Source organism: Thamnophis elegans, chromosome 13, assembly GCF_009769535.1.
Source record: "Thamnophis elegans isolate rThaEle1 chromosome 13, rThaEle1.pri, whole genome shotgun sequence".
Taxonomy (NCBI): domain Eukaryota; kingdom Metazoa; phylum Chordata; class Lepidosauria; order Squamata; family Colubridae; genus Thamnophis; species Thamnophis elegans.
Window position 1 is genome coordinate 29,519,537 of NC_045553.1, and position 144,179 is coordinate 29,663,715.

Here is a 144,179-nt window from a genome sequence, read left to right on the forward strand (position 1 = left end):
CAAGTTGTTCCACTGATTAATTGTCAGAAAATTTCTCCTAAGTTGCTTCTCTCCTTGATTAATTTCCATCCATTGCTTCTTGTCCTTCCCTCAGGTGCTTTGGAGAATAGCTTAGTTTCCTCTTCTTTATGGCAGCCCCTGAGATATCGGAAGACTGTTATCATGTCTCCCCTAGTTCTTCTTTTCATTAAATTAGACATACCCCATTCCTGCAACTGTTCCTTATGTTTTAGCCTCCAGTCCTCTAATCCTCTTTGTGGCTCTTCTCTGCACTCTTTCTAGAGCCTCCACATCTTTTTTACATCGTGGTGATCAAAATGATGCAGTATTCCAAGTGTGGCCTTACTAAGACATTATAAAGTGGTATTAACATTTCATGTGATCTTGATTCTCTCCCTCTGTTTATGCAGCCTAAAACTGTGTTGGCTTTTTTGGCAGCTGCTGCACAAGGCTGCCTCCTATTTAAATGGTTGTCCACTAGGACTTTGTATAAAAGTGCCCAACTAAAAAGGAGCATCTGCTGATAAAAAGTCAAGATGACATCTGCAACCACACAGTAGAAACTCTGCCACTTTTTTTCTTGTTAAAAGGAGATATGGATTCAACCATGCAATAGTGATCATCACCCCCCCCCCCTTTTTAATTGCTGGCTCTATTTAAACTACTATTTAAATAATAGTAGTTTTAGGAGTACAGCTTCAGAATGTCCTTCAAAAGCCAACTGTTATGTCCACAACATTTCGCTGGTCTACGAATTTAGTTATTTATATACAGTGAATATTTTAGTTATTTAAATACAGTGTAATATTTATATATTTAATACTTATATAATACTAATTTAGTGATTTGGAAGTTTGCTCTCTGCTGTTCCTATTCGTGTCCTGACAGAACCCTCTTGCCAATCCTACATCTCTCTCTCCTTCTCCCTCCCTCCCTCCCTCCCTCCCTCCCTCCCCCTCTTTCTTTTCCTAGGCAATTAATTGTATTTCCACCCAAAGCTTCAAGCCCCTATTCAGTTGTGTTAATGCACCGATAATAACATACCCTTTAAATGTTAACATAAAGATTCAGAGGAAAGCAAAATACAAGCTTATATTATGCCATGATACACACCCTGTGCCTTAGACACTTATGTCTGATGTCAGAATGCAAGTAGGGTTTGCATCAAGATTTCATGGTGCATGATTCATGATTTTGTTTCATCACTTGCTTTTTAGTTGATGTGTACTAAGCCACATTTTTTCCCAGGTTGGCCATGTTTTTGCCATTTCTTTTTATTTTGTTAGTATTTTTAAGGTCTTGGACGTCTAAAAGATATGAAATATTATGCATTCAACTTCTCAGTATAATGAATAGTAATGGAATCTGCCCTCTGACATAAAGGCACATAAACACACCTGAAAAAATAGGAAAATTCAATGTTGATTTTGATTGAGTGGTGTGTTATATTATTTTCTATGGTATAATTCATTTTTTTTAAAAACCCAGCTCCTTGGCTTTTCATAGAAGGACAGGTTATTCTAGAGTGAGGAGGTTAAAAAAAGTAGTATGTGTAGTTTACTTCTGTGTGTAGTGGAGGAATCTGTCCCATTGAATATACTGTATTTTTCAGAGTATAAGACACAGCGGAGTATAAGACACAGCAAGGTTTTGAAGAGGAAAATTAAAAAGAAAAGTTTTTGCATTCTGCAAACCTCCCCAAAATGGCCAGTTTTTCATGAAAACGGGCCCTTTTTTAATAAAAAAATGGCATGAATAGCTATTAGCTATTACTTGTAGAGTGTTCCTAAGGGTGTTTGTGTGTGGGGGGGGCAAAATGAGCAAAATATGACCCATTTTTTGCAAAAAGGGGGCCATTTTTTGCAAAAAGGGGGCAATTTTTTGTCAAAAAACGGAATGGATAGCCTTTAGGAAGCTTATAGAGTGCTGCTGGGGGATGAGGGGGCAAAAAACGGCCTGTTTTTTGCTCATTTCTGCCTTCCCCAGCCCCCAGGAGCTCTCTGAAAGCCTCCTAAAATCTATGCATGGCCATTTTGGTGAAGGGGGTGGGGCTTCAGGAGGCAAAAAATTGCTGTATTCAGTGTATGAGACGTACCCAGATTTTCAGCCTCTTTTTTGAGGCTCATCTTATACTCCGAAAAATACGTTAAATAGTTTTCAACTTACAACCGTTCATTTAGTGACTATTCAAAGTTACAGCGGCAGTGAAAAATGTGACTTATGACAGTTTTTCACATTTACAACCTTTGCAGCATCCCCATGATCATGTGATCAAAATTAGCAAATGATATTTATGACCTTTGCTGTGTCCCAAGCTCATGTGCTCCCCTTTTGTGACCTCAAAGTCAATGAGGAAACCAGATTCACTTAACAACCATGTTACTAACTTATCAACTGCCATGGTTGACTTAATAACTGGCAAGTTATAAAGTGGTGCAAAACTCACTTAGCCAATATCTCACTTAACAACAGACATTTTGGGCTTAATTGTGGTCATAAGTCAAGGACTACCTATAGTTTCTGAATTAAACTGAAGGCTTAGCTAGTTGGGCACATAGTTCTATTTTATTTACTCTACAAAATAAATTACCAAAATAATTTGTGGGTGGTCTAACACTGAAGGTTTTTGGAGAAGGGATTGGACAACCATTTATCTGAAATGATATAGGATCTCCTGCTTGAGCAGGTTGGACTAGAAGACATTCAAGGTCCCTTCCAACACTGTTTAATTTATTAAGGCAGCCCACTCCATAGGACTCTGAGTAGTTTCCCCCAGAAAATACAAAATCTGAACGAGATATTTTTCATCTATATTGTACGTGACCCGTCAAAACCGCGCTCGACTAAGCTGCGCCCGATTAAACCCTGTCGCTGACGTCATCAACAGGGCGACAACAGCCAGCGTGGAGAAAGAAGGGTGCTTTAAATAGCGCTTTGAAAGCAAGCCGATTCAACTTAAGGGAAGGGTTAGCTTTAGGGTTAGCTTTAGGGTTAGGTTTAGGGTTAGGTTTAGGGTTAGGTTAAGGGTTAGGGTTAGGGTTAGGTTAAGGGTTAGGATTAGGTTTAGGGTTAGGTTAAGGGTTAGGGTTAGGGTTAGGGTTAGGGTTAGGGTTAGGGTTAGGGTTAGGGTTAGGGTTAGGGTTAGGGTTAGGGTTAGGGTTAGGGTTAGGGTTAGGGTTAGGGTTAGGGTTAGGTTAAGGGTTAGGGTTAGGTTTAGGGTTAGGTTAAGGGTTAGGATTAGGTTTAGGGTTAGGTTAAGGGTTAGGATTAGGTTAAGGTTTAGGGTTAGGTTAAGGGTTAGGGTTAGGGTTAGGTTAAGGGTTAGGATTAGGTTTAGGGTTAGGTTAAGGGTTAGGGTTAGGGTTAGGGTTAGGGTTAGGGTTAGGTTAAGGGTTAGGGTTAGGTTTAGGGTTAGGTTAAGGGTTAGGATTAGGTTTAGGGTTAGGTTAAGGGTTAGGATTAGGTTTAGGTTTAGGGTTAAGTTAAGGGTTAGGTTTAGGATTAGGTTTAGGATTAGGTTTAGGGGGGTTAGGTTTAGGTTTAAGGGTTAATTTTAGGTTTAGGGTTTACAGTGTGCTTCTGTCTCCACGCTGTTGTCGCCCTGTTGATGACGTCAGCAACGCGGTTTAGTCGGGTGCGGTTTAGTCGAGCGCGGTTTTGTGGTGGAACCATATTGTATTGGGTCGACATGTATTATTTTCATTTAAGACCTACTAGAATCAGTAACATTTTATGGAATCCTGACTAATTCAATGGGGCACTGTTTTGTTTAGGCTACAATCCTGTACCGATCCATCAATTTTCCCAGCATAGAATCTGATCCAGCAAATAAGAATCTTGAAGGAAATGCTTGGTTACCTTCACAAGAATAGAGTAAGATGCTGCAGCCTTATAATTCATGGGAGTTATATTTCTGAATCACTTAAGGTCTGTATCATTCTTACTATTGCTGGTAAAACTGTTCTCTTATTGTTTAATCTATGAGGTTCTCCTTCCTGAGGTTGCTCAGAATCTAGCATGTGCAAACTATCTGTGGCCCTTAGTGTGCTTGTGTTCCTCTTAGAGCTTTCCTAAACATTGCATTGGAGAATATGACAATAGGAAATAAATGGATACCCAAGGTATTATATTCATATTAATTAAAATTAACTCACTCCGTTACGCGGCAGTAGGGATTCAAACCACTCAACTGATTGACAAGCTCAGCATCTTAGCCACTGGGCCACCGAGTCACGTTCAATCTTGAAAACCAAAAAGTATTTCAGACTACAGAAGCAGAAGAGGGTGTAGGAAGCATTTCAGAAGGGACCCATGCTACTTTTCAGAAAAGTAAAAATAAAGGAAAAGGAAATGCTTTTGCAAGATTCTGTTAATCTTACAATAAAGATAGAATCAAGATCACGTGAAGTGTTAATACCGCTTTATAAGGCCTTGGTAAGGCCACACTTGGAATACTGCATCCAGTTTGGGTTACCATGATATGAAAAAGATGTGGAGACTCTAGAAAGAGTGCAGGGAAGAGCAACAAAGATGATTAGGGGACTGGAGGCTAAAACATATGAGGAACAGTTGCAGGAACTGGGTATGTCTAGTTTAATGAAAAGAAGGACTAGGGGTGACATGATAGCAGTCTTCCAATATCTCAGGGGCTGCCACAAAGAAGAAGGAGTCAAACTATTCTCCAAAGCACCTGAACGTAGAACAAGAAGCAACGGGTGGAAACTAATCAAGTAGAGAAGCAATTTAGACCTAAGGAGAAATTTCCTGACAGTTAGAACAATTAATCAGTGGAACAACTTGCCTCTAGAAGTTGTGAATGCTCCAACACTGGAAGTTTTTAAGAAGATGATGGATAACCATTTGTCTGAAGTGGTATAGGGTTTCCTTCCTGAGCAGGGGGTTGGACTAGAAGACCTCCAAGGTCCCTTCCAACTCTGTTATTCTATTCTATTCTATTCTATTCTATTCCATTCCATTCCATTCCATTCCATCCCATCCATCCCACCCTACCCTACCCTACCCTACCCTACCCTACCCTACCCTACCCTATCCTATCTTATCCTATTCAGATTGGAAATCTTGATTCCACTTAAGGAAAATCACAGAAAAAACTAACCGATTGACTTTTCTACTTAGGATATTTTCTTAGTGGGTAATGAATTTTAATCCAAAGGCCAAATTTAGCTACTGATCCTGTCTCCCCAAAGGCTGGCTTTCGTGAAAGTGGATGCAAGTTGGGGAATCATAGCACGGAGGACCAATGGCTAGGAAAGGCTTCAGTGAGCACAGAGAAGAAGAGGGCCTACAGTTTGTGTGTGGGTGCGTATGTGTAATTCTACGTATGTGTGATCTTCAACTAAGGAGAGCAGGATGTGCAGTTTACAAGCAACAGAAAATTACCCATATTTTCTGGGCACATGGCTGTATTGTCTATCTGACAGAAGGAGGGGTTGCTAGCATCACCATTTACTTAGGTGCCGATGAAAAGTGTGAGGCTGTAGACCATATGCACTGCAATAGCACATCGGAATTGCTTGTCTTGCTGATGGCATGATTGGGAAAATGTGTAGCTTCTTCTCTGTTTACAGCAACACTGTTAACTGACTGCAAGCCAAACACTTCAGATTCTGCCTTTCTTGGGGATTGGCGAAGAGATGCCAAGAGACGTTTTCTTATTTGGTTTCTTCAATATCTCATAACATTATTTCTGTAGGTGTCGTGCAGGGTACTTAAGGAGGAAAAAAAGGCAGGGGAGAAGTAATAGCAATCCAATCCAACCCCTTTTTTAAAAAAAAATGGAGAAAAGATCCCAAATACTGGACTGTAATAAGAGGACCTGATTTTGCATGACAGATTTTAATTACATAAATACTAGCTGATAACCCGATGTTGCCGAGGGATTTATTTATCTTAATCTTGTATTAGACAGGAAAAGCCCTGATTTCGTCAACAATTAAATTAGTTACTAATGTTTTCCCTGTGCCCTCAGAAGCATCAAGGAAAGGGATACCACCTTGTTGTTTTGCTAGCTGATCCATGATCATTTGGTATGCTTAATAATCAAAGCTTTGTTGAAAATGTCCAGACCAAACATAATTTCTAATGTTAGGTTCCCCCCACCCCCCTTATCAGAGAGAACCCCCTTGTGGAATTCTGTGAAGCCGTTACCATGGCAACTCCACTGCACTGTACAGTAGAAGCCATTTTAAGGCACAACAGTCTGTATCTTAACAGAACATACACACCGAGGGGTATTAGGGGTGTCTTATCCCCACAGTATTTGTTTCCAGAGGGTAAGTCATCTGTGCACCAAGTTTGGTTGAAATAACTTCCGGAATTATGCTGAGACATACCGACATGGATTATTATTCACAAGGATAAAATAGTAAAAAGGCCGGGGGGGGGGGGGATGAAAATGTTTCTTCTCTTGGAACCCAAAAAACCTAGCAAAAGGTTGTTTGTTTTGTTTTTTTAAAAAAGCAGATTAAAATGATGGGTGGCAGGGAGGATTCTGTTGGGAAATCATTTTGGTACTGTATGCCCCCACAAAGAAAGCATCTCTCTATCTCTCCATAACCCTTTTGAACATCAGAAGAGCAAAGCATTTCAGTACCGGTTCTTAAGATTCTGGCAGATACATATGGGAGAAAGAAGTTCACACATTCAAGACTAACACATAAACTGGGTTAAATCAATGAGAAATCACAGCTTAGAAATTACAGCTTAGAAATCACAGCTATACAGAATAGCATGAGTGGGTTTCAGATGAAACTGGGTTTAATTGTGTTTGTGGAACAGAACCCAAAATAGGCTAGAAAAGAAGAGGTAGTCTTAAAATTAACACAGAATGGTGACTATGGCACTGGAATGACTAAAATTGTTAATCTAGGCTGTTGCATCTATGATTTAACAGCTTTGCTTCACTAAAGCCATACTGGGTAATGGAGGCTAATATTTATGGGCCCATCTTGAAATTATCATGATATATGGAACATTTATTTATTTTTATAAATAACTTAAAGTAGTGATATAAAGAACACAAATTGATAATAAAATGAATGAAAGAAAATAAATATGTTATATGCTTATGAAGTTTAAAAAATCTGGGACGAGTGTAATACATTTAAATAAAGGTGGTAAGATATTGTGGGGAGAGTTAATGGATGCATATAAGAAAGTGAAAATATAAGTTCAGTTCGGAATAGATGTATATTAAAAAGTACAAATTGGTGTCATCTACTGTAGATTATGGTGAATATGTCTGAAAATAGGAATTCATAGCTTGATGCTAGTTCAGAGGTGGGCTCCTACCGGTTCAGACTGGTTTGGCTGAACCGGTAGTAACTTGGCGGCCTAGGTTGCTGGAACCAGCAGTGCCCCAGGCCTGCCATGCCCCCGAACCAGTTCTCCTCCGGGGGCGCCATCTTGATTTTCAGTTCTGCGCATGTGCGGAACAATTTTCATTGCAGAAATGTAATCCCCCCCTTTTAAATATTTTGCGCATGTGCAGAGCCTTTTAGGTGCAAATGTGCATGCACATTTTTTTTGCGCGCTAAACCAGCAGTAATGCCGGCAGCAATCCACCCCTGCAGTAGTTGCATGCAATGCTCTAATGAATGGTGATAACTAGGAGAACTAGGTTATTTTGAGAGAAAAATTGCACAATATTTTTAAAAGGTAATCTCACAAAAAATATTGGGTTATATGACATGAGATGAGAGTACAGAAACAACTTATGGAACATCCAAAAACCCAAGAAAGAATGAAATGAGGATTCTTTCATGAGCATTTGCTTAGAAAATGTTGTGTTTGTTTTAAGCACAGTTTAAGCATAAATCCACGCATGTTCACAACAGAAGATTGAATACAAGTCTAAAACACAATTTGTCTCTTTCTGATAAACAGTGACAGGTTACAAAAGGATGCAAGGTTAATGCAAAATTCTGAATGTGAGACAGAGGGTTTTTTTTTAATAGTTTCAAAAGTAGAACTTTTGAAAAAATGGACATGGAAAAAAAGAATAAAGTGAAACTAAAACGATAACAAGGCTTGTACAAGGCTTATAGGGGGGAAAAATGAAGATATTTTAATTTCCCTATTGGATAACTGGAAAGGGGACCTGAGGAAAGAGGATGGAGTACAGTAATTACAGAATGCCACCAAAGAGTAGGCACTAAGCTAATGAGAAGTCTGAATAAGAGTGCATGGTGGGAGGATGAATTGAACAAGGCCATGGATGAGAAAAAATGAATATAGAAAAGTACCAATAGAAGAAAATATTTGTACTGATGATGTTACCTAGTTGAATAATGAAATACATCAAGCCGGCCTCCCTCAGCAACCAAGAAAGAAACCACTTAACTCCATTTTGCAGAATTAAGAGTACTTTTACTGGTTATGAAAATAGCAGCTAAGCAAAGCAAGGTCTGACACAAAAGAGCATGAAATCACGTGGCACGATAAAACCGCGCTCATCAAAATAGTGGTGATTAAACTGCGTCGCTAAAGCCGCGACGTCATCACCGCGCGTCATCACCGCTGCAACAACAGCGCGGTGACAGAAGGGCGCTTTAAAGCCGATTTAAATTATGGTAAGTGTTAGGATCCAAATCCAGATACATGCTTCATTCTTTGCCTCTGTACCTCCAAAGGTAGCCCTCCTCCTCCAGCTGCTCCTGCTGCTCCAACAGGGGCGCCCTGTGTGGGCTGACAGCGGCAGCGGGCACAGGGCAAAGCAGGCTGCCCAGCAGCAGCAGCAGCCCGCGGGAAGGGTCCAGCTCAGCAGCAGACGGGGCACGGGCTAGGTTTAGGGTTAGGTTTAGGGTTAGGTTTAGGGTGCTTCGGTAGGCGCGGATTTGCCCTCCGCGGTTATGTCATCGCGGTAGGGTCATGTTTTTCTTAGCGCTTCGGACATCGCGGATTTGCCTCCACACTTATGTCGGCGCGGATAAGGGCTTCGCGGTTTTGTGGTGGAACCCGAAATCATACATATCAATATGTGACCCCCTCCCCTCCCCCCGGTAACCCCCAACCCATTGTCCAATCTGCAAATCCCTCAGGTGTCATGTGGGTTTCATCTCCAAGGGGCATCATCAGGTTGGTATGCAGGACGGTTGGCCTTGACCAACTCTAAACACCAGCATGCGCAGTAGTTGGTAAGAACAAAACTCCCTTTTAACAATCTCTCCCATACCAAATCTTTCCCTCCCAAATACCAGCCCCCCCTCCCCATTTCAATGGCAGCCGAAAGCAAATAACGAAGCAGAGGCTGAGAAAATGTCTGCAAGGAAACCACCAAGCTCAGAGAAAACCATGCTCCCCGCAAAATGGAAGAATGTTGCAGAAACGAGGCTGAAAGAGATCTTGTTTAGAAAAAAAAAACCAAAAGCTTCCAAGAATATCACGAATAAGAAGAGGGAACTTTTAAGGTTAAAAAAGCCAGAGGGGAAAAAATAATTTTCATTTATTTATTTTTTGGATGGAAATACAAAGATATTTTGGGACTGTGAGAAGAAATCACCCGCTGAATGAGTGGAATTAAAAATCAGAGGGATGAAATCATGTAGGAAGAAGCTGACAGGAGACAAAGTTGGAAGGAATTTTTTGGGGAGATTTATATGGGAGTGATTGTGTATGCTAAAGAGAGGAACAGAAAGAAATGCTTATAAATGCAGTCATCCAGAACAATATGAAGGATACAAAATCATAAATGCTGTGAGAAAGTTGACAAATGGTAGGTTTTCAAGGAACAGATGATGTAACCGGAAAACGATTCAAATATGTATGTGGTTTCCTTATAGCAGGGGTGTCCAAACTTGGGAACTTTAAGATATGGTTGGCTGGGGAATTCTGGGAGTTGAAGTCCACAAGTTTTAAAGTTCCCAAGTTTGAACACCCCTGCCTTATGGCTGCACGACTTGTTCAACATTACGACATATTATGCCTGACAGTTGGAAAAATGCTGTTATTGTTGCACTATATCAAGAAAAAGATAGCAAGAGTGAAGACAAAATACGAGGCGGCTATCTTCGTAAAAGAACTTGGGAATGCTTTTGACAGAATTTTGATTAAAAGGCTCAAGATGACAGTAATAAAACTTTGGGACATGGTTTTATGCAGGGGTGGAATCCTACCAGTTTAACATCCGGTTCGCTGAGCTTGTCCGTGTGCTGTTTATAGAAAATTTAACTTTGGCATTACTACTGGCAAGGAAATCCACTCTGCCGCACTGATCAGCTGGGCTTCGGAAAAGGAAATATAGGTGAATTAAGCACAGGGGCGGGCAGGCGTGCCCACTTCAAAGTCAGAGAGAACCTGTTCGCTCCCAGCTGATTGTTGGAGCTACCAGTTCGCCCAAACTGGTCTGAACTGGTAGAATACCAGCCCTGGTTTTATGTGAAGCAGGAGATGCATATCTGATTTTTGATCTTCAGTAATCCATTGAGAAACACACAGATATAATAACACTTATTGTATATTTGTTAATTTAGAAAAAAGCAGATGGTAAGTATGGAATTAAAAGCAGGTTACTGAATGCAACATATGTGGTATATACCGCAAAGGAAATAGAGCATGTGTGAGCATGAATTAAATGCTGAACAAATGATGCAAAAGTAAGCAGGGACTAAGACAAGGATGTGTGATACTCTCTTTGTTATTTAATACATTCATAGATAAATGTGTCAGGAATAGCTGTGGTTATTTATTGCTTGTTTCTTTATTTCTTTATTAAATTTGTTTGCTGGGCTTCTCGCCATGAGATGACTCTGGATCTTAGAGGTAAGAGATGTATGTTGTTTGGGGATGTGAATGTGTTTGTATGTTGACAGGCAGACAATGCCATGATGTCAACTGAGATGCAAAATGAGTTTTGGTCAGTATTGCACATGCAGTGAAGAATATGCATCATTTGTGTGTGTGTGTGTGTGTATACATGTATACATGTATACATACATACATAGATACAAACATACATACATATGTATCTCATATATATCTCATATACAAACGAGCCCCACCCATCACCCAGGCCGTTACAACACAAAACAGCAACGGACACACAGCCAGCACCAATCAGCATCAATCTACCAATCATGATACGTCCACTTCAGTAAGTGGACTGGCTAATCAGTCCACTTACTGAAACAAAGCCAGCACGCCACATATCCCCACCAAGATTTATAGAAAGACAGCAGCTCCGACCACGCTTTAAGCTGAAAACACCAGCCTGAAGAACGTTGCCAAGACAATCTCAATCTTACACGATAAAAAACCCGAATACAACAAGACTAGCACATATATATATATATATATATATATATATATATATATATATATATATGTGTGTGTGTGTGTGTGTGTGTGTGTGTTTTATTTGTGCTGATAAATAAATAAAGGCAGACTAGTATAGATCAGTTAGCTTCCTTCCATAATTGGGGCTTACCAGGGGTTGTAAAAAATCTAATATATATATATATATATATATATATATATATATATATATATATATATGTATGTATGTATGTATGTATGTATGTATGTATGTATGTACGTACGTACGTATATGTGTGTCCATGTGTGTATACACACACACATACACTGTATATATACACCATATTTATGTGTATGTATGTATGTGTATGTGTGTGTATGTATAGATAGATAGATAGATAGATAGATAGATAGATAGATAGATAGATAGATAGATAGATAGATAGATAGATAGATAGAGCTGTAGTGAATGTTGATTGGGTAATTGCATACAGAAAATGATGAAAACTTAGAAGGAGAAGAAAATGGGGAAATGGAATAAGTTAAGGCATGCCAATGTTGATAAAAAGGTACTTACATATTCTGCAATGAGGCATGACTGTTTGCCAAAATCATTAAGTGAGAATGAATGAAGATCAAATTGAAAAACAATCTTTTTATTTTTGAGTTATTCTATATATAATCAGATTATATATATAATTGATTATAATTCTATCTGTGTTTGTATGTATGTATGTATGTATGTATGTATGTATGTATGTACCTACCTACCTACCTACCTACCTACCTACCTACCTACCTACCTACCTACCTATCATCTATCTCTATCATCTATCATCATCTATTGAGTGATGGTTCATCTTTTTGAGCATGACAATGTTACTATGCCCAATGCAAAAATAAATCTCCTCTATTTAAAATGGTTCAGAAGTTCCATTTCATCAACAGGAAAAATGTTTTCTGCAGAATGGATTGCCCACAACATCAGGTTGTGTCATTTCACCTTTCTGCTCTCCTGTTCCCTTTTCTTCTTCTTTAGCAAGGCGTGAGACTGGAGTGGAACTCAACCAACTCTTAGGATTGTCACTACTTCAGAAAAGTGTTGTTGTTGCATGCCTTTTGCATTATTGCAACTGACGAGTCGTAGACACTGTCTGATGTTAATTCTGCGCCTGGCTGCCAATTATAATCAGAGCTAGTCAAAATAAACAAATTAAACAAATAAACATGTCAAAACAGCTCAGACGTAGCTAAGAAAGAAGCCAAGACTGCAATCGGTGTGGCAGGAGAAACGTTAGGGCTGCATAGTGTAAAATGATCTGTTGCATTCTTCACCTTTGTCAGAAAAAGGGAAGGAAAGTGATCCCGAGTAGAGCTGAGTTTCTTTCTTTTTCTGCTCCTTTACCTCATAGGTATATTATATTACCAAAGATGGAACAAAGATGATATATCTACAAATAGAAGAATGGATCTTGAAACTAATTGATTAGCAGAGATGGCAAAATGGACTGCTTTGCATAGAGACAATAACTAATAGCTATTTTTTTTGCAACTTCGTGATTATTGTTGGATTTGGAGACAAATTTCTTGTGTATCTAATCACATCAAATAAATTCCATTCCATTCCATTCTCTGTTGTCGTATTCTATTCTATTCTATTCTATTCTATTCTATTCTATTCTATTCTATTCTATCTCTATTTTACTCTACTCTACTCTACTCTGCTCTACTCTACTCTACTCTATTTTGTGGTTTTTTAAAAAATATATGGTTATTTATATTTGTCCATTTATCATGTGTTAGGTTAAAATTAAGAGAAGAATATAATGTGAATATTGAGTTTTAAGAATGTTATTGTTTTAAGATAGTTGAAATACTTATCATTTAAATTTGAAAGAGTTGAATATATTGTATTACGATCTCTGTATTGAAATAAGTTAAAGGTCACTTTTGTTGTATATTTGTTTAGTGATTCTATTCTATTCTATTATATTCTGTGCTGTGCTGTGCTATTCTTAGAATTAATAAGTGGGAGCTACACCTAGCCCTAATCTTGTGTTGGTGAACACTCTTGGAACAGAATGCTGGATTCATAGAATACAGAACATAGAATAATAGGGATCAAGCAGGAGACCCTATGTGATTCTGGACCAATTGGGAAGTCTCTTCTTGAAAACCTCTAGTGATGGACCATCCACAACTTCCGTAGATAAGCCATTCTACTGAAACAGTAAATCTTTGGCTTATTAATACTAATTAATATTAATAGTCATAAGTAACAAATACAAATAAAATAAACTAAATAAATAAATTAATAAACAATTATAAGCCAAATAAGTATTTGGTTTATTTCACTGATTCAGTGAAGACTTTGGTTGAAAGAGCACAGTATTTATCTCCTTGCTTTCAGTTAAAAAAAACAAAAGCAAAAATCTTACATTTTGCCAACTCTGGAGAGCCAGGGATGGAGGCCATGCCTCCATCCTGGTTCTCCTTGATCTCTCGGCGGCTTTCGATACCATCGACCATGGTATCCTTCTGCGAAGACTGCGGGAGGTGGGGTGGGAGGCACTGTTTTGCAGTGGTTCTCCTCCTACCTCTCGGACAGGTCGCAGTCGGTGTTAGTTGGGGGGCAGAGATCGTCCCCTAGGCCCCTAACATATGGGGTGCCGCAGGGTTCGGTCTTATCCCCCCTACTATTTAACATCTACATGAAACCGCTGGGTGAGATCATTCGGAGGCACGGGATAAGATACCACCAATACGCGGACGATACCCAGTTGTATCTGTCCGCCCCGTGCCAACTCAATGAAGCGGTGGACGTGATGAGCCGGGGTCTTGAAGCCGTTAGGGACTGGATGAGGGCTAACAAGCTTGTACTCAACCCGGAGAAGACTGAGTGGCTGTTGTGTTTCCCTCCCAATAATTTGGCTAGTGCTCCATCACTCAGGCTGGGGGGCCAAACTTTATACCCCTCAGACAGGGTTCGCAACTTGGGAGTCCTCCTGGACCCACAGCTGACCTTCGACCACCATCTGACGGCTGTGACCAGGGGGGCATTTGCCCAGGTTCGCCTGGTGTGCCAGTTGCGACCCTACCTGAACCGGGAGGCTCTCACAACAGTCACTCGGGCCCTTGTGACCTCTAGGCTGGAATACTGCAACGTGCTCTACATGGGGCTGCCCTTGAAGAGCACCCGGCGACTTCAGCTAGTCCAGAATGCGGCCGCGCGAGTGATCGTGGGTGCACCTCGGTTCGCCCACATAACACCTATCCTCCGCGAGCTGCACTGGCTACCTGTTGATCTCCGGGTGCGCTTCAAGGTGCTACTTACCACCCATAAAGCCCTTCATGGTAGTGGATCTGCGTACTTGAGAGACCGCCTCCTGCCAATTACCTCCTTGCGACCTATTAGATCGCACAGATTAGGCCTCCTCCGAGTTCCATCCGCCAGTCAGTGTCGACTGGCAACTACACGGAGGAGAGCCTTTTCAGTAGTAGCTCCGACCCTTTGGAACGATCTCCCCATGGAGATTCGTACCCTCACCACCGTCCAGACCTTCCGCACAGCCCTTAAGACCTGGCTATCCCGTCAGGCCTGGGGATAAAGATCGTAATCCGTCCCCACCCGAATGATGAATGTTGTGTACTATTTTTACTTATGTATTGTTTTATGTCTTACTGTCTTGTACTCCCCTCCCTATATATTGTAAGCCGCCCTGAGTCCCCTCAGGGAAAAGGGCGGCCTATAAATAATAAAACCATAAAACCATAAACCATAAAACTCCTTGACTTCATTGTCTGTCCAAAATGAGATAAGGACAATATTGTATCCTGCTTGTCCCTATTATTTTGGGCCTCTCACCCACCTACTGCACGATCAGGATGTCCAATCCATCGTAATCCAGTCCACCCTATCAGGATGAAGAGTTTGATAGCTAGTGTGAAAAGTCTTGATATGACTTGAACCTCTGCCCCAAATGAAGGCAACTGAAACATTATACAGTCTCATCTGATCAAGGAAATAGAAATCTATACAAAATAGACTACCAATAAGGGTTTAGGATTATTTGAAACAGGCAGAACACTCGGGTGGGGGCAATCTTAATTGTTACTGTTAAAAACTGGGGAAGGGAAACCCCGCTTCCCTCCTGCTTTTTTTTTAAGTGGTAAATTAATTTTAAAAATATGTTCCGAAGTTAAAGGAACAAGCTGTCATTTTAGACAGGTGGTTCTTGTAAAGAGGCAATCCTTTACAGTGGAATCTCAAAATGTCAAAAACTGCATGTCTCACTGGAGATAAAGCTATAACGCAGGTTCATTGCACCATTTCTTCTGTTCTTTTTCAGAGACTTTCAAACTTTCCAGTCCAAGGGTAGGATTTAGAAGGACTGAAAGATTAAGGGGTCCAGGCCATCCTTAAGTATTATTTCACAGAGCTAGAATGCCTGTGCAAGCTCAGTTTTACAAAGGTGCCTTTTTCCTATGGAAAAATTGTGTAGAATTCAACATAAAGGTTGTGCATCATACCAATCCAAGACTCCACGTCTGTCCAAGAACAAGACTCCTGAACATTTTTATTTTAAATTTTCCCAAAGCTTTAATCTTGCTCTCTGAGATCAATTTTTCATAGTTGAAGTTAAGGGATTTAACTTTCCATTTAAAAAAGAAATGAATATCTGCAGTTAATGACATATTGTGGTTAAGAATATTTTTTATTGTGTAGAAGGACCTCAATGGGTCTAAGCAAGTCTATATATGACTAACATATGCACAAGTAAATCATGGATTAGGAATGTAACTGTAGGAGATGACCAGGCTGAGCTCGAAGGATGGGGGTCAAGCATGTCATCAGTCATAAGTCCCTTTGTGCCCACAAGATATCTAAGTCCAGCCCATCTTGAATTCTTTTCACTCTTATCTACCACCAATTTCCCTTTACTGTTAGTAGTTCAGATTCTTGTAGAGAGTTTAAGCTTGCTATAAATATTTCTACTCATTTGAACTACCTGGATTTTCTGATTTTCATGAACACATGAAACTGCCTTCTCTAATATTTGGTTGGGGTCCCAGATTGTCCATTTTGATAGCCAACATCTTTTCCAAGATTGCTGTCTATTTAATTCAAAGAACAATGATCTTTGGGGGCTAATGAATTTTTGGAATTCTAGGAATTTGACTTAGAATAGCTACTATACATCTAGCAAAAAACAGAAGGTGTACTTCCTAGATGTCAAACTGAGGACTTTCTTCTTCCCTCTCTCTAGCCCAGATTCTGTTCTTGCTTTTATCCCAATGTCTTTTCTCCTTCTGAAGAAATGTTTTACGATCACTATTATTTTTTTAAAGTCACCTCATTAACTCTTTCAATTAGTTAGTTGGAACGTTCCTCAACCTTGGTGGTGATCAAGATGAGAACTGAAGATCAATGGGGGGGGGGGGGAAGAGAAGCTACAGTGAGTGTCCAACATTAATTTTAGCAACACATTTTGATTTCACCACTGTCTGAAACTGTAACACCCTAAACCCAATGGCAGTGCCCATTGGGCAGCCACGGCTGAAAGAATGCAGTAATTCCACAATGTTGTAAGTAGGTAAGTACCCAATTTATCTGCACTTGTTTTTCTGGCCTCATTTAAACCTATCAGTCCTTATCCCTCCATGAAAGGTGCTGTAACTGAACCTGAGAAGTTTTCTGGTTGAGTCCCCCAACATGACAACAGGAGAGAGGTAAAAACTCCTTCAAGTCAAGCTTGATTCCTGGTAACTACACATCCATGTAATCCATCCATCTTGGCAACAATACACTTTCTTCTGGGAAGGTTTTCCAATTTCCCAATCTAATTTATAATCCAAGTTTTCTTGGCAGTCTCCCATTCATGTGCTAATCCTAACCTCATTTTAAAAAAAGATTGTCACAATGTCACATGCTGCCATCTGCTGTGATCTTATAAATAAAGATGATGCTAATAGCAAATGAGTTTCCTCTACCTACTTTGTAAGTTACAGTCAGACACAGAGGATAGCCTGGCAAATGGTAACAAAGATATTCTGGTTGCTTATCTGTTTCTAATTGGAAATATCTAGATATAACCCAAAATCTATCACTGTACAGAAATGATGTCCCAGAACTTAATTTCACAGGTGCCATTTTTTAAAAAAGGATTTTGGCAATTGATTTGAATTCTTGGTTAAAAGACCTTGAAACTATGGCTATTTTTTGTTCTTGTTCTAGTCCTTTGCAGTTTAAATTATTTTCTCAGAATAGACTTTGAGCTGGAAACACACAGGCAGCGGTTATGTGTATTGTTACCTTGATTTTCAGATGGAAGTTGCAAAGGACAATGTCTGGATAATACCGTCAGTTCTTCTATTCCTTGCAGTTCTGTGGTTGATCAGAAAATCCTGTGAAAACATTTGGTGTGAATTAGCCCCAGCCTGCTATTGATTTATGTCAGGCCTTGTTTTACAATTTGCCTTGGGAAGGTGATGCTGAGCTCCACCTACCGAGACCCTCTTGGATTATTACTATTGTTGATGCCTTTCCAAATAGAGATCGCTGAGAAATGAGCCAGGGAAATCTTTCAACCAACTTACAGCCTCTTCTGGTTACAAATTACATTTCCTCCAAAAGAATACTTGAAGCCAACCTCTTAGTTCAAGTAGTTTTAATCAATTAGTCCATCCTAATCAATTAATTGTAGGAGGTTTTCTTAAATCTGCATAAATTGGTCATGAGAGAAACACGTTCTAATCAGTTGTTGTAAAAGGTTTGCAATCAGTGTCTTCAACCATTTTTTCCCCAGTTCCCAGAAAAAGCTTGATAAATTTTTGACACAGGCATTCCCGTGAGAAAGACTTCTTTGTGTGCAGTTCTTTCTACGTATTTTCCCACAATCTCTCCTAATACATACATTTTTGCATATATTTGTAATAGGTACTCTACTTTGCAAAATTCACAAAAATATGGATTTCATCATACAGTTGTATTTCAATTCAGCTCTAGGGTTTTGGAAGTGAGAATGGTTGCAATACCAGGGTAATGTAACCAGGAACTGGCAATATGTTGACTCTATAAACTGCTTAGAAAGTACTGTGAAGCAGTATATAAGTCTAAGTACTATTGCTATATTGGTCAATGATGTATTTATTCTTCTTGTGATCCTTTGTCATTGCTTATTTTAGTGTTCTATTATTTTATTTTTGTTTACATGCCTTTCATTTTTCTTTTTATTATTGTAAAATGCCTAGAATAACCCAATCGTGAGATTGACGGCAAATAAATTTAACAAATAAATAGATGATAGATAGGTACTGTATGTATGTATGTATGTATGTATGTATGTATGTATGTAGGTAGGTAGGTAGGTAGGTAGGTAGGTAGGTATATATGTGTGTGTGTGTGTGTGTGTGTAGGTAGATAGATTAGAGATAGAGATAGAGATAGAGATAGAGATAGAGATAGAGATAGAGATAGAGATAGAGATAGAGATAGAGATAGAGATAGATAGAGATAGAGATAGAGATAGAGATAAATAAGAGTAAGACAGTTATCATTATTACCTTGTTAAATCCCTATAATCACACACACTCGTCTCCGTCTCTCTCTCCCTCTCCTTCTTTCTCTCTTTCTCTTTCTCTTTTTCTCTCTCCCTCTTCCTCTCTCTCCCCCTCTTATTTTTCCCACCCACCCCATTCCTCTCTCCCACTCCCCACTCTTTCTCTCTCTCTGTCTGTCTCTCCCTCTCCTTCCCTGTCTCTAAATTTAAAAAACTTCTAAAAACAGAAGGAGGGACTTGTAAGGCATAGTAGCAGAAGGAGGGAGGCAGGTGACCTAATTCCATTGAGTCTTGTTTTGGCTCACCCACCATCAGTTCCAATGTGTCACTCTACCAAAATGAAGTTCCTAGAACATTATCCATTGATTGATTTATCTAGGCTATTTCTTATTAGTTGGGTTTTACTGGGACTGATTTATGTCAGAGGGTTTAATTGGGCAAAGTTTTAGGACCACTCAGATGTTTTTCCTGACCTAACTGCCTTTCTTGGGATGTCAAAAATTGATTTTTCATGTAAAATATAATATTTACAAGACTCCGTATTCGTTGCATGTGTGGTAAACCATGCCATTGAGAACTTGAGGGTGATGCATGTGATAAACGAAACTTGAATTTCAGAAGTGCTATTCCTGACATGCCTTACACATAAACTGCCACATAAGAGAGAAGTTGTGAAAGTGGAATCATTCTTGATTTCACTTTAAATGTACTTGGTTTTTTCAAAGTGATTTAAAATGTTGCTCTGCATTAACTTGACACTGCAAGTTGAATCAATGACAATGATACAAATCAGATTGGTAATATAATAATATGCACATCCTTGCTGCAAAATCTTCTCTCTGCATTCTGTGTTTCAAATAGGTGTGTTCTTGTATAAATAATTAACTTCGTCATTCCAACCCCATTGGCAATGTCCAAATTGTCCAAAGTGGAAGACTACGAGAAATCACTGTTTAGGTACAGTACTTGTCAATTACAAAATGAAATCAATAACTGATAGATTTTGTTCCCATTTCTGACAGCTGAAACACCTGTCAAGATTCCTTGTAGTTTGAGATTTTAATGACCACCTGGTCCTCCAATACATTTATGAGGGCTAGAAACTTTAGAACAAGGAATTCTTTTTTTGCTCGGGAATATAAGAGCTCCAAGCCCATGAGGCCTACTAGACAAAGGATTGTTTGTGTTTTATCTCAGTGCATACCCACCTCCTCGAAAATATATAGAATTCTTAAATAAAGCTCCATCTTCCTCCCTTGTTTCTCCATTGATATACATACGAGCTTGGGGAGAAAAGAAAGAATTGCAGTTTTGCTGAACACTGTCTATATAATCTACATTATTAACAGGGTCTCACAAGACAATTATTTTTGGTGCAGCCTCTGCGGAGGGAAACTCTTCGAATCAAGCTCATTTATTCTGTGTTTCACTGTCCTGCCATTTCCTGCAGGGAGACAGGAAAAGTGAAACCACATGTTTGGAGGAACAATATAGGAAATCCCACCGAAGACAAACGGCTGCTCCTTTCCCCTGGCAATTAGTCAAACCTGGGCTGGATGCCAGCCCAGGTGTTTCTGACTGCGTATAAATTTGCCCAGAAACAATGAAAATAGCAGTTGATTGTACCGACAGACTCTTGGGTCAATTTCCGGGTGTTTGGCATTGTTTGGTGACTTCCTCACAAATTGCCATTTCGGGCCCACTCCGAGACCTTGAAACTGAGCAGCTTGACCTGGAAGTCAAGGCACTGGGTGTATGCGCCAGTGTGTGGGTGTGCATATAAATGTGCGTGTGTCTGTCCTGTCCACTTCTGCAACGTGCTTCCATCCCTAAAGCCCAGAATCCCAGATGTTCAAACTGCAAAATTCATATTTTAATGAGCCAGAATTGGAAAACTATTTGCACCTGCATCGGCTAAAGTTTCTTGGCAATGCATAGAACAAGATTATTATTGTTGTTTGCCAGAATGCACGCTCATACATACTTGGTCTGCAAACCCTGGAACTTGGAGACTTTTCCTCACATATCTTTTCCTGTCTTTGGAATTGAATCTGGCCAACTGGCTGCTTGTAGAGAGCATCTGGAGTTTCTCTCTCTTTCCCCTTTTCTTTTTCTCTCTGTGCTTCCAAACCCATCCCTGTGTAAAATGTCAGACTGGCTACGAAACTCCAAAAGCTTATAAGTACAGGGCACACAAGAAATGAGGTTCAATGTTCATTTTAATGCAATTTTACAACATTTCATACCACATTTGTAGCAGTGCAGAAACAGCTGCTTTTAAAATGTAGACTTTCCCAAATATTTTGAAGGATGTTTGAGGCAAAACCCACCTACATAAATGTAACAATGAGGGGAGAATGTGGATGGATGGATGAAGCATAAACGGCGCAGTGGTTAGGGTGCAGTACTGCAGGCCACTTCAGCTGACTGTTATCTGCAGTTCAGCGGTTCTAATCTCACCGGCTCAAGGTTGACTCAGCCTTCCATCCTTCCGAGGTAGGTGAAATGAGGACCCAGACTGTGGGGGCAATATGCTGACTCTGTAAACCACTTAGAGAGGGCTGAAAGCCCTATGAAGCGGTATATAAGTCTAACTGCTATTGCTATGGAGATTCTCAGTCACCCAGTTCATGGTTGTACCAAAGGTGCTTTTTTCAAGAGGCAACTGGATTTTTGGTTTTTCTTTGAAAACCTTTCGCTTCTCATCCAAGAACCATCTTCAAAGTAAAATCAGAAAGTCCAGTTGCCTCTTGAAAAAAAGCACCTTTGGTGCATAAACAAATTCCAAACACAAATGCAGTTCCCTAATGCAAGCAGGTTAATCAAGCCAGTTAAAGTGCATATAAGTTTAATGGATGAATATAGAAAGTCAACTGGATAAACAGCTGCAGTTTTAATGGGTGGTTGATAAAACCAGAGGGGAAATATCTAAGGGTAAGTATTAAAAATGTGCATAATCCTAAAAATAATCTACAAATTTGTGAGAGAATTGAAAGAATATGCTGAACAAAGTGATGCGTTGTATATTATGAGCTGAGTAGACATGTGCACCTCAATTTTCTTACAAACTGTAAAATACATATTCTCTGATTCGGGCGGTGGGAGGAGAGGAAGCAAATTTTAAAAACCTCAGCGGGTGGGAAGAGAAATTTGATACTGACCAATTCATCTTTTACTGCTGGCAAACTCTTACTTTCACTTGGAAAACTCAAGTTTTCTCAAATGTTTTCTGATTTATTCTTTTAAATTCCCAACAGTCAGTAAGGAGGTTAGAAGCAGATTTTCCTTTGCTGATTTCTAATCTGTTGATTGTTGTTTTGTCTTCATTTTGATAGCATAATACCTCCTTCCTAAAAAATAACTTTTTAATCCAGTTAACCCTAAAATACACAAAAATGCATGCTATCTATTTAATATGCAACTTGACAGATCTTCTTACTTCAAAGCATAGCCATCATAGATGCCAATAGCAGAGCTGTCCACGACCAGTGTGTTACTATGTCAAGCACCAAGGAAATCATAAGATCCAGGCAGTTCCGATGAGTATAAAGATTTATTGCAAGTTTAAGCTCTCTATGAGAATCTGAACTACTAATGGTCCAAGCAAATTAGCTGTAGGTAAGAGTCAAAGGTGTTCAAGGTGAGCTGGACTTAGATCTTTTGTGGGCATGAAGAGACTCATGACTGATGATGTGTTTGACCCTTCCCTTGGCCTCAGCCTGGTTATCTCCTACATCACCATGAAAATAATGAGACTCATAGTTACATCAGACATCATGGCATAATTGCATAATTACACAATGACGCCAGGATATATACATTGCTTTTCACGTGACATTATGGCTTCTTATGGACTGCTATGGCCATCAATTGGACACTTTAAGAAAGCCATTTGCAAGTCACAAAGGCAAAAACACGTTCAAGTCAAACTTGATTCCTGGTGATTAAATTCATCTTCCAACCCTGGAATTTCTATCAGATCCTCCATCTGAATCCTAGCTGGACCTGATCTAAGACTTGACATGGTTAGATAGATGTGCCCACCTGCTGAATAGTCCTTCCATTGCTTCTCGGAAACTGACAGTCCAATCCTCACACATCCTCTTACTGAGACAGATTGTTCTACTTCTTTCCTTATCATTGTTTTTCCTTGTTACCTTTTTGGGGGGACTTTTTTTCTTCCTACTTTCCATTTTCGCACCTCCTGATTATCATGGCAACATCTGGTAATGTGATTTGCATACAGGTTTTTTTTTTATAGTTTAAAAAAACTGAACGAGGTGCATTCAGTTTCCGAGAAACTTAATATCTCTATTTTATTTCTTTAAGAAAAGAAAGAAAAAGGGCAAAACTTTTTTAGTTTTCCTTCATGTGGTAACTTTGGTGCATCACTGTTACAGCTCCTAAAATCTTTGGAGGTAATTAAGAAAACTGCTTCCCTTGAAAATTGCTGCCAATTCCTGATTTATTATCCCCTTTTTCTTTAAGGGTATCTGTAGTGGTACACTTGGTTCTTCCCATTGTATTGTGCAAACCAGTAAATGGTTCAAAATCAGTTAAAGTGTGTGGTGAAACTATTGTCAATTTGTAGCAATGAATTATTGTAATCAATTGTGCATTATTTGAATAAGTCCTTCCTTCCTTCCTTCCTTCCTTCCTTCCTTCCTTCCTTCCTTCCTTCTTTCCTCCTCTCTTGACATTTGCACTTAAAACAAAACTTGAATTAAATATAATATATATACGGGTGTAGGTATGCTGGTCTTGTTGTATTCGGGTCTTTTCCCATGTAAGATTGAGATTGTCTTGGCAACGTTTCGGTGAGGTTTCACTCGCCATCTTCAGGCTGGTGTTTTGGGCTTAAAGCGTGATCGGAGCTGCCGTCCCTCTACAAACCTTGGTGGGGGTGTGTGGAGTGCTGGCCCCATTTCAGCAAGTGGATTGATTGGATGTGTGGCTGTAGCATGATTAGTAGATTGGTGCTTATTGGTGCTGGCTGTGTGTCCATTGTTGTTTTGTGTTGTAATGGCCTGGGTGGTTGGTGGGGCTCGTTTGTTGACTAGGGCTGGTTTCCAGATGTCTGGTAGGCAGGAGATATTGTCAATGTTTGTTCATACACACACACACACACACACACACACACACAATTAAACTGGAAACAAATGCAAGTTTTCTTTGCCGGATGTGTTTTAAAGGCCTATTTAAACAATTGATCTAAATGTTAATCTCCTCAACTCAGCAAGAAATTTATATCCATACTGGCTTTCAACTGTCCGATAATCAGTTCCACTGAATGAAGTGGGAACCCAGGAGAAACAAGCATACTGTCAGGCTACCTTCCTTGCCATTTAGATCAGAAAGAGTTAAGCTAAGCAATCAGGTTTCTGATTACTTGTATTTATTAGTAGGAAGGTTAAGGTTGCAACACAAGAATTCCAGCAAGTGCCCTACCTTCAAATGAGACACGTTTATATAAGCAATTTATGGAGGGAAAACTCTTGTCTGTTTTCTCCCACGTTTTCTATGAAGAGGGCTGGGAACTTGTCTCTTTTGTGAAGGAGGGCAGTCTACATCAGTTCACTGTTTTGATAACTGTTATTTCAATCAAGGTGAACGGCAAGTCTCCCACCAACATTTTCAATTTACTTTCTCCAGAGAATGCATAATTTCATAAACTGCTGTCTGTGGTAGACAGCTCTTGCTTCCTGGAGGTCTTCAAGCTGTGGTTGGCTGGACAGTGATTAGGTCTACTCTAGGTCTACTCTAATTCTGGATTTTCTGCATCAAGAAGGAGAAATAGCTTTTCAGGATCCTTTCGTTTCTGGAATTCTATACCTGCTGTCAAATTATCATGAAGGAAAGGCGGAACCCAAGCTAAATAGGTAAAAAGCAAATTGCAGGATCCAATCTGAGTCAGTCAACAGGATCAGAGTTTTAGTTTACCGAGCTTTTGCACTCAGGCTTGAGGCCATCCTCGGGAAAATTCTCTGTCATGAAGATGGCATTTTTTGTTTTATATCCAACTAGCTGATAACCTGGCATTGCCCGGGTATTTATTTATAGTGGAAAATTGTCCCGACCAAATGTAACTTCTAATGTTGGACTTTCCCCCTTAGCAAAGGGAACCCCCTTGTGAAGTACTGTGAAGCCGCTACCATGGAAACTCCACTGCACTGTACAGTAGAAGCCATTTTATAGAAGTACAGTAGAAATCATTTTAAACAGAACACACAACCCAAGGAGTATTAGATGTGTCTTACCCCCCCATTATTTTTTTCCAAAAAGTAAGTCATCTGTGTACCAAGTTTGGTTGAAATTGCTTGAGGCGTTCCAGAGTTATGCTGAAACAACATACACACACATACAGCAATGTATACATACATACATACATACATACATACATACATACATACATACATACATAAATACAGCTGCCGTCTTTCTGTAAATCTTGGTGGGTGGGTGTGGAGTGCTGGCTTTGTTTCAATAAGTGGAGTGATTGGTTGTGTGGTGTTGTATCATGATTGGTAGAGTGGTGCTGATTGGTGCTACCAATCAGCCAATCATGATACAACCACACATCAATCACTCCACTTATGGAAACAAAGCCAGCACTCCATACCCCCACAAGATTTATAGAAAGACGGCAGCTCCGATCACACTTTAAGCCCCAAACCCAGCCTGAAGATGGCGAGTGAGACCTCGCTGAAATGTTGCCAAGACAATCTCAATCTTACACAGAAAAAGACCCGAATACAACAAGACCAACATACCTACCCCTGTGAAAATCTAAGTGTGTGTGTGTGTGTGTGTGTGTGTGTGTGTGTGTGTGTATAATTTTTACAACCCCTGGTAAGCCCCAATTATGGTGGGAGGAAGCTAACAGCTTCCATCATCTGTCAATCGGCTCGTCACAAATCGTTCAAATCCCAGTAAGGGTATGGCTAGCTGATGAGAGCTAAATAGCTTGAAATAGATCTATACTAGTCTCCCTTTATTTATTTATCAGCACAATTACAACACACACACACACACACACACACACACTTATATTTTATAGCCAGTCTTCCATTCTTCTCTAAATTACCACCCTATTTAAAGGTGTAAGGCAGAGGAAAAGATGGCCAGAATTGGAATGAAGGCACTTGTCCTGCATTTATACATCGATAAAATATGGCAACTGTTCATTTAGAAAAAAAAATGAACAGATTTTTCCCTGAAATGTGTGTTCTTGCAAGCAATTCCCGCCCCCCCCCCCCTGCCTTCTGTAACTTGAAGCAGATGTGTGTAGGAGGCATTCTACTAAAAATGTTCATGCATTTTTCTGTCCTTTCTCCTTTTGGAGGTAGGCAAGACACAAACAAGTTCATGGGCCAATGATCAAAATCTCAGGTAGGTCAACCCAGTATTATGGATTTCTAGAAATTTAAGAGATTATTCATGGATCATCAAGAACATGAGACCCCTTTCTGCAATTTAAATAGCTCAAGATGCTATTACTGCAGCACAGAGCGATAGTAACAGAGTTTTGTGTGTGCTGCTTTGAAAGAGAATCCAACCAATTGATGAAGCTTCCAATAAAAGCTTGGGAACCGCCCTTGTTAATTGAAAAGTTGTCATTAATCTGGGACATAACACCATATTAGAGTGGTGAGAAATCACTTCCCCTGATTTTCCAGTTGGCAACTGGATGAATTACTCTGTATGAAAAAACAAGAAAGAGAAAACGTTAATAAAAATTACGGTGAAGAATTCAGAAGCAAGGGAGTTGTGCTACTTCAACAAAGAACTTCTTAAATTCTAACCTTTGTTGGAGAAGACCATCTCCTTGATAGTTTCCACAGGTTTAGTGTAAACTTAGACATTGATTGGATAGCAGGTTTCACAACACATTAAAGATAAAGGTTTCCTTGTCAGTCATGCCTGATTCTAGGTATTCACAGTATTCATTTCCATTTCTTGGCTGAGAAAGACAGCACTGTCCAAAGTCATTTCTGGTCATGTGGCCAGCATAACTATATGGTGAGACACATGGAATGCTGTTTACCTTCCCTCCAATATGGTACCTATTTATCGACTCACATTTGCATCAGGGGTGATATCCCGCAGGTTCTGATATGTTCTGGAGAACTGGTAGCGGAAACTTTGAGTAGGTTGGAGAATTGGCAAATGCCATCTCTGGCTGGCCCCAGAGTAGTGTGGGAATAGAGATTTTGCAGTATCTTTCCTCTGCCACATCCACCAAGCCACACCCACCAAGCCACACCACACCCACCAAGCCATGCCCACAGAACCGGTAGTAAAAAAAATTGAATTTCACCACTGATTTGCATGCTTTCAAACTGCTAGATGGACAGGAGCAGAGGTAAGTAATGGGAGCTCACCCTATTTTTTGGCGCTCTCCAGCTGACAAACTCAGTGTCTTTAACCATCATTCCCCATAACCTGCTATCTTGATCTCAACACATTATTGGCTGATAAATAGCCATTCATGTAACTGTAAATGTTCGTATTAATAATAGCCATGCAAACTCTCAACTCCATTATTAGCGCATTACTTATAGCTCAACCTTCTATAGTCATTTCCTTTATAAAAGAGACAAGGGATTCCAGGCCCTCCAGATGTTGCTGCATTTTCAACCCCTAACATCCTTCAACACTGGCCATGCTGGCTGGAGATTGCTGGAAATGTCAGGTCAACTCCAACATTTGGAGCACTAAGTGTTCCACACCACTGCTTGAAAAACAACAATTTTGGGTCGATTGGTTGATAAATAATGCATTAGAACATCTTGTTTATTTTTTTCTCAGCAGGACTGTGGTCCTTCATCAGGAAGAACTGTGATAGATTATCTCTGAATATATACCATTACTGCAGCATCATACAGGTTGGTTCATGATGCTTAAGGTTTCTCCATGCTTTTAGACAGTTGGGCAATAGACACAAAGTGCAACCATTATTAACCCTAATTTTTCATTTCTAAAAGCCCTGGGGAGATGCTGGATACTGAACATTCATTCATGACTACAGCGTATTAACAAAATGTATTGCAAAAGGCAAACCCAGAAACAAAACAATAATTTTAAAATACATTTTGTTAAGGTAAGGTGCTTGGAATACAGAATAAAAAGTCTAGACTTGGAAGCAGGGGTGGGTTTCAATTTTTTTTTACTACTGGTTCAATGGGCATGGCTGGATTGGGGGGGGGCATGTAACTGAGTGGGTGTGGCCAACTTGACATCACTCATGCACACTCAGTCACGTGACCCCCTCACCAAGCCATGCCCACCGAAACGGAGGCGAAAAGTTTTGATGGGGAGGGGGGCTCCAGCCTTGCCAGAGCTAAGGGCCTGAAAACCTACTGCAAACAGTAAGAAAAAAAGTTTTTGTCTTCCCTGGCCCCAGAAACACTATGCAGGCTTCACCAGGGCTGGGGGGAGGAAAAAACACCTCAATTTTTGTGAAAAATAGGCAGAAAATGGGCCATTGTTCGCAAAAAAATGGAGGCATTTTCCCCTTCCCCCAGCTTTGCTGAAGCCTGCAGAATGCTTCTAGAGGCTGGGATAAGGCAAAATCTCCTCCTTTTTTGTGAAAAACAGCCTTTTTTTTGCAAAAATGGAGGCATTTTCCCTTTCCCCCAGCCCTGCTAAAGCCTGCAAAGTGCTTCTGGAGGCTGAGGGAAGGTAAAAACGCCTCAGTTTTTGCGAAAAATGGCCTATCTCTGGGACCTCTCTGGGACTGGCATGTGTGCACACCGTTAAAAAGGGGGGGTGTTACATTTTTTAAAATGAAGATTGTTCTGCACATGTGCAGAACAGAAAATAAAGATGGCGGCACCCAGGATAGAACCGGTATGGTCACCTGTCTGGCCGAGTTACTACCTATTTGGCCGAACTGGTCCAAACCATTAGGAACCTACCTCTGCTTGGAAAGAACCTTAGAATCATCTAGTCCAACCCTCTGCTTAAGTAGGAGACTCTATACCATTCAGACAAGTGGCATCCAATCTCTTCTTAAATACCTCCAGTGATAGAGCACCCCCTACTACTGAAGGTCAGCCATTCCACTGATTAATTCTTCTCACTGTTAGGGAATTTTTGATTGGATCACTCTTGGGTTTCCAGCTGTTACTTGTTGTCTGTCTTTGGATGCTTTAGAGAAGTTGTCTCTCTTTTCTCTTTGAGAGACCCTCAAATATTGAAGAGTGCTTAGATTAGGACTTTTATTCTCTGTGATCATGCAGGACATTAAAAAAAGAAAACAGAACTTCCGGTCTGGCGTCACGCTGGAACGGGCTGCTGACAGACTCTCTGTTCGGTTCGCCCGGTCTTTCCACGAGCGTGGCCGTAATAGGCAAGGTCCCTTCGAGGTGCGAGGACCTTTGGAGAGGGGAAACCTCTGTGCAGTGGAGGGTGAAAGGCGATCTCCTCCCACGAAGCAAGAGGCTCCCTCAGAGTTCGTGCAAAAGAGGTCGGCTGATTAATGGCCGACCAGAAGGCGTGACTGCCAGCCACTAATAAGGAAGGGAGAGACAGCTGCAGGGAATATATAGCGGACCAAATGACGGTAATCACAAGATCTGACTTAAAAGCCTAAACCTAAAAGATAAACAACTTTACTGCAATAAATACAGATACGTGTGTGGGCGCATTTATCTGCAGCGGCTATTAAATACAAACAGTGAACTTTTGTGAAAGCTGATTGACGTTGTGAATAGAAGAAGACAGGCTTTGGACTAGTTAAATTTGAGGATTAACAGAGGACGAGACGAAGAAGAGAAGCTGGATTTGCCTGCCTGGGAAAAAGGAAAGAAGTTTAATCACAAGGGTTTGAAGTACCAGGTGTCATATTACAGCCAGAGACAGCAGAAGGAAAACACTACACTGACAACAGGAAGAGATTGATGGGTGAGTTCTAAATACTTTCTGGCCTCTCCTGCACCCTGTCGTATCACGCTGAAACGTTTCTCTTCCTGACTCTCCCAGATACTATAGAATTAACTGAGCCTATATTTCACAGCCCTGCTCCAGCTTAATTACCCTGTATGTACCCCGGGCTCTGTATAACTACTTAAGCAGCACTCAGAAGGTACTAGACTTACACCTTATAGGGGAAGAGCTGAATTAAAGCAAATGGCAACGAAAACAGTAACCTTAATTAAAGGGAGTAAAAAGCAAACTCCCCTATCTACCCCGGTGAGGGAAAAGTCCCCTGAGGGCAGGCAAACGGGAGATAAGGCAGCCCCAACCCTGCAAGACCAGGAAGTAACAATGGACTCCCTACAAGAGACAATATTGAAGATGGGGGAAAGTGTCGCCAAAGGCCTGGAGGGAGTAAAGAATGAAATGCGTGAAGTAAGAAACAATATGGGAAAAATTGAGGAACGTATAGGAGTAATACAAACAGCGCTGCTGAAAAATGAGCAGGAAATTCAAAATGTTAAGGGGAGAACGGAAATAGTGGAAAAAAGGATAGACAAAGTGGAGGACAATCTGGAATCTATAAACTCAAGCCTGGAGGAGGCCATCCTCCAGCTAGAATTAGAGCGATCAGCATATTATTTAAGACTACAAAACGTGGAGGAAGCAAAAGATGAAAACCTCCGGGAGCTGATTGGAGAAATCCTGGGATTAGTCCTCGGCAGGCCGAAAAAAGAGGTTATTAATGATCTGGACGAAGCCTATAGAGTCAATACAGGCTTCGCGAGACGCCACCGGCTTCCGAGGGAGATCCATGTGAGGGTGTTGAGAAGACAGCTGAGAGAGGACATTCTAAGTACAATAAGAGGGGACTCTCTAACATACAAAGGTAAAGAAATTCTCATCTTAAAACAGACTCCACGGAGAGTCAGAGAGAAGAGAAGGAAATACAACTTCCTCTCCACACGTTTAAACAGAGACAGAATTCAGTTCAGATGGCTCCTTCCAGAAGGAATGTTGATAACATGGAGGGAAAAGAAATACCGAATAGATACCTTGGCGAAAGCTCAAGAATTCCAGGAACTTTTACTAGCAGACGATGAGAGATTTAATAAAGAAGGACTTTTAAGACAGGGGGACACTATAATTGAAACTCAACCAGAGGGGCGGGGGCCAGGAGAGGCCAGAGAACGAGAGAGATATGGCAGAGAAGATTCGAGAGCAAGGTCACCCATCGAGACTCGATCCAAAGGTGCCCTCAAAGCGAATAACGTGTAAGGGAATTGAAGAATGGGAAACGAATGTACTATCAGCTAATGTAAATGGTCTTAACATAACTTCCAAAAGAAAACGAGTACTGTTGGATCTAGTGAAACAAAAGTTAGATGTAATCTGTCTTCAGGAAACCCACATTAAAGAAAAATACAATAACCTGTTGGTCTGTCCAAAACTAGGTAAAACATTCTGCTCGTCAGCACAAACCAGAAAAAGAGGAATTGTGATGTATATAAAAGAATGGTTGAACCCCAAATTAATATATGCAGACAAAGGTGGTAGGGTATTAATGGTGGAGATAATTAATGGTGGGAAAAAATTTTACTAGTTGGAATCTATGCCCCAAATCAAAAACAAGAGAGATTTTATATTAATCTATATAAGAGGATAAATGAAATAGAGTGGCAAAATATATGTATTCTAGGGGATTTCAACGCTATAGCAGATGGTAAGATGGACTATAAGGGTACCCACAAGAAAAGCACAAGAAGGAAACTACCGTCTGCCTATGTAAATATGGTGAAGGATTTAGATCTTTATGATGTCTGGCGAGCAATGAATGACAAGATGCAACAGTACACGTTTTACTCCCATCCACATAATTCATGGTCCCGTATCGACATGGTTTGGTCAAACTCGGAGCTACTCATGGATACTGTAAATATTGAAATAATAACCAACAAGTGGGCCGATCATCACCCAGTCTTATGGCAATGGAAAGGGAAGGCAAGGATAAAAGCTAGGTGGACATTAAACCAGAACATACTACAAGAGAAACAATTTGTACAACAAATAGAAAAGGAACTGGGCTACTTCTTTAAAGAAAACGGTAAAGAGCAGACCTCAATACAAAATGTTTGGGACACGATGAAGGCAGTTGTGAGGGGAATTTCCATAGCCTATATAATAAGAAGAAACAAAATGCACAGGGAAAAACTTAATACACTGAACAAAGAACTAAGAGAGACGGAACTGCTGACCCAGAAAGAGCCAGAAAATAGTAGACACAGGGAAAAAGGAGAGTTAATTAAACACCAAATAAATTTGATCTCCCAAGAGGAAATAGCACAAAACATTAAGAAAATGAAGCAGAATTATTTTGAACATGCAAATAAAACTGGGAGATGGTTGGCCCACAAAATAAGAAAGGAGAAGGTCAAAAGAATTATTAAACAACTGTATGACGAGGAGGGGAATCTGAAACAAGAAATAGGAGAAAAGAAAAAGATAGTACAGAACTATTATAGGAAACTATATAAACAAGACGAAATTAATGAACAGGACATTAGAAAATACCTTATAAAGCAGAAGCTTCCAGTCTTGTCGGAGGAGATGAGAGAGATGCTCGATAAAGAAATCACACAAGAAGAACTGAAAAAGGCCATTCAAAAACAAAAAAACAATAAAACACCTGGGCCGGATGGGCTCCCGTCGGAAATATATAAAAAACTTCAAAATACCATAGAAGACAAATTATTAGAACTATGTAATGATACATTGCAAAATGGTAGGGTCCCAAAATCATGGGGGGAAGCCTACATTACCCTAATACCAAAGGAAGAGGCGGACAGTAGCAAGGTCCAAAATTATAGACCCATATCCCTGTTAAATGCAGATTACAAAATCTTTGTATCAATATTGGCGGAAAGACTAAAAATAATATTAAATCAGAGTATCCATTCGGATCAAAACGGCTTTCTCCCAAAAAGACATATTAGAAACAATACAAGAATAATAATTGATACCCTGGAATTCTATCAAACAAGATCCGAGAAACAACTCGCATTAATCTTTGTCGACGCTCAGAAAGCCTTTGATAACCTAGATTGGAACTTTCTAACCACTCAACTAAAAATGATGAAATTTGGCGATAAATTTATTAGGATTATAGAATCTATATATTCACGGCAATCTGCAAATATTATAGTCAATGGGGAACTAACGGAGAGGATACAAATTGGAAAGGGTGTTAGACAAGGGTGCCCGCTCTCCCCACTACTATTTATTACGTCTCTAGAGGTCCTTTTAAATCGGATAAGATCAAATCAGGAAATTAGGGGCCTGACCATAAAAAAAGAACAATATAAAGTACAGGCCTTCGCGGATGACATGGTCTTTATCGTGGAAGACCCCTTACTTTCAGGACCGAATTTGATGAAGGACATTGAGAACTTTGGGTGTGTGGCCGGTTTAAAAATAAACAAGGAAAAAACAAAAATGATTATAAAAAATTTCCCCAAAAACCAGATTGGAGAACTAGAGGAAACAATGGAATTAAAGGTAACTAAAAAAATTAAGTATTTAGGGATCTGGCTGTCTGCGAAGTGCTCTTCCATAAAAGAAGACAACTATGATAAGTTGTTACAGAATACCCAAAAGGACTTAAAAACCTGGTCAAAACTACAACTATCACTGATGGGAAGAGTCGCAGTAATTAAAATGAATGTTCTCCCAAAAATCCTCTACCTATTTCAAACGGCACCGGTTAAGCTAGGGGAAAAATTTTATAATGATTTGGACAAAATGATTCGTAACTTTATATGGAATGGTAAAAAGCCCAGAATAAAATATATGCACCTGCAGGATAAAAGAACTCAAGGGGGAATGGGATTACCGGAATGGAAAACATATCATCAAGCAGCAACAACTATGTGGATAAAAGAATGGGTAATGTTAGCTAATAAAAGAATCTTAACAATAGAGGGCCACGACCTGCAATACGGGTGGCACAACTACTTATGGTGCGAGGGAAATAAAATCCACAATTATTTTAGTAGTCACCATTTAAGGGGGGTATTGATTAAGGACTGGCTCGAAATTAGAAGGAGATACTATACGCAACTACCTAAATGGATATCTCCGACGGAAGCCCTGATATACCCGAATTTGATAAACTTGGATAAAATTGTTACCTACCAACAGTTGCTAGACGACCAAAACAAACTAAACCCCAGGGAAAATTTGGCTGATAAGGGAATAAACATCGATTGGTGGCCATATCTTCAAATTCAAAACAAACATAAATTCGATCTAGCACAACCTGGCTTCCAGAACAAGAACCAGGAATTAGATAAAATTTTAATTGGACCAGATGAGAAATTAATTTCAAAAATATACAACTGCTTACTGATTCGAAAAACGGAAGCAGAAAGAGTAAAAGAAGTCATGGTAACCTGGGCCCAAAACATCGGCCACTCAATAGATCTAGACGACTGGGAAAGAGTCTGGGAATGGAATCTAAAATTGACAAAGTCGACGGCCTATAAAGAAAATATATATAAAATGTTCTATCGCTGGCATCTTCCACCGACAAGACTGGCGAAAATGTCTTCAAAAGTTTCAGCCATATGCTGGAAATGTAAAACAGTGCTGGGCACGTACTACCATATGTGGTGGACGTGTCCGGTAGCCAAAGCATATTGGAAGCAAATACTAGGATGGCTGAATGGAATCCTGTCAATTAAACTATGCTTTAAGCCGGAAACTTTCTTATTAGGAATAATAGATCAAAAAATTTGCAAATCTGACCAATACCTCCTAGTCCATATTCTGACAGCGTCAAGGATTGTTTACGCACAGTGCTGGAAGAGTGAAAATGCCCCTACCAACACTATGGTGATGAATAAAATTTTAGAACTAGCAGAAATGAACAGACTGACGATGCGAATTAATGACAAAGAAGACACAGACTTTTATACAGTCTGGGAGAAGCTATACAAATGGCTTGATGAGTCAGTGAAGACCTAGACATAAAAAGAGATAGCTAACTAACCTATCACGATTAAACCAATAACTCAAATGAACAATATACAACAACTGAGAGATAAACGAAAGGAGAAATGTATCAGGGGCGAGAACCCACCGTCGAGCAATTTTGTCACGCTACAATGCTGGGAAAACTTTAAAAAGCTGATAGGAAATTCGCTATAATTACCTGCATGAAATTAGTGATCAAACTTCATTTTAGATGAGGCGAGAAGACGTATAATCCTTGCCTCTTCAAGCAAGGAAAGGGAAAGAGAACCAGATTGTCCTCAGCAGAGGAAAATACGCAAATGTAACAAAGGTTAGAAGGGAGGGAAGGAGGATAGTAGGGAAGTCTGGATGGAGAGGAGAAAGGAGAGGAATAGGAAAGGCAGAAGAAGGGGGGAAGAAAGAGGAGGAAGAGAAAGAAGAGAAGGGAAAGAAGGTGGGAAGAAAGAAGGAGAGAAGAAAGAGAAGAAACTGGGGGAGGAAGGAGGGAGGGAAGAAGAGAGGGTAGTAAAGAGGGAAAGAGGGAGGGAAAGAAAGAGAGAAGGTGAGTTGAAAGGAAGGAGGGAAGGAGGGAGGAAAGGAGGGAGATTAAGAGAAAAGGAAGGAGGAGGGAAAGAGGCAGGGAAGGAGGGAAGGTATGTGTGAAGGAGGGGGGGAGCGAGGGAGGGAAAGGAGGGGGAAGGAAAGGAGAAAAGGAGAAAAGAAAGGAGGGAAGGTAGGGGAGAAGGAAGTAAGGGGGGAGGGAAGAAAAGAGGGAGGGAAAGATACCTAACCTTTGATGTTTATAATGATTTGATAGTATGGGAATATCTCGAAATGTAGTTGTATTGTTTTGTTACAAGTTATGGATGTTGTATTTTCTTTTTACCAATAAAATCTATAAAAAAAAAAAAAAAAAAAAAAAGAAAACATTAGCAAAGAACTTCAGAGCTGGATCCTGATGATCCCAGAAAGCTCCATATAATGTTCTTTGCACCGCCCTTGCTCTCTTGCAGACGTTCCTGTTCCCAGATTTCTTTTCCTGAAATGAGGGATTGTATAATATGATCCTGTTGGAGTTGGAGTTGACCTACATACTGTATAAATATAGGTCAGGGAGGTGAGTTGAGGGTAAGATAGGATATCTGATTTACTGATCAACTTTCTTAAGTGTCCTTAACTCAGATAAATTCTTGTGCTGAAATTGCCACCAGATGGCTGAGTTGCAGCCCTTTGAAGAGTAGCACGATCCTAGGCAGTGGTGGCATTAAAAATGTTTTACCACCAATTCTGTGCGTGTGGCGTGGCTTGGTGGGCGTTGCTTGGTGGGCATGGCAGAGGAAGGATACTGCAAATCTCCGTTCCCTCCCCACCCCACCAACCTGCTTTACAGTTCCGTTTTCCTGTGCAGGGCAACAAAAGAAGACCAGCGGATCAGATGGGGCTCCCATCAACTGGGACTCGGGAGGCAGCAAATAGATGGTGGAGCCAGCCAAAGGTGGCATTTGCTGGTTCTCTGAACTACTCAAAATTTCTGCTACCGGTTCACCAGAACCAGTCAGAACTGGCTGAATACCACCTCTGATCCTGGGGAGAAGCTTTCTCGGGGATAGACAGAAGACTACAAAATGGGCAAGATGAAGGATCTCACTCAACCTGTATTTTGTCAAAGACCATAATAAAGGTTTAACTACTTAACCTGTAAACATGATACATTGCCAAGTAGAACAAGAATTCTACAGAGATTATTGACTCAAATAGGGATTAGATCCAGAGAAAGAAATATGCCTGTGATGCATCTTGCTGACCTCAAGCTAAATATTACAACCCAGTGTGGAAAACACCAGAGTCACTTTCACATGAACAAATAATTGGAAGAACATTAAGGACAAATAAGGACAAATAAGGACAACATTAAGGACATTAAGGACAAATAATCCATAACTTCCACAAACAAGCCATTTCTACTGTAACACGCTCTACATGGGGCTGCCCTTGAAGAGTATTTGGAGACTTCAGCTTGTCCAGAATGCAGCCGCGCGAGCGATTGTGTGTGCACCTCGGTACACCCATGTTACACCTGTCCTCTGCGAGCTGCACTGGCTGCCCATTGGGCTCCGGACACACTTCAAGATGCTAGTCGTTACTTTTAAAGCCCTACATGGTATCGGACCTGGGTACTTGAGAGACCGCCTCCTGCCGATTACCTCCCTAAGACCTATCAGATCCCACAGATTAGGCCTCCTCCGAATTCCATCTGCCAGCCAGTGTCGACTGGCAACTCCTCAGGGGAGGGCCTTCTCTGTGGCTGCTCCGGCCCTCTGGAACGATCACGCTGTTGAGATCCGGACCTTCACCTCCCTTCCGGCTTTCCACAAAGCCACGAAGACCTGGTTATTCCGGCAGGCCTGAGGCTGATGAAAGCCTTGCCCCAGTGGAAGTTGTGACTGTTGTTATATTTTAATTTGTTTGTCTTTTTTTTTTCTTATTTGCATCCCCTTCTCTCCTTGGTTGTTAGCCGCCCTGAATCTCTCGGGAATAGGGCGGCATACAAATTGAATAAACTACAACTACAACTACATTTCTTCAACCCCATTCTGGAAACAAGGTGTAAGTACTGCATACAGGAGTAGGTCATGGGGCAATTTCCATAATTTATTTTGTGTATATAATTTGTGTATATTTTCTACAGAAACTCTGAAGAACTAGATGTCTCAGAAGAGAGGAATAAATTGTGCTTGGCAACATCATAATGCTGGTCCTAATTACTTTCTCACTGAAAGGATAAGGAAGAAGTCCAAACACAATTGAAATGATTTTTTTAAAAATGATATCGTATTAAAGATTAATAACCCTCCTGGACATAGAACAACAACATCTTCCATCCCTGACATAATGCTCCAGAACGAGGAGTGAGTCAAGATAGGTTGTCATCAAAAGCTGAGATGGTGATAAATATTGCAGGAACACTGGATTTGGTCCTTAAAGTGGGTCAAACATTCTCCACGCCATATAGTCTATTCAGTCTAGGCACATTGCCTAGAGACCATCTGGCCCGAGGAAGTAGAGAAATTGTATTAATAAAATAAGTTCACAAATATGTGTGAATGGGACCTTCGGGGATAATGGCTCTTGGGTTGTGTATCCTCTACCTCTTTCATCAAAACACGAAAGTCAATTAGCTTTGTAAATCAGGTGGACAAGCGGCTGCAAGACCATTAAATATAGGGTGCGAGTTAGGCACTGCAGAATTTTCAGCTACTTATCACACTGATCCTTGCATTGAAGAACCCAATGCCTCTGCATCCTTCAAGAGTGTAAGATTCTAGTAACAATATCATATCAACATTAGACATCATTATTCTCATCATGCACATACTAACAGTTTTCATCTTATTTATATCTCTAAGTGTATTGTCTACTTATTTTTTTAGCTTTCTTCATTTCCAAACTCCTTTTTCTTTTTCCAACCATCAAATCATATAATATTCAATTTGCTCTTTCTCCTTCATTGATAGTGTTAATCTGTTCATTTCTGCACATTTTAATATTTTCCTTATCACCTTCCCATCAATAGTAGAAGAAAAATGGAGAGTTTTATGAGGTTTAAATGCTCAATATATCATAATACTACACTTAGGGAAATAATGTTAATGTGAATGTGAAAGATGTGCAAAAGAGGAACAATGTTACACAGAGATGTTTGTACCCAGATGACATACTGCATAAGGAAAGATGGAATGTTTATTTTTGTAATTAAAAAATGAAAGTTTTTTTTTTTAAAAAAGTGTAAGATTTGGTGACCAGTAAAATGGCAGCTTTTGTTCTTTTTAAAAAATGCAAAAAGGGATGAATAGGTAAGCGTGAAAAGCAATGCAGCCCCTTTCCAGATGTTAGATCTGTTCACAACAAGAAAACCACAATGAATGTGATGTGAAGCCACACATGCCTTCTAGCAATCCATAGGAATCCTGTATGTTTTATTCACACAGGCTTTCACATAAGCAAAATGGCTTGAGCTGGCCTCCACCTTCTCTTCTTTTCTTTGATTGAAAACTGTATTCTCTTTCCCTCCAGGAATCTGATCCTTTTTGAAAAGTGATTTACTTTTTCAGCCAAAGGGTGATTCAGTCCAAAGTTTCATCTGTCCAAATCTTGAAATAGCAAACTTGGGGGTAAGTTTGGAGAGGGTTGTTATCCCAATTGTACCAGCACCATAAAGAGAGAGAACATTATGGCATGCTTCAGGGAGATATGAAGTTTGCAGCAGTACTGAAAATGATGCAACACACGTACAGAAAGAGAGAGAAAAGTAGAAGGATTTGGGAAAAGACTGCATAGAAAGAAGCATTGACTGAAACTGTTGATATGGTAGAGTGCTAATGTTAGAATTATAAGACTACCACATCAAAATTTCGAACAGGCACAAGAGGTCAGCAAACTTAGAGTTTCTGTTATCTCTCTGTTGCAATCTAAAGATTGTTTGTATATTTGCAGCCATGTAAGATATATATATTTTAAAGAATTGAGACTTTATTCTTTTTATCTGGAGGATAAATTTTGAATATTTTTTTTGCCTGTTTTGATACCCCCCCTCCCCCCAGTGACTGCTTAGGTAGTGATTTCATGTTTTCTTTTGACTGGAATATTAGACAGGTAATTCTTAGAAGGTGAGGCTCTGCTACGACTCCCATTTCCCTATATAATTCCTTCGGTGCAAATATATCTGAGACTTTGAACTTTCCAAAGAAGAGACTTATAGGATGCATATACAAAAGGGAAACAGTGGGCTCTCTCTACTCTCTATTCTTCTATCTCTCATTTAGCTATCTCTCATTTTTCTAACCTCCTTCTCTTCCTTTTTCTTCTTCTTTTCTTTTTCTTCTTTGCTATAACATACCCCTTCCCCCTCCAATCTTTATCTCCCATTTGGAGAGTCAGAACTCATGATCCTAATAAGAGAAACTGAAAATCAGAGAAATTCAAAGCATAAACACATCATTTAAGGGAAAAAAATCCATCTCCCAGAGCAAAAGATGAAGAAGCTTTTGTTTTTATTCATTTAAAATTCAGGAAGAGAATGGTAACTTGGGAGAGTGTACTTTAATCCCTTTTCCATTTTTTTTAAATAAACCTTTTGCCATTAAATAAAATACACCTATGGGCAACACTGCTCGGAATATTGGAAATGGAAGAAATGTCTGATGCAGGAATGATTTCCAAGTTGCTACCAGTTTCCCCACTAAGTTTTCTCATGGGAATCTGGAAGGGAACATTTGGAAATTTTCCTTTCCCCTTTCCCCTTTCCCCTTTCCCCTTTCCCCTTTCCCCTTTCCCCTTTCCCCTTTCCCCTTTCCTTTCCTTCCCTTCCCTTTCCTCCCCTCCCCTTCCTACCCCAAAATGTACCATTTTTCCCATTTAAAAGTCAAGTCAACAAGAGTTTTAGAAGTACATAGACAAGAACCTCATGACATATAGCTAAAATAAGGAAGATAGGTGGGTAAGGATTACAACTTTCAGTAATCACTTGGGATTCAGCCACATGGGAGCCGAGGAGAAATGTGGCACCTTTCTCCTTATCACCTTTTCAATTATTTATCTTTCTTCACTTCTTTCCTAAAAATGGGATGGTTTTGAAATTGATTTATTGGTCCACAGTTGCTTCGATGCCCGCAGACCTTCATATGCTTAAGATTCTTAAATCACAGTGCAAATAATTCAATAACATCTGGAAAAAAGGCATACTGAGGAACTGACTGGGTTCACTCATTATGCTGTGCCATCATATTTTGGTTTGAATATGTTGTCTGAACTCAGCATGTAATGAAGATTTATTTTGATATAATAAACAGGTCAAGTTTGTATTTGCTAAGTCCCTCAGATGATAAGAATGATGATTTCGGGATGATTTCACTTTGATTTTTGCTGTTCTGTTCACTTTTAATTCTTTTTTTAAGACATTGGTATGGGTGTAGGCAGAGTAATGATTCAGATGATCAGGGGCATCTGAGGTTAAAAAAAGGCAGGGAGGGGGTGTTGATCACTATTGCATGGTTGAATCCATACCTCCTTTTAACAAGAAAAAAGTGGCAGAGTTTCTACTGTGTGGTTGCAGATGTCATCTTGACTTTTTATCAGCAGATGCTCCTTTTTAGTTGGGCACTTTTATACAAAGTTATAGTGGACAACCATTTAAATATGAGCCAGCAGTGTGCAGCAGCTGCCAAAAATGCCAACACAGTTCTAGGCTGCATAAACAGAGGGAGAGAATCAAGATTACATGAAGTGTTAATGAAGAACGATTGCAGGAACTGAGTATGTCTAGTTTGATGAAAAGAAGGACTGGGGGAGACATGATAGCAGTGTTCCAATATCTCAGGAGCTGCCACAAAGAAGAGGGAGTCAAGCTATTCTCCAAAGCACCTGAGGGCAGGACAAGAAGCAATGGATGGAGACTAATCAAGTAGAGAAGCAACCTAGAACTAAGGAAAAATTTCCTGAAAGTCAGAACAATTAAACAGTGGAACAACTTGCCTCCAGAAGCTGTGAATGTTCCAACACTGGAAGTTTTTAAGAAGAGATCGGACAACCATTTGTCTGAAATGGTATAAGGTTTCCTGCTTAAGCAGGGGAATGGACTAGAAGACTTCCAAGATCCCAACTCTGTTATTCTATTCTAAGTCAAAAGTTTAGTGGTAGAGCATGTTTGATGCCCATGGAAATTTTGGGGTTCTATTCTCAGCCAACCTCCTGGGTTACTGTTGAGCCACAATCAGTTGACTTTGACAATGGACCCATTCAGGTTTTAGAGAAGGTGGGAAGCTGGACTTTCAGCAGCTGATTGAGGATGATGTATGTTAACATAGACCTGGTTAAGGTGGACCAGGGGACTGACACAGTGAAAGGCAGCTTTCTTTCCTTGAATTTATATCACAGCCATATGGACAGCCATAACCATTTGCATGACTGATGTCGGCAAATGACAACCATGGAAATTGCTGGGCTGTGAGTTAGATCACATGCTGCTCAAGAGACAGAGGTTATTTATAAGCTGGGGGAGGAGGGGAGAGAGAGTCAGAAATGTGGCAGAAATGGAAAACTGGTGATTAACGTCAGGCCCATGACAATAGACATAATTCTTGATCAGCTGCCAAAGCTCCAGCACCACATTGATTCTATTCTAAAACCTGAATTGGGTTAAAATGTGGCCAAGATTGGGAGTCACCAACAATTATTTCTCAGGAGTGATACAGGCAGGCCAAAGAACTTGTGGGATATTAAATGTGTGCCCCCACAATCCAGTGCTGAATCAGAATAATGCTCCGGTCCATTGCAGAATTGGCTCTGTTTAAACTGGCTTTTTGGAACTTTTGAAGACCATTTTGAATAGTTAGCTCTTGAAATGTTCCTGGATTGATAAATACTTTACAAAGCTTTTCTAGAATTTGGTGTTCCACCTTGCTTACTTGCAGAGTCTACTATAAAAACAAAATTCTGCAGCCAGTATGTTTGCAAGAAGACACATCTGGATCTGCCCTAGTTCTTTCCATAAAGATTTTTGCCTTCTTGAAAAGCGACATATTGGGGACATTTCTTAAGCACAGAAACGGGCTTACTATTTTTGGCATGGCTGTTACATTTTAAAGCTGGCGGTTTGCATGCTACTTCCCGCATAAATAAGTATATATACCAAATATTTATTTGCTATACCAGTTTAAACACAATAGATCAACTGGTCTGCTTTGGAATATGGAACCAGGCTGTTTTCATCCATTTCCATTCTGTGTGATGCTCCAAACATTTTACATAACCCGTAATTATTGGATTGAAGAAAAGTTAGAGAATTAGTTAAATGCATGATTCATGTATCAGCACCTGCTTGGGTTTTAGCTGTCAAGGTTTCAGATCAGGTTTGTTTACACAGTCTTGCAGTATAATATCAATAGAAAATTTCTCAAAGATTCTGTAGCAAGAGCTATAGATTTATATACAACTTCAGAGTGCTTTACAGCCCTCTCTAAGCAATTTACAGAGTCGGCATATTGATACCAACAATCTGAGTCCTCATTTACTGGAAGGATGGAAGGCTGAGACAACCTTGAGCCAATGAGAACTGCTGGCAGTCTGTCAAAGTTGGCAGAATTAGCCTGCAATACTGCCTTCTAACCACTGCCACCATGACTCTCATTTTATATCCTTCCCCAAATCCCTGCTATTAGTACGGATAGTTTTCTTTTTGCACCTGCTATCATCTATGGCTTTTCTGAGGGGTCCTCTTCTTCAGAGAATATCCCTGGATTAGCCTTCTGATTTAATCCCTAGATTAGATAGCCTGAGGTTTCTCCTGGAAGCACTGATATATTAAAAAGTATTTCCTTAGCTGGGCGTCCCTTTGGTTTCCCCTCTTAGAATACAAGGGGAAGAGCTGCCAAAAGGTAGAAATTCAGTAGAGAAGCAGGTGAAGGATTGTCAGTCTCAGAGCCAGAACTCTTTAGAGCAGGGGTGTCAAACTCATGTTGTCATGCCGGCATCATGTGACATATCAGGATTCCCCCCTCCTTTGCTAAACATGGGTGTGGTCAGCATGTGATGCATCAGGGCTGTGGGCCATGAGTTCAGCAGCCCTACTTTAGAGTATACACTACTCGCAAATACAAATACACCAAAGAAATCTCAGCCTACTAGCTGCATCTGGATAAACCTTGGTGAACCTGATGATAAAGTGTCTGGAGACTAAACCATATAATGGATGATTGAGGGGACTAGGCTACTGAAGAGAAGGACTATGAATGATATGAGTGCAGTTTTCCAGTACTGGAAGATCATTAAAGACAGCTCCAACCTAGAACTAAGGAGAAATTTCCTGACTGTGAAAACAATTAATTAGTGGAATGGCTCATCTCCAGAAATCATAGCTGCTCCATCACTGGGGATTTGCAAAAAGAGACTGGACAGCCATTTGTCCAGAATGGTATAGCGTCTCCTGCTTGAGCAGGAGGTTGAACTAGAAGACCTCCAATGTCCCTTCAAACAATTATTTTATGTTCTAACTCATTTCAAAACCATTTGATGTCAAAAGGTTTAGCATAAGCATATTCATTGTTCTTCTCTAATCAGTTAAGTCAGTTTTGAGGTCAGTTTCTTATTGGTTTTGTCTCTGTTCATTAACTATGGTCAAATTGATATCTAGTCAGGACAGTGTAAAACCAACCATAGTTTAGCCTAGCAAAACCAGCCTTTATTTTTAATTGTATTTTATTGAGTCAGCACTGAAAAGATAAGGAAGTCTTCCAAGATTTTCTCGGTGTTGACTTGGAAATTGCCATACTTGAATATTGACTAAGATGATTGGATGGATCATCCCATGTTCAAAGCAGTTTTAGTCAATGTGTTGATTCAGAGATGATTCACACCCTGGCCAGTGTCTCTTCGCACTTCTACCATTGGGCAGAAGACATCAAAGCATAGCCAGCTGAACAAATAGGTTTAAAAATAATTTCTATCCTTGGGCTGTCAAACTCTTAAACACAACCACAATCACTCCACGCACACGTGGAAATGTATGACTAGTTTTTCTTTTTCTTTCTTTTTCTCCCCCACCCCCAATACTTGCATAGGGGTCATTCTTTATACTATTTATGTTGTTTTTATTTGTTGTCATGGATTGCACCAGTGAGGCAAAAACCAATTTCGTTGTATACATGATGTACAATGACAATAAAGGCTATACTATAACTATAACTATAACTATAACTATAACTATAACTATAACTATAACTATAACTATAACTATAACTATAACTATAACTATAACTATAACTATAACTATAACTATAACTATAACTATAACTATAACTATAACTATAACTATAACTAACAACTAAGGATAAGCATGGATAGCAGAGAAAAAGAAGTTAGTGAAATTAAATAGTAGGGCAAAAATAGTGACGATATCTGGTGGAAGATTAAGGCCACCACTTTTTCTGCATGCAAAATGGGGAAACATCAAAACAAAAGGCGAAAGAGAGAAGAAACATGTAGTAATTAAATATGCTGACTAGTAAGTACAGGTAGTACTCTATGCATGACCACAATTGAGCCCAAAATTTCTATTGCTAAGCAAAACAATTGTTCATTGAGTTTTGCTCCATTTTACAACCTTTCTTGCCACAGTTGTTAAGAGAATCTCTCCAGTTGTTAATTTAGTAACGTGGTTGTTAAGTGAATCAGGCTTCCCCATTGACTGCTTGTCAGAAGGTTGCAAAAGGTAATCACATGATCCCGGGCATGTTGCAACTGTCATAAATACATACCAGTTGCCGAGTGCCCAGATTTTAATCACATGACCATGGGACGATGCAACAATCATGTGAAAAAGGTCACAAGTTGCCATATTTTAAAATACTGTTGTAACTTTGAATGGTCACTGAATAAAAGGTTGAAAGTCAAGGACTACCCATATATAAATGAATTCAGAAATCATGCCTATTTAAAAAAGAGAGAAATATATCTCATAAAACTAGTGAAAGTATCTCTCCAAAGATAAATGGGGATGTCCCTCTTTAAATCTCTCCTTTTCCTTTCTCTTTAGCATTTTGTCTTTAACCATAGAGTTTGGATGTGGTTTAAAATAACAGAATTTGTATGACTTGGTGTGTTTGAAACCAGCCCATTCTGGCTTAGGTAGTGTCATGATTAAACAAATCATGGCTAAGTGTTAGGTATACATTTATTCTGTTGTGTGCAGGGGTCTCGGGCTCACCTCAAACCAAGTTTAGAAGATGCTGCTTTTGTCTTTTGTCTACATAGATTGTCTGTTTTTTATATTCCCTCTGTAATATTTACGCCGTTCTAGATATTCTAGCCCAGAACAAGGAATGGATCTGCCATAAAGATTTGGTCCAGATTCTCTTCAAAGAGCAGATGCTTTCAAAAGGAGAAGATGCATGGCCACATAAAAATTATGGATTATAGGATCTCTCTGTAAACATGTTGGATTAGAATTAAGAATTTGCTATAGGAATTTCATGTGCTCAAGTGCTGCCTGTTCAGCTGGCCACATATTATTTATGACCATGTGCATCTATTATCTCAGTAATCCTTCTAATAATGGTACAATGTAGACTCAGCATTGTTATTCTAGCGTTAGGCTGTTCCAGACATCATACTGAAGGGAGTTTGAGCAGCTTCCAAACATTGTGATTTAAGGTAATTTTGAAAAGAAAGCTTTCTGGCAGGCTATCGTAGCTTTTGCCTTGTTCTCTAGTCCTTAGGAAATATATTTTGCAGATGATCCAATCCAATCCAAGAGAAATCTTGGTATGATTGTGAAGATTGCATCTCCTGGAAAACTCAAAATGCATCTGGAATAAAGGACCTGGCCTCCATGTTTAGACTGATGTTTTTAGCAGACCTATTTTTTCATTTGTTTTTTCCCCCCACCGGTTATTGTTATCCCCATATTATAATAGGAATTGTGATTGAGAGAAACTGCTGTGCCCAGTTATGCACTCTCTAACTGGACACAGTTCCCAAGATGTTTTTCTTTGCCTACAATACCTATCATTTTGACCATTTAGGTATGTGCTTTGGTACTGTGGATGCTTGGAATGTAAAATGTTCATAGGATGACAGGCTGTTGGTCAAAATTTTATTAGCATAGAACTGTTACTAATAAAATTTCTTCCCGTGATACTGCATGTGAGACATTCCAGTCTGTCAGGGTTCCAAATAACATCCAAAATTAAATCAGAGCCCAAGGCAAAGTATTGCTCAAAATTCCAATTTATTAAGAGAGTCATGTTGGCACATCTGGGAAACCCTAAATCTGAGCTTCCTGGGTTTTCCCCATCCAGTTGAGAGTTCATGATCTTGCCCCACACCCACAAGTCCATCACATGGTCCAATCTTCTACTGCCATGCTGGCAGTTCCACCCATCCAGTTCCAGTCAGGTGCAGAAGTGTAGAGACAAAGGATGACCTTGGATTATAGAAAGGAATTTTATTTTGACAACATAACATTCTACTCCTTACTATTCCCCCTCCCAATTCCCCACTAATGAAACAGCATAGTAGAATAGAATATTTGCATGGCAGACCAAAGATCCCAAAAGGAACTGGCTGCAGGCCTGACATAGTCTAGTGGTTGATGCCATGACTATGTCAAAGATGGTTTTGAATATACTGAATCTTACTGTCAGGGTTCCAAGTAACACCCCTAATGAAAGAAGTCTCTGAGGTTTAAAGTTCCTCAAAGTTCCATTTTATTAGAGATGTCATATTGGCACATCTGGGGAAACCCAAATGTGAAAGATCCCAGGTTTTCCCCACCCAAATGAAAATCCAAACCCCTGCCCAATACCCACATGTCCATCACATGGACCAATCAGGAACTGTCCTAACTGAAGATGCCTCCTAGTCATACCCCTCCAGGTGCAGGGCAAAATGTTCTTGACTCTCTGAGATAGGAATGTTATTATGACTATATGTCTCCCATACTCCATATAATCCTCCCTCCAATTTCCCTACAGCATTGAAGGCCCAATGCAAAAGATGGCTTTCAGGCCTGACACTTACTCCATTAGCAGGTTCAATTGAACCAATGCATTTCAGCAAAGTTGGTCAACAATCTTACTTTATAGAAGTAATCCTTAAGACTAATTTGCATGAGAATGGTTGCTGAAGCTGAAGGATTGATTGATTGCTTGATTGATTGAAGGTTAGTCATTGAAATCGAAAGAATGGATTCTGCCAAACTAATTTTTTTACTCCCTTTTAATATTTCTAATATCTTCTTCCCTTGTTTGTTCTTGCTAACAAGAAACATCAATAGGAAAGACTAGATTACTTGCAAATTGAAATTAGACAGAAGTTTACATTCCATAAGACTGAATTGCATGTGGTCCTAATGCGGAAGGCTGCTCACCCTTGAGTGAAACCAACCAGGAGCTGATTCACCCTAATTGAATTCCATGGGCACCAGAAAATTGTGAATTGCTGACCTTTCTGATCGACAAACTCAGCATCTTAGCCACTGAGCCTCCCTTTTCTTACACTTTAATTAAAACGTGGGAAGCCATGGGGGCTGAAGGACCTTGTAGAACATATTATATACATTGGACATAAGACAGAAAAATAGCTCACCAGAAGATTAGTTTACACCAGTGGAATTTCTCTACTGCCATCTGCTCCTTTGAATACATTCTCTTTTCTCAACTTGAACTGGTAGAAAAAAAATAAAAAAATAAAAGCAGGATAAGTTTTCTGTCGGGCATTTTAAAAATATCCTTCTCTAGCTTCCTACATGAGTTTATAATCCTTCATAATTTTGTCTGGCACCTTATTTTCTATTTCATTCACCTTGGCTTGATCTTCCCAGATTTCTCATGCCTTTGGAAACCATGCAAGTTAACTGAGAAATTTGGAGACTGATCATCTTAAAAAGGCAGTATTTTGTAATAATACTGAATTGACAAAGCCCTGACCATTTTGCACATATTCTTGATAATCTCCATTCTATAACAGAATAACAGAGTTGGGAAGGACTTTGGAAGTCTTCTAGTCCAACCTCCTGCTCAAATAGGAGACCCTAACCGTTCCAGGCAAGTGGTTGTCTACCCTTAAAAACCTTCAGTGATGGAGTACCCAGAATTTCTGAAGGCAAGCTGTTCCATTGGTTAATTATTCTCACTGTTAGGAAATTTTTCCTTAGTTCTAAAATTGGTTCACTTGTTGATTAGTTTCCAGCTATTGTTTCTTATCTTTCTCTCTGATGCTTTGGAAAATAGGTTGATCCCCTCTTCTTTGTGGCAACCTGTCAAATATTGGAACACTGCTATCATGTCACCCCTTGTCCTTCTTTTCACTAGACTAGACATATCCAGTTTCTGCAACCATTCTTCATGTGTTCTTCCTGTGTTTTAGCCTTCAGCCCCCTAATCATCTTTGTTGCTCTTTTCTTCACTCTTTCCAGAGTCTCAACAGCTTTTTTTCTTATATGGTAACCAAAACTGGATGCAGTAGTCTAAGTGTGATCTTACTAAGTCTGTACAAAGTGCTACTAGTACTTCACATGATCTTTTACTTTTACATTCTTTATTTAAATTCTTTGGTTTGTGGTGTGGGTGGGACAGCTGGGCTGATAACGTAAGGAGTTTTTCCACTCTCTTTATGCCTTGCTTGTTGATTCTGTTTCACTGGTGGATGAAGTGACAATGTGGGACTCAGAGGACAATCTGTTTTCCCTGATGGAATGGAGATTCTTGTTTTTCGCGAGAGTTCCTCCTCCTGCTTCTGAAATACTGACTCTTGATGGATTGAGCCGGAGAAATTGCTATGCTTCTCCAGATGCTCCTGCTTAGGGAATTGGTTTGGACTCTCAACAACACCCAGCCCTCGTCAGCCATACACAACACTTCTCAACATCTGCTCAGATGGTGCTGAAGTTTTTCCCCAAGTTAGGATTGTAAAGCTATTCTTCAGATTAAGGAAAGTGTCAGAAATTTAAAAAAAAAGATAAAGTTGAATCCATTCTTCTAATGGCTGACATGAAAACCAGAATGTGAAATTAATTTCTGGCTTCTTTTGGCACAGTTCAGTCAGCTTTCATTTTCCTAACCAATTCATCAGCTCCCAAATAGATTGTGGTTACTGTTTTTATTTTTACCCAACCAAACATAGAAGAGATAATGTTGCAGATCATTGTATTTTTATTATCATTTCTTGGTGTTTGATAGCCAAAGATGACATAATTAGAATACAGATGGCATCACCAAAAGGAGTGAGTCAGAATGCTCAGCCTTTGTTTCATTGGTGTATTTTCTATGGAGCTTAAATAAATGTGTTAAGTCTGTGAGAAGATTAACATCCCTGTTCTGACCAAAGCTTCTCAAGAACATGAAGCAAACTCCTGGTCCCAACAAAAAACTCTTTTATTAATTGACTGTGAATTCTGCTCATTCACATACAGCAAAGTATTTCAAAGCAGGATTTACAATCACAGACTTTATCTGGCGTGGAGAGCTGACAGGCCAATATCTGCAAAATTTGGCAAGGAATCTCGGAGAGACAGGAACCAATTAAGCGTACTAATTGTCTCCTGCAAACTCCACTCCCTTTTCAGTCCTCTTTTATTTCCTCTGGGAGGGGCCATTCATTGTCTACCTGTGGCCTTACTCCGAAGTCGACCCCTGTTCTTTAGCTGTTCCCTTCTCCTGGCAACTCTGCACATGTGCACACTGGGAACAGGCTCCAGCTGTTCATCTGCCTGACTGATATCTGACTCTGAAGGCAGCTGATTATTGGCATACGGCTCTGGCCCCTTCTCTGCCTCTGAAACAGCTCTCATCAGAGCCTTCCCCAGACTCCAGGACTGGCCCATGTTCCTCCCCAACCTCCTTACTGTCCAAATCTGTTGCCAGCTCCACGAGCGGGTCACAACAATCCCTTTCATTTCATCTCCAATCTGGGCAAAGGTTTAGTAAAAAGTTTAAGTCAGTTTAATTTACAAAAAACCAATGTAATCTCTGAAGTCTTCTGATTTGTGAAAAGCAGTTGCCAGTTCTAGGAAAGACTTTTCTTTCCTGGGACTGGCAACTGATTTGTATAAAAATCAGAAAACTTCAAAAACTATTTTTTTTATAAATTAAACTAACTACACCTTTTGTCCATCTGGCTCATACTTTTTCAAAATATAGTTTGAATTAAACTCACCTCACATTTGACTTATAGGACATAAGTTATAGTAGACAAAAGAAGGGGACAAAAGGCGGAACAAATAACTTTCTAAGTCCGTCTTCCTAACCCCTTCCCAAAGGTATACCAGGAAATTAGCAATATTTTTTCTTGTTTTAAAGCATGCCAAACCTTGCCAGCCAATTCTGGCAGTAACTGTTTCAGCAGTGTATTAAGGAGAGAGGGCCTCCTTCCTTTGCCCTATAAATTGCCACCTCCACTTGGAAAAAAACCAAACCCCATGGACTTGTTTGATCCGTTGTCTCCATGTTCTTACAAAGTAGTTTTGCTTTTCGCCTGTAAACCAGCACATATTTTCACATTGCCTTTCTTTCAGAAACAAATAAGAGATGCAGCAATTTCCCATGTTTTGTTGAAGAATTAGCTAGCCACTTTAACAGGCATTCCTGGATTTTAGTTATGAAAAACAGCCTTGGACACTTAAGGAAATGTTTAAACACACTCGCTAACACACTTCTTCTGTCTTTAACTTTAATCCATTTCTCTCCAGTTAAGTCCGCACCATCCAGCTGGTTTCAATCATTTCAAGGAGAGTGCTATTTATTATGTGTTTGTCTGGGTCAGTGTCAAAAGCTACAACGCCTAACCATTTTTTGCGGTTCATAGGCACATCAGAAATCCAGGTGGGCTTGAAAGAGCTCTGGAGAGTCGGCAAGCAAGAATCTATTTATTACTCGTTTGGAAATTGCCAAAGAAATTGCCAATTAAGGACAGAAACTGACAATATTTTGCAACTTTCACCAATCGTGAGAAGGGGAAATATCAGCATTAAGAGGAGAGGAAAATCAGAATCCTGTAACCAAGGTTGAACTGCCTTTAAAAAAAATGAACAAAAATGTCTGGCATAAGTTACAAAACACTGTTGCTCTGCTGACCTTCTCCTACACTGGAAGGAACCTTGGAGGTCTTCTAATCTAATCTCCTAGTTTTGTGGCCTGGCAGTGGCCAGTGGAGCTAGTAGCAGACTCAGACAGGGAGGAGGTTGGGGAGGAACATGGCCAGTCCTGGAGTCTGGGGAAAGCTCTGATGAGGGCTCTGTGTTGGAGGCAGAAATGGGGCTAGGGCCGTCTGACAGTTATCAGCTGCCTTTGGAGTCGGAGATCAGTGGGGCAGAAGAACAGCTGGAGCCTGTTTCCTATGTGTGCATGTGCAGAGCTGCCAGGAGATGGGAACAGTTAAGGAACAAGGGCCGACTCAGGAGTAAAGGCACAGCTGGACGGTGAATGGCCCCTCCCATAGGGAATATAGAGGAACTAAAGGGAGGGGAGTTTGCAGGGCACAATTTGTTTGTTTAATTAGTGTGAAGATTTGTTTGTGATTCTCAGAGACTCCTTGCCAAGTATTTTCTTGTACAGTGTTGCCTTTGGAAGATATCGGCCTGGCAGCTCTCCAAGCCTGATAAGGTCTGTGGTTGTAAATTCACCCTTGAAAGACTGTTTTGCCAGGACTTCACTGGATGTGAATGATGTGATTATTGGTTCTCAATGTCAGGAAATTTCTCCTTAATTCTAGGTCAGTTGTCTCTCTGATAAACCTCTACCCGTTACTTCTTGTCCTCCTCTCAGGTGCTTTGGAGAATAGGTAGACCCTCTCTATGACAGCCCCTCAAGTATTGGAAGACTGATATCATCTCAGCTTTAGTTCTTCTCTGTATTACAGGTGCAAGGAATTGGGAAGTAGGATTAAAACCAAAATGAGTACTAACTTATTCAATGGTATCTCTAAACAAGAATCTGAACTACTAACAGTCAAGGCAATTTGGCAGCAGATAAGAGTTAAAGGAATTCAAGGAGGGCTGATTTAGATCTCTTGCAGGCATCAAGGGATGACATACTTGACCCCTTCCTTGGCCTCAACCTACTCATTTCCTACATCCCATTAGCCTAGAGATACCTAATTCTATCAATTGTTTATTGTAGGGTTTAGCCTGCAGACCCTTAATCATATTTGTAATTCAGCAGTTACTTTAAAAAAATTAATTACTGAAATAAGCCAATCCGGAAACAAGAAAGTCATAGTGGAATAGAGGAAGAGTTCAGATCCCATTGGAGAGGAAGGAGAAAGAGATTCCCTGGAAGTGAAAATCTGGAGGAAATCTTAAAGTTCCACATGTGTTGAACTCTGAAGATGAATCACTGCAGACATTTACTTTTAGTAAAAAGGCTGATATTATCAATAAGAATCCATGGGTTTTATTTTAGAAGGTGCTCTTTTTGTGTAATTTATTATACTATTTCATTTAATTGTGTGTGTTTTGGTTATTGGTTTTGCAGTTATTGAATAGGGCAGGACTGTGTGAAATTTCAGTATGGAGAATACATGCCAATTAGATTGACTCTCTGCATGAATTGACTTTCTTAATCAATTGGATTATTTGATTCAGATCAAATCATCCAGTTCAGTAGGAGACTTCTGAATAGAATTGACCACTTGAATTCAGAAAATTGAATTGAATTCGATTTTCTCAATGAGTTCAGCTAATCAGATCTCATTAAGGTTCCAAATTAACAATGTGATTTGGAAGTGACCTATATATTCTTAGCCTGTTAGTTGATGAATCATTGATTCACACATCCTTGGCATGCAATCTTTGGAAAAAGGTAAATTTAAAAAAGCAGTACTTCCTTGCATTTCTATTGTAGAATTATGCAGTTATATGGCTGAATTCATATAACATCAAAACAGCTAAAGATGGATTATTCCTCATTCATTCATTCATTTTACACCATTATTATTTTTACAAATACCTCAAGGCAGCAAGCATATCCAACACACTTTCCTCTTCTTATTTTCCCCACCATAATAACCATGTGAGGCAGGTTGGGCTGAGAGAGTGTGGCTAGCCAAAAGTCACCCAGCTGGCTTTCATGCCTAAAGTGAGACTAGAACTCACTGTTTCCTTGTGATTGGCCCCAAATCATCCAGCTGGCTTTCATACCTGAGGTGGAATTCAAAGGCATCATCTCCCAGATTCACCCAGATGATTTTCATGGCTAAGGCGGGACTTGAACTCACAGTCACCTGCTTTCTAGCCTGGTGCTTTAACCACTAGACCAAAATGGCTCTGAACATACATGCATGCAATTGCAGACAGCACATATCCCCACTATATGCAATGATTTTCAATGGTATCAATACATGATTTTGAGGTCTGGTTATCTGCTTGTGGATGTCACCTGAATTCTTTACACATGAGAACTGCCCACTTGAAACTCCACAATGCATGAATAGACTTCCCTTCCAAAAATGACAGTTGAAGTGATGGGGATTATATCAGATTAACAGAGTTGGAAGGGACATTGTAGGTCAACTAATCCAACTCCCTGCCTAAGCAGGAGATCTTACACCATTTCTGACAGGTGGCAGTCCAGTCTCTTCTTGAAAGCTTCCAATGATGAAGCTCCCACAACTTCTGAAGGCAACTTCTGTTCCATGGGTTGATTGTTCTCACTGTCAGAAAAATTCTCCTTATTTCTAGGTTGAATCTTTCCTTGATCAGTTTCCATCCATTATTCCTTGTCTGGCCTTTGGGTCCTTTAAAAAAATAGCTTGACCCCCTCCTCTCTTTGGCAGCCCCTCAAGTATTGGAAGACTGCTATCATGTCTCCCTGGCCCTTCTCTTCACTAGACTAGCCATGCCCCGTTCCTGCAAGCGTTCTTCATATGTTTTAGCCTCCAGTCCCCCAATCAACCTGGTTGCTCTTCTCTGCACTCTTTATAGAGTCACAACATCTTTTTTATAGTGTGGTGACCAAAACTGGATGCAGTATTCTAGTTGTGGTCTTACTAGGGCTTTATAGAGTGGTATTAGTAACTCCCTTGATCTTGATTGCATTCCTCTGTTAATGCAATTTAGGACTGCATTGGCTTTTGGATATTTGAAATGGTATGTCAGAATGACCTTGGGAGACAGGAAGAAGAGCCATAACCAAGCAATGGAGAGTCAGTTTGGGCTAATGGTTAAGGCATCAGGCTAAAAAGCAGGAAACCATGAGTTCAAGTCCTGCATTAAGCAATAGTCCCGGCAATGTTTCTTGTATGGATTGCCTTGCAAGGTTGACAATATTCTTTCCATTTCTCTGTTTCAAAGACTCCTTTGTGCCGATCAATGTCGCCCGAACTTTCAGCCCTGAAATGAAAACACTCCATTAAGGGAATCTAAAGTCTTTAGTTAAATAAAGAACCCATGGTTTAATCAATCTTTTTCAAATTTTGTTAAATTTGATTAAAGAATATAGAATAACAGAGTTGGAAGGGACCTTGGAGGTCTTCTAGTCCAATCCCCCTGCCTAGGCAGGAAACCCTACACCACTTCAGGCAAATGGTTATCCGATTTGACCTTTTGGATGAGTTGCGTCTATATTTTAATGCTACGGTACAGAATAAAGAAACAATGCAGGAATGGGTGAGAAGAACTGATGGTTCATTCAGGCCCATTTCAAACTGGTCATGGTTTGAACTACCTGCCATAAGGAAATATTTCACTTTCTGCACTGGAGCTCATGTAAAATCTCTGTTTGTTTTCTGCTCCCCAGGTCAAAGTCTATGGAATAGTCTGTTCTTTTCTCTTTTCCCATTGCTGTTCCCTGCTGTAAAATGCTGCAGATCTACACTGCTTTCTGCTGATGTTTATTCCCGTCCTGTGCATTTCCTTGGATTACTCCAGAGACGTGTTGATCGCTCCAGTTTTCCAGAAGAAAAAAAAAAGCCCTGTTGTTTCATTATTTTAATCCTCTGTGTGGGCTTGTGCGAGGGCGCACAGGTTGTGTGGTCCAGAAAACAAACTCCAACATGAGACTTCCGAAAAACAGAAAGCTGCATTGTTCAAGGGTTAGGCGCTTGTTTTCAATGCAACCTCGTGTCTCCCATTTATATAATGCCACCAATTCCTCATTAATCTATTTAAACAGGCAATTTTTCCCCCTCCAAAGAAACAGACAGAAAACATCTGCCTATTGAGTCATAGTAGCCGAAGTTTGAGTCTCAAGTGACTGGCAACGGTCATTTATTACAACGGTGTCAGCTTAATTAGTTTGACATATGATTTGGACATGGGGGGTGGGGGCAATGGCAGTTTTGGGATCTTCGGGACAGGGAAAAAATGACTTATAGGAGGAAGAAAGGAAAAAGGAAAAGAGAAGATAGGTAAGCTGTTGAGGTTAAAAAGGAACATATTAGAGCACCCAGTTTAATAGAGTTGTTTAAATGAGATATTAAGTATTAAGCCATATGGTTTATGTTTCTGTCCTCCTCTTTTGCTTCCTACTTAGGCTGTCATGCTTTAAAATGATTGTTTTGATTCCTAATGCCTTAATGCATCACTCCTCTCTGTGCATTAGGCTAATAACTTGATTCCCTTTAAGGGCAGTGTCACCATCCATTACTCTCCATCTGACCGGATATATGGAAGCATATAATAGGCTTGGTGGGGGGAAGAGAGAGAGAGTCTACCGAATGAAGCCAAAACAAGCTGAAATCGTCGGCTAAAAACTGAAGCGGCTGAGCTGAAATCTCCTGTGTCTGTGTGGAAATGACACCCATTTTTCAGGTTTGGGAGTAAAATCAATTTATAGGCAATACAGATCACTGACAGGTGGCAGTGTCTGGAGCTCTTGGTCGACTTCAGAAGCTAGCAAGATTGGACCGGCTTAATATTTGGATGGCACACCACTAGGAAAGCTCAAGACTGTAAATTAGAGTGAGGAGTGGAGAAAATTTCCTGGAAGAAGACGGTGAAAGATATTACTAGATGGCCACCAGGAAAATGGCATAGATTTGTACATAAAGTTACTATGAGTAGAGATCCCAAATGCAAAGAAGAGTTGTTGTTTTTAAGTGAATGGATCACCTAGCTAAAATTGCCCTTTACTTTGATTAGTTTTATGGTCCACAATTTCTCCATAAATTACTATTTTATTTTATATTTTATATTATTTTATATTTTATATTATTTTATATTTTATATTATTTTATATTTTATATTATCTGATATCTGATATTTATTTTATATTTTAATATTTTAATTTTAAATTTTTAGTTTTATATTTTATATTATTTTATATTTTATATTATTTTATATTATTTATATTATTTATATTATTTATATTTATATTATTTTTATTTATATTTATATTATTTATATTTATATTTATATTTATATTTATATTTATATTTATATTTATATTATTTATATTTATATTATTTATATTTATATTATTTATATTATTTATATTTATATTATTTATATTTATATTTATATTTATATTTATATTATTTATATTTATATTTATATTTATATTTATATTTATATTTATATTTATATTTATATTTATATTTATATTTATATTTATATTTATATTTATATTTATATTTATATTTATATTTATATTATTATTTATATTTATATTATTATTTATATTATTATTTATATTTATTATCTGATATCTGATATTTATATTTTATATATATTTTATATTTTATATTATTTTATATTTTATTATTATTTATTTTATTTTATTATTATTATTTATTTTATTATTTATTTGCTGTTTGGTGTACATACAAAAAAATTATGTCTACAGTATGAACTATAGATCTACATTCCATTTGACTTCCCAGAGCTCAAGACACTTCATTTTTATCCCCACCCCAGCAACTTGGTAAGGGTGTTTCATTCCATTTCAGTCCAAACTCGAATTTCATTTATAGACTCATTATAACATACACATAGCTCCACAAAGATTGATAGAAATAAGCACTTTGTATGATTGGAAATTTCACAAAAGGCTGGATCCTCATCCCCCGTAGGATGGCAAAACATATCACAGATACGAAGAGTCAACCAGCATTTAATTTGGTGCATGGAAAGTGAGATGCGAAGAGTTATTTTTTTCCCTTGCTTTTCGAGTTAATGCTCTCTCTACAATGGCTTTGCAATTTTCAAAGTTTTTCCCGCTCCCTCTCCTCCAAACCTGTCTTGAGAACTTCCCTTGAAACTGTTTTTTGGAGGTCACATTGAACTAAATTTACAAGTAGAGCTAGGGGTGGACTTTGCTTTTTAAGCTGGTGTTTTATCTATGTATTTTATTCCATGTGAGTGTTTCCCCACTCCAACCAACCAACTCTGGGCAGCTCACAACAATAAGATTTAAAAGAACAGCAAAACACAGAAACTTTAACCGCAAAAAAAAAAATAGCTCCAAGATGATCGCAACATGGCCATCCAAAAACAAAGCAAAGGAAACATTACCAACAGGGTGGTCCATCCATACCTGCCCCAAGGCCTGGGTGAACCACGTTTCAAGGCCTTCAAGAATGTCATCACCAGGGTTACAGATCTCAGGGGAAGCCTCATTCCAGAGAATAGCCACCATTATAGAGAAGGCACACTTCCAGGATCTCAAAAGGTGATGCTATTTAGTCAAGGGAAACCAGAATATGCCCTCCCTGCTGCATCATATGGAAGATGGGTTTTCTGTTATAGATCAGTCTGAAACTTTCTTGGCCATCTTTACTAATCTTTACTACCCAATCTTCTGGTGTCTTCCTTTGAGAATGAGTTAAAGTATAGGAAAGGAGGGTTATAGCAGTCCACTGTAGATATGATCTGAAGGGGCCACTAGGGCTCAGGGGTTAAAGACGCTGAGCTTGTGAGCTGGAAAGCCCAGATTTGAGACTCGAGCACCATGTAATGGGATGAGCTTTTCGTTATTTGCCCCGCCTCCTGCCAAGCTAATAATTCGAAAGCAAATGCAAATAGATAAATGGGTACCACTTTGGTGGGAAGGTAACAGTATTCCATGTGCTTTGGTCAGGGATGGGATTCAGCCAGTTTGGACTGGTCCGGTTCACCAAACTGGAGTTGCAAAGACCCCGTTCACACCACCCCTCCCCTCCCAGGTGTCTCCACATGGCCCATTCATCATGCCAGGTAAGTGCAGGGCCCACGCAGAGGCTTTAGGGATGCAAAAAACGGACCTCCCGGAAGTTACGGAAGTCCAGAAATGGGCCGGTTTCCAGCCTTTGGAGCCCGGGGGAGGCCATTTCACTCTCCCAGATGCTCAAGGAAAGCCTTTGGAGTCTGGGGAGGGTGAAAACTCTCCCCTCCCCCCACTGCCATGGTGCAGGAGGCCGAGTAGGCCACACTCACCATGGCCACAGCCACTCAGCAACCAGGCAGAGAATCTGTTGCTAACATTTTTCAATCCCACCTCTGGTGGTGTATAGTCATGCTAGCCACATGAACACGGAAGCATCTTCAGACAACACCGTCTCCCTCTGCCAGGAACAGAGATGAGTACTGACCCCTAGAGAGAGAAATGACTGGAGAGGGGAAACCTTTACCATTATACAAGATCCCTCTTATGAGTGCAAAAATCCCATTTTGTGCACTCATTTTGGAATCCAATTAACATTCCTCAGAGTGCCCGAAAAGTTAGACCATCTTTTCTAACATTCCTTATTTCCTCAGGCAAGAAGAAAAGAAATGCAAAAATTCATCTGTCCTCCTGGGGTTTCAAGTGGGATGGGAGAAAACAAGATTATTGTTATTCTCTGGTCACATCAATTTTTTACAGTTAGAAAACGAAAACAAAAGCACTGCAGCTTGGTGGCACAAAGCTGAAAGGTGTGACGAGTCATTCACAACATTAAAATGACCAACCGTCCTCAGGGAGAAGGTATGTGTTTGGCATATACTGAAACAATTCAGACAAGATTGCAGTTGAGAAAGTGTCAATACCTAATGTGACAAAAATGGGTTTTGGAATATAATTTACCTGGAGATTTGCCTTTATGTAGGCTGGGCCTTAAAAGATTGACATCTCCTATGGGAAGAAGAAATTCCGAAGGTGCGATCTTGAGCATTTTTACAAAGAGGTAAATCAATTGGGTTTATGAAATGTAGGATAGTGTGTCTAAACACGCTTAGTTGCAACTACATACAGATCAATGGGATTTATTTCCATAGAGCATTGGGTAGTAAGAGCTAAGATCAGAGCTTAAGGAAGATTCCAAGCCATTGGGGAAAATTTCTGTCAACTTTTATTGTTTGGGTTGATAGACTACCATTAATTTGCTTTCATTCCCATCATTTTATCTGAACCGCTTCCCCCACCCACCCAAAATAGCCTTCATTGAGATAAGCTTTGCATGAGCTCAACTGCCAAATTAAAGTAGGGTTTTTTTTGTACTGATTTAATTTCCAGTAGGCTTATTCCAAATTTGCAAATACTGTAGTCACTGAACATGAAAAAAGAAATGCCTTGATTATCAGTTACAAATGGAACATCTTAAAAAAAACTAAGCTGGTTGTGTTGTGATCATTTTTAGGGACATGCAACACGTTGGATACTTTATCCACAGGATGATAACAGAATAATAGAATTGGATTCTATTATCCAATGAATAGAATCAACCAGAATAGAGCTGGAAGGGACTTTGGAGGTCTTAGTCCAACTCCCTGCTCAAGCAGGAGAACCTATAACAGCGATGGCGAACCTTTTTTGGCTTGCATGCCAAAAGCAAAGGGAGCTCAGGGGGGTCATGTGTGGGCGTGCTGCACCCATAATGCAATGCCTGACCTCCAGCACGCATGCATGCATGACAGGCGTGACTCTCCCCCCATTTTTTGCAAGCTTTTTTCATCCTCCCCAGGCTCCAGAGGTTTTATAGGAACCTGGGGAGGGCAAAAACAGCCTCCCCCCCCCCGGGAGGCCCTCCAGAAGCTTCAGTAGCTTCCCTGAAGCCTCTGGAGCGCAAAAAACCTGGTCCTACAGGCTAACCAGAAGTTTGGGAACGAACTTCCAGTTTGCTCAAAGGGCCAGTTTAAGCCCTCCAGAGCCTTGAGGGGCCTTCTGGAGGCTTCCCTGAATGCTCCGGAGGATGAAAAATGACCCTATGAGCAAACTGGAAGTCTGTCCGTTGGACCATTTTTTGTCCTTTGGAGCATTCAGGGAAGCTTCCAGAAGGCCCCTGAAGGCTCTGGAGGGCTTAAACTGACCCTATGAGCAAACCGGAAGTCCATTCCCGAATTTCCAGTTTGTCTGTAAGGCTGGGTTTTTTTTTGTGCTTTGGAAGCTTCAGGGAAGCTCCAGAAGCCTCTGGAGGGCCTCTGGGGGGGGGGGGAAGGCTGTTTTTGCCCTCCCTAGACTCCTATAAAGCCTCTGGAGCCTGGGGAGGGTGAAAAATGGCCTCAAAATAGGCTAAAGTCAGCTGGCCCAGGGCAACGGCTAACGTGCCCTGACAAATGGCTCACGTGTGCCATAGGTTCGCCTTCCCGGACCTGTGACATTTTAGATAAGTGACTGTCCAGTATTTTTTTTTAATGCTCCAGTGTTGGAGCCCCTACAACTTCTGAAGGCAAGACATTCCACTGGTTAATTGTTCTCACTGTTAGGAAATTGCTCCTCAGTTCAAGTTGCTTCTCTCCTTGATTAGTTTCCACCCACTGCCTCTTGTCCTGCCTTCAGGTGCTTGGAGAATGACACCTCTTCTTTGTGGCAGCCCCTGAGATATTGGAGCACTGCTATCATGTCTCTCCTTGTCCTTTTTTTCATAGGCTAGACTCACAATGGTGAATCTATGGGATGTGTGCTATGGGTGGCACGCAAATCTACTGTGCTGTTTAGAACCGGTTCCAGCTCCCTCCCCCCTCCCATCCTCCCATCATCAAGTTGAAGAGTGAGAGGAGGAATTCTGGGAGTTGAAGTCCACAAGTCTTAAAGCTGTCAAGTTTGAACACCCCTGGTTTTTTTCCCTAAAGGGTTAGTGGTGCAAGGGTCTTGTAACTTGAGAGCTTTAAGACTTGCACACTTCAATGCCAGAGTTCCTGAGCCAACATGACTGGAGGAGGAATTCTGGGAGTTAAAGTCCACAAGTCTTAAAGCTGTCAAGTTTGAACACCCGGGGTTTTTTTTCTAAAGGGTTAGGGGTACAAAAGTCTTGTAACTTGACAGCTTTAAGACTTGTGTGCTTCAAATGCCAGAGATTCTTAGCCAACATTTTGGCTGCTAAGCAAGAGTGTTGTTAAGTGAGTTTCACCACATTTTACAAGTTGGCCACGCCCACCCAGTCACATAGCTGGCAAGCCACTCCCACAAAGCAGGCCACACCTACAGAAGAGATTCTAAAAAAATTTGAAACCTACCACTGTGGGGGGGGGGACACGGGGATCACACATGCATGTGTCAGAAGCAGGGTGTATGCTGGAGGTTCTGCGTATGTGTGTGGGTGGGTCACATGCAGGAGGTCACATGCATGTGTGGAGAGCAGGGGTTGCATGCACATTGCATTATGGGGGGGATGTGTGTGCATGTGTTTTTAGCATGCAGCGACAAAAAGGTTAGCCATCACTGGACTGGACATATGCGATTCCTGCAACGGTTCTTTGTATATTCTTCAAATAGTCCAGTCTGTAGCTCCATAAAGGAAGTGCCGATCCTTTTTTGGGGGGATTGTAGTTGCCGTGTGATCACAAGAAATTATTTCCCTTCTTTAAAATGTTGCAGGCGGGTGCTATGTATTGCCCCCCCAAATACTGAGATCTTGGAATTGAATTCAGATTTACTTGAAGGCAAGCATCTGATTTATATACCTGTGCACTAAAAACAACATCCACGCTTTGTGGCAGGGGGAAAAATGGCATTTTGTGACATAGAAATGAATCAATATAAATATGCAAATGAAATTAATTTGAATATTTAATGTATGGGGCTTAATTTAACTGGCTTTTAGTATAATTTATGCAGCTTTCCTTTCTAGTAATATGGCCTGCCTTTGGCTTCTCTCCATGGCTTCCTCCTGTCCAGTTCATTCCCTGGCATTACAATGAAGCTTATAACAAGTCTTCTTTTTAAATGCATCAGGACAATTTTCTTCTTGTTATGTTTTAGGGAAATTATTTTCAAGGGGGAGGGAAGGGGGAAGAAAGTTGGAAGCAAAGAGCCCAAGAAAAGGAGGAAAAATTGAGAAAAATAAAGGGTGGAAAGGACAGGGAGGCAGGCAAGCAGGAAAGAAGGTGAAAGAGAGGGAGGGAGCAATGGAGGGAAGGGAGGGAAGAAGGAAGAGAACTAAGGAAGGCAGGGAAAAAGGAAGGAAGAAGAAAGGGAGCAATGGAGGGAAGGGAGGGAAGAAGGAAGGAAGAAGAAAGGGAAGGAGGGAGTGAAGGAAGAAAGGAAAGGAAGAAGGAAGGAAGGGAAGGAAGGAAGAAGGAAGGGAGGAAGCGAGGGAAGGAAGGAAAGAAGGAAAGGAAGAAGGAAGGAAGGAAAGGAAGGAAGGGAAGGAAGGGAAGAAAGGAAGGAAGAAAAAGGAAGGAAGGAAAAATAACAGATCCGCTAGCACTCCATTTACCTGTAGTTGTGGGTCCCAAATACCAACTCCAACTCTCTCTAGCCTCTTTATGCAGCTCAGTTAATCTTGTCCCTGAGGGAATGTAGCTCTCAGCCAGGAAGATTTTCTGCCCCAAGTCTCAGAAATGAGCACTCCTTTAAAAAAAAAAAAAAGTTTGGTGTATAAAGCACAAAAATGTTCACATCACGTTTCACCAGGCAAGATGCTCCACTCGACATTGATTTGATTTCCATTCTCTCATGAATAAAATGAGAGAGATCTGTTAACCCTGACCTGGCTCTGATGGAACTCATGTTTTAAGGGGGTTGAATAATGCCCTGAAGCAAAGTATTTCTAGGAAGAATAGGGATGGGAGCTCCTGTATAACCTCTCAGGCTATGAAATATGCCAGCCTTCTTATCTGAGGTGGTCCATTCCTCCATCTCTCCCAATTAATGTGTTGAATTTTCTTTTGCTCCCTACCTTTTTTTGCTTAATTGTGAAGGATGGAGAGCGAAATGAAAAGGAATAAAATAAATGGGGAGGTCGAATCGCTTATTCCCAAATCTGCATTGGGGGAACAAGGAAGAATGAGGCTTTTCTTACTAAACGTACAATGGTTGGTAGGTTATCTATCAGTTTCTCTTTGATATGAAAATTGCCCCGTGCAAACTTACAACAGGGTTGGGGCGGCTCTTTTCTACAAGACATTAGAAGCCCACAGCATTTTTTTTTACACATCTTGCAATGTTGTGTGGTCCAAAGCAAGAGTTTCTCCGCTACGTCCCGCAGGGAAAGTATTTTGTGTATGAATATCTGGCTTTCTCAGGGATTTCTCGCCTGCAAGATCAGTCAAAGGAGCTTCTCCGTTCCCCTGTGATTTATTTAAAGTCTTCTCTGAGGAAGACGTTAAAAAAAATTGCCACTTTTGCAAAGGCAAAAAGACTGACTTTAATGTAGGACACAAATTCCAATGCATACTTTGATTGAACACCACAGAATACCGCCTTCTTCCAGTGGGGGCTCCCCTGATCTTTGAAGATAAAATCTGAAAGTTGGAAAAAACCTCAAAGTTTGGATTTCTTCTCAAATGAGATGGTAGGGACTGCCAAGACTTCTTTTCTCATACTCCCTGAACCGTCCAAAACTTCTTGGTTCCCTTGTTGGTTCTCTGCTTTATCTCTTCCAATCATTTCTCCTTCTTTGCTTCTTTAAGGAGACTCAAGGCCTCTGGCTCCCTCGTTTCTACCTCAGAGTTCTTAAACAAGGGCAAGTTGGCTCTACGGTTCAGCCTAGTCACGGGTCCAACCAAATGCAAGATTGCCAATCTTTTGAGGCTCCCTTGATGCTTTTTTTGGGGGGGGGGGGGTAAAGGCCATGGCGGGGGGGGGGGGGGGTAAAGGTAAAGGCCAGAGGGACACGATGGCTCAGTGGCTAAGACGCTGAACTTGTCAATCAGAAAGTCAGCAGTTCAGCGGTTTGAATCCCTAGCGCCATGTAACGGAGTGTGCTCCGGTTACTTGTCCCAGCTTCTGCCAACCTAGCAGTTCAAAAGCATGTAAAAATGCAAGTAGAAAAACAGGAACCACCTTTGGTGGGAAGGTAACAGTGTTCCGTGCACCTTCAGCCTTTAGTCATGCCAGCCACATGACCACGGAGACATCTTGGACAGTGCTGGCTCTTCAGCTTTGAAATGGAGATGAGCTTCACCCCTTCTAGTCGGGAACGACTAGCACATATGTGCGAAGTGAAACTTTACCTTTATTTTTAAAGGCCATAATGGGGTTAGGAAATGTAAAGATGCAATATAATATGCATCATGCATATGGCTGAGAAATGGATTTTCTGCGATCCCCCCCACTATATTTGTTATAGGCTGTGTCTTTTCTTGGGCCAAGCTTGTGCTATGATTGCTGAAATACAACACAACCCTCAAAGTGCAAAAGAAGCTTGTCAAAATTACTTCTCATCAAACTTCCCATGTGCAACAAATTGATCCAATCCATTATGGCATTTACCAGAGGAGGTTAAGTATATTGTGTGAATGCAGCCAAGAGCTGTCCTGTGTTTCCTTATTGTATAGGAATGTAGTACAAAAAAAAATTGGAAAAGAAACGGAGTGGAAATATATGCCACAATTTGCAGTCATTTTGCTGAATTGTAGCAGTGCAGAATGAAAGAAATTTGGGGTGTAAAGCTTTATTGTTAAGCAGTTGGACAAGTTACCCTTCCAAGGTGACTCTTTTTATTTTAAAAAAAAAACTTTATTTAATCGGAAAAGTTTATTTTCTTATTAAATTTTATGCTGCCCATCTTCTCTTTAAAGTGAAGAGTTGCAGGAGTTGTAGCTAATAATGGGGAGATGTAACTGGAATAAGCAGAGGGTTCTCCTCCTTCTCCAAATTGTCCAATGAATTTCCAGGGCTGTTGGGTTATCCACCATGTAGGTTAACATCATCAACATGGTGAGCAGAACTGGGCAGTCAAAAGCTTCCTTTTTAAAGTGTGTTGCCTGTTTGATTTCTTAGTTGTGCTGTTATTTTGATATTCATAAACAGAAGGTTAGTATAGAAAAATAACAGAGACAGCCTTGAAAAGGATATACTATATGGCAGCCACTACAAAAAAGTATCACCTTGGAAAAGACATGACAGGTGATGAAGAAACTCAAGATTGACTTTAGACTCTTGAGTATAGAGGAAGGGAAGTAGGGAAGAAGAGGAGCAAAAAAGAAAATGGGGGAGAGAGAAGGAGCGGGAGGGAGCGAGGAGGACCTATCAGGCTTTCAAATTTTTGTTTTTATGTCAGTAAAGTGAGTTCTAATATTTCTTGTTGGTATCTGTTTCTTGACTTGGTCTATCTTGCAAATCTTTTGTCTGGGATTTAAGCAGTCCAACACTTTACTATTTTTTCAGCCTAAGAGTGGGAGATTCAAAAAAAGCTGCAAAATGGCCAGCAAAACAAGGATATCCAAAAGCTATGACTTAGGCAGATAAATTCCAACTGCTCTTTTCTTTCACATTTTAACATGCATGCACGCACACCCTGCACTTCCCTTCCTTCTAAGCAATCTGCCTCTTATTCCATCTCACTTTGGAATATAACTTGCTAAAGCACCACATCCATTTACAATGAGCACACATGGCACATCTGACAGTCCTTTATTTGGGGACGATGATGAATTATTCCTTTCCTCTGGAAAACATTTGATTCTTCATTTCAAAATCCACCCCCTTCCGTTAAAAGACTGCCTCTCTTTGCAATCCCACCTTGTCCTCACATAAACTTTTGAACCTAACCAAATTTTCCTCAACTGCCTCTCCATCTATTGAAATTCTCCAGAGACAGGTCTATCAATGCCCCTTCCTATTATCCCTTTTCCTTTGGGCATCACCTTTAAAAAAAACCACTGAAGTTAGCCTGGGAAAGTTAGCTTGGTTACCTGGGCTATGGAAGACTCAGCTGGCAAGTTGAGGCTTGTCACAATTTTCCCATCAGGATAATTGTCACACTTTCCCAATTACGTTTAGCAGAGAGATGCAGATGAGGCAATAGCATCCTTCTGGCTCTTCGCTCAGCTGCGTTGAGGTCCTAGGTGACGGAATTCTCTCGTTCCTGAACCTGAGCAGTCAGCAAGCTTCGCCTGCCCTCATTCTGTCACTCTTGGGGCACGATAATTCTTCACATTCAGACATGCACAGCAACCAGCATTAAGAGATCTCCCGTGACTTGGTGTCACATATGGATGAGAGATCTGGGGTGGGGAGGACCCTCTCAGTCCTCTGGTGACAAAGGAATTAAGCAACCAGAAATCCAGCTTGACTCTTTCTGTTTTATTATTAATAGGTTTTGTGTCTTGGACTCCAAAGGGGATTGTCCTCGCTTTGAATTGCGATCGGAAAAGCATTCAAGCATGACTTGATGTAAATGGCAGGGAACTTGGACGGAATGGCTAACGCTCCACTAGGCAATGCGGGAGGCTTCTTCGCACCATCTCTGCATGGGAAGTTTAATGTCCTGCATGTCAAGAAGGATTGTACGAAGAGGGATCAAATGTTTGCATAGGATACGTTGAGGAGTTTAATATCGTTCCTATTAAGATCCAGTCACAGAAGAACAGAGTTGGAAGGGGCTTTGGAGGTCTTCTAGTCCAATCCCCTTCTCACACAGGAGATCCTAGACAACTGATGGCTAACCTTTTTGTCACTGTGCACAGAAAGCATGTGTGCGTTTGCACACCCATAATGCCATGCACGTGTGACCAATGCAAATGCATGCATGACCCCCCATGCACCCTGCATGTGCAACCACCCTGTGTTCCTTCTGCCCCCATGTATGCACGCATGACCCCAATCATGCCCCCTGCCCCCACACATGCATCTTCCACATGCACCCCACACCCTGTGCATGCAAGGCAGAGACCCAAAAACCAGCTGGCCAGTGGGAGACGGTAGAGCTGAGCTGAGGTGATGGCTCTCATGCCTGCAGAGAGGGTGTTTCATGCCACTTGTGGCACGTATGCCATAGGTCTGCCATGAGGGCTCTATACCATTTCAGACAACTGGTTGTCCAATCTCTAAAACCTTCAGCGGTGGAGTATCCACAAGTTCTGGAGGCCAGTCGTTCCACTGATTAATTGTTCTATCAGGAAATGTTTCCTTCATTCTAGGTTGCTTCTCTCCTTGAGTAGTTTCCATCCATTGCATCTTGTCCTGCCTTCAAGGACTTTGGAGAATAGGTTGACTCCCTCTTCTTTGTGGCAATCCCAAAATATTGGAAGGCTGCTATCATGTCATCCTTCTTTTCATTACATTGGACATCCCCAATCCCAGCAACCGTTCTTTGTATGTTTTAGCCTCCAGTCCGCTAACGGGAGGGGGATTATTTTTTAAAGGAAGCAATAATTATGAAAAGAAAAGATGAGATTATTTCAAGGTGCAGAATCTGACCAGAAATTTCATGGTAATAATAGCTTCTAAAATCTCTCTCTCCCCCAAAAGTTCAGCAACTCTCTTAGCCTTCTATGAAACTTTGAATACCTGCATTTCTTCCCCTCAGTGCCAGGATAAAAATCTACAGATAGATTTTGGGCATTGCACACACAACACACATACAGTTCAGTTCACTTTATTTGTATGCCACCCTTTTCCCTGGGGGGACTCAGGGCGGCTGACAGTTCAAAAGGGGTGGGGGAAGGACAAACAATTTACAACATAAAAACATTACATCATTTAAGAACTCAACAGTCATACAATTCGAGTAGGGGTTAGAATCTTTAACCCCAGGCCAGCCGGGATAGCCAGATTTTAAGTGCGGCGCGGAAGGTCTGGAGGGTGGTGAGGGTCCGGATCTCCACGGGGAGTTCGTTCCAGAGGGTCGGAGCAGCCACCGAGAAGGCTCTCCTCCGAGTAGTTGCCAGTCTACACTGGCTGGCTGATGGAATTCGGAGGAGGCCTAATCTATGCGATCTTATCGGTCTAGTGGAGGTGATTGGCAGTAGGCGTACAAAACCAGCAAAGCTTCAATTGCACCATCACAACTGTTATCTTAACTTTTTCTACCATATCTTGTAAACACATGTCTGCATCTTCCTGGAGTCTTCCTGCTCCTGGAAACATGGCACAAAGCTTTTACTTTGCATGCTCCTGTACTATTATAACACATCTGATGATATCCATTCCCAGTTCCCAAGACCAAATTTGCAGCTCCTACCCACAAAAACATTGCCCAAACTCTCTCTGAAGCCATCAAACATTTTTTAAATAAAATTTTTATTTTCAAACAAACACAAACACACAACACATATAACATAAAAGCCTCTTCAACTACACACAGTGTGTCAGTTGGTTACAAAATCTTTCTATGTCCTTTCCATAGTCATCACTTGAATTTTATCAAAAGTCACATATTGACAATCAAGATATCTTTGAATACATTGTTATTATGCTTCCTCCTAATCTGAGTCATTCTATCATTTTAGCATTAACATTGTCTAATAATTTTCAATTCCATATTTTCCCCCCATTATTAGTATCATCAATCTAATGTACATGTATACAGATTGTTATAATTATTAAACATCCATTAAGCCTAGCTATTATTACATCCTTTCAGCATAAGGCATATTAAATTTAAAGTAAATGTATATTATGACATTTTATTACATCATCCTGAAATCATCCAATGATATTACATCTTTATATTCTATTCTATATAGAATTGTTTATCTTTTATAAAAAGGCTTTTCAATGTCATCTCCAAGTTCTTAAGAGAAGTCCACATAAGACTTATCAAGAAAACACTTAGAATACAGACTTTACAAATGGCAAGAGATATTGGACTACACTATCTCTGGAAGGATACAGGATGATGAAATGAAATGTCACAATAAATTTTAGTTAAATGTAGTTAAATTTTGAGTGCTATGTACAATGTAATAATAGCTATAATCAAATAAATGATTAATAATGATAACAAAGCCTTTATATATACTAGATTGATGATATTAAATTTTATACAATACTGTAAGTGACGATTATGGAGATGATGTTGAAGCCATCGAACTCTTAAGGATGTTTGACTTGAAATGTTATGGAAAAGGCATGCAAAATATAAATCTGGATCTTAATATTGTCTTGTTTTCTTCAATGACCCTTTCTTGATTAAGCGAATTACATTGGTAGACACATGCACACATGCACACACAAATAGACAGACAGACATATGGACACACACTTGAACACACAAACATATTTTCCTCCTGATTGTAACATTCAGAATCCACTGGGGAAAATACCAGGTGCATCAAGACTTCAGCTGAACTGTATCTGCTGTCTTGATTTATTCAGCAATTCCAGTCCAGCATTGATCTACAATGCAAGAAGTATTAGTAAACTGGCTAGAGTCCTTTGAAAGCTTTAATTTCACAATGGATCGTGCTTATTATGCAATAGCCATAAGCCAAACCCCATTTTCCACTGACTTTGACATTTGCTGTTCGGAACAATGGCTGGGGAGGGCGGAAACAACAGAATAGCCTTTTGTGTTTCTTCATGGCCCGTGTGTCTCTGTGTGTCTGCACAAGCTCCCTTGTTTTGGAGATTTGGCTTTAGAGGACTACGTTGGAGGATGAAATCTGAAGAATTCTAGCAGAGATGAAAACTGATTTAAAAATCCCATGAAAAACATAGTCTTCCTGTGTTTAATTGGCTGTACTGGGATTCTGTTTTCAAAGCATTTCATTCCATTCTCAGATTTACACCATTCAGTTGTAGGGGGTAGAAGATAAGAGACAATGATATTTGTCCATCATGTTCGAAGATGACATCTAACAGGTTGTGGGCTGTCTACAATGTGTCCGCAGGTGGCTGGTAAGGCTTATATCGGCATGAAATGTTCTGCCACATGTTGGGCAGATATGTGTAGGCATCATCATTGCAGCATTTGCAGCTCTGGCTTCGCAGAGTGCTTACTTCTCATGTGCTATGGTTGTCTTTCTGTCCTCAGATGTCTGGCAGCCTTGGTGGATCAGCATGCATCATGTCGATCAATCTTGTGCCAGGGTTTCCCAGGAGGTGGTGTCGATATCCAGGGACTTGAAGGAGGCTTTCAACGTCTCTTTGTATCGCTTCCTTTGTCCACCGTGCGATAGCTTTCCTTGAGGCAGCTCACCCTAGAGGAACTGTTTGAAGATCTGATGGTCTGGCATCCATGCAACATGGCATGCCCAGGTGTCTGGGATTTCATCAGCAGGGTGTGAACGGATGGCAGGCAGAAGATAAGAGAGACATCAAAAGAAACTGTCAAAAAAAGATGGCCGTTGTGGTCCTACCTTTATTTGAACATCCTCCATGGATGCTCTTGATGGTTGGATAAGACCCAAACTGAACATTTTCTAGGAACTCCCACCATCCACAGCACTGATTCCAGTATTCATTTGATAATTCATTTGTACCCACTTTTTAAAACTTTATTACTGTTGTATTTTTTGTGTTTTTTAACTGACTTATGTGGGGACTGTATGGGTGAGTGGTTTTGTATGTATGTGAGGATTGGGAATATAACTTGGTGCCTCCTCCATTGAGTGCCATTGCAGAAGTGGTAGGGGGCCCCAGGTCTATTTCCCATTCCAGAATGACTGATATAAATTGCCTGCCGGAAGGAACGGAGGCTGTGAGGGGGGATATGAGGCCTACGGCTGCGGGAGTGGGCCGGAGCATTACGGTCATTACGAGGAGGGGCAGGTACGACGGGAACTTCAGGGCTAGCCATTACCGGGGAAGGAGGGTTCGCTACGTCACAGCTATTCCCCCTTCCGGCCCTGTTAGTTCCACTCCAGGGCCAGATGGTGAGAGTGGTCAGGACCCTGGTCTCAGGCTGTTGTTGCTAAATGCCAGATCTGTGGTTCACAAAGCTCCCCTCGTCCGGGACCTGATATTAGACGAGGGGGCAGACCTGGCATGTATTACTGAAACCTGGCTGGGCCCGGAGGGAGGAGTCCCCCTCACTGAAATGTGCCCAGAGGGTTTTCAGGTGCTTCATCAGCCGCGACCTCAAAGCAGGGGTGGGGGAGTGGCTATCATCATCCGAGGGTCTTTAGTTCCTCGTAGGATCCCTGCTCCGGAGCTTGTCGGGTGTGAGTCCCTGTTGGTGAAGTTGGACCTTGTGGGTCAAGTGGGCTTGTTGTTAACGTACCTACCTCCCAACAGCGTTGCAACAGCCTTCCCCTCGCTCCTCGAGTCAGTAGCCGAGCTGGCGGTAGAGTTCCCCAGGCTTATGGTGCTGGGGGATTTCAACCTTCCTTCACTCGGTGAACACTCTGATGGCGCGCAGAAGTTCATGGCTTCCATGACAGTCATGGACTTGACCCAAGTAATTCGGGCTTTGACTCACTCAGCAGGTCACACGCTTGACCTCGTATTCCTCTCGGAGCAGTGGAGGCGTGATCTAGAGTTGAGGGGTATTAAGATCTTGCCCTTGTCATTGTCTGATCACTTCCTATTGAGACTTGACTTTCGGAAAACAATCCCCCACCATAGGGAGGAGGAACCAATTAGGTGGTTCCGCCCCAGATGCCTGATGGACCCTATGGGATTTCAGACGGCACTTGGAGAAATATCTGATGCTCTCGCCCACAGTCCGGTGGAGTCCTTAGCCGCTGCCTGGAATTCAGCAGTGGCGGGGGCGCTAAACCGGATTGTGCCTTTGCGACCTCTCCGAGATAGCGGATCCAGGAGAGCTCCTTGGTTTACTGAGGAACTCCAGGAGATGAAGCGCCAAAAGAGACGCCTAGAGCACCGCTGGAGGGCCAGTAAATCTGAGTCAGACCGAGTACTGATGAGAGCCTATATCAGAGCCTATCTCGTGGCAATACGGGCGGCAAAATGTGCGCAGTTTGCCGCTCTTATTGCATCCACTGAATTGCGCCCAGCTGCCTTGTTTAGAATAACCCGCTCCCTCTTGAAAGAGAGTGATGCGGATGACCCTTTACAAGGTAGAGCTGAGGAATTTGTTCAGTTTCTAACGGATAAAGTCGCTCAGATTCAGACAGAGCTGGACTCCAATTGCACGGTACCAGCCAAGGTACCGGGGGAAGGTCTTGAGCGGAGTTTATGGAGCGAGTTTCAACTTGTCGCTCCTGAGGAAGTGGACAAGGCCATGGGAGCGGTGAGTGCCTCCACCTGTATATTGGACCCGTGCCCCTCCTGGCTGGTCTCGACCAGCAGGGAGGTGACACGTGGCTGGATCCAGATGATAGTTAACACCTCTCTCCGGGAGGGAACCGGAGGGGCTGTTGAAGTATCCAGCCCCACGGTAACTATGAATGTTGTGTGTATTTTAACCCGTTGTTTGTCTTATTTATTTCCTTCCCCTTTGTATTGTAAGCCACCCGGAGTCCTTCGGGAGTGGACGGCATACAAGATTAATAAACTATAACTACAACTAACTATAAATTATAAACTAACCATAAATTCTTCAAGAAAAATCTTGTTCCTTGAGGACCGTGAGGTGGAATCTGCCTGTTGATGTGGTTCCATCAGGAAGTGATGCTATGAAGACCAGTAAGGGTAGGATGCTGTTAGATGTCCCTTTTACCATCAGTCCTGTCATTTTACTCTCCAAAGTCACAACAGTCTTCACAAAGTTGTCCTCTTGAAAGTGGGTGAACCCCCCCTCTCTTTCACAAGGCCTTTGGACTAGAGGCAACAACGATGCAGAGATGCGTGGTCTGTTCTTATCTTGATTTTATTAGATGCATTGTGGTTTTATGCCTGTCATTGCAATAATTGTAAGACAGACACAAAGTAATGATGGGTGGCATACACATCCTTGCAAAAAAATAAGGCAACTGGAGGAGTGTCAGCCCTGGGAAGTCATTTTGAATCCTCTTCAGGGTGAGGCTGGTTGGTGCTGTGGGAATGGGAGGGTGGAATAGAGATAGCTGGAGACTTGTAGTCAAAATAAAATTCTTTCTCCTGGGAACCAAGGACGTCCCCATCAGGTGCTGGGGAGGCATAGACTGAAGCCAGTTGGAGTTTGGACTGTGACCTGGTTGGGCCATATGATGGACATGTTGACTGGTGGGAAGAACTTTGATTTTTAATTTGGGTGGGGAAAACCTCCGGACCTTCAGAATTAGGTTTTTCTCAGATGTGCCAAATAAATTTGGACTTTGAGGAGAACCTTGGTCTTGGAATTTTGATTGCATTGAATCTCTTACTTGGAACTCTGACAAGGAGATGTATGAGATAACAGAATGAAGGCGTTCCTGTCCATAATTTTAAATAATACTCCTTAACTTTCAACAGGTTGATTTCAGGAGTCACTGCTCTGTTCCAGCCAATTGATTCTTCAAGTGACTTCACCCCAATGGGCACAACCATAAACCCCAGTCCGTCCGAGCCAATAACAAGGAATGCTACACATCTCCTTTACTAAGAAAGTTCATCTAGCAGGATCAAGAAGGAGGGCCATCTCTGTGGTGGCTCCCTCCCTCTAGAACATCATCCCTAGACTGTCCTTCATTTTGACATTCTTTTACAAGGTCCTAACAACCTGATTTTGCCAACAGGCACAGAGATCCCAGAATGGGATACAGCCCAACAAGTGGCTTATTTGATTGAATGATTGTTGTTGCCAGGGGGGAAGTGGACTATTGCTTTTTGTTACTTCTATATTGAAGTGTTTTTTAATCTTTGTAAGCCACCCAGTGTAACTGAGAATGAGTTGGGCTGCCATATAAATATCAAACAATCAATGAATCAATCAATAAAATGTGAAGTGGGTGGGTTTCTCACCCTTATTATTGGGCTTCATGGGAACACCCATGGAGGCAAGGAAGATTGGTGGTGATATAATAAACCAGAGATGGCTAACCATTTTGTTGTGGTGTGCCAAAAGTGTGTGCATGACAGCACATGTGTGCACATGCCCACACCCATAATGCAATGCAAGCATGACACCTCCCCCATGCGCCCCATTTTGGGTCTAGCAGGCCTCCTTGGGACCAAAAATGGGTGGTGATGGTGGGTGCACCACTTCTCCCTGCGTTCCCTTCTGCCCTTCATGCATGCATGCCTGACCCTTCTGCACATGGACGTGCATGGTAGAGACCCCAAAATCAGCTGGCCAGTGGGGGCGCGTGCCCATGCATTGTGGAGCTGAGCTGAGAGGGCTCTGTGCGCCATAGGTTCCTCATCACAGTAATAAGCGGTGCAGTCTCTTCCCTTTGTTTAGAATTTCAGCAAGGCGGCAAATCGATCACAGTTGGGGAGTTCATTAAAAGAAAAATAAAATGTGTTAGCAGATATATTGTGGTCAAGGTTTTTATGGACTACGGCCCGTCCTTCTTTTAAAAACAGTAATAATGGGAATAGCCTCAGAATGTTCTTCGTTCTGTCAAAGTGGTCACTGGTTCAGGAAAACAAATGTTCTCAATAAAAGTGGGGAAATGTTACAAATCAACATCTCCTAATCCACTGTAAATGCAGTTGCTTCTTAAGGGTCCCGGCTCTCTTAATATGGTTGGCCTAACCCTGAAATAGGATGATTCTCCCTTTGAGCTGAAATAATTAATTATGATTAATAAATATTTTATTTGTAATGAAATAATCATTTTAGTTTGTAAAGGTGGTAAGAGCATTGGGTGCATCCAAAAGCTAATTATATGGGATATGAACACTTGTACGTAATGGAGAAAAGTAAGTGCAAATCTGAAACATTAGTAAAGTATCTGATGCCCATCTATTCAATCATTCCTTCCCAGTAGTACTTTGTAATAATTCTATAAGAAACTAATTTGGGATTAAACTTCTCTGTTCACCAAGGATTGAATAACTGAATAACAGAGTTGGAAGGGACCTTGGAGGTCTTCTAGTCCAACCCCCTGCTCAAACAGCAAAACCTATACCGTTTCAGACAAATGGTTGTCCATTCTTTTCTTAACAACCTCCAATGTTGAAGCACTCACAACTTATGAAGGCAAGTCGCTCCATTGATAATTGTTCTCACTGTCAGGAAATTTCTCTTTAGTTCTAGGTTGCTTCTCTCCTTGATAAGTTTCCATCCATTGCTTCTTGTCCTGCTTTCAGGTGCTTTGGAAAATAGATTGACTCTCTCTTCTGTGTGGCAGCCCCTTAGATATCGGAACACTGCTATCATGTCTCTCCTAGTCTTTTCATTAAGCTAGACATTGATCAAGGGATGGTCCACCAAGAATGGAATTCTTGCACACAGGACATCAGTGCTCTGTTGTCAGATCAATAACCTTCTCTTTCTACTTCTCCAACCCTCTTTTATCTGATTCACCAAAACTCAATTGTTCACAAGTCAGTTTTGTTTGAAATGTACCGTAACAGAGGATGCTCGAAGGGCTTGCTGAACATCTACTGGCCACATGGCACCTATTGTTTGACAAGCCAACCTGATCCAACAAAGCAGAAGAGAGAGAGGGGTGGGGGAAAATCCCAATGAGTTAATTAAGGGTGAATTGTCTATGATTTCCTTTTACCTTGCATGCTCTCCCTCTCTCCTGCATCCGTCTATGCAATCCAGCTGCCTTTTGCCCCTCGTGCCAAAATGATTAATGGGGGGAGCACAATGAGGTCAATTAGCTGGGGTCCATTGGAAGCTGAAAGGTGGAGCGTGTTGCTTTATTGAACACTCCGTTTGCACTCCAAACCCTGACCCGGGCTATGGTGATTTATTACCAGGGCTGTAGCCTGATCACTCTACCTTCAGCCCTTTACGTTGGCTCCAGCAATCAGGGTCTTTCTGTCGATTTTTTTCCTTCTTTTGGGGGTGGGGGGTGGGGGCAGGAGGAATAGAACTCTGTGTGTCCAACCTCAAGAGAAGAGAAAGAGACAAAAGCAGCTGATTGTTTTACACTGTAAAATGACCCATTTTCCTTGCTCTTCCTGATTAGAAATTAGGCTGCATCTCCAGGAAAATAATTCTACCTCTCGTTCTAGTGTGCTAAAGGGAATCGGGATGGCAGGGATAGGATAAGCAATAGGATTAAAGGATAGATCTTCAGATGCCCAGGGTCTGCTGAATGATGAAATGGAGTGTGTGTGTGCATTACTACAAATTTTAATACAGTGCTGGTGCTGAGATCCTCCCACTGTTTCCTACAAAGTAAACCTGAACGTCTTAATTTTTTTTTAAAAAAAGTTACTGGAAATCCAGTGGGCAGCTCCTCTTTATGTACACAGAGTCTCAGGTTCAAGTTTTGACCCCTTCAATTAAAAGGATCAGGGAAGAGACGGTATGAGACGGTCTTCGTTGGAAACAATGCAGAGCATCTTCTAGATAGAATAAGTTATACTGGGCTAAATGGAATAAGGAAACAGGACACAGGTGGTGCAGCAATTAGAATGGGGTTTTGCAGGCTAACTCTGCCCACAGCAGGAGTTCGATCCTGACCAGCTCAAGGTTGATTCAGCCTTCCATCCTTCCAAAGCCACTAAAGTGAAGACCCAGATTGTTGCAAGCACTGCGTGGATACTGTAAACTGCTCAGAGAGTGCTGTAAAGTGGCATCGAATGGTATATACGTCTATATAAGTCTAAGTGCTATTGCTATTGCTATGCCTCTGAAGGCATGAACCAAAACTGGAGGAAAGTCTATCAACTATGATCTCTCTTTGCTCCATGCATGCTGATTCTGGGCTCAACTGTTATTCACTGGCAATGCTAATCCCCCACCCTCCGGTTCTGTGGGTGTGGCTTGGTGGGAAGGTCATTTGACCTAGTGGGTGTGGCCAATTTTATTTTTCACTTTTTGAAATATTTTTTTACCTGCCGGTTCACCCAAATAGGCAGGGAAAGAATACTTTAAAAAGCTTTTTAAAAAGCTTCTGATGATCACACAGCTCACAGCTGAGCTGTGCGATCCTCAGAAGCTTGTTTTTTTACTACCAGTTCGCAGAACCAAGGATAATCGTCCCTACCGGTTTGGCCAAAGTAGGCTGAACCAGGAGGATTTCACCCCTGCTCTAATTCCAATGTTCTCATTGCCAGTAGCTGCAGTCTGAGATTTAACATATTAACAGAGTGGGACGGGACCTTATAGGTCTTCTAGTCCAACCCCCCGCCCAAGCAGGAGATCCTACCCATTCTGACAAATGGCAGTCCAATCTCTTCTTGAAAGCTTCCAGTGATGAAGCTCCCACAACTTCCGAAGACAACTTCTCTTCCAGAAATGGTTGATTGCTCTCACTGTCAGAAAATGTATTCTTATTTCTAGGTTGAATCTCTCCTTGATCAGTTTCCATCCATTATTCCTTGTCTGGCCTTCAGGTGCCTTGGAAAGTAGCTTGCCCGCCCTTCTCTCTATGGCAGCTGCTTAAATATTGGAACACTGCTATTGTGTCTCCCCTGGTCCTTCTCTTCACTAGACTAGCCATGCCCAGTCCCTGCAAATGCTCTTCATATGTTTTAGTCTCCAGTCCCCTAATCGTCCTGGTTGCTCTTCCCTGCACTTTTTCTTCATGTATCGAATGGACAGGTCTAAACAGAGAAGCTTCATAGAATTTGAACATGTTTTCACCATGGCACGACAAAACCGCGCTCGACTAAAGCGCGCCCGATTAAACCGCGTCGCTGACATCATCAACAGGGCGACAACAGCCAGCGCGGAGAAAGAAGGGTGCTTTAAATAGCGCTTTGAAAGCAAGCCAATTCAAGTTAAGCTAAGGGTTAGGTTTAAGGTTCGGTTTAGGGTTAGGTTTAGGGTTAGGTTAAGGGTTAGGGTTAGGGTTAGGGTTAGGTTAAGGGTTAGGTTTAGGGTTAGGTTAAGGGTTAGGATTAGGTTTAGGGTTAGGTTAAGGGTTAGGTTTAGGGTTAGGTTTAGGGTTAGGTTAACGGTTAGGTTTAGGGTTAGGTTAACGGTTAGGTTTAGGGTTAGGTTTAGGATTAGGTTTAGGGGGGTTAGGTTTAGGTTTAGGGATTAATTTTAGGTTTAGCGTTTACAGCATGCTTCTGTCTCCGCGCTGTTGTCGCCCTGTGATGACGTCAGCTACGCGGTTTCGTCGAGCGCGCTTTAGTCGAACGCGGTTTTGTGGTGGAACCGTTTTCACATCTGCATCCCAATGGACAGCACAACCATGGCAGCGAACTCTGCAAACTCTGAACATCAGGGTGTTTCAGTGATGTGTAACTAAGTGAGGTTCCAGTTGCAGTACTTGGTGTTCTCTGTTTCAGATTAAAGCCAGTGAGGACACACTAACATTGCAAAGTCTTCTTAGACTCTTCGGACTTGACACTATTAATGGAAGTGTCTTCTGGTGTACAAATAGATTGGATTGTTTTCTTGAACATCTTACATGTCTTGAACCAAATTGTTTGCAGCTCAGGCACTTGGCTGCTTTATGTCTTAACTATTACATGGCGCTTTTCTGTAGGACATCCAGTGCGATTGAATCATAGATATCATCCAGTTGGTTGTTTAAAGGACACTGAAACTAGGAATGGAAGCCTTTGTTTTAGATCAGGGGCAGGATACGGCTTATAGTATGCTTAGATCTGGCCAGCGGAGCCACCCTGGAAACAGTGAAGGACTGGACCATGGTGCCTCTTCCAATGAAAACAGAGCTCGGGAGGACCGTATGTGGCTCTCCCGAGCTCCATTTTCACTGACAGAGTGTTGCAAGAGGCAGTTGCAGCCAAAAACAGAGCTTGGGAGCCCATTTTCACTGGCAAAACACTTGGGCCAACACCGGTACCCCTGACATGAGTGATGTTGAGCTGGCCACGCCCCCTGCCATGCCCACACCAGCCCTCCCCAAGGTCAAACACAACCCTGATGCGGCCCTCAATGAAATTGAGCTTGACACTCCTGTTTTAGATCATCCAAATCACAATCACTTTCTGTTTGAGGAGTCCTTTTATATTCTTCTCTCAAGAACCTAAACGTTTTTTTCCCCCTCGAGCTACTTCTCCTCATTTCAGATTCCTTTTCATAGGGAACTGCTACTCCATTTAGTTTTGAAGGTCTCATGGATGTATTCTTACTAAAGGGAAGAATCTCTCCAAGGCTGGATATTAAATGCAGTAGAAAATCTGTCAATATCAGTGCATCTCATTATTGGAACAAGGCAGAGTTAAGCTTGATTCTGATGTCGCTCTAATCTTTATTGCAGCGAAATGGTCCTGGACATTTTCTGGATGACAATCTATGTGAGTTCACAGCATACTAAATCTCATTTAGGAAAGAGTCCCATGCAATTCTCCCAATTCTTTTATGATGCAGGGCTGAAAACCAACCTGCTGATTCTCATTTTAAACTTTTATTTCCAGCATTCATGTTCTACCTTTTCTAAACACATGTAAGCCATAACGAAAGATACCCAGTAATGCAATAGAATAATCTTCAAAACAAACTGGAAACCTTACAGGGAAATAAAGCAAAAAGAGATTAAACAAAACAGCAGAATTTACAATGAGAATGGCACCAGAACAGAGAAAGGAGGGCAAATATTGCTAGACAGTTGATTTTCCTTTGTTTGTTCCCATTCCGCAAAATTCGAAATCTATTTAGAATTCTGATTTACAAATCTAATGTAAGGAACCAGATTCTCCATTCAATAATGTGCTTTTCCCTCTGCGCTTTCTCCTCCTATTCTTCTACTGAACAATACTCAAAAAGAGGATATTCTGTTTTTTTATTATAATGAACCTAAATAACCTTTGCTGTCCATCAAGCAACTAGTCAAGAAGACATTGATGAAAGGTTCTCTAAACTTTCCAGCTCTCTAACATAATTGGGAGAATTAGGGAACTCAAGAAAGTCATGGGATAATGGTCAATAAAAGGCTACAATCCAGAAAGATTTACAAGGAAATAATCCCTACTAAAAATTAATTCCCAAACAATATTGTATAGGATTATATTAGTGGGCTTCAGTCTTACATACAGATGTAGGTACTAAACCTATTGTACAGAAAGAGGTATCTGAGTAAACATGATCAGAATAGTGCCATAAGTTGCTGGCTACTGAAAAGACTGAATCTTGCTTCAATGTCACTTAAATTCACTGAGGCTGGTGTAGCATGATCTCTACTAATAAAAATCTTTTCTTTGATATGATTTAAAGGAAGGGAAGGAGGAGGAAGAGGTAAATAAAAAAGCAGGAGGCAAAAGAGAAATCAACTATCTTGATCTCAGTTCTGCTCTCAATGCAACTCCCCCAATTTAAGTGTTGTCATTAAATCATTAACCTTATGATTCTTGATGAATGTATCTTGTCTTTTTATGTATACTGAGAGCATAAGCACAAAAGACAAATTCCTTGTGTGTCCAATCACACTTGGCCAACGAAGAATTCTATTCTATTCTATTAAGGATAAATGAAAGGGGGGATTCTTTGAGCAGGTCCTGTCCAAGGGGTTTTGCTGATGAAGGTGGCAGCTGAGATGACATGCTGTATTTCCTATTCAGTCTTTACTGCAGAGTGTAGTGCAGCCTTCTTTACCACACTCAAAGATAACAGGCTAATTTAGAGGTGTAGAATAGGATATACAATCGACGCAACTCTCTCCTCCAGTCCCCTGCCATTATTTCTTGTTTCTCCTTCAATATCTGCTTCCTGCCCACCTACCCCCATAGGTTTTCATGCTCAACTAATTGATAAATGGAAAATATGAAGGCACAGACCAATATTTATGGAGTCAAATGTAATTATCATAATATAAAATAGAGGAAAACTGAGGGGGGTTTAATTGTGGAAAATTATGTTATAAGGAGAATAGCTCCATAACACTGTGTTGTATCTTATTATTTATGATGAATGTATTTTATGATGATTTTGATCATGATTTATCCTTTGTTGCTTGAATGTACATTGAGAGCTTATGCACTGGAGACAAATTTCTTGTGTGTCCAATCACGCCGGGCCAATAAAGAATTATACTCTATATCATTTGACTCTAAAAGTTTTCTTCCTTGCTTGTTTGTCAGAACAAGTGACAGGACCTTATTCTGCAGTATTTAATGTGATGACAAAGAACATATATCAGTGATTGATGGCTGAAGATAAGGCATAGCTTAACCCAGTGGTATGTGAGAATCCTTTAAGTCAACACCTGTTTGATGTAACCCACACGTTGAATCTAATGGAAGGTCTGGCTCTTAGATAGATTCTAATTGTAGGAGATTACCAGGTTGAACCCAAGAATGGGGTCACACAAATCATCAGTCTTGTGTCATTACACCTGCAAAAGACCCTAACTCCAGCCCATCTAGAAGTCCGTTGACTCTTACCTGGAGCCAATTTGCATTGTCCATTAGTAGATCAGATTCTTGTATATAGGTAGCATGCAATAAACACACTGTGCTTTTGAAGGCTATCCTGGCTCCTAGTTTCTTGTGTCTGACACTAATATTTGTAGCAGAAGCAATGTTGCAAAGTTGCTAGAACTATAATACCAAATGTTTCACTTGCTGGACTGAATTTGTGAAGTTTGGGTCAAAGGGAGATGGAAACCTGATTAGAATCGCCAAAGAACAATTCTTCTTGTGCCTTGAAATTTGTAGACAGTTATTAAACTACTATACTTTATTTTTTAAGCTGCTTTTCCATATGGCAAGGATAGGGAAGAAGGAGGGAGGGGGGGCGGGAATCTGTTTCTTATTGGCATGGTTTTTCTACTCATTATAATTCCGCACCCAAAGTGATAACATTATCACATCTTTTAAGTGGGTGACTTTTGTGCAAGTGTAAACATATTTCACGCTGCAAATATGTTTTGTGATATAAGGATATCACTCAGAAGAAAAGCAAGCTGTGATCGGGGACCAGAATATATATATTTCCTAGTAGGTATGCTCTACAGATCTAGATGGCAATTAGCACCTCATCTTATCACCCCAATTGATTTTGGTGGGAATCTTGGGGTGGGGGGAAGGAGAAAGAAAATCAAAACTATTTCCCCATATCCCAAAGAAATATCTTGGCTCCTCAAGAACACCACATTTCTGGTGCTTAATGAAGTGTAAGAAACTCAGCACAGCAGTAGTAGTTGAAATAACATTCCTTTTTCCCTTTTGGGGTTAAAATGCAATCCAATGGCAACTGAGAGATTATCTGAGGAGCTAAAGAATTGTCAGATTTCTCCCCCTCATGCAGAGAAAACAGAATTTACAATTTATCTCTTGTCAAGGGTCCTTCTTTCCAAGATTAAGATTCTTTTACCTCAGAGGTGATTCAGGGAAGAATCACTCAAATAAAGACTTTGCCTCCATGTAGCGCTGTGACTTAACAGTAGCTAGGTATAGAACAAGATGTGAATTAAGCCTTTGTGACTCAAGGTTCCATAACTGATTAGGTGCAAGGCTAAAGACAAACCATTATAGCTTGTTTAACAAATGTTGGCTAATATTTGTCATGGCTTGGCATGACAACTATTGTGAAGGTCTGAATGAAGGTCTTCCTAACAGATTACTGTGCCAGGGTTCCAAGTAACACCCCCAATGAAAGAAGACTCCAATGCTTGAGTTCCTCAAAGTTCCATTTTATTAGAGATGTAAGTAAGATCTTTATTACGGTCAAAGATCAGCAATATACATTTGTCTTAACACTATATTAAAAATACTAACATTAAAATATAATTAAAAGTATTTACATTAAAAGTGGATAATAACATTGTGGTCCAAAGATTGTTAAAGGTATGTCCAGATAATTGGTACAAGATGGTACTATACTGTAGCCAATTTTTTTCTTATGGACATTGCAGCAGCACAGAACTTTGCCACTGCATACGTGGTAACCGAGTTAGTGTCCTGGAGGAGAAAGCCTAGATAAAAATTGTCTGCCCTCCCTGGCAATCTCTCTAATAAGGGGAGAATATGTGCAGACCTACAAGCTCTGTATAGCTTGCAGTGTAATAGTACATGTGAATTATCTTCCACTTCTCCTTGATGTCATATTGGCACATCTGGGAAAACCCCAATTTGAAAGTTTTCAGCTTTTCCCCACCCAAAAGAAGTTTCAAGTCCCTACCAAACACACACATGCCTATCACACTATCAAATCAGACACCATCCAAAACTGGAGATGACTCCCAGTCACCCCATCACAGCCACAGGGCAAGGTGGCCTTGACTCTCTGAGAAAAGAATGTTATTTTGACTATATATCACCCATACTCCATATAATCCCCCCTCTCGTTTTCCCAAGATAGAAAATGTGGCGGGCCTGAAGGCCCAAAAGTAAAAGATGGCTCCCAGGACTGACATACTGAGTTTCCTATCTAGGAAGGGCTCAAATGCTAGAACAGGGTTTCCCAACCTTGGTAAATTTAAGACATGTGGAATTCCGCTTCCAGAATTCCCTAGACAGCCTGACTGGCTGGGGAATTCTGGAAGCTGAAGTCCATGTCTCTTCAAGTTGCCAAGTTTTGGGAAATCCTATGTTAGAGTTAGGACTTTGCCAAAAGGTGGAAGCAGGGTACACCCATCCTTTTCCTGTTGTTGCCTATTTCTGCATGTTCCTTAGTGTTGTCTCACTGTCTACTGTTTCTCAGCCTTAACTGGGTCTACCTCCTGCCTGCTTGAAGCAACAAAGTTTGCCAGTTTCCCCTATCTTGAACATTTCTGAAAGTAGTAGATGTCAGCGCAGTGTTTTGGACAATATACATCCATACACACTTAGGAAAGGATGCTTGTTTAAAAAACCTAGACTTTTCTGCAAGTTGTGTGTGTGTTTGTGTGTGTGTGTGTGTGATCAGCAGAGAATCACCAGTGCCATGAATAGTACTTATTAATAATTAATTCAAATTGTTCCAATTAATAGTTCTTTGTGTGTTTTTATTATTGAATTGTATTGGTTTTTGAAATTAATGGGGATGGTGCGCATTGCCTCTACTCCTGGCAGACTGTGGCAATAAATAAAGGTTGTGAGTAAACAAACAAACAAATGTATTTTTATGCCTGCTAAATGTGTCAGACATAGGCAATAAGTTCTATAGTTCCCCTCTAGTTTCCTCTTCCTTAAAAGTCTCTAGCACGGTCTCAGAGGGTTATGCAAACATCTTCGATTTTATAGAAGCAAGAGAATGCCGGGTATGATCACATGTTATATGGCATTACTTTTCAGTGTATTCATTATCTTGGGAACAAGCCCTCAGCTGGTGGAAAATAACAGGACCCAAGGGGTTAGAGGAAAGGGAAAAAACAGAAGAAGAGCTCCATTGGTTCCCCCAAATTCAAGGCTTTTCTTCTTCTTCTTTTACTTGAAATTAAAACGAACTTTTTAAAAAGGGGGAAAAATAGCATATGAATAAATAAAGTCGTTCTCTGATTTCTGGAAGCTTGAATGTTCATGGATTTCAGCCAAGTTGGGATAATTAGAAAATGGAGGAGCAGGTACTCGAGTAACGTGTAAAGACTAAGAGTACTTTCTGATGACCAATTGTTCTATTGCATAAATCTTCTGGTTCAAAGGGAACCAGGATTTTAGCCTTTGTTTATTTTTATTTTATTTATTTATTTTACTTAGTTTGTCAAACATGTACGTACAAGATAACAGGTATGAGTATAAACATGGGCAAGAACAAAGGAATTGATGTACAAATAATTGGGGACAGTAGGACAAGGACGGTAGGTATGTTGGTGTGCTTATGCACGCTTATGCAAACCAAATCGAGTTTGGAGTGATTCTAATTTTGGAAAATGTTCTAATTCATTTTCCAAGCATTAGAAGAATTGACATGTTTACTTCTGAACAAGCTGAAAGCCAATGTTTTTTCTGGTCAATAGAAGAAGCTGGAGAACTTGCAGCCAATTAGAGCTCAGCTATTTGGACAATAACTCTATGCCCCATCCTGCCAACTATGCAATGAAAACCAACCACTTCTTTCTCCCAAAGAAAACAGTGCGAGAAAGTAATTGTAGGTGTTTTGTCTGCCCATCATGGTGACAAATTCCATGGCATGAACTTTCTATAGTGTGGCCCTTTCTCCTCGTCCGATTATCCCAGTATAAAACTGGGAGAGCAAAAGTTGGTTAGGTGAATATCCCCTCAATGATAGTGTTGATGGTGGAGTTATGGGTTTTTAATTGTGGAATTTATATCTTGTATGTCACCTAGAATCATTATGTGTGCGTTGGGCAGCCAATTAATGTGCTTAATAAATAAATGAAATGAATTGCATTGCATAAAACAAGGCAATACAATGCAGGTATTTCAGCAGCTCCATTCAAGTTCTTCTAAAGAAAAGTTCTGCATTGACCTAAAAACTTGTGACTATAGCAGTGTTTTTCAACCTTTTTTGTGCAAAGGCACACTTTTTTCATGAAAAAAATCACGAGGCACACCACCATTAGAAAATGTTAAAAAATTTTAACTCTGTGCCTATATTGACTATATATAAAGTGTTTTTCCCACGGCACACCTTACACTATGTCACGGCACACTAGTGTGCCACGGCACAGTGGTTGAAAAACACTGGACTATAGTACAAGGAGATTGAAACTGGTGGGATGGGAACTGATTTGTAGTGTGGACTGATCATACAGAATAACAGAGTTAGAAGGGGCCTTGGCAGACTTCTAATCCAATCCCCTGCCCAAGAAGGAGACTCTATACCATTTTGGGCAAATGGGTGTCCCAATCTTTTCTTTAAAATCTCCACCCACAACTTGTGAAGGTAAGTCCTTCCACTGGTTAATTGTTCTCACTATCAGGAGATTTCTCCTTAGTTTTAGGTTGCTTCTATCTTTGATTAGTATCCATTGCTTCTTGTCCTGGCTTCAGGTGCTTTGGATAATAAGTTGACTCCTCTTCGTCAAATATGGGAATGTTGCTATCATCAGGAGCTCAATGCATTTCACAAGTAAGAACAGATGAAATCTGACATTAAATAAAACATGGTCCTTTTTTTTTCTTTCTCAATCTTCTACTAATACAAAGTCCAAAAGCCATTTGGCACCCGGTTACACTACAAAACATACATAACGTGTGTGGGGTTTATACGAAAGATTTCTAAAAAGCCAGATCAATAGAGAGGGTGGTATGGTGTTTGCAGTATTGAGGCATTTAGCTAGGACTGAGGAAAGCCATGTTCAATTCCACCCTTAGTCAGGAAAGCATGTAGGTGTTCCCAAAGGTGCCATTCTAAAGGTGCCTTTCCAAAAGGCAACTGAACTGTCTTTGTTTTTTTCTTGAAGACATTTCCCTTCTCATCCAAGAAGCTTTTTCAGTTCTGAAGGAGTTAAAATCACTTTCTTATAGGAGGCTGGTTGTTATTTGATCCAATAGTGTGGTCGTGTCTATTTTCTCCTCATAAAACTGAGGAGATGATCTGGTGACTGGATGTATCTTAGGAATACCCTTATTCTTATAAAAACTGTAGCCATGGAAATAGATGTATCAGAGTCCATCAAACAGTCCAAGTCATACACGGATAAGACAGTCAGTGATCAATGTCTTTCAGTTAAGGGATAATCCAAATAACATAGTCTCTAATTATACAAACAGTCTGGTACGCAAAGTATGCTAGCAGTTGCAAAACTTACAATAGCTCATGGCACTTTCTAACAGCCAGCTTCCAAAACACTCAGATCAGCCCAGCATCTAACTGAGAGCTAACAGTCATTCTGGCTCCCTCTTATGGCCGATTGAGAAAACAGCAACCAATCACATTTTACAGTATGATTTAAAGAAACAGGTATAGCAATGTTACATGATTTATATATTGCCAACCCAACCATTAGAGCCTAACAGCCAGGCCCATTTCCGCAAATGGTTGGTTGAAAGGCCTTTGGTAATCAGTGTATTTTTTGGTGGGTGGGAGGACAAAACAGGAAGGCAATGACTAGCTTGTTTGGGTTTCCCAGCTATTGTCAACTTAGTGAGCAACCTAGAGAGGATGGCTTAAGCAATTTAAAATATAGAGATTGATACATACTTGGTGTGTGTGTGTGTGTGTGTGTGTGTGTGTGTGTGTGTGTGAGAGAGAGAGAGAGAGAGAGAGAGAGAGAGAGAGAGGTCTATAAAATAACATATGTACTGTATCTTCTATTGTGTTTCACCAGTGTTTCTGAGATCTCTTCAATGTTGAGTGTTTGTCATCTGCTGACCGCCATCTTCTGGCCATCTCCCAACATTTTTCTTGCATGTCCATATTGTTCTCTCTGCCAAAAATGGTGAAGAAAGAACAAAACAAGCAATTAAGGAGATTGTTAGAAGGATTCAATTAGCATATCCTAATTAAAGCCCACTCAGGAGAATGAGCAGGGAAAAATAAACACGCCACCTTTTTGGCCAATCAGGGCTAGCATCCAAAATACCTTCCAATAAACGACAGTCAGCTGAGCGGGTGAGTGCCTGCCTGGGATGAACTGCCCATATGCCCTGCCTGACCGGCAAAATTGGAGGTTGACTTTTGGTTCCTGATCTTGGGGCCAACACTCAGAGATAGTCTGATATTGTAATGATAGTTTGGATTGATGTTGGGAAGCAGGGAAAAGAGCCACAGCCAGGGATAAGGTGAAACCACAGGCAACTTGATGGACAAAAAGAATGTGCAATGTGCAAAAAAGGAATGTGGGAAACATCTAAAAAAGGACTCTCCCTAATTTCTAGGCTTGTAAAAATGATATATTTTCAGATTTGCAAGATTCAGTAATGTAGCCTTACAATAAACTAGAATTAGTCCATCTGGTCTTGCTTCTTGTCTGGACTACTACGCTAAGCTGACATCATTTCTCTCCCCTCGTCTTTACAACGCAAGAAACTCAAATCGGATCCCTGTTCCCATCTTTCTTCTAACAATGATAATTTTCTCCTTTTTCTTCTTCTTCTTCTTTTGGATTTAGTGTATAATCTTTGCTGGCAGTGGAGTCTCTTCCTTCCTTCCATTCCACCCCTTTCTTTAAAAATCCACGAATCCTCTTTTGCTAATTTATTTTTTCTCCGCAAAAGGAAAAAGAAGAAGAAAAAGAAAGATCCTAGCTATTTTGATTTATTTTTTCTCAAGGTAAGAAGTAACGAGCAGGGAGGAAGGGGGTGGGGGAAGCGGACAGTCTTTGACATTATGGTTATAATTCAAAATTGCACAGCCCACAAGCCGGCAAAAACAGAGCATGTAATTACACACTTACTAGAGGTAACAGCAGTGCTGATAATTATTCTTTACACAGGAGAATCCCTCTGATATCCCAGAGTTAGGAAGTGGGAGCTACAATATCTTTAATACCATCCTTGGAGACCTGTGCAAGCAGAGGAGAAGTATGAAGATGCACACAGGGTCCATAGCAATAACTTTCCTGCATCTGAATGTCAGAGGCTTCAGTGCAGTAGAAATCAATAGTTTCAAGTACATTTTTTTTAAAGGTACAATATTTTTTATGAGTCTAACCGGAGATAGTGCAGCTCAGGCAGAAGTATGAAAAATGCACCGAAATACAATTTTGGAGGAGGGGGGGCAAGGAAGAGCGGGAGGTCTATTTCCTCCTCTTTCTCCAACACACTTCCCAAGCCCAGGCAGCCCTCCCACCCCACCCCCTTCTGATCTCAAACTGGGTTCGGACAAGAGAGACATTCCAGAATGTATTAACTAAATCAGAGCTTTTGAAATGTCTGTGTTTATTTGGAAGGGCAACACCGATTGAGACAGCCTTAAAGGGAACATAAAATAAGACAACAGAAGAAGAAAAAGAAGGAGAAGGAGAAGGAGAGAAGAAGAAGAAAAGAGATTGGAAAGATGTACAGGGAGAAGGAGAAAGCCAGAAGAATGGTTCATAATGGAAAGAATTAGTTGTCATTCTTGTTATTGCCAAGCACATGGGAAATTTCAGAGGGCGTTGGCACTAATCTGGAATAAAGGTTCCTAAAGTGATCACTTAAGTAATAGGGAGTTTCTGTGATATGATCTTTATTACATGTTGAAGTCAGCTTTGCAAATTCTCTCCCCCGCAAAAGAGACCTTTGTGTTTTATTCTCAAGGTGCTTGAGAATTTCTGTGGAACTTCTTTTGACAGTATTTGTTGCTGGAGAAGACAAAGATGCTTCTGTTGAATGTTACCCACACACCACTTTCTGTTGTATTCCTTTGCATTTATGTTTATTCTCCTTCTTAGCTGCCTACACTTCCTGTTCTGAAAAAAAGTCCCAAGGGAAGGAATTCCTCCTGATCTCTTCTTGTAGGATGGGAACATAAGATGTTGGCCCTGGACATTCCTCAAAATTGGACTAAGCAGTGCAAGTCTCAGCATCCACACTTCCTCCTAAATAAGTTCAAGGAGTTCATTTTCCACTCACAACAATTGCCATCAAAATTATCTTTTCCTTTGAACGAAATCTCAGAAGCATCTTCATCCGATTGAATGTTATTTTTTTTTAAAAAAAAAGCAGTATTATTTTTCTCCATTTCACCCAGAGTTTTCTTGTTGACAGCTATCCAGAACAAATCTTCCTTCTCTTGTTTAGGAGATTAGGACTACTATAGAATTTAGCTAAAAAAATCATCTGTGTAGGCAAGAAAGGAATTTTTTTTCTGAGCTTGGAACAAAACAGCTCACTCAAACATTTCCGTCTCAATATCTTGAGTCAGTTATATTTTATTAAAGCAAAGCTCAAAATGTTTGTATTGTTCCAAGAATTATAAACAACGGGAACTTGATATGAGCTGCTGCTTTTTTGTTTTCCATTCAAGACCAGAATCGGTGGCATGCTGATCTATGCTGAGTCCATTTGAATGATCAAATTTCAGATGAAGAATGAGTGGGATTTTCTCCCTATAAAGTTATTTTAACATTTAGATATTGGGGGGGGGGGAGGGATAAGGAAAAATCATCTTCTTGGCCAATAGGCATGGAAACTTCATCTGCTATCAAAATGAAGCATAGAAAAACATGACTCTTTTTGAAACTACCTATCAAACCCAAACGATATACAAGAGCAGCAAATGGTGTGGTTTACTCACCTGGAGAGAATGTCTTGAGACATATACAAAAAGAGGAGAAGGTCAAAGGGCACAAGGCAGGACCTGAAGAAGATGGAGAGACAACATCAAAGACACACTATAACAGCATCAAATAAAAATGGTTGAGGCCACCAGAAGAGCAAGAATCAGAACTTTGTATCCAGGGATGGGATTGAAAAAATTTAGCAACCGGTTCTCTGCCTGGTTGCTGGATGGGTGTGGCCATGGGGGCGTGGCCTAATCAGCTTCCTGTACCATGGTGCGTGAGGGGCATTTTCACTCTCCCCAGGCTCCAGAGCAGGGATGAAATTCAGCAGGTTCTGACAGGTTCTGGAGAACAAGTAGCAGAAATTTTGAGTAGTTTGGAGAACCGACAAATACCACACTTCTGGCTGGCCCCAGAGTGGGGAGGGAATGGAGATTTTTCAGTATCCTTCCCCTGCCACACCCACCAAGCCTCGCCCACAGAACCAATAGTAAAATTGTTTGAATTTCACCACGGCTCCAGAGGCTTTCCTCAAGCCTCTGGGGGGGGGGCAAAAATGGCCTTCCCCGGCCTCCAGAAGCCCTCTAAAGGCCCTCCAGAGGCTGAAAATGGGCCTGTTTCCGGACTTCCTGAACTTCTGCTAGGCCCATTTTTGATCCTCCAGAGCCTCCGTACCAGCTCTGTAATTACCTGGCATCCAAAACAGGCCACATGGAGACTTCTGGAAAAGGAAGGAGGGGAGGGGTGGGTGGGGTGAGCCAGTTCTTGTAACTACTGGTTCAGTGAACCAGATTAAAATTAATATCCGGTTCTCCTGAACCGGTCCAAACAGACTGAATCCCAGCCTGTTTGTATCTCCCTTGATACCTGGAATGGTAAAAGAGGAGGAGGAGGAGGAGGAGGAGGAGGAGGAGGAGGAGGAGGAGGAGGAGGAGGAGGAGGAGGAGGAGGAAAATCTATCAGGCACCCAAAAGCAATATTGTTGATTCTGATTATCTTAATTTTCACTGAGGTTGTTTATAAGGATTACTACTAGCTGCAAAAGAAAAAAGTTGCTGAACTTCTTAATAACTAATATTTAACAGCTAGTCTTAAAAGCTTACATAGACTGTGTACATGCTCATATCATAGTTTGATAGAGTAGATCAATCCAATTTAGAATTTGTTTTTTTTTGGGGGGGGGGGTATTTTTAATATAATATCTTGAAGCTTTTGAACTCGTACCATTGCCATACAAATTAGGTTGGGAAAACCTTCTCTAAAAGGCTTCCCAAGTCACAAAAACCACAGCCCAGATGCAATCCTTAGTGTTGGTTTGATATATTTCACATTCAGGATAGATAAGTGCTTTGTTCCAACCTTAAAACAACATTTTCAAGATCCACATTTGATGGTTTCACACTCAAAACAACTATTTGCAGATTGAAAACCATGAGGTTGAAATGTTTTGTGCTTCCATATTGGCATCAGAGGAAGCATGGGAAGAAGGGAAAATATTATTTTGTATATACATGTATGAATAAGTGTGTGCCTTTGTGCTTATTCATACATGTATATATAATGCCCCTTCCTGCCATTACTGCAATGTATACCACATTCTGGAATAATGACCATTTCTTTAAAAAGGAAGGCTATGGAGCAATTGATTGAAAATTAGACTCCAAATACATCCACAGAATAGTCTGTTTTTGCTTCTTTGCTGGCTAGAATTTCACTATCACAGAACATCTAAAATCTTAACGAGTTTAGCTTTGCCCTCTAATTGCTACATTTGGGGCTGAAATGCACAAGATTGTTAAGACGACTTGAGATCAATTGTTTCATAGCAAGAATCCCTGTGTTCTTCTTGGCTTTATTCTTAGTGTTTTGATTCAATGAAGATGTAAAGAATTGTAGATATTTGTGCGTTGGACAAACAAATTAATATACAATACTGGAAGGACAAACTTATTCCTGTTTTTGCATTAAAGGATTGTTGATAGGCATTTTCCAGCTATGGAATTCCTTTCCCTTTTCATTTTTGTTGAAAGTAACGAGTCATGATTGTGCATAAATATGAGTGTGTGTCAGTATTTCTGTTGCTTTTGCTGCTGCTTTCATTTGACACTATTTAAAATCTTACATTTACTTGTTGAGAATTTATTCTACACTCATTGGATACAATTTTTCATAACAATATATGAAATTTGCTATGCACCATAATAGGATATTAATTCCTAATGACTCAAACATTAAAAGAAAAAAGAAATGAAATATTTTTTATTATTTTAAAAAAATATATCATTCATGTATGAAATTTCTGTTTTGTTTAAAAAAAGAAAATTGTATTTCAGTAAACATTAAATGTCGGTTTACAGAATAAAAGCATTCTTCATGTAACATTATGTACCATAACAATGACATTTTTTACTTTTCTGAAAATAATTTAATTTTATGGGAAAATAATAGTGGAAAGAGCATTCAGATTTCTCACATACCTTTTCTAAAAAGATGATTGCTGTTTAGTGTATGCTTTCATCATTAAAGGCAGCCATTATTTTTTCCCTTCAAAATAATGTATTCGTTCATATTAGGACTTAAAACATTTCCACCAAATAATTCATTACTGTAAACTCATGTGATTAATTGATCAGGAATTCTCAGGATCTTTACCCCTAGGTGTTAAATGTGAAGTGCAAAAAATAAAAGAAATAAAAAGAAATTAAAATGGATTGCACACAAAGCCCTAGTGACATGGACTGGGAAAATTCACTCTTGGTCGATCCTGTGTGCGATGGATACTTGTTGGACAGATTTTAACTAGTTTTTCTGCTCTTCCACAGGGGAAAGTAACATCTATGATGCAGGTGGATGGAGGCAGTGTTTACTGTCTAAACTTTGGGACGTACATTTTTAACTGAGAGCCAGCCTGGAGTAGTGATTAAGCATTAGGTGAAAAACCTGGAGACTGTGAGTTCTAATCCTACCTTGGGCATAAAGCCAATTTTGAGTGAAAGCTCAAGTTATGTGATGTGACTTAGAATGAGCAAGATAGTATGGCTATGGTAGTTTTCAGATGCAAGAGCTATATCATGATTAATATGTGATATTGCTTAATGGGCTAGGTCAGTGTTTCTCAACCTGGGTTATTTTAAGATGTGTGGAGTTCAGCTCCCAGAATTTCCTAACCTCCCATGCAGAGGTGATATTCAGTCGATTTGGACTGGTTTGCCCAAACCAGTAGTGGAAATCGTGGGTGGGCCTAGTCCCACCCACCCTGGCTCTTATGCTGTCCTATTTAGGCACGTTTTCAAGCTGCACACATGCGAACAAGCCACATGCGTGATCAAAGAGCATGCATGGATGGGTGCACTCACATTTGTGAACTGGTAGGGAAAGTGTTCTGGCCCTCCTCCCATCTAGTAATGAATGCAGACACAGGCTTAGCTGTTTGCCACTCTTTATTCACAGCAATTATAATCCTGTTGGCTGAAAGCCCAGACACGACTCACTGGCAAGACGTTGGCAGCAACCCAGACTCCAACAAACACGGGAACACAAGGCAGACCAGACAAGGAGTTCTCCAAATTACTATGAACGGTTGTGTCTTGCAAAATGACTCTTCCCAAAGTCTCTTCTTATATACTCTCTTGGGAGGGGCTAAGCCACAACCACCTGGGCTTGATTATCTCTCATGAGTCTGTCTCTGTAACTGCTGCCTCTGTTTCTCCGCCCTTCGTTGCCTGGCGTCAGGGACAAACTCCCTTTGATCTTCCCCACTGCTCCATGCCTCAGACACCTCCTGGTGGCCAACCAGCCTCTCTAGTCCCTGCTCTGAGTCGGAACCCTGCCCAAGGTCTTCCACATCTTCCATAGGAGAGTCATAGGGCTCCTCGCTATCGGAGTCCATTGGCAGCTCCAACGGCTCCTGCTGGGCCACAACAGGAAAGTAAGTTAATACCATCCCTGCTCCCATGCCACCTGGGGGAATTCTGGGAGTTGAAGTCCACACATCTTAAAGTTGCCAAGATTGAGAAACATTGGGCTAGGACTACGTCATTGAAAAATAGTGTTTATTAAATAAGACACCTTTATTAAATAAACCAACCATTATGAGTAGGCTTATTATTACTTTGAATTTAAGTAATAGTATGAATTATATAAAAAACCTATTTTAATAGGTAACTTACCTGTTCTGTCACAGAGATCTGCTAAGGCTTCAAAACAATGGTGTTTTTCTTATTACTAGGCACATTGATGGGCAATTTATTAATTAGATTTGTCTGTAATCCAAAATTAGTTTCATTTAATGGGAATGGATATAGTTTTGAAGGCAAATAAAAAATTCCAATAAAATGTTAGAATAACAGGAAGAATACCGATTATCAGCCCTACTAAACTCAGTGGTTTTGTTTTAGTTTTTAAAACTAGAATATATAAATACATTGATTCAACAGACTTCAGCTGAATAATACCTAGTTTAGGATATTCTAGCAGCTGGCAGAAGCCAGGTAACAAGGAAACACATATCCCTTCCTGTTTCTTTCTACTTTTTGTATTGTACATCACAAGAACATTGGATTAATATAATGCGGAGTGATTAGCAACTGTCTTTCAGACTGCACAGAATCAACACAAGGACAGGAGAATAATGGCCATCAAAGACACCCCTCCCTTCAGTCACATTTCCTCAGATTATAACTTAGTTACAAATCTGTTGCCAAAATCACAAATATTGCTCTGCAACCAACACTTAGATGATGAAATTAGAACAATTAACAGTTGGAACAATTAATCGGTGGAACAAATTGCCTCCAGAAGTTGTAAATGCTCCAACACTGGAACTTTTTAAGAAGATGTTGGATAACCACTTGAAGTGGTATAGGGTTTCCTGCTAAGCAGGAGGTTGGACTAGAAGACCTCCAACATCCCAACTCTATTCTATTCTATTCTATTCTATTCTATTCTATTCTATTCTATTCTAAGCCAAACGTTTAGTGGTAGAGCATGTTTGATGCCCATGGAAATTTTGGGGTTCTATTCTCAGGAACTAGATCTGAAAAAAACCAACCTCTTGGATTACTGTTGAGCCACAATCAGTTGGCTTTGACAATGGACCCATTCAGGTTTTAGAGAAGGTGGGAAGCTGGACTTTCAGCAGCTGATTGAGAATGATATATGTTAACATAGACCTGGTTAAGATGGACCAGGGGACAGACACAGTGAAAGGCCGCTTTCTTTCCTTGAATTTATATCACAGCCATAGGGACAGCCATAACCATTTGCATGAACTAAGAAGAGATTGGGTAACCATTTGTCTGAAATGGTGTAGGGTTTTCTACCTGAGCAGGGGAGTAGGACTAGAAGACCTCCAAGGTCCCTTCCAACTCTGTTATTCTATTAAACCATTAATGTTCCAGCCTCCTAGATGGTTTTGCCTGAACCTGGATGATAAGCAGGGCCAGGCCTGGTTGGAACTTGGATGGGAAACCAACAAAGAATCCGTAACCGAGATTGGGAAGGGAAAAAGCATTCCAGAAAAAGGGAATGCCCTTCTCTAATACTTCCAAGAAAATGGCCTGTCCATATCTATGTAGTCACCAGGAGTCAAGAGCTTAACGTGATGCTTTGCATCTTTACTTGGTTGGAACCTGCTGATGAGCTCACCAACAATGCCTTTTCTTTTTCCAATTGTTTTCCTACTCCCTCCTCCTTTGGCAGGTTATTATAAAATATTGACTTTGTTACATTTTGGGACTGGGGTTATGCTTCTCCTCCTTTCCCTCTCTTTTGTGCAAATCTGTTTTCGCCACAGGAGCCCCCGCTGTCTCTCCTGGCTACAAGTCTACTTACTAATTCATTGATTCGTCTGTAATGAGGCCCCCTGCCAATGTTTAAATAGCATTCCGAACAAAGAAAAAGGCAACGCTTCTAAAACAGCTGCTGCTCTCCATTCCCAGCATCCTTGCTTTTTGTAATATCAAGTAATCTATTTCTTCTTCCCCTAAAGTTACTAATTTATAATTTAGGTGCAGCTTGATAATTAATTGCTTGCAGAGGTGGGGTGGGAAAAATGAAGGGCGGAGACAGAAATCAGTTGCTTTTGAGTGGACACATGAAAAGCTAAATATAGTAGCAACAACTTTTGGGAGAATTTGATGTGGGTGTAAGAGAACAGCAGGCAGAGCCTGGGGGTGGAGTCAAGCAAGTAATCAGCCTGGAGATGTTATGTTCCCACAAATGTTCTAAGTCCAACCCCTCTTGAATTCAAAGAAGTTAATTTATCCATCTCAGCAAGATCTGTCAATTTCACCAAGCACTTGTCCATAGTTGGTAGTGACGAATGTTTCCATCTCTGTATATATAATAATGGGGATGATTCCTCCTCCCTCTCTCTTTCTCTCTCTCCATCTACTTCCCTACCTATTTAAAATATTTCTATTGCTATCCAACTCAACCAATGTGGCTCTAGACATGTTACAAAAAATTCCCCAAAACTAAATAAACAAATACTAAACCAAAGACTTATAATAATGATAAAGTAATAAAACAATAAAATGCTAATCCAAATAGTTGTCTGTCTGTCTGTCTGTCTGTCTGTCTGTCTGTCTGTCTGTCTGTCTGTCTGTCTATCTATCTATCTATCTATCTATCTATCTATCTATCTATCTATCTATCTACTCTCTCTCACACACCCCCAACACACCGCTCTCTCCCACTCTATTGTCTGGAAGATGGTTGATGCAGTTGCTAGACGCAAAATATAAAGGCAACTGATGGAGAACAGCAGCAACAGAACACAACTCATGTTCCATGCTATTGTGAGAAGTAGGCTAGAGTCTTTATAGACCACTGTTTTAATTCATCCAGGCTTTTCTCAGATTATTAGATGTGGTTACAATTGATATGGAAAGCTGCACATCAAAGACTCCACCTATGGGATTCAGAAATCTTACCTGGCCAAAGTCCCTGATTTTGATGGTGAGGTTTCTCACCTCCTGATTTGGTTCATCAGCTCTGGCTTTCCTTTTGCTTCCTGCCTGTCCTCCAGCAACTGACTCTTGCCCAGTCCTGACAGTTTGCTATGGGATCATGATGAATACCGCAACAGGCATGCTAAGATCTGTCCTGCATAATCAGAAGCCCCATTGGCTATTGTAGGACTTATTTCCAAGTAAAACATGCCCAGGATCGAAGTAAACCTTCCCCGAGCACTGGCTGTAACCTCCCCAAGCAAAAGAGCAAGAAAACCCCAGCAAAATCAGTGCCAGAAAAGAAATGAAGGTTAAGCTACATTTTCAGGGGAAGATTTATGTGTGTCTTTGTGTGTGCATGGATGTGTGTGCATGTGGGCTTCGGTTTCCATGGAAGCCCCGGCATATCCCAAGTGAATTTAAGAGACTGCCAAGCACTCTGTGAAAGTTGAAGTGTTTTCCTTATATTTCCACATGCATTGCACTGTGAGGGAAAGGAGGGGGTGTCAAGAGACAAAATAAAATAATAATTAATAAATAACAAAGATAGATAGATAGATAGATAGATAGATAGATAGATAGATAGATAGATAGATAGATGATAGATTGATAGATAGATAGATAGATAGATAGATAGATAGATAGATAGATAGATAGATAGATAGATAGATAGATAGTAGCTGCTGGGTCATGTTTAACAGTTGTTTTTAATTTGTAGGTAGATTAGCCCTAACATTATTTGGAGGGGAGAACTATGTGGGGAGTTCTTGAATTATTTGTAAAAGGTATTGGATCTAATCGAATATAATAGAATGGAAGACAAGGGAAGGGAAGGAAGTGGAGTGGAAGGGAAGGGAATAGAATAGAATAGATCCCTTTTTGCATATATTTGAACTACTGAGACAACAGACTATGGAATTGGAATGGAATGATGTTTTTTTCAATGTTTTGACTCTAAGAATAGAATGGAATGGAAATAGAAATAGAATGGAATGGAATAGAATAGAATAGAAGGGAAGGGAAGGGAGTGGAGTGGAGAGGAATAGAATGGAATGGAATAGAATAGAATAGATCCCTTTTTGCATACATTTAAACTACTGAGACAACAGACTATGGAATTGGAATGGAATGAGGTTTTTTCAATGTTTTGACTCTTTAAGAATAAAATGGAATGGAATGGAAATAGAAATAGAATGGAATGGAATTGAATGGAATAGAATAGAAGGGAAGGGAGTGGAGAGGAATGGAATGGACTGAAATGAAATAGAATAGATCCCTTTTTGCATACATTTAAACTACTGAGACAACAGACTATGGAATTGGAATGGAATGGGGTTTTTCAATGTTTTGATTATTTAAGAATAGAATGGAATGGAATAGAAATAGAATGGAATGGAATAGAATAGAAATAGAATAGAATAGAATAGAATGGAATGGAATGGAATAGAATGGAATAGAATGGAATAGAAATGGAATGGAATAGAATGGAATAGAAATAGAATGGAATGGAATAGAAATAGAATAGAATAGAATGGAATGGAATAGATTTAGGTGGAAGGGACCTTGGAGGTGTCCCAATCCCTGGCTCAGGCAGGAAATCTTATACCAGGGGTGTGAAGCTGGGGGCCCATGGCCCAGCCTCACCCATACCAACTCTGCGAATGGGGGAAACATCACAAACCCTCATGTGACAGCAACATGACACTACGAGTTTGACACCTGTGCCCTATACCATTTCAGACAAATGCTGTCCATTTTTTTTTCTTTAAAACTTCCAGTGTTGGGGCATTCACAACTTCTGGAGGCAAGCTGTTTCCACTGATTAATTATTCTGTCAGGAAATTTCTCCTCAGTTCTAAGCTGCTTCCCTCCTTGATTAACATCTTTGTCCACTATTTTTTGTCCTGCCTTCAGATGCTTTGGAGAATAGCTTGACTCCCTCTTCTTTGTGGCAGTCCCTTAAATATTGGAAGACTGCTATCATGTCTCCCCTAGTCCTTCTTATCATTAAACTAGACATACCCAGTTCCTGCTTTCTTTAGATGTTTTAGCCTCCAGTCTCCTAATCATCTTTTTTATTCTTCTCTGCACTCTTTCTAGAGTCTTCTTTTCTTAGCATCTTTTTTTACATTGTGGTGACCAAAACTGGATGCAATATTCTAGGTGTGGTGTTACCAAGGCATTATAGCAATAGCAGTTAGACTATCTATATTTAGTGTATCAGCACTAAATATCCATCACCTAACATCTTCACCTTTACAGACTGCCTGTGTGGGAAATTGCCCCTCTGATACCGCTTCATAGGGCTTTCAGCCCTCTCTAAGTGGTTTACAGAGTCAGCTTATTGCTCCCAACAATCTGGGTCCTCATTTTACCCACCTCGGAAGGATGGAAGGCTGAGTCAACCTTGAGCCGGTGAGATTTGAACCGCCGAACTGCAGCTAACAGTCAGCTGAAGTGGCCTGCAGTACTGCACTCTAACCACTGCGCCATCTCGGCTCTATTATACCAACCACTTTAATCACATGTGGGTAGACACTGTGCTAGCCCTGAAATTCTACCTGCACACATGGGCTGTGACATCCTTCTTGGACATTCTACTAGTGTATCAGCACTAAATATCCATCACCTAACATCTTCACCTTTACAGACTGCCTGTGTGGGAAATTGCCCCTCTGATATTATTGCTTACCTAGGTTAGAAGAAAAAAAATACTGCATGGGTTGTGCATGGTTTACAATCAATACCGCATGTTCCAGGAGTCTTGGCTCCAGAGCAATTTCACCGAACAAAAGTTTAATTGACCCAAAAGAGAAACTTGCTGATTTTCAAAGCTGTCAGCCCAGCAAGGAAAATAAACATTCTTTAGGTCAGCTTCCATGTTATTTCTGTGCTAAAGATTTTTCTGCTTGGTTCTTGTAGCCATTTACCTCTTGCAGTGCATTAAAAATACACCCAATGCTTTACAGTTTGGGAATCCATTCTGCTTTCAATATTTTCTAATAAAACATTACTTTAGAAGAGGGGGAGAAAAGGAGGAGGCTAGGAAGCCATGATGGTAGGGAGTGTTTATGGGAGAAACTTTGAAGAGTTTTGTTTCATTAAGACGCTAGAATAATTTTGGGGCTGGTATATTTAGTCTACGTCTTTGGCATGTGCCCTTTGACCAACCAAAAAAGCCAAGCTGTCAAAAGACTGTCCACACATGGTTTAAGTTTCAGACAGTTTAAAAGAGAGAGAAAGAGAATAAAGAAAGTGATGGCTATTTATCCCTTTCCCCCAAATCATTATTACATACAGAATAACAAAGCTGAAAGGGATCTTGGAGGTCTTCTAGTCCAGCCCCATATACCAATGATGGTGAACGGTTTTCTGCTCGGGTGCCAAAAGGGCACGCACAAGTGCAATAGGGTGTATGCACATGCTCACACCCATAATACAATACCATCCCCCTTGCGCATGTGTACAGAACCCCCCAACCCCCCCCCTCACATGCACTCAAGCCTCTGGACTTCCGGTAGGCCTGTTGGCCCATTTTTTGTCCTCCCCAGGCTTCAGGAAATGAACTTCCAGTAGGCCCATTAGCTTTTCTGAAGCCTGGGGAGGGTGAAAACAGTCTCCCCCCACCTTCTGGAAGGCCGAAAACCAGCTTTCATAGGGCAATGCCTCGCCTACACCACTTAAGACAAATGATTATCCAACATCTTCTTAAAAACTTCCAGTGTTAGAGCAGCCACAACATCTGGAGGCAAATCATTCCACTGATTAATTGTTCTCACTGTCGGGAAATTTCTCTTTATCTCTAGGTTGCTTCTCTTAATTAGTTTCCATCCATTGCTTCTTGTCCTGCCTTCAGGTCCTTTGGAAAAGAAGGTGACGCCATCTTCTTTGTGATGACCCCTCAAATATTGAAACACTGCTATCATGTCCCTTCTTTTCATTGAAGTAGACATATTGAATTCCTGCAACCATTCTTCATATGTTTTAGCCTTCAGTCTCCTAATCATCTTTGTTTCTCTGTACTCTTTCTAGAGTCTCAACATCTCTTTTATATTGGGGCAACCAAACTATATTTGATAAACTATACAATGTATAGTTTTCCCACATCATTCTGTCTGTTAAATACTTTTGATAACAAGTGGATGAGCCCTAGATATCTTTATTTATGAGGAAAACTTATTTTCTAGAGTTTCCCTTAAAGCAGCTTATCCAATCTGGATATCCTCCAGACATCTTATAACTCTCAAAATTAGCTTCGAGGTTGGCTCGAGATGTCTGGCAGTTGAGTTCTGGAGTAAATAATACATTTCTTCAATTCATCCAGCTGAACCCCAAGGGGTCCATGAACATTCCTCCTTTCCTTGTCATGTCTTACTTCTACCATGTGCATCTGAATGCTTGCCTAACATTAATCTGCAAATTTTACATACAAAACAGTTCTGTATAGATGAGCGCATAGCTGATTTTTTTAACTAGAAAAACAGCTGCATATTTATTTATTTATTTCAGTGGTCTCCATGAAGTTTGTATGCATAAGTTTCACATTACCTGAATTGGCTTCAACTGGAAAATCCATTCTGGGTTGTGTTTCCAGCATAACCTTGGTTGCTATTTGTGGTTAGTTTAATAAACCCAGGATAAAAATATTTGGGGTGGGGGCTGGGGATAGGAAAATGATGACCCATACATGATGAAGTAATCACCCAAACACTGTGACTAACCTTCTTGCATTAGACATTGTGATACCAATGCACAGTTGTGGCATTTTTGTGATGATATCATTGTGGTTTGTGTGGGCGGGTGTTTGTGTGATCATTTGTTTTGTTACAGATGTAAATGGAGGTGCTGAAAAGCTGTGTAGATTTACATAGGTCTTTTGTAGGGATATATACCGTACAACTCCAATTTGAATGGACAAATAGGAGAACAAATTTATATTCTTCTTGTTTGTTGTTATTTTGGAGTGCCCAGTTAAGTCAGAGGAAAGTTGGAGGAATCCCAGTTTTTGTCTTTTAGAACTTTATTTTCCATTGTAAGAATCTCAAGCTTGTTAGGTCTGGATATTTCTTGGACTTTTTTTATGGCTGGAGAAACTCATCCTTTGATAAACTACAGTCATCTTGGAACTTTCTGACAGTGAAAACAATCAACCAATGGAACAGAAGTTGCCTTCGGAAGTTGTGGGGGCTTTATCACTTGAGACTTTCAAGAAGAGATTGGACTGCCATTTGTCAGAAATGTTGTAGGGTCTCCTGCTTGTGTGGGAGGTTGGACTAGATGACCTATAAGGTCCCTTCCAACTCTGTTAATCTGTTATCTTGTGGCTTCAGATGGTCCTATAACTGAAGATGTTGATAAGAAGACACTTCTCCTGTTTTCTATTTACTTTTGTTCCTGATGGTGGACAGATTCCAGACAAAGGAGGGGACAAGTTAGAAATGAAATGTAATTTATATTGAGAATTTTATAATTCTAAATATAAATAACATTTATAATTTTAATTATTAATTACAAGTTTAATTTAATTTTTAATTTTAATTAATGAAATCCTGGTGATGTCACAGTTCATCGTGTTATATTGATATTATCTTTGAAACGAACATTGAGGAAAAAGACTTGAAAGTTACAAGTTTTTTGTAGTGAGAGGTTCCATTGGGCTATCGTGAAGAACTTCTGATCTAAAATACACAAATAATATGGCAAATATTACACAGACTTTATCAAGCCCCTACTTTGCTCAAATATAGTGATCTACTTAGCAACTTACCTAATCTTGATAGCAATGATGTCACTTGTTTTCAACGTTTCAGCAATATTACATTATGATTACTTAAGAATGAAAGTCCTATTTCTCAAAAAATAAAATATGTTTCCTTGTTTTGGATTATTGATCCTAAACTTACAGTTGCTATATAAAATTGTATAGTTTACTTAATATATATTCAAAAGAAAAGAGAGAAGAAAAAGAAGCATTATATTTGTTGGGCCCACTAGAATCTATGCTATTTTCATATTATGTTAATTTGTTCTGGACTTCACTATAGATCCCAGACATCTGTATATCTTTATAGCTTTCCAAGTTGTCCAGTTTTGTGCTGTCATTTGTACAACCCACCATTAATCAAGTTTGGAGCTTCTTATGGCACTAGTTTTATTCTGTTTTATGTTATTATATTTGTTCTTAATTATTTTTTTGATCTGACCACACTTGCAGTTTTTCAATTATTGAAAATATATGAAAAATGGTTGCAGGAACTGGCCATGTCTCGTTTAATGAAAAGAAGGACTAGGGGAGACATGATAGCAGTGTTCCAATATCTCAGGTGTTGCCAAAAAGAAGAGGGAGTCATACTATTCTCCAAAGCACCTGAGGGTAGAACAAGAAGCAATGGGTGGAAACTAATCAAGGAGAGAAACAACTAAGAACGGAGGAGAAATTTCCTGACAGTTAGAACAATTAATCAGTAAAACAACTTGCTTCCAGAAATTGTGAATGCCCCAACACTGGAAGTCTTTAAGAAGATGTTGGATAGCCATTTGTCTGGAATGGTATAGGATTTCCTGCCTAGCCAGGGGGTTGGACTGGAAGACCTCCAAGGTCTTTTCCAACTCTGCTATTGTATTGTATTGTATTGTAATTATTCATGGAGAAATATGTAGTTCTTTAATAGTTTAATTTAATAGTTCTACTATTAAATCTTTTATTGCATCTTTTATTGCTGTAACAAACTAATTTGATTTAATAACTTTTCATATAACTGTTACACTTACAATCACCATAAATTACAGGTCCATGAGTCCAAAGGACAAGCAACTGCACGCACACTAGCAAAGTAAATGTCATGATACAAATTCTTTGGAATGTCTTTTTAAAGTTCTACATCCAAAAAGGGAAGATCGTAGAACGAAGTTTGATATTGGTGACAGTCTCTGTGTGTTTCAGTAAGTAAACATAAGCTCCTATGGTATCTGTCCTCTCTATGACTGAAAATGTCTTTAACATATTTCGGGGTTCGCTTCACTTTCAGAAGAGTATTTTTTGAAACCTGGATTGCTAATGATAGCAACACTGTCAAACAAAATGACCAAGATCGATGTCTTCAGGTGAGCTGTTGTTTTGCAGTTTAATAGAAATGTCTGAATTCGTAAAACACAATCTGTGCTATGGTGGAGGTATGGACTTCGGCAGGCCCAGCTTTTATCCAGTTTTAAATGAACTTGAAGGTATGTAAGGGCTTTAAGAAACTTGGTAAGGATATGTAGGTGTGTGTAATGGTGATGAGATGCTTGGATGTTGACTATCTCACGTTGATCTTTTCTACCTTTTAGGTTGGCCTATCTCCCTCCCTCCCAGGCTACTGGTAAATGGGAAATTTTGTAAAATTATTAAAGGTAAAGGCTTCCCTCACACATACGTGCTAGTCATTCCCGACTCTAGGGGGCGGTGCTCATCTCTGTTTCAAAGCCAAAGAGCCAACGGTGTCCGAAGACATTTCTGTGGTCATGTGGCTGGCATGACTAAGCACCGAAAGCACATGGAACGCTGTTACCTTCCCATCAAAGGTGGTTCCTATTTTTTCGACTTGCATTTTTAACATGCTTTTGAACTGCTAGGTTGGCAGAAGTGGGACAAGTAATGGGAGCTCACTCTATTACATGACACTAGAGATTTGAACCGCCAAACTCCCAACCTTTCTGATGGACAAGCTCGGCATCTTAGCCACTGAGCCACTGAGCCACTGCATCCCTTTGTAAAATTAAATGGAAGCAAAAACCTTGATGTAAAACCATTTGCAGTTCTACTGTAAGCTGAATTCTTCTTGGCTTAAAAAAAAAAAAAGCTTAAAAGGCCAAGCAATCCTTTGGGCTTTGTGCTAAGGTACGTAACCAAAACACATTCTGGATGTACTTGTAATCAAGTTCCAGTAATCTTTTCAATAATATGAAAGGAATGTCAGATCTTAGCATACTTTTGGAGAAAGATGAGGTCGATATATTTTTTAATCATGGCATGGGAATGATATAAATGTAAGAGTTGTTACATATGCAGCTAACAAGGGGAAAAAAATGTTTTAAAAAGTTGGCTTTTCATCAAGAATCCCAAATCTTGTTCTCCTTCTCTTCATCTTTTAGAATAGAATAGAATAGAATTCTTTATTGGCCAAGTGTGATTGGACACACAAGGATTTCATCTTTGGTGCATATGGTCTCAGTGTACATAAAAAGAAGATGCATTCGTCAAGAATCATAAGGTACAGCACTTAATGATAAACGTAGGGTACAAATAAGCAATCCGGAAACAATCAATATCAATATAAATTGTAAGGATACAAGCAACAAAGTTATAGTCCTTCAGTCATAAGTGGGAGGAGATGGGTGATAGGAATGATGAGAAGACTAATAACGATAGTAATGCAGCCTTAGTGAATAGTTTGACAGTCGTGATCTTATCTTTTAAAAAGATAAGAGAGATCATTAATCAGATCAAACAGTCTCTAACCCATCTAGAGAATATTGGAAAGCAATTACATCCTCTCATTGCCTGGAATACTAGAGAAATTATATAACAATTAGGATTAAAAACCAGAAATATTTTAATCCATGATCTGTTACCCTTCTAAAGACATCCATGTTGATGGCCATCGTCACATAATGTGATAAGAATGTCCTCCATGTGTCCTTAGCCATTGAGAAGGAGCATTTTTTTGCTTGTTTTGGCTCTTCTCTACTGTTCTGTTGCAAGGCAGAACAGTACAACATTACAATCCCTGCTAGTACTATTAGGAGCAGAAGCAAAAACACGTAAGGACATAGAGGCACTCCATTTTAAGGTTGATTCAACATGGAGAGTGAAGACCTTTTTTTCTTTTTCTTTTTTCATCAGACTTTATAAAAGAGCTAATTGGACAAGTCCTGATTCAGGGAATAGAAGGCATGTATGTGCAATGGGAATGTGCATTTTCAACAATGCACAGTATACTCCAGTATTAACTATGAGAACCTCTTGGAAGAGATAAAATAGTAGAGAAAACTAAGAAAGTGAAGGAGATGATTGTACATTTGAGTTCTAGGCTGCAGTTCCAGGCATAAGAGCAAATGAATTGAGGTATTTCAGCAAAGTAATAAACCAATCTGGATATTCCAAAAGGAAGCTAGGAAATACATTTATGCAGGGAATCCTTAGTGGAATAGAAGCTCTTGTTAAATGGAACACATTCTGCTTCAGTTGGGACAGGTCATCAATAGGCAGATGACACAGGCCATAAACAAAAGAAACCCTGCTATGATACTTCAGGGAGGAAAAGACACACCATCATGTTGCAGAACTAGGGAATGTCCAACCTCTCCACTCTTTCACAATGAGTTATAGTTAAATGTGGTTAAATTAGGGGAAATGTGGTTATTATCCAGAATAGCTGGAGATAACTTATGGCTGATTACAAAGAAATAGTTGGATGTGATGGAGAAAATCTGGACCCGAAATTTCCAATTGCTTTCAGACTAGCTGACCTGGAAACTGTATTTAGCTGGGGATGCTGTAAGATGGCTTTGTACTTAAGGCAAATTATCCACTCAGGTCCCAGAGGACTTTCACAGATCTTCTTGAGTGATGAAGAAGCCGACAGTATAGTATACTAGTGCTGTACTACAGCACTTGCCACTAGAAGTAAAACATTCAGTGTTACAGGTTTGGGTTCTTTTGGCCAAGCTGTAGATAACCCCAGATTATTTGGAGCAAAGTTATGGAGCAAATTAATGGAAGCACAGACAAAGGCTACATCTGCCATCTCACCTGACAGACATGGGTCTGAGGACCAGAACTGAGATGGTATTCAGCAGGTTCTGACCAGGTCTGGAGAACCAGAAGCGGAAATTTTGAGCAGTTCAGAGAACTGGTAAATACCACCTCCAACTGGCCCCGCCCCCAACTATTCTCTGCCTCCCGAGTCCCAGCTGATTGGGAGGAAATGGGGATATTGCAGTATCCTTCCCTGGAGCGGGGAGGAAATGGAGTCGGGAGGGAATGGAGATTTTACCCTGCCATGTCCACCAAGCCACACCCACCAAGCCACACCACGCCCACCAAGCCATGTCCAAAGAACCAGTAGTAAACAAATTTGAATCCCACCCCTGGACCAGAAGGTTCTGGAATACTCACACTAGAAATAGACCTAGGCAGAAAGCACAAAAGAAAAATCTGAAAAACTTTGCTATCAGCATCCAAGAAGTATTAGTTCCTGAATGATGAATAAGATAGTTGTGAAGATCATTGCATTCTTATGGATGGACAACCTGTGTCCATCCAAAGCAAGTTATCTAATGTGGCTAAGCTAGAGACTTCAAAGATCCCTGAAGGTTTTAAAAATTATTGTGAGACTGGAACATTGAAGTAGTACCTGCCTTATCTTGAAGAATGATCTTGGCCAGACAGTTTCTTCCTGCTTTTTTCTTTCTTTGAATTCGTGCTACCGCACAGCCTTTCAATCAATCACTTTGATCCTAAGTTGTAGGATGTGTTCAGAAACTGAACACATGTGAATTAAATCCAACTATGTGAGACAGAAGTACCTGGACATGCCTGGGATTTGCATGTAAAACATATGCTCTTCAAGTGAGCTATAGATCATGTCAATCATTTATGGCTTCTAGCTCACACTCAGCCTACTCCTACTCAGAGACACACGTAGGTGTGTGTAAATACACTAGTACTATGCAGAAAAGGGACACAGTGGCTCAGTGGCTAAGACACTGAGCTTGTCGATCAGAAAGGTCGGCAGTTCAGCAGTTTGAATCCGTAGCATCACATAACGGAGTGAGTTCCTGTTACTTGTCCCAGCTTCTGCCAACCTAGTATTTTGAAAGCATGCAACAATGCAAGTAGAAAATAACAGCGTTCTGTGTGCCTTCAGTGTTGAGTCATGCTGGCCATTGACCACAGAGACGTCTTCTGACAGAGCTGGCTCTTCAGCTTTGAAACGGAGATGAGCACTGCCCCGTCGAGTCGGGAACAACTAGCACATATGTGCGAGGGAACCTTTACCTTTACTTTATGCAGAAAATAAATCCCTTATCTTTTTCATTTCCTATTCTTTCCCAGAGTGATAAAGCAGAATTTGCTTCCAAAATTTCACAAGAGAAGACAGTTTTGATTCTCCTGGGTGGAATGTGGTGCTCATTAACTTACATAGTTACAAGATGGCCAGGGGGCATGTGTGAAAGTCATGGCTTTTATTGATCAATCCTCATTCTCATTTGATTCTACAATTGCACTGCCATCCATAGCTGAACATCATGAAATAAAGGATCATAGAACAAAACCCCGACCGTCAACACTTAGATCCCAAAGGGAAGGAGAGAAGCAAACTATGGGCACTCAGGAGCTGAACCAGCCCTGGAAGGGGAAGGAGAAACAAACTCTGCAGCCAGCAGCATCTTGTTTATATCACCTTGGAGAGTTGATAATGTTCTTATCGCAGTGTCCGAAACTCAGCAGTCTAGACATTTCACCTAATTGTCTCCTCCTGGTAAGCAACAGCCCTGGTGACATTCCAAGATCTGACCTTTGCCCTGGGAGCCCCAAAACAAGGACTCTCAGGAATCCCATAGTGTTATGTATTAAAGATTTTTCTTTAAAAAGAGGCCACCGGGTCAAGCTACTGCCAGAGTTTTCAGTAATGATCTTTATCTCGCGCACACTTTCCTCTCTATGGTTTTGATTTGTTATGCCACCACCAGCAGCCCGCAAGGTTGTTAAGAGAGGTATCGCTCTCCGCTTCCAATTTCCAAGTAAAATTTATCACCAGAACCGATCGAAAGCTGGGGAGCAATGCCAAGGTTTTTCATTTTTTTACTTTGCGTGATATTTATATTTATTAGATTGCATTATTCACTTATCACAAACAATGTTCTTTATAGAGGTGGAGTCCATTATATAAGTTCTTCCCAAGATGGCTGAACTCTTTTCTTCAATGAAAATAATTCTTCCAAAGTGAATTCCCATTCTCAGGGAATCCTTTTAATGCAATGTAAGACTAAATAAATGTAAGGGATGTGGCGGCTAAGACACTGAGCTTGTCGATCAGAATGGTCAGCAGTTCAGCGGTTCAAATCTCTACTGCCACATAACGGAGTGAGCTCCCATTACTTGTCCCAGCTTCTGCCAACCTAGCAATTCAAAAGCACGTAAAAAAGTAGAAAAATAGGAGCCACCTTTGGTGGGAAGGTAACAATGTTCCGTGCACTTTTGGCGTTTAGTCATGCCAGCCATATGATCATGGAGACGTGGCATCTTTGGACAGTGATGGCTCTTAGGCTTTGAAACAGAGATGAGCACCATCCCCTAGAGTCAGGAACGACTAGCACCTTTACCTTAAGGCTATATAAAGTAAAGTAATATACATAGTTTATGTTATACAGTGGTATCTCAGTACTCATCATTAATTGATTCTGGGAGGCATGATGATTACCCAAAACAAATGTTTCTCATAAGGGATAATGTAGTGAGTCTCATGGCAGCCAATACCAACAGGGTCTAGCTTGTACATTGAGTACCAAACAAATGATGACTACCAGGGCAACATTTTCACATCAAAATGTATTGAGTATGAAATTCAATGAGTTTCAAAGCAGTTGAGTACCAAGGTACCACTGTACATGCATAAAACAGCCCGCTGTATGCCACATACAAAAGTAATTTGTTACCAAAGTTGGAGCAGCGTGGGTTTTTTGATCAATTTAAAAAATGTTTTTATTATTTAAATATCCTGGTAATTTAAGAGAAGGAGAGAGAAATGTTGCTTCACCATGAGTGTTATGTTGACTTAGCAATAGCAATAGCAGTTAGACTTATATACCGCTTCATAGGGCTTTCAGCCCTCTCTAAGCGGTTTACAGAGTCAGCATATCGCCCCCACAATCTGGGTCCTCATTTTACCCACCTCGGAAGGATGGAAGGCTGAGTCAACCCTGAGCCGGTGAGATTTGAACTGCTGAACTGCAGACAGCAGTCAGCTGAAGTGGCCTGCAGTACTGCACACTACCCACTGCGCCACCTCGACTTTCACGAGAATAGTGGAGGAAATCAAATAATGCAATCATTCTATAAACTTTCTTTACAGCTTACAAATCTGAGTAGAAACACATCTTTTGTCTTCACAAAAAGCATTACAGAAAATACATTCTGGGTAACTGAGGGACTTTTAGAGGATTCCTTAGTAAATTTTCAGGATGAACCCCAGACTCAAAAGGGAGCCTGGCATTATCATAAGATTCCATAGACCTTCTCATTGTTGGTAACATAAAACTCACTCATCACTTCTGTATCTTCAAACTACTATTAGAGTACAAGGTCCTGATTGAATTCTTTACTAATCTGACACATGTGACAGAAGTTTTGTCTGTCACATGTTTTGTATTTTTAGAGAGTAAATAACCCATATTTGGGTTAACCCTCACCCATTTCTCCTTAAGCAGGTAGGAAATAGGTGCTAGAAATGTGATAGTAAGACTACTGTAGACCAGACAAAATTAGACTAGAGTAGATTAGACTAGATATGACTAGATTATATTACAATATATGAGACTGGACTAAGAATTGAATAGAATGGATAAGACTGAAGAGGAGGAGAGAGGAGAGGAGAGGAGGAGGAGGAGGAGGAGGAGGAGGAGGAGGAGGAGGAGGAGGAGGAGGAGGAGCAGGAGGAGGAGGAGGAGGAGGAGGAGGAGCAGGAGCAGGAGGAGGAGGAGGAGGAGGAGGAGGAGAAGGAAAGGAGATGAAGGAGAAGGCAAAAAAGCAGAAGGAGAAGTTTTATTTTGAAATAAGGGGAGAGGGAACTAACAGAGCACTGATTAGAAAAGAAACATCCATTCTCCACACCTGCTGCTTTGCCACAGATCTCCCTTTTCTTCCCTAGGGAAGTTGGCTTGTTTTGATCATCTGCCTCTCCTTTTCTTTGAGCAAATGCACCAAATGTATGTGATTTATTACTTGTAATTATAGCAATTTTTCAATCCATGAATGTGTTTTTTTCCATTCAAAAGTAATAGTAACCAACCGTTTTGTTAAAAAAAATATCATGCCATGTACGTACAGATGCTATGAGGAATATAAGGGGAGCAATTGATAAATCATGCTATTCTCCAAGAGTTTTGCGGGATCTTTGTATATCACAAATGTTATCTGAAGCTATAGAGAGAATAGCAATAGCAATAGCAATAGCAGTAGACTTATATACCGCTTCATAGGGCTTTCAGCCCTCTCTAAGCGGTTTACAGAGAGTCAGCATATTGCCCCCAACAATCTGGGTCCTCATTTTACCCACCTCGGAAGGATGGAAGGCTGAGTCAACCCTGAGCCGGTGAGATTTGAACCGCTGAACTGCTGATCTAGCAGTAGCCTGCAGTGCTGCATTTAACCACTGCGCCACCTAGGCTCTAGGTGCCTATTTCTTGTTCAAAATCTTGTTGAGCTTCAAGCTAGTATTATAAACAATGACACACATCTGAAACATCACTACTTTAATCTGAAAAACAAACAATTAGAGCCTCTACCATTCTAATTCTAAAGGAGCTTAGAATCCTGTATTAAAATATAATGAACATTAAATGTAAAAACACCAAACTAATCAATGCCAAAATAATCCCACGGCTCTCATCTCTTTCAATGTCCAAAAGATGTGGTTTTTTTTAATTGGCTGATGTCAAAACTCTAAGAAGAAAGAATAAAAATTACTGTGCTAAAACTCATCCATATTAAAGAGAAATAAATTCTTGCACTACCCTTGTTCAACTCCTTACTTTACTTTGTGTGTACTCAAGCAACTGAGGACATTTTGAGAAAAATCAAAGGTGGAAAGAAGGGAGGGAGGGAGGGAGGGAGGGAAGGAAGAAAGGAAGGAAGGAAGGAAGGATCTAAACAATTTCTATAGGAGGGAGCCGGAAAACCATCAAGTCTGTTGAATACTAGCGCGGGAAATACAAGCGCGGGGATAAAGGACTCCCCTTCTGATTGGTTCCCGGGCGGAGCCGGTTCAATCCTCGCCCCGATTGGTCGAGCTAATCGACGCCCCATTGGCTCCTCGTTCAAACCCGGGGGTATAAATGTTTGGCGCGAACCACGCCACGTTGAATCGTAGTCACTCTGTTCTCAATAAAGGTTGCTGTTGCATACCCGCTTGTCGCGTCCCTTCCCTTCGCTCCAAGATGCAAAACTGGCGACGAAGGTGGGATCCCGATTCCCGCGACCACGGAGTAGAACGAGCCAGCTGCCACCGCGTCTGAATCAGCACGAACGCTATCTCAGGCTGAGAACTCCGGCAGCGAACGCAAAAAAATTCTCCGCCCTCTTCCTCCCCCTCTCTGGCTCCACACCACGATGGCATCAGCGCTTCCTCCTTTCGCGCCATTCGGATCCGCCGGAGAATCATGGGACGGCTTCATGGAGCGTTTCGAGTGCTACTTAATCGCATCGAGGAACCAGGCACAGACCGACGAGGAGAAATGCAGTTTCTTCTTGTCTTGCTGTGAGCCTTCCATGTTCGCCTCTGCGAGAGCCCTGGCCGCCCCGAGGCCAGCCTACAAACTCGGGTGGGACGAGCTGATGTCCAGGCTGAGGAACCACTACGCTCCCTCACCCTCTCTGATCGCACGCCGCTTCACCTTCCGCCGCCGAGTGCAGAAGCCCAACGAATCCATCAGCCAGTTTCTAGAGGCTTTGCGCACCGTGGCCGCCCAGTGCGATTTTGCAGACCTGGAGGAGAACCTCGTAGAGCAGTTTGTATGCGGGGTCCGCAACGCACATTTGCGCAGCCGCATGCTCCGGAACCACAAAATCACCTTGGTGCAAGCAGTGGAGACCGCACGAGCAGCGGAGCTCTCCGAACAATCCACGGCCGACATCGAACGCCTCCAGCTGAAAACCCCCGCGCAAACCGCCGCGGGGCCTTCCACCCAGACGAACCTCGTCGACGACCTCTCTCCTGCTGAAGACGAGGAGGAGGAAACCGTCGGACAAATGAGGACGCAGCCGAAGCGGAGGCCACACCAGCAACCACCGAAGCCAGCTCAGCCAGCCTCAAACGCACTTTGCCGCGGATGCGGCGGCCGCCACAGCCGCACATCCTGCCCGTTCCGTTCTGCCGTCTGCCGCCGCTGCCGAGGAGAAGGACACCTCGCCAGGGTCTGCCGGGCTCTCGTGCCAGCCCCATCGTTCATGCAGCCCAGTGACCAGCGCCAGGCACCGCAACGCCGCCAACAGCCACGTCCTGCGAGGCGAGCTGAGGACTGCCACTCAACCTACCAGCCCTCCAGCGCCGACTGCGTGGTCTACCAGGCTTCCCACATTCCCGCCGGCGATCGCAAAATCAGCACCGCCGTCCGTCTCGAAGGTCAGCTTTGTCGAATGGAGGTGGACTCCGGGTCTTCCCGTTCTCTCCTATCTTGGGCCCTGTTTTCCCGCCTTTGTCCCGGGGTTCCCCAGAGCAAATTGCGCCCCGTCGGGGTCTCCCTCCTAGACTACCAGGGAAAGGGGATTCCCACGGCAGGAATATTCCACATCCGAGTGGAATACGGAGACTTTAAGGGGAAACTCCCAGTTCTAATCGTCAGGAACGATCTGCCCGCTCTCCTTGGGTTGGATTGGTTTCCCGCTTTGGGCCTCACCATAGAGGGGGTGCACAGGGTAGTTCCCCTCACCGTAGATAGCGTTCTAGACGAGTTCGCAGATGTGTTCGATGGGAAATTGGGCTGTTACAAGGGCACCCCCATTTCCCTCTGCCTCGATCCCCAGGTCGCTCCCATTAGGCTGAAGGCACGCAGGGTCCCCTTCGCATTGAGAGCAAAGGTAGACGCCGAACTTGATAAGCTTATAGAGCAGGGGGTAATCGAGCCCGTAGATCACGCCCGTTGGGAAACCCCCATAGTCCTCCCGGTCAAACCCGACGGATCGGTGAGAATATGTGCCGACTATAAGTCGACCATCAATTTGGCCCTGCAGGCAAATCCATATCCGGTCCCCGTAGTGCAACACCTACTCCACTCCTTAGGGCAAGGCCGCATTTTCGCCAAGCTAGATATGGCACAGGCCTACCAGCAGCTTCCCGTAGACGACGATGCGGCTACAGCCCAGACCATCGTCACCCACCGCGGGGCCTTCCGTTGCCGCCGCCTCCAATTCGGCGTTTCGGTTGCCCCGGGGATTTTTCAGAGCCTCATGGAGCGGTTGCTCCACGGGCTCCCAGGCGTCGTTCCCTACTTCGACGACGTCCTGGTCGCAGCCCCCTGCCACTCGGAACTCCTAAAAATACTGCGGGAGGTCCTCACACGTTTTAGGGAGGCAGGACTGAAACTAAAGCGCAGCAAATGCGAAATTGCTGTTCCCAAAGTAGAATTCTTGGGTTTCCTCATTGATGCCCAAGGCATCCACCCCACTCCTTCCAAAGTTGCCGCCATCAAAAACGCACCTGCACCCACCTCTAGGGCGGAATTGCAGGCGTTCCTGGGGCTTTTAAATTTCTACGCCCCGTTTATTCCCCACAAGGCGTCGCTAGCCGAGCCGCTACACCGACTGCTTGACCGGTCAGCGGCCTGGAAATGGGGTAGCCGTGAAGCGCACGCGTTCGCGGCTATAAAAGACACTTTGACCTCGTCGGCAGTCCTAATTCAATATAGCGACAGGATGCCCCTAGTTCTGACTTGCGACGCCTCTCCCTATGGCATCGGGGCGGTCCTGAGCCATGCCCTCCCGAACGGCTCAGAGGCCCCCATAGCATTCTATTCCCGGACACTCTCCTCCACGGAGCGGAACTACAGCCAAATCGATAAAGAAGCCCTGGCTGCAGTGTCCGGCATTAAGCGGTTCCATGACTACCTCTATGGTAGGAATTTCACCCTTGTCACGGATCACAAGCCACTCCTGGGGCTACTGGCAGGCGACAAGCCAACCCCCCCCATTTTGTCTCCCCGCATGACACGCTGGACGGAGTTCCTAACAGCGTATTCGTATACGCTGTTATACCGTCCGGGTAAGCAGCTAGGGCACGCAGACGCCCTGAGCCGTTGCCCCTTGCCAGAGACGGACACAGCCCACGTGCCCGCTCTCTCTATTTTGTCCATCGCCGAATCCGACCTCCCCGTCTCTGCCGCGGACGTCGCAGCTTGCACAAAGGCCGACCCCGTCCTATCCCAAGTAGCTTCATGGGTCTTGAGGGGTTGGCCCACGGAAAAGGTAGCGGAAGGATTCCGACCATTTAAAGCACGACAAGCAGAACTCGCCCTACACGGGGGCTGTCTTGTCTGGGGGGACAGGGTAGTGATCCCCACAGCCCTGCGGGCACGAGTCCTGCCCGCACTCCACAAAAACCACCCAGGCATAGCTCGAATGAAAGCCTTAGCCCGTAGCTATGTGTGGTGGCCCTTGCTAGATTCGGAAATTGCAGACTACGTAGGCCGCTGCAGGATCTGCCAAAACTCTAGGCCGAATCCCCCCACAGCCGCCCCCCGGGAGTGGGAAATTCCTAGAGGCCCATGGTCCCGTTTACACATTGACTTCGCCGGCCCCTTCCACGGCCGAAACTTCATGATAGTAGTCGATGCTTACTCCAAGTGGGTGGAGCTGGTAATCATGACCTCCACCACAGCAGAGAGTACAGTGAGGGCCCTTCGTAAGATGTTCGCCACCCATGGGTTACCGGATGTGATAGTCTCAGATAATGGGCCCCAGTTTACCGCCACCACGTTCCAAGAATTCCTGGCCGAACAAGGAATCAGACACGCAGCCACAGCCCCGTATCACCCAGCTAGTAACGGCCGGGCGGAGCGCGCAGTTCGCTCAGCCAAAGAAGCCTTGGGCCGCATGGACCAGGGCGACTGGCAAGAAAGAGTGGCAGCTTACCTCTTGAGCCAGCACTCCATACCCTGCCCAACGACTAATAAAAGTCCCGCGGAGCTCTTGATGGGTAGGAGATTGCGAACCTCCCTAGACAGGCTCCATCCACTTTACGCAGGGGATCTGCCGAACAACCTGGGGGCCCTCCCTTCCCACGCGTTTAAGTTAGGGGATCCTGTATGGGCCCGCTCCTTTTCTGGGGATCCACGGTGGGTTCCCGCAACCATCACAGCTCTGACCGGCCCCTGTTCCTTCAGGGTCGGTCTGGCCGACGGAACACAATGGAGGCGCCACGTGGACCAATTAAGGCGACGCCTCCCCACGGAAACAGACGGCCCGAGCCTCTCAGACACCCACTCTCAACACGAGCCACCCTCGATGACCTCCCCCCCAACGGACCGCCTCCACCCGGGGAACGGGGGACCAGCCGATATGAGCTTTCCGGACAGACGCGCCTCACCCGGCTACTCCCTTCCTCGAAGCCCTTATCGAGACTCTGAACCTACACCCCAACCAGACTGCGCGGGGCCGCTGTCGGACACTCCTGTTGCCACGGAGACGCCACCCCGGACAAATGGACATTGGGCACGGGGCCCGGGGCCAGCGCCATCTCACGAGGCCGCGTCGCAGATTCACCGCCCCGCCACAGACACACCTCCGCCGGCGGCCCCTCCCCCGACGACAACCGCCGGGGAGCTACGAAGGTCCGGACGAGAACGTCGCCGTCCCACCTACTTACAAGACTATGTTTGCCCTCCTAAGGGAACTCTTTGACTAGGGGGGGAGGGGTGTTGAATACTAGCGCGGGAAATACAAGCGCGGGGATAAAGGACTCCCCTTCTGATTGGTTCCCGGGCGGAGCCGGTTCAATCCTCGCCCCGATTGGTCGAGCTAATCGACGCCCCATTGGCTCCTCGTTCAAACCCGGGGGTATAAATGTTTGGCGCGAACCACGCCACGTTGAATCGTAGTCACTCTGTTCTCAATAAAGGTTGCTGTTGCATACCCGCTTGTCGCGTCCCTTCCCTTCGCTCCAAGATGCAAAAAAGTCACCTTTCTTTTTGAAGATGTTGAAGTTCAAGAGGTAGGAATCAGAATGAAGCTGTCAGTCAGACAAATGAAAAATAAATAGCCTACAAGTCCTCAGAAAGGAATGTCTCATATAACATACCAGACTTGTTTTATTTCAAAAACCCACCAGAATATATCAGTTCAATGCCAAAGTTATGGGAATACAGAAATCTAGGTATTCTTTCAAATCTTTCTAAACTTTTATAGAGCCTTCTGCAGAAATGTTTAAAAAGGGGGAGAGCAATGTGACCACAGGATTGTCTCCAATGCCATCATTTTGACCATAAGCAATATTTATCTTACAAGGGCCATGGTGAGTGGCCAACTGAAAGTAGGCACTGTGAGAGCTAGGAATATTTCTCCAGTAATTTCCCCCAGCCCCAATCGAGCTTTAATCACCCAGGGTCGACCAGCACAACAGATCTGCTTTCACATTACCTGAGATGTTGGTGGGAGATGCTTTATTTGTAGAAAGGGAATAGTTGGAGGCTAGAGATCCTGACATGATGGAACTACACCTCGTGCAATTTAGCATCTATTTATAACTCTCTTTTAATGGACCAGTTCCTCCTGCGCTGAAAGCCTTATCCCTCTATTCTCAGACATGCTGAAAGTGAAAATAACAAACAACGATTGCCAAAGTGGAAGGACGAAGAGAGTTGTAGCCTCAAGGGCATTTTGCAGCTATCTCTGTGACAAAAAGAAGAATAAAAAAAAGATTGTAACTGGAGGGTTGGACAAGCAAATTCACAAAATGTTAATGGGAATTTTCAGAATTACTGTATATAATCACAGGTCAGATTCCCAAACAACCCTTTATTGACAAGGAGCAAAAGATGTAGCAAGCAATTATTGTATGATGCTGGTTGAGAGGGAAAGAAGGAAACCAGCAGACAACATTTTCAGGCAAGGGTGAGGGGAAGGAAAGAGTTTGAAATATTTGCTTTGATTAGAGGAAGGCAAGTTGGTGGTTTTGTTTTTTCTAACAAGATCATTTTTATGTTTTAAGTGCCAGCATGAAATTATGGTTAGAACATTTCCCCCCAAAGAGGAACCTTTCAAGTAGATTGGATTACTGCTCCTATCAACCCTAGAAACCATCTGAAGATGTCCCCCCTCCAAAAAAAACCCCATCAGATTGTCAAGACTTTTGCAACCATCAAATTCAGGAAACAAGAACCATTTAAATTACTAAAAAGTACTTTATTACTAGTAGGATAATTTTGAAAGTCTGTCAAAGTAATTCCCCAGCTCAACTTATAGCTAGCGTAATTAAGATGGAATTGTTCTGAGTTTCTTTCTCATGCTTTCTCCTCCCCTGGGTTGAGATTTCTCTTTTGCAATGGCCCTATTTTTTCTCCCTTACGTTTACAGGACCTCCTAAACATTCCATCAAATTAGTTCACACAACCTAAGGTGGATCTGGGTTGTGGGTCCTACATTATAAATGATGGTGCATAAAAAGCTATTTTATTTCAGCTTACCTTGCCTTCTGTTTAAAAAAGCTGTGATGTCCAAGAACTGCTTGAAATAAGAAGACAAGGAAAAGGACCTAGACGTTGTCCATCTCTAACAACTGGAAACAACATCTTGCTTGCTCAAAACAATTTGTTACTGCAGTTATTTTGGCTTTTTATTTAATGATCCAGAGGCATAGTATTTAACATGGGTGGCTATATAAATTGGGGAAATAAATAAATGAATAAACAAAGAAATAAAGTTGCTGCACATTTCTATTCCCCCTTAAACATGGAGGTAGGCTTGGGTGGCTTTGATTTGTTTTCTACACTTGGACCAGGATGATAGTTTAGAGTCCACACAACCCTCAATGAAAGAGGCTTTCCTTTGCAATGGACTGGTTAGGCTGTGCCCTTTTCTTGGGTATAGAAGTATGTCTTTAGGGTAGGTACAATATAAAAAGGAACCTGTAACATACCTAACTAGCTGTAAAGCAGTAACTGATTATGGATCTCAGGCTTCTTCTAACACCCAAGTTTACAGAGTTGGGGGAAAGCGGTGGACATATTTCCATGCATCCCATCATGATCTGCTTGGATGCAGGGCAGGATATTCAATCAAATAACATAGTAATAGATGTACTCTGGTATTATATAGAAACACTATACTACTACTCATAATAGTTCCCCATCATTCTTGGGAACTGTTGATTATTTAGCATTTGTCTAATTCATGTCAAGTCTTCAGAAATTTCCATGTTCTGTTCCATCTTCACTTCTTTCATGGTCATTACATTTCCCAGATTAATGTTCCCAGAGAAATTCCAATTACAGTTTTTTTTTCCATAAATGTTGAAGCCAATTATTTAAAACAAAAGTGATGACCGCAAAGCTTTCCATGGCCAATTCTACCCAATTCTTTTTTTTAAAAAGCCATTGGAAATGAACTAAAACTTTTTGCCTTCCTGTCCTCCCATGTTTGGGTGATAAAACGCGTTTATTTGAATCAAATCAGGAGACAAACAAAGAAATCTGTGAATTTGAACGACGACACTTCTAAATATATAACTTAGTTTTCCTCTTCCTCCCAGATGGAGAGGATTAACGTCCTCTCCCCAGTGGGAAACAGCTTTATCTGCATCTGCCTTGGTGTCCATTCCAATCCACCCCCTTTTAAAAACATGGCTCAAATGAGATTTTCAAGAGGAAGTCACACCCAGCAGTTTATGAACGACTTTTGGGGATCATGAACTTAAGGGCCTTCAGAAGGTGTGGGAAAGACATAGAGCTGCGGGCAGAAGAGGGAAAGCGAGGGTTGCCTTGAAAAGTGGAATCTTAGGACCTGAAGGTTGTGCATTTACACCAACTCCTCTTTCTGACCTTAAGTGGCCCCACTGGGATGCTGCTACCGATCTTAGCAGGACTTAATGCTTAGTCATAAATCTAGAGAGAAAGAGAGGAGGAGCAGGAGGAGGAGGAGGAGGAGGGACAGAGGGAGAGAGGAGAGAGATGTGTCTTGTAAATGCTGAAGTGTCAGCAAAAGCTCTTTAACTCCAGCTTCATAACTTGAGAAATATTTTATCACCCTTGTGGAGCTGAACCTCTGAAAATCAATAGGACTTGAGAGCCAGCTGTATTGATCGGTGAACCGGGATTGTATTGAAATATTCATGGCAGTGAGTGTGCTGCATGTACATGCTGCGCATTGACGTGTCTCTCTCTCTCTCTGTGTGTGTACGTGTATACATGTGCCTATGCATGGGCATAGAAGGCAGGAAGGCAAAGATGGTGCATTTTAATTTAAAAGAGATGACGTTGATTAGGCTGCTTTGGAAATTCTTTGAGAGGCGGCTGATTCTCTTGCCTCCCAAACCAGGGAAAAGACAGGCGTGCATTTGGGGTTGCGTTTTTTTTGCTTCCTGAACTGGCAGAGAGGCATTAGAGTCCCCGGGTCTCTGTTTTCTGCGTGGGGGCGGGGAGGGAAGTCTGAGAGATCTGATAAAATTAGCACCACCCTCCCGGGGGACTTTGTGGTGCTGTTTTGTTTGTAAAGCCAATTTGGACCCCCGCCTCTTTGATCTTCACTTTCAGTATTTGAGCCAGGACGTTAATATCACTCATTTCACATGAGATTTGGGATTCAAGTTTCTTCAACATACTAAAAAGCAGCACATTAGACAGAGGATTGTTTGCTGGCCGACTTAGAATCTCAATACCCCTGATACTAATTTGATGTGATGCATTTCACCAGATGTGTCTACCTGAGCAATGTTGGATTCACAAGAGAATTGCCTCGCTGCAGAGCCGTATTAAACCCGGCTCCTTGTTCTTCCAGCCTTTCTTTCTTTTCTTCTCCCTGGCACACACTCTCACCTTCCTAAAAGTGACTGAATGAAAAAGGTCCATAATACCTTTCTACATAAAGATGTGAGAACTTAACAAGCATCTGAAGGCTAAACCCGGCACCAGCGAACAAAACAATAAGTGTAGGGGTGTGAGAGAGAGAGAACACAGAGAATATACCTCCTTTAACAAAGACATGAAAGTAAAAATATCTTTTAACTCAGGTACTGCAAGTGGATGAATTAATTGCATATAAGTAAATTCAGAGGAGGAACCTTTGACAGGACCGACTCCAGGCCAAGTGGATGAGAAAAATTGGAGGCAGCAAAGAAGGAATGAAAGCGGTCCAAATTGGTTCTTGTCATTAGGTGACCTCGAGATAAACAATCATTGTCAGGAACCGCTGTGTTTTCCCAGTGGATGTGATTATTGCTACCATAACTTCTGCGTGGAGTGCTGTGGTATAGACAAGCGCTTTTTGAATTAGAGATGGTGGGCTCAGCTCACAGCTTGAGAACTTGAGTGCAAAACCTGACTTTAAATATTCTGCATGCTAATGATATTTAGGGTTCTAGATATTCGACAGCACATAAAATAACACTTGTGAGAAAACCACATTAAATATGACTCATTACATTGACTCTGAAGGATACACACAAACACACACACACACATACACACAGACATATGTTCCCACACATTCTAACTTATTTTTTAAAAGAACAACATCAATTTCCTCCAATTGTTTGGGGGTGCCCCTTGATGGACTTTGAGATTATTTGAGTCCTGCTTGTGATGGATTAGACCAAGGACATCCAACATTTTTAGGCTGAAGCTTTCCCTTGGCCTTGAGTGCTGGACCAGTGCCAAAGGTTCCGTTTCTTTTTCATTTAATGGTCATTCGTTCCAGTTAATATGTTGGCATCCCTTGCATTTAATGATTTTCTTCTTTTATTCGCTTTCAAAGTGGACGTTCTGTTATATAACATGCAAAAAAAAATACTTTGTATCTTAAAGCTTGTAAAAGTTGCTGTATGGATTTCTTTTGGTCGATCACCTCTATTGGTTTCCCTGCTCTGTCCCAGTGAGAAAACTTTCAAAATGTTTCTCAGCCCATAAACTTCAGGAATTCTCTCTTTAAGCCTATTACATCACCTATTCTTTTGAAATTTAAAGCTTCCCACGACTGCTCTAAGGCTGAGAGTTAGTTCCTGGCCCAAGATCAGGGTGATTTTGTGCTATGGTGGGACTAGAACTCACAGTCTTCCGGCCTTAACTATCACACCAAAGAGGTTCTGAATTCAGCATGGTGCCAATAATTCAGAATTCCTGTGTCATTCTTTCTTTCCTTGAACTCCCAAGAGCAACATATATTTTTCACCCAGCATTCTGTCTGGGGAAAGTAACTTGAATCCGCTTAGCTAGACCTAGCTCTTTGCAATTTATTTATTTTTTTAAAAAGTACATCCTATCAAAAGCAAAACAACACACCAAAGTCAACTAGCCACTCACAAACATGAATAGTAAGGTATCAGCTGTGAAAAAGTGTTTTCAACCTAACTCTGGTACTTGCAATTGTCAGGCCTGTAGCCGGTTCCTTTTAGGATCTTTGGCCTACCACACTAATATTCTATTCTATTATGCTGTTTCATTCGTGGGGAATTGGGAGGGGGAATAGTAAGGAGTAGAATGTGTTGTTGTCAAAATAAAAAATTCCTTTCTAGAAACCAAGGTCATCTTTTGTTCTCTACACCTCTGAGCCTGACCGGAACTGGATGGGTGGAACTGCCAGTGTAGCAGTGGAAGATTGAACCATGTGATGGACTTGTGGGTGTGGGAGCAAGATATTGAACTTTCAACTGGGTGGGAAAACCTGGGAAACTTTCAGATTCAGGTTCCGACAGATGTGCCAACATGTATCTCTTAATAAATTGGAACTTTGAGGAATACTTTGCCTTGGACTCTGATATAATTTTGGATGATATTTGGAACGCTGACAGCAATATTTCCTTAAAGTAGTCTCATAGAGGTCCAATATATTTACTAAGGTCTGGTAACTTGCATGTTTTGAGCTTCTTTTTATAGTACATTGTATAAAGCATTATGAATTCATCAGGCTGAAATGTAATGTAGTTAGACTGAATATGACTACTATCAGATATTCTGCTTTTATGTTGTTCTTGAACTAATTCAGGCAGGATATATTATGATAAATGACAAGTAAATATATGTTGAGTCAATCTTATAAAGTACAACAGGATGGAAACAATGGGGTGGGATATTCCTATAAAGTTTATACGCTGTATATAGAATAAAAGAGTTGGAAGGGACCTTGGAGGTCTTCTAGTCCAACCCCATGCTCAATCAGGAGACCATATACCATTTCAGACAAGTGGCTGTCCAGTTTCTTCTGAAAAGCCTCCAATGATGGAACACCTACAACTTCTGGATGCAAGCTGTTCCCCAGTTTAATTGTTTCTTACCATTAGGAAATTTCTCCTTAGTTCTAGCTTGCTTCTCTCCTTGATCAGTTTCTATCCATTGTTTCTTGTCTTGCCTTCTGGTGCTTTGAAAAATAGATCGTCCCCCTCTTCTTTGTGCATCTGCTCAAATATTGCAACATTGTTATCATGTCACTCCTAGTTCTTCTTTTCATTAAACTAGACACACCCACTTTATACAACTGTTCTTCCTAGGTTTTAACCTCCAGCTGCCTAATCATCCCTGTTGCTCTTCTCTGAACTCATTCTAGAGTTTCAACATTTTTTTGTACATCATGGATGCAGTATTCCAAGCATGGTCATATTAAGGTTTTGTAAAGGGGTACTAATACTTCCTGTGATCTTGATTCTATCCTTCTATTAATGCAGCCTTCAACTGCATTAGCTTTTTTGACTGCTACTGCGTATTACTGGCTCATATTTAAGTGGTTGTCCACTAGGATTCCAAGATCTCTCTCACAGTTACACAAAGTAAAGTAGCCCTTGGAAAGCATTTGGAGTTTGAAATTATTTCAAAAATCTAACATGGGCAATCTGTGGCCTCAATTTAGCTCCCAAATCCCATAGGACCAATAGGTGGGATTCAATTTCTTTTACTACCTACTCTGTGGGTGTGACTTGGTGGGTGTGGAGTGGCTTTGTGGACGTGGCAGTGGATGCAAAATCCCCATTCCCTCCCCACCCCACTTTCCAGCTCCATTCTCCTGTTCAGGACAACAAAAGAAGATCAACTGGAAGGCAGTCTGGAAGGCAGCAGGGGCGGGGCCAGCCTATTTGCTGGTTCTATGAACTACTCAAAATTTCCACTCATGGTTCTCCAGAACCTGTCAGAACGGGCTAAATACCACCTCTGTATAAGACTCTGAATCATGCCTTCAAAATCTGACAGTGTTGTGCCATTCTTTTATGCTTTTCAAGCAACTAAAAAACTACTGCCGTGATTGGTATATTTCTGTACATATATGCATATTACTTAATATCCCTTTCTCTTTCAGCTTTCTGAACAGTTCACTTTCATGTCCAAGATTCTGATTTCATGAACTGTGTCTCTTTATGCAGAAGAGACACAGAATTTCTTGGCACTTACGGCATACCTTCTGAAATTCACAGGTGATAGAGAGGCCAATCTTGGAAAAGTGAGCTATTAAAGTACGATGCAAACACCCAACACTTCCTCAGGGTGATGCTGAATTGTATCAGTAAGTGGTGACTCCTGGCAAAAATTCATATCTAAATAAAAACAGCTAGCATATGGCATAAAATGTGCTACACTATATAAATGCTACTCCTATGTGTAAATAACAATGGTAGCCAGCACAGCAGGGGCATTTTTACAACTGTATTGTCACTAAGCAAATGTCTTTTATTTGGGTGTTGTCCTTGTTGTGTGCTAGAATCTGCAAATATATTAAATGTTCAAATGTTCCTGCCTCTTTCCATAACTGCAGACAAAGAGAGATGGAGACAGAAATCTGGGGAAGAAGGAGATCAGATTTTATTCATTGTCCCAAATGTGTTTTATCAAAAGGCAACTGGACTTTCTTGGTTTCTCCCCCCCCCCCCCCGAAAATGTTTCGTTTCTCATCGAGAAACTTCTTCAGTTTTTTCTTGGATGAGAAATGAAATGTTTTCAAGGGGGAAAAAAACACAAGAAAGTCCAGTTGCCTTTTGGAAAAGCACCTTTGGGACCACCATGATCTGGATAATTGAGAATCTCCATAGATGATTTCTCCATTGTTTCAGTGTTAGGCTGAGAATCAAACAGGTTTGTCCATGATATTCAAATCCTATCAATGATTTATTGATGATATTTACCCTAGCAAAACATTAATAACCAAAGAATGCAACAAGAAAACTTGTTGAATCAAATAATGCAACAAAATCTTTTCTGCATTATAGTTCTCATGGATTCCTTTGAAACATTATTCTGCTCTAAAATCAAATTCATACAAATTGGTGTATGAAGTCTTCCCCATACTCAGTAATATAAACTACATGACACTCATGGAAATTTTAATTGCAGGTTTGTTTGTTTGTCTTTTTATCTCGTGATCCACTGACAAGAAAATATTCAAAGATGCATGATGGAATGCGTTTGGTTTAGCAGACAGATTGGGACAAAGCAAGTACATGGGAATGTCTTCCATTGAATTTCAATATAAGGCAGATTACATGACTTATAACCGTCTCCATTAGCAGAATCTGCTGTCTAAAGTAATTCACTATAGAAGAGGCTGAGCTGGAAGGCGGAGATAAATGTGTCACAAGTTTGGAGTCATTGCATTACCACAAGAGACACAAGTCCAACCTCCCCCCCTCGAATTCTGTTGACCCTTATCTAGTGTAAATTTAGCTTTGATCATTAGTTAACTAGATTTTATATTAGAGTTAGCAATAATAACTCTTCTGTGCTTTGCACTCAGTGAATACTCCGGGTTATTTACACCTGACATTCACACAGTTTTGTTGTGGCCTGCCAGTGGCCAGTGGAGCTGGAAGCAGATTTGGACAGTAAGGAAGTTGGGGAGGAACATGGTCCACTCCTGGAGTCTGGGGAAGGCTCTGATGAGGGCTCTGTGTTGAAGGCAGAAAGGGGGCCAGCGCCATATGCCAGTTATCAGCTGCCTTCACAGTCAGACATCAGAGAGGCAGACGAACAGCTGGAGCCTGTTCCCACTGTGTGCATGTGCAGAGTTGCCAAATGAAGGAAACAGCTAAAGAACAGGGGTCGACTTGGGAGTAAGGCCACAGGTGGACAATGAATGGCCCCTCCCAGAGGAAACAAAAGAGGAGCAAAAGGGGAGTGGAGTTTGCAGGAGACAATTACTTTGCTTAATTGGTTTGTGATTCTCCGAGACTCCTTGCCAAGTTTTGTAGATATCAGCCTGTCAGCCGTCCAAACCAGAGAAGGTCTGTGACTGTAAATCTTACCTCGAAAGACTTTGCTGGATGTGAATGAGCAGAAATCACAGTAAATTAATAAAAGGGTTTTTTGTCAGGACAAGGAATTTGCTCATTGCTCTTGGGAAGCGTAGGTCAGAACAAGTTTGTACAATGGAAGAACCAATCTTGAATATATACCAGGAAATTGCAAATTACATAATTCTACTCAGAAATGTGCTTGGATGTTGTCTAATATAACAGATAACTATTCCAAATTCCAATCTAAAGGATTGAGGGGAGGAGGTGAAACCATGAGCTCAAGGCCTGTATCAAGGGGTTGAGGCATCTCCTTAAAAGATCTTGGAAAAAAATACGGAGGAAATTTCATATAAAATCTTCATTAGACAAACTCAGATGCAATGGCCAACAAATGCAATTTATAGCCACATAATTCTACAAATCATGAAACAGCCTCTCTTCTGAACACTCCGAGGACAGCATGGGTCACTCTGTCCAACTTCTGTCTGTTGGCACAAGACAGTTTGCCAAATGCTCCAATCTTAACAGTTCCTGGAAACCTTGGGAAGTTGACAGAAATATACCAGCAGGGCACTCCTGACACTGCATTGCTGCAGTAATTTCTTTGTCTTTAAAATGCCATATAATTGCTAATGTAATTAGTGATGTATACAGAGGGGGCCTGTGCAATTACCAAGTCCTAAGATCAAGTAATTAATGTTCTGTCAACAAAACAGCAACTGTTTCATTAACAACTGCCTGGATCTGAGCAGCAGATATAATCAAAGACAAATCCAACCACCGTCCAGGACATTAGCCAGTCTGTTAATAATTGCCTGAATAGGCACTGCAGATTTAAATCAAGCAGAAAGTTATATCCAATTCAGGTGGATGCTAGCAGTGTAAAGTATGGGCTTTTTTAAAAAAAAAAAATCATAGAATGGATTCGGCTATCCTAAAACCTAGCCCCTCCTTTTGTTTTCCTTCAGCTTTGAATAAGAATTTCCTTTGGCTAAATGTTTTATTTCACTTAGAGCACCCCTGTCATTGTTGACACATTCACCCAGAAGAGAATGAAAAAATTCTACAGAGAAAATTTAATCAAGGGGAAATTCTATCTAAGCTTATTTTGAGTCTCCTAGTCTCTTGCGAGCAGGCTTAACCAAGAGTTTGTAAAATTTGCTGCCTTGGACTATAAAACAATGGAAGATCTGTTCTGCTTCCTGATGTGGGGACACCGGCACATTTAGTGACCATTCAAAGTTACAATGGCACTGAAAAAAGTTTTTCACGTAGCAACAGAAAATTTGGGCTCAATTGTGGTTGTAAATCAAGGATTATCAATACTCTGATAATGTCCCTTTCTTTCAAATCACCTGCCTCAGGATTTGTAGTTCTAGTTGAACCTACATAATGTCAGAATATTCATGAACTGGCAGAGACATGGCAACAGGTCAGCCATTGGGGACTGGCTGGAATAGGACATGGTAACAAGGTCAACCAATGAATAGGCATAGCAACACATCAGCCAATGAGAGCTGAAACAGATTGGAGCCTGGGCATGGTTTAGCCCTGCAGTTCTGAGTGCTGTGCTGAGAATTGAAACTGAAACTAGTCTGTATTAAGCTCTGAAATGAAACCAATCTCTCCTCTCTACCACATTGGAAGAATCTGTTGTTGGTATTGTACATTTATTCATGTATTATTCTATATATAGAGAGCTGTTGGACAGCACTACTTGGTCTGTTGTGTGGATGCTTGGGTGGTTTAGGGGCGGGGAATTTTTTGGTGGGAGGGTGGGTGGGTGTTTGAGGATTGTCATGTGTGTTGGGCCTGGTCTCTGGGTGTCATGTGAATTTCGTTGTATGTGTATACTGTGTATATACGTACAATGACAATAAAGTTTATATATATTATATAAAGAAGTTAATGAATCCTGATGAATCAGTTATGTGTGTGTGCTTTCTGGATTTAATTTTCGTAACAAACTCTGATATCTAATTAGCCCAACTTCCAAAGGGCATTCTAGTCTCTTTAATGATCTCCAACCTACTGCTTATAAACATGCTTGCCTTCTGTAAATGTAACTGACACTGTTAGGGAAGAAGGTCTCATGCACTTCCATCAGTTTTCCTTTAATGCAATAAAAAAGAAATTGCCTTTGAAAGGATTTTGAATTTCAGAGAACTTCTCAAGAGTGAAACATGAATGCTCTGACTATCATTTCATGATAATGACCATTAATATCCTGATTTTCATTGATTAATCTTATCTCCAGTGAACCTCCATCTCAATTTTTGGTCAGGAAGCATCCCTACCTAACAGGGTTAAGAGAGATGAATGAAACTGCATGCTTGATAAAGTAATTCCACAGTTATTGTGATTCCGCTAATCATGTCAAATATTGGGATACAAAAATGCATTATGGTGGCATTTGTATGATGACGTCAGCTCAGGTTGGTCATTACTGAGGGTCATTGAGATTTGTCTTAGATATCACTGCTTTCCGAGGACCCTTCAGTCAGAAAGGAATGCCACTCATGATACTTATCCAGTAACAGTGTCATTGTCACCATTAAAGAAGAAACTTTGCCCTTGAGAATTCATTGAAAGATTTCTCCTTCCCTGGAGAAATTTGTCAACGTCATCTAGTCAATATCTCTGCCTACAAATCTGATGAGGTTTGAAAGGCCATTTGTGTTTAGCTTTTTTCCCAACTTACTAGGACTGGATAATATTATCTTCAATTTGATGAATTGCTGTAGAAACAAAGAGGATTTCATTAAAAATTACATGAGTAGAGTGTGGTGTTCTTTTGCACTTTGTGATGAGGTTAGGGGAAGGTGTAGTCTTTGATTATATGCAGCTTCCATGCTTTCCCGTGGATCAATCAAATCCCATGTGAAGATCTCCAGAGGAATACTTCCTACATGGTTTCATCACTAGTGGTACAACTGGACACAGATCAGTACTCCTTTTGTTCTAGAAATATCATCAGTGAAGTTGTTTCTCCTCAGGAGAAATTCATGGATATTAGTCCTTCAGTATTTTGTCTTCACAAATTGGAGAATTTTCAAAGGTCACTTTATGTCCAGCCATAATCTTGTGTTTCATTGTACTTCCCACCCCCCTAGTAATCAGCATTCTATCTTGACTTCTTAGACTCAATTAAATCCCAGCATAGGAAATATGTATCAAAAAAAGGAAAACAAAAACCCAAGACAATAGAATCTGTCCTTTATTATGGCAACAATTAATTTGGAATCTGTCCTTCTCCCTCCAACCGTCTTTTAAATACTAAATCCTGTTAAATAATAAACAATACCCAAAGATTGAAATGGAGATGAAGAGACAACGAGACCCAAGAGAAAAACTGAAACATAAATAAACTGAAAGAACTCTCAAATAAGAGATCTGATTTTCCCCCCTTTACCCTTCAGTGTGTGACTTATAAGAGACAATTATTAAAGAGCAGCAGAAATTATGATTAATACACTCTAACTTCAGAGAGGCTCAATCTTTGAAGTCAACTGCTTAAGGATTCATTTGCTTTGTCATCAAGGCATACAAATAAATAAAGAGTTGATTATCTTACCGCCCTTCCTCCCCTCTAATGCTTGCGAGACAAAAATGTTCCTAAAAGCTCTGATGTTTTCCAAAAAGCATGACAAGCCTTATCTGGAGTTCAAAACAACATGAACTTTAGGGAACCTGAGACATTTGTTTTGCAGTCTAGAATCTTACACAATAAAGCAGCGGTCCCCAACTCCTGTGCCGCAGCCCAGTACCAAACTGTGGCCCATTTGGAACAGGGCTGCGGAGGTGGCGGATGAGCTTGTACACAGCTCCACTTGCGTGAATGGTGAACAAGCACACATGCAGCTCCATTTATGCGAGTGGTCAGCGCATGTGTCCTTCATTTGTACAAATGGAGCTCTGCAGGTATGCCCACTGCTCGCATAGAACCATCCTCTCTCCTCCCTCCCCCCCACCCCGGCCAGTCCGCAGAGCCAGAAAGCTGAAATAGCTTTCATTTCTTTTCAGTCGAAGACCTCATTAGTATCTTCCCCACATCCAACCTTTGGGGGCTGTTTCCTACAGTGATGTTCTTTGTTGCACAGTGGAATTTTGAAATACATTCCTGACTACCGTATCTGATTTGGGACGTGCCGCAGAGTAGATTAAGGTGAGGTTGTCATAATCTAATGGCCTAGATTAGGGAGAGGTTGTCGTGGAGAAAAACTATCACAAGGATATTGAGAAGCTGGAGAAAGTTCAGAAGAGGGCAACAAAGATGAAACGGGGACTTGAGGAGACAGTCTATAAAAGCTGACTGAAGTTACTTGAAATGTTCACTGTGAAGACTTATGGGACATATAAACATGTTCAAGCATACAAAGCAAAGCTGCCCAGAAGGAATCATGACCATATAAATTTGGACCAGAAATAATGAATGTAACTTGCATTACCCAGATTTTTATTAAACATAATGGGGGGTGGGGTGGGGGGACTTGTGGACTGTAAGATCTATATAACAGTGAAATAGTCTACCATAGAATATGTGAGTTCTCCATCTCTGGAAGATTTTAAGAAAAGATTGAAGAGCTACCACTCATGGATGACTTCAATGTCTTTCCTGCATCTAGCAGAGGGCTGGGCTAGGCTATCTATTTGGTCTTTCCAGTTCTACAATTCTAGGCTTCTATGAAAAGATAAATAGTGACCAGAGGTTATGGGTGGAGGAAGGATGGATTAAACTATTTGCCTGGACTTGAATGAGGAAACACACATTCCAAATTCTAATGATCCCCCCACCCCCCAGAATTGGATTTTGTCCTACATTCCAGCATACTTAACTTGGTGGATACGTGTCTAAAATGGAAGAGGGGGAACATCCTTCTCAGCATTGCTTCCTAGTCTCTCTATATGTAGAGATGTGCTTGCGTGTGAGTATGTGTTTGTGTGTAGTATCACATGCTCTTCCATGTTCTGTCTCAACTAAAATTACTTTCTACTATGAATTTTCAACCTGGAGTAGGATTTTGGTTTTCCTTTGCTTCTACCTTTAATTGAGCCTGATAAAATGCTGATTACTAGAGGGAAAAATGTATAAGAAAACACAACATTATGGCTGGACATAAAGAGACCTCAAATTTGTTCTGAGAATATTCACCCACATCCCCATAGAACATAGAATCATAGGGCTGAAAGGGACTTGAATGTCCCTTAAATCCCCAGACCTTCTGAGCACAAGCAAATCTTGTTCCACCTCTGTTAAATGGAGATCCAATGTTTCAAATTCAGAGTTAATATCCCGACTCGTTTAGCCTTAAAATACCCAAAATAACCCACTCCAGCTCTCTGCCCCTCTTTGCTGACATGTGGGCACACACACACACACACACACACACACACACACACACACATACTGCTCTAAGAGTTTGTTTTGGTCAGACTTGCATTCCACATTAATCAGTGGTGAAACAGTAGCCTCTCTTCCAGCCACTTAAGGGGGGTAGCAAGGGAATTGAGAAAACAGTTCAAATATTTAACTCAGTGACAATCTACAGCTGCTGGGAAGCAGTGAATCTGAGAGCCTCTAATCACAGCAAGCAATGGATGTGGAAGTGTCTCATTAGCTCTGCTGGCAGGACTAGATTAAACTGACAGATGAGGGGCTGTTGAGGAAGGGTGCAGACAGAAAGGGCATGGAACACCTAGCAATGCAAGCTAGAAGACATTGGGGGAAAGCTACCTTCCATAACCTCCATTCCACTCCCACTAGAGATTACCTAGAAGTGTGACCAATGCTGCTCTCATCCCATTCCTACAATTGAATCCTGTCTGAAAGGGGTCCCCAAAATCTGCTTCATACGGAGTCCCTATAACCATGATTTCTTATTTCGCTATCCTTGTGCAATAAGTCAGAACTATTCCAGCAGTTCTCCTTGGTGTTCCTCTGCCTCTTGTAAGCCTAATACCTGAAATAATTAGTAGGTTTTAACAAGAAATGTATTAAATTTCTTTTAAAAGAAACTAGACAGCCATTTGTCTGAAATAGGATAGGGTCTCCTGCTTGAGCAGGGTTGGATTAGAAGACCTCCAAGGTCCCTTCCAACTCTCTTATTCTGTTATCCTTTGAAGCTGCTGGTTGGCCAACTTCTCAATTACTTTCCTGCCCCAAAAGAGAGGTAAGATGCTGGATGAAAGTTGTCCAGATGGTGGATCCAGCAAGACCTCTTGAAGAGGTGGAAGGTCAAGGAAAAAATCACCACCACTAGAATCCACTCACACAACACAATCCCTGGCAGATTTAGTTAGACAGAAAAGGCATGGATCTAGAGATCAGGTGGCTGAGCTCACCATCCCAAGGATCATGTCCCCTTCCTCAGGCCCAACAGGTTTAAATTGTTGCTAGATGACAGGGCAAGACTCTGCCTTTAGCATCTCTCTAGGATTCTAGACTCTAGGCAAAAAACCCAGCATCCAACTGAGAATGAATTTGTGTGACTTTATAGCTCATTCTTGTTTGAAAAGGAATTTATCACTGGGCGTTTCAGAGCATTCACCAGCAATTTTGATTATGTATGACCATATATGTGTTTCATTTTCCTTTTTTAATTGTTGTATAAAACTGTTTTAAATATGACGAATTCAGTAATACAACACAAATGCATATGTAAAGAGTAATTAGAAGATGGTCCTGTATACTTTTTTTCTCCCCCCCCCATCCCTCATTGTATAAAATAAAATAAAATTAAATGGAAAAATAAACATTGAAAAAGTAAACATTGAAAATCAGAAATATCTTCATGGGCTTCCCTCCCCCCTTATTTGGGGGTGATTAGAAACTTGGAATAAAGCCATAATTGAAACTGGCAAAAAAAATGAATATTTTTACCTCATAAAAAAATCTCACATATTTTCCCCCATTAAAAAACGTTTTACCACCAACAAACATATTTTCCCGCTTTATTTACTTATTATTTGGGACTCCCATCCCCCACCTCTGATGCATAAGTATGTTTGATTCTTGCCTTAAAAACAATTTTTCCCCTGAATCAACAGATTGTGGGTTCCCAAGTAGCTTGGCTGATTCAGCGAGCTAGTATGAACCGGCAGTTCAATTGAAAACAAATTTACTTTGGAGTAAATCTGTTGGATTTGTAACACAAGATGCTTAACCTGGTGACTGAAATATCCCCTTTTATGGGTAATGCAAGGACTTTAACCCCTAGCTCCATGGATTGAATTCCCACTGCTATTTAATCTAAAGATAGTCTTTGATTTGCAATCATTCATTTAGTGACCAAAGTTACAACAGTGCTGAGAAACGTCCTCAAATTTACAACTGTCATGATGTTTTTATGGTCATATGATAAAAATTTGGGCACTTGGATGATCATCATTTATGTCTTTCCTAGATGGGGTAAACCAGATTCACTTAACAGCCATGTGATTCGCTTTACAACTGCAGAAAAAAAGCCATAAAATGGACTTGACTCACTTAACAACTGCCTCACTTAGTGACAGATGTTCCAGTCCCAATTGTGGTCTTAAATTGAGGATTCTTTGTACTGAAAAATACCTAACTAAGATTACTAACCAAGCCAAGTATCTCATGAAATCTTTGTCTCAATGATCTGGTTAATTTAGGTCTCATGGGACATCAACTTTGGAACGTCTTCTTCTGTGTTTGCATCAGTGGTAGGATTCAAAACGTTTTACTTCTGCTTCTGTGGGTGTGGCTTGGTGGGCGTGGCAGGGGAAGCTACTGCAAAATCCCCATTTCCTCCCAATCAGCTGGGACTAGGGAAGCAGAGACTAGATGGGGGCGGAGCCAGTCAGAGGTGGTATTTACCGGTTCTCCGAACTACTCAAAATTTCTGCTACCAGTTCTCTAGAACTGGTCAGAATCTGCTGAATCCCACCTCTGGTTTGCATGTCAGTTTGTTTCTGTGAAGAGGAAGCATTCTGTTTTTGTTATGTCCACACACACACACAGACACACACATACACACAAAACACATTCTCACACACACACACACACAAACTGCATGATCTTAGCTAAAGGGATGAGAACCGATTCAGCGATTTCAAAATATTTCTGCTTAAGGCAACTGCATCAAGCACCATTTCTCATGTCCTGCAAGCACTCCCGCATGACCTCAGCTGAGTAATCCATGTTAAAATCCACATATCTAAAAGTTTGGAATATAGAATTATATCCTAGAAACCTTAATTAGACTAGGAAGTTGGAAAGTGCTATGGTATTGGTTTCATTAACTAACCTTTTCAAATTTATGGAATCATAAGTTTATGATTCCATTATTCAGCATGTCTGCTCAGACATAAAACTAATTGTATTCTTAAAATGCAATCGGGGTCATATTCCCCTTCTCCTCTTTTCCTGGCAAAACCCTACAATTTTGTTTGGAGGCTATTTCAAAGAATTTGGGGGGCTGAAATCCATAGAGATTCCCAGTTCAGAAAAACTGTTGTAAGCTATAGTGGGAAAAGACCCTTTGCCATATCAAAGTGGATGTGAGCATCTGTTATATAGCTGACTAGTTCAAATCATAGTATTTAATTGATCTCAACAAATCATAACTGGACAACTCTACTCAGGTCCATATTTATGAATAGGGCATTATTAAATACAGGTAGTCCTCGACTTACAACTGTTTATTTAATGAACATTCAAAGTTACAACGATACTGAAAAAAGTGGTTTATGACTTACAACCATTATAGCATACCCATGATCATGTGATCAAAATTTGGATGCGGGGCGGCTGCTTCATATTTATGACGGTTGCCGTGTCCCAGGGTCATGGGATTCCCTTTTACAATCTTTTTACAAACAAAGTCAAGGGGGAAGGCCGATGCATTTAACAACCCTGTTACTGACTTAACCACTGCAGTGATTCACTTAACAACTTCGGCAAGAACAGTTGTAAAATGGGGCAAAATTCACTTCATAAATATCTCACTCAGCAACAGAAATTTTGGACTCCATTGTGATCATAAGTCGAGGACTCTCTGTAGCAGTGGAGGATGTGAGAGGCTCAAATCAGTAACGGTGAAAGTGAAGCCAATAGAAGCATCCATTTCTCTTTCTGAGAAAAAAAAAAGGAAAAAAGGGTAGAAAAAAATCTTTTCTCTCTTATTTTGATTTTTAAAACATTGAGCATAATAACAGGATAAATATCACAGCTTATGATCCCCGATAGTGAGTTTAATTTGTCTAATATAATGAATAAAGAGAGAATATTCCTGCAACCATATTATCTTAAAATATACATCCACATACGAACTCACCTTTCTGGCATTAATTTGATTTTGTTTCTTTTTGAAAAGGGGGACCATGAACTTTAACAACAATCATTGTGGGAAAACACTAATGTTTTTATTCCCCTGGGAAAAAAAACACAGTTACCCTCACTGGGTGCACAGAAATTTGAATTTCACCTTAAAATACAGGTACATATATAAATAGTATATTGTAAAAAAAAACAATGTGATTTATAAATTTTATAGGCATATTATCAACTTGGATAGAGATGGTTACAATGACAGCAACAAAAGATGATTGAGAAGGCTTTAGGAAAGTTAAAACGATTTATAAAACAGTGCTTATCAATAATCAACACATCAAAAGGGGGCAGCCATGTATCAGTGGATTCAAGATACGCTTTGAGGATTTCAAGAGACGCTGCCCCGATTTCTAGATCCACGCAAGTTCTGAAGATCCGAAACAGGCACATATGGAAATCTTGTGCAGATTAAGTTTTCCCATTGAGTCTAATGGTGGGACTTTTGCTTATACGCTACTATTGGCATGTCCAGAAACTGTCCCTCCATCAAAAATGGAGATGTCTTTCATGAACCAAATCTTCACTTCATACCAAGCCCATGAAACCATTGATTTTCCAGAGAGCGAGCTTTCCCGCATTTCTGCTCCTACACCGTATTCAGAATATGCACATAACTTATCACCTCTATGTGTACAAATGAAACTGATGATGTTTGATAGTCCGACACGAACATGGATGAGCCCGGATCAGTGTTACTGTCCCAAATGAAGGACACATTCATGAATGTTACATTACAGGATCCAATCTGGGTCGGTCACTGAGACCAGAGGTTTAATCTTCCAAGATTTCGGGCCTGTGCTGCAGCCCATCTTCAGGGAACTTCTCTCTCTCAGAATGTTAGAAGTAGCGAGAAGATGGAACTTCTGTTCCATTAGAGCAGGAGTGTCCAAACTTGGGAACTTTACGATTTCTGGACTTCAACTCCCTGAATTCCCCAGCCAGCCATGCTGTAATTTTGGGGATTCTGGGAGCCATGGTGGAATTCTGGGAGTTAAAGTCCACAAGTCTTAAAGTTCCCAAGTTTGGACACTCTTGCAGTAGAGAGAAGTTCTCTGAGGATGGGCTCCAGCACAAGTCCAAAAGATTAAACCTCTGGTCTCAGTGTCTAACCTGGATTGGATCCTGCATCATTATCTTGGGACAGATAAATTTGCCTTCATTCGTAATGTTAAGTTAGCATCTCAACATTCACTGGAGAGTATTATCTCTCATAGGTAGGTATCAACGTTCTTTTTGCAACACAACGTGATTTTTGCTATATATTCAAAAATTAGGCAAAATATTTCCTGAAAAGCAACCAACTTGGGGGGGGGGATGTTTTTTTTTAAAAAAACCTGGCCTCATGGTTCCCTCTTGCTCAAATTGCAACCTGAAAAATGACGCGGATTTGACGCAAAAACCTGATGTGAGACATCACAAATGCCACGTAGTTACCGAGGGGAGGTATGAAAGTAAACAAGTCACACCCCTGAAACCTTAATCAAATCAAGACATGAGAAAGTGTATAATATTCATACATTAACGATGGTCCTATATTTTAATATATAGAGAGATATATGTATATATTTATATATGTATATATATATATATATAGCATTGTGTGTATAAAAAGGCTTGTGGATGAGTTCTTGGTGAAGAATTCTGAGACATTTCTGTAAGGGCTTCCCATCAAGAGCAGGAGAGAACTGAATAGAAGTTGTAGCGTTAAGAAATTGTTGCTGCATTTTTTTGCCAATTTTCATTGTACAATAGGAGAAAAAAAAAGAAGTCCCCCCCCAAAGTCTTCAATATCTACCTCTACATACAATAACTTACAAGTTTATTTATTTAAATAATTGTAAAACATCTTACATTTTTTTCATCTGAAAAGAGATTAAACTATAAGTCAATACACACACACACACACATCCAACATTCCACCACTCATATCAGCATATCGGTTTTTATAGGAAAGTCCCTCATGCTGGTACCCTGTTTTGAGATTTCTTTTTTTTTCTGCATAAACTAAATTGGTATCTGAAAGGCTCCATAGAAAATAGAAACTTCAACTTTTTTTTTTCCTACAAAGTAAAACAAAGAGTATCGAAAATATCAAGCTCGAATGGTTGGCCAACCTGTCCCTTCTTTTAATATTCTATAAACATTAGGAAGGTTTTGAGTCCACAGGGAAAGAAAACAAAAAGGGAACAAAAAGCTTGTGCTCCATATACAATCCCAATCTGGATCTTGGCCGATTCCTATTTTTCTTTTCTTTTTTTAAAAAAAATGTTCTTGAGTATTGATGTCTTCAACTTGCAACAGCCTCTTAACGACGCTATAAAATTTCCGTTCCTTCTGGCACATGGCTTCCCCCATCAACTGAGCTTCTAGTGCTTCATGTTTTTTTTTAAAGTTCCATAACAAATAAGTAGTTTTGTGCTGTAGAAAAAAAAAGGAGGGGGCGGGAGGCAGGGAAGAAATCCCAGCAATGCCTTCTCTTCTTTCACATTGGAGGTACAACAAGACCAGTCATGGCTGGAAAACAAACAGACAGACAGACAGACAATATTTACATTTTCAAAACAGAAACTGGCAGAAATAACGCAAATGGAGCAGAGGGGTGGAGTTTCACAAAAGATGGCAGCCAGAATCGCACCATCGAAGTCCCACCTTCTCATAACATACGTCATAAAGAGAGGCGGGGCACCAGTGGCGTGGTTCTAACTGCCATTTTGGTTTTTTTGACCTTCCTGTGGAAGCGGATTTATTTATTTATTAAATTGATAGGTCACCCATCTCATTCTCAAAGCGACTCTGGGCAGTTTACAACACAATAAAAGCAAAAGTCTAAAACCATTAAAAACCACAAAAGCATTAGAAGTAACAGGGATGAATAAAACTAAGGACCAAGGACACAAGCAGATGAAACTAGATTGCGCCTCAGTCATTTGTACCTGTTCCTTTAACAGGTTGCGCTTTTAAATGTTCAAAAACTTTCACTAGCCCAAAATGTTTCAGTTCAGGATGCAAATTGGGAGCACACTGATTAGAACATACATTTTTCATTTTATTTATGGATTTCAAAGGTTGATTTGGGCAGACATCTTAAATATCTCTGGGGCGGCTCATGGTAACATTTAAAAATAATGAAAAATTTAAATGCACATCTATGTAAACATAAATCTACATGCAAAGTCTCTAAAAGAAGCTAGAAGCAAGTGTATCTGATTTGCAGCTGTCTACTCTACAGTTATTCTTTTATAAATACAGAGAAATACAAACACATCCACACAACTTCTTCTTCCTTATAAATCCTAATGTATTTTGACACCCATTTTCCTATCTTTCCAATGCTGAAAATGGTCTCATGTGCTTTTCACTTTTCACCCGCAGTACCTTCAATGCACCCCTTCTTTAATTCTACATCTAGGTCTCAAGGTTTTCAGCAGCCTCTAATGTTTACAATGCAATCCTATATTTTTCTGCTCAAAAGGAAGCCCTGTGGAATTTAGAGGGACTTACTCCCAATTAAGTAAACAAATACAAGATTGCGCAGTTTATTTCCCATTCTGACAAGGGAAATAAGAACTATTCCACCATTTTGGTTATTTTCTGTCTTAAGTTATGAATAACTTAGATGCTAAATACTAAATGAAACATTAGCCTTCTTCAGACATTTTTTTACTTCATATGCTGGCAGAGAAATGGCATTTATTCTCTGCTCCAGCTCTTTGTCCTTTTTATTAGTTTTGGAGATTAGTAATTAATAGTCATCCTTTTTTTTTTACTTCACAAATTTATAATACAATCATATACAATTAGTGTGTGCATGCAGGGTGGAGGAGAAATGGAAATCCACAAAATACCCCCCCCCCAAAAAAAAAAAAAGCAGTAACAAAAATGGCCAAAAGAAAATAAATTGAAAAGGAGGATGTGACAGGTAGGGAAACAGCCTTGAAACTGAAAATCTGAATTTCAGATTTGTAACACAAGTTCACCAGACTGAATTTGAATCTCTCCAAAGGATAAGCAATATTGGGCTTTAACTATTGGGGATGGATGGGTATTTATTTATTTATTTATTTATATCCCACCTGTATTATTACAGAAATAACTCAAGGCAGCCAACATAGCTAACACGTCTTACTCCTTCAACAAGAAGCCTGTGACCTGGGTTGGGCTGAGAGAGAATAGCTGGCCCAAAGTCACCCAGTTGGCTTTCATGGCTAAGGCAGGAATTGAACTTACAGTCTCCAGCTTTCAAGTCTAGTGTCTTAACCACTAGACCAAACTGGCTCTCCATATGAAATAGGTCTTGTTTTCTCAGCTTTAACTTTGTTCAGTCCAAAGAGGTCTTTTAACCTTATCAAATTGGTAGTAACAGAAATTGCCAAGCAGTTTTCTAGACTTCCTCCATGAAAAGGGTTAGGGAAAAATTGCTTTCCTCCAATGGAAGGAGAAATGATAAGAAAATAAATGTCCATCAAGGAGGTATCAGTGATTAAAACCAGAAAGGATATTTCTGATGAAAGATCAGGAGGGATAGCAATTGCTTTGGGCCAGCTCGATGCTTGCTTCGCCGCCATAAATCCCTTTTCTAATACATGTCTTCTTCAATTATAAAATAATTGAAGGAATATTAATTGATTTCTAAAATGTCAAAATCTTTCCTGGTATAGAAGGAGGTGACGTGGTGGATTTTTGCAGCTTGGCTTTTGTTCTCGGAGGCTGTTCCCTCCCACCTCCCACCTCCTTGGGGGCTCTGCTGTCAAAAGCCTATTTCCCAGTCTGCACTACTTTTTATTGAATGTTTGTGAGCTTCGGATTAAGGTCTTACACCACTCGCAAAGCTGTAATTATTTTTGCCTGTATTACTATATATTGAATCGATGTAACTTTTCAATAAAGGTGGTTCAATGCGGGACAAGGCATTCGGTGATGAGTGGGGAATATAGGAACTGCCGTGATTATCCCACAGGGATCCTTCTCTCTCTCTCTTGCCTTTATTTTACTTTATTGGAGAGAAATGGAAGAAAGAATTGGAGGTGAGCTGCATTGTATTAACCTCCAAAGGCAGCTATTATCAGATGAAATGCTTGATTAAACTTGTCAAAAATCAGCCAGAAGCTAAGGTGATGTGCACATCTTAGGCACTAATAATGCTAATAAACACATCTCCCTGAAAGGAACTCTTGCTCCTTTCCTTTTCTAAAAGAAAAAAAAGCAGATATTTTGATCAAAATGGTCCTTAAGATGCAGCTAAATGAAGGAATGGAAGGAAAGGTGAGAATGTTAAAAAAATGCTTTTCTGAGGGTGGGGGGGGGAAAGCTGCCACTATGTTCAAAGTTGGCTGCTTGTCTTGCCCAACATCATTTGATCTGATGGCAAGATTCCTCAGCAGATTCCTATCAGATCAGAGTTGAGTTCCCACAATTGAATTTAAGCTCCAGAAGCTTAAAATGATGGATTTAGATCTCTTGAAGAATAGAGACGATGTGTAGCAGAAAAGAAGCAACTGCTGCATGCATTAGCACCTATGGATCCTTGTTGGTTGCCTGAAGGCAGGAAGTTGCTCTGGGCCTCCAGGTCCACAGACTACCTACAAGTAATTGCAACCTTTAACCAGAATCAGATATTAAATAAATGTCTTGCAGCTTGCTAATGAAGTTGCTTCCACCTTTACAATCTTTTTGCACATCCTCCATATTTCTTTCTGCAGTACAGATTGCATCCATTGAATGTGGCCCTTCCTATGGGAATGTTAATTTTTTCATTCAGTAGATGCCCTCTTATTTCATCTCATTTAACCCATCTTTCTGACACGTTCAGGTAAATGCTGAACAGTGTTATATAAAATTTCATCCCAGCGAAACCATTGTGGAACAGTGGGCTTCAGTTTGTCCCTCACGAGACAATAGGGCCATGTCAGTTTTTAATGTACAGATTTGGTAACGGACAAGTTTCATTGCTGTAAAAATGGTGGGAACATTTATTGCTTGGATGGAAAAATACAAGGAAATCGCAAAGTTATGGACTAAGCTTGGACGTTTGGAGGGAAGGCAGAGCGATAGGAAGCAAGCGACAAGCTCCTTGCATATTGTTTCGAAGAATATTATATACAGGAATCATTATGCAATCATCAGGAGTCCAGTTTGATTTGAGGAAGTTTTTATTTGTAGAATTCCTTGGTATCTCTCTGAATTTGGGACCATCCACTGTTCACTGGGAACTGGCTGATTTCTTTCAATATATTGTGGGACATTCGCTGGGGCAAACTTACTGCTCCAGAGGCAATCAAATTTTGCAAGAGCTGAACTCAGTAATGAAAACAGGAGAGAGTTGAGTGTAAGCTCTTTCAAAAACTCAGGCATCCTTATTTAAAAGAAGAAAATGCAATGGCGTGTAACACTTCCTCTTTTCATTAGCTGCTTCTGACAGGGCCTCTGAGGGATACTCCAGTAACTTGTTGGAAAAGGGAAAGAAAAACAGCTTTGGTTTGGTAACAAGATACATGATCGCTTTGGACATGCATTGCTCAAGTTCCATCAGCTCTGAAATTTCTTTCATTACTAACACCATCACGCCTTGAATGTTTTTTTCCTCCTCTCGGTAAAAGCCTTATATTGAAATTGTTATAAAATGTACTTTGGGAAGTGTTGTGGAATTCCAGAGTGCTGCTTCCCCCCTCAATCTTTGTCACACCTCGTATCTAAATGCCCTGCTTCCCATGAAGAGAAACTGAGGTGTGATGGCCTCATTTTGGGTCCATTTCACAACATCAGGCTATGCATACTTCAGTTTGCTGGACACACATGGTTGTGTCACTTTATGGTTATGGGGCACCTAAGGAGGAACTCTGACTGGTGCAAGGGCTTAGCTTTCCTGCAATGGCGATGTGTGTGGTAATATTGGTTTGGGAGTCATAGAAAACTAACAATTCCCAAAACTGATGGGGGCAAGGGAGCAATCGGTCTGGCACAAGATCAGAATGCAAAGGCAACCCCTTTTGTATGTGCTTGTTACATAAAAGGCGATGCTTACATTGTAACCTAGGGGGAGAGATGCAGTGTCAGTCTTAACAAAACTTCAAGAGTCAATGCATGCCTATGAAGGCAAGTAGAAAACAGATTGGGAGTAGATTTACCTGGCCGTGGATACAGGATTGTCTTTGCAAAAGGGCTTTTTAAACCTTTTTTTAATTCAAAGGCTCCACTTCTAATTAAAAGAAAAGAAATTAGAAGAAATCCAGAAATCTCTCTCTCCCACTCCTTCTCTCTCTCCAATTGAGATCACCGATTGTTTTGCTATTGGGCTCAGTATACAGGAGAATAAATGGTGTGCTTGTCCCATTATTTCATCTATTTATCTACTAGCATTGCTTTGAACCTCATTGTGCTTTTTAAATTCCCACACACCAAGAGAAAGAGAACGAGAAAGGGAAAGGGAAAGGGAAAGAAGAGAAAGACAGGAAGGAAGGAAGGAAAGGAGAGAGGGAGGGAGAGAGGGAGAGAGAGAAAGAGCGAAAGAGAAAAAGAAAGAAAGAAAGAAAGAAAGAAAAGAAAAGAAAAGAAAAGAATACAGCAACCTGACCTGGGATTTCTCCAGCCCAAGCCTCATCATGTATCAAGATCCAGCCAGAAAAACGCCTCTTGTCAGTTTCAACTCCCTGGGACTCCTGGCAGAGGTGAAACTGACAAGGAGCTTCTCCAGATTGTGCCTCCAGGCCTTTCATCAGCTTTTACCTCCTGCTGCATCCCACAAGGTAGGAGCACTCAGGCTCCAAGTAATTTTATTGGGAGATGCATAGCCAGATGTGATCCCTTTGCCAGCTACATGCCTGCAGATAAAGGCAAGGGTTTCTTTGCTTTTTCAGCTGCCAATTCAAGCTACGGAGGTAGCAGGGAAGTAAATTAATCTCCCCTCCTATGAAGCACCTTGGAACCAAGCTAGCAAGTAATTATAATAGTACAAGCTAAAAGGACTTGCATTCTCCTGTCACAAAATGAATGGATTTTATCAAGAAACAGATTGCAGCACTTTAAACCACAAACTGAGAATGTGGGCATGCAAATCTCATTTTTGTTATTTGGGACAAAAAGCTAACATATATCACTTTTTCAAACAATTTTCTCCACTATGAAATATTTTGAATGTGTTACCCTAATAAATACAATTTTGTGTATTATTTAAATTTGTGGGTTTTAATGGTCATTTTGGTTTTCTATACCACTTAGAAAGGTGCATTTGAAAACAGAGCAACAGCAATAGCATTTTAGATTTATGTCCTACCCCATAGCACATTACATCACTCTCTGGGTGGTTTACAATGTAAGCATTTGCATATTGTCCCCAACAATCTGGGTCCTCATTTTACCGAAGGATGGAAGGCTGAGTCAACCTTGAGCCCATCAGGATCAAACTACAGGCTGTGGGCAGTGGGTGCCTGCAATACTGCACTTAACCGCTGCATCTCT

The 144,179-nt window shown here is 40.9% G+C and overlaps 1 protein-coding gene across 1 annotated transcript in view; it reads right to left on the bottom strand.

Annotated features, from left to right (window-relative positions):
- Positions 1–135,372: 135,372 nt before the first annotated feature.
- The window catches only part of EBF2 (EBF transcription factor 2), a 263,628-nt gene continuing 254,821 nt past the window's right edge, over positions 135,373–144,179 (bottom strand). Inside the window, exon 16 of the mRNA XM_032228748.1 lies at positions 135,373–135,467. Within this exon, the coding sequence (XP_032084639.1) occupies positions 135,373–135,467 (95 nt within the window). The remainder of the gene's footprint in view (positions 135,468–144,179) is intronic.